We start from the raw sequence: 144,179 nt of genomic DNA, 5'->3' as shown, positions 1-144,179 counted from the left end.
CCAAACACGACAAGTTGTGTTTCTGCCAAACAGTTCAACTTTGGTTTCATCTGAAGATATGACATTCTCCCAATACTCTTCTGGATCATCTAAATGCTCTTTAGCAAACTTCAGTCGGCCCCGGACATGTACTGGCTGAAGCAGGGGGACACATCTGGGACTGCAGGATCTGAATCCCTGGTGACATAGCGTGTTCCTGATAGTACCCTTTGTTATGTTGGTCCCAGCTCTCTGCAGGTCACTCACTAGGTTCCCCTGTGTGGTTTTGGGATTTTTGTCCACCGTTCTTGTGATCATTTTGACCCCACAGTGTGAAATCTTGTGTGGAGCCCCAGATCGAGGGAGATTATCAGTGGTCTTGTATCTCTTCCATTTTCTAATTATTGCTCCCACAGTTTATTCCTTCACACCAAGCTGCTTGCCTATTGCAGATTCAGTCTTCCCAGTCTGGTGCAGGGCTACAATTTTGTTTCTGCTGTCCTTCAACAGCTCTTTGGTCTTCACCATAGTGGAGTTTGGAGTGTGACTGCTTGAGGTTGTGGAGAGGTGTCTTTTATACTGATAACAAGTTCAAATAGGTGCTATTACTACAGGTAATGAGTGGAGGACAGAGGAGCCTCTTGAAGAAGAAGTTACAGGTCTGTGAGACCCAAAAATCTTGCTTGTTTGTAGGTGACCAAATACTTATTTCCCACCATAATTTCAAATAAATTTGTGAAAAATCAGACAATGTGATTTTCTGGATGTGTTTTCTCATGTCTCTCATAGTTGAGGTCTACCTATGATGTCAATTATAGGCCTCTCTCATCTTTTTAAGTGGGAGAACTTGTACAGTTGGTATCTGACTAAATACTCCCCCCTCCCCCCGCACTGTATACCACCATCTCCTTTCACAAAGATGCTTTGCTTGATGCTTTTGCTGATGTTCTTCTAAACTGAGACTTGCTTTCTGGCCTTCAAGGCCAGCCTTGACTAACAACCCATCATATTCTATCATACCTCTAAGATGGAGCCCCCGGTGGCGCAGCAGATTAAACCCTTGTGCCAGCAGGATTGATGACTTGAAGGTTAGGTTGCTGACCTGAAGGTTGCCGGTTCGAATCCGGGGAGAGCATGCATGAGCTCCCTCTATCAGCTCCATGTGAGAACATGAAAAAAGCCTCCCACAAGGATGGTAAAAACATCAAAAAACATCCGGGCGTCCCCTAGGCAACGTCTTTGCAGACAGCCAATTCCCTCACACCAGAAGTGACTTGGAGTTTCTCAAGTCGCTCCCGACATGAAAAAAAAAAAGAAACCCTCTAAGATCACAGAAGTTGAATATTGGAATATTATTAAATTCTCTTCACCAGAGCTCCAGGATCCACTTGTAATCTGAGTTATTCTTGACACAAGATGCTATGCTATAAATGGCAAATATATGAAGAGTATCTTTCAATTTTCTTCTGGGTTGACTGGATGTTTGCTGCTTCCATAAAAGCTGAGATCTAACAGCACATTACAGAATAACTAATTCCCTTCATATCGTCAAAGTAGGAGCTTCAGGACCAATTCACACACAAGCACTGCATTTTTTGAATGATCTCATGATGAAATTTATCTACATGTTTTTGTGATTGGATCAAACAAAGTTTGATCAGTTTCTTTGCCAAACCAGGCACCACCACCTCCTGCTCCTGCTCCTCCTCCTCCTCCTCCTCCTCCTCCTCCTCCTCCTCCTCCTCCTCCTCCTCCCTGTGAGGACTCAAGGTGGCTAACACTCCACACTAGACAAGTTTAAAAGGTGCAATACAAAAGTTAAAAACAATTAAATAGTAACAGTGTGGTAAAAACAGAATTAAAATACAGAAAATAAACTAGTGTGGAGAGTTGAAGAACCAAACATGCTTTGGACATAAAAACCAATGTAATTTAAGTGATGGAGGTGGGCTTGGTTCTGAGAGGCTGTTTATGTTTCTCCCCTGCTTTTGACTCATTGCATTGCCTTGAGCAGATAGCTAGTTTGAGTGTTCAGTTTGTCACCTGTGAAATGGGAAGTGTGATGATTTGCCTTAAAGAGAAAAATTAGAACAAGTTAAAATGGTTATCTGCCCACTGCTATGAGTGGGTTGCAAAAAGTTCTGGTTGATTCGGTGCCATTTTTATGAATTAAAAATTGTGGCTTCAGGTAACAATGTGGACTGAGCTCTCTGGCAATTATGTGCCCTATTAGAAGTGTAATGGGGTTGAGATTGTACTACAGTAATCTCATATCTTTCCTGTTTTTTAAAATGTATGCGTAGATTCATCCGTAGTCAGCTGCAACACTTAAGAGTAGTAATATCTATGGTAAGATGGCCACTTTGCATGTTACAAAATAGTGAGTTATTTTCAGGAAATCACATCCTGCTCCATGTCATGATGGTTGTACAGTAGAGTCTTGCTTATCCAACCTTCGCTTATCCAATGTTCCAATGCAGTTTGCCTTTTTGTAGTCAATTTTTTGTAGTCAGTGTTATCAATACATTGCAATGTTTTTGGTGCTAAATTCATAAATACAGTAATTACTACATAACATTACCATGTATTGAACTGCTTTTCCTGTCGATTTGTTGTAAACCTGATGTTTTGGTGCTTAATTTGCAAAATCATAACTTAATTTGACATTTAATAGGCTTTTCCTTAATCTCTCCTTATTACCCAACATTTTCACTTATCCAATGTTCTGCCGGCCCGTTTATGTTGGATAAGTGAGACTCTACTGTATATGCTTTTTGTTTAAGCCTTGATTTTTTGTGCCCAAAAAGGCCTCCTTCTTTACCTCATCCATTCATTAAAACTCTCATCTTGGCCTGTTTACTGGTTCTACTTATCCTGAGAACCAGGAGCTCACCCTATTCAGATGTTCAGACAAGGCAAGGAGGAATAGGCTGATTCTATGCCCAGCAACTCTACTTCCGTGTTGTTCCTTACATTTTGGAGAGATGGTTCCTGAAGTGGGGATTCTTTTCTACTTATATGGGTTCTTGGTGTTTAAAAAACATGAATGCTCTCTGCTATAGCTGTGATCCCTGCAATTTGTGAAGGGTTGAACTAGTTTGTTTGCCCTTATAGTCTCCTCTCTTAAACTATTTAATGTGACGGGAATATCTAAGGATGAAGGGTGACAAACTGACAAAACTATTATTAAATCACAGTCTATTGTTAAAGGCTTTCGTAATTCCAGTACATAGATAAGAGTTTGTCCTTCTTATTTCATCCTGATATCATTGGTTTTCAACAACACAACAGGCATCTGAAGGTGGCCTGAATGTCAGGAGCTGGTATACAATTGAGTCACCTTTTTTCCTTTTCAGGATGACAACTGGGGTGAGACCACGACAGCCATCACAGGGACTTCAGAGCACAGTGTGTCCCAGGAGGACCTTGCCGGGCTCAGCAAAGACTTGGAGGACAGTGTTGGCTTGGACTACAAGCGTTACCTTGTCTTCACAGTGGCAGCCATCCTGGGCCTTCTGGTCTTCCTGACTCCCATTGCCTTTATTCTGCTCCCCCAGATCCTGTGGAGAAGTGAGTTGGAGCCATGTGGCACAGCTTGTGAAGGACTCTTCATCTCTGTTGCTTTCAAACTCCTGATACTCTTGATTGGCACCTGGGCTCTTTTCTTTCGCCAACCCAAAGCAGACCTCCCGAGAGTGTTTGTGTTCCGCATCCTCACTTTAGTCCTCATATTTCTGCTGATGTTTTCCTACTGGTTGTTTTATGGTGTTCGCATTTTGGAATCCAAGGACCTCAATTACCATGGAATTGTACAGTTTGCTGTGTCCCTGGTGGATGCTCTGCTTTTTGTCCACTATCTTGCCATCATAGTATTGGAACTGAGGCAGCTGCAGCCAATGTTCACGGTCAAGGTGCTTCGATCAACAGATGGAGAATCGCGCTATTATAGCTTGGGACACTTGAGGTAGGTCTGAGGTCTAACTTGTACAGGAATGTTTAGAAAGCAATTTCATCTTGATCTACTTCCTGTTCTTTTTAAAGGTTTTGTCTGAAAAGTATTTAAAGAATTAAAAAAAGAGAGGGGTGTGAAATTAAAAATCTAAAATATACATTTTAAAACAAAATCTTTGATATCACCAATGTCACATTAGTCAGTGGCTTTGCTGACTTTTGTCAGCTGATTACAGTTATGGAAAGGCAGTTTTAATTCCTAGTTTGAATCTTTAATCCACAAAAATAAGAATATTCATTGCAAAGTTGCTGTGTGGTCTATCAGAGATGGGCAATATATTTATTGTTTTTGTTTTTGTGATAGCTATATAACCTCAAGTCAACTCCACATTATGACAATGGTCTCTAAGGATTTTCTAGGCAAGATTTATTTAGAGGAGTTTTGCTATTGTGTTCCCTTCAGAGTATGACGTGTCCAGGGTTATCCAGAGGCTGAGCAGGTGACTTAGAGACTGGTACCACTGCACAGACTTCTATTTTGAATGGCACTGCCTTAAATATTACAGGTGTGCCACTTTGAAACCTTGAGTCAATGTAGTATAATGGTTTGAATGTTGGGTTATGACTCTGGAGACCAATATTCAAATCCTTGCTCAGTCATGAAAATGTATTGGGGGTGACTTTGGGCAAGTCACACTCCCAAATCTTGCAAACCTCCTTTGAAAAAACCTTGCAAAGAAAACCTTGTGATAGATGACAACTTCAAGACGGAGAAAACAACAACACTAAAGTATGTTTGAAGTGTCTTCATTTCTCATTCTGTCTGAAAAAAATTAACAAAAGACCTTTTTAAACTTTCTTTAGAAGGTGTTTTCATCTTGTATTGTCTCAAAAGCCAGAAAGCAATTTCAGCTGAAGCATCTCATCTTAACAAACGTGAAGGACCTGATCAATGCATTCGAAGTGGTCGGATCCTTAGCGGCAAGTGACCATGTGCTCCTCCACTTTGCCATACAAAGGAAGACTGAAACTAAGACAAGTCAAACATGCATTCTGGAATTTAGGAGAGCTGACTTCCGAAAAATGAAGGATATATTGAACGGCATTCCATGGATGCCAATACTGAAAGACAAGGAAGTTAAGGATGGATGGGAGTTTTTAAAAAGTGAAATACCCAAGGCACAAATGCAAACAGTGCCAACAAAGAACAAAAATAAGACAAATGCAAAGAAGCCAGAATGGATGTCCAAAGAACTTCTAACTGGGCTAAGACTCAAAAGAGACATGCACAAAAAGTGGAAGAGGGGAGAAATCACCAAAGAAGAATTCAAACAAATAGCCAACTCCTGTAGGGAAAAGGTTTGCAAGGCTGAAGCGCAAAACAAAGCTCAAGGTTGCCAGGGACATTGAAAACAATAAAAAGGCTTGTTGGCTTATGTTGGTAAAAAAGGAAGAACAAGGAGGCGATAGGGCCTCTGCAAGGAAAAGATGGGGTGATGGTGACAGGGGAAAAGGCAGAACTACTTAATGCCTTCTTTGCCTCAGTCTTCTCACAAAAAGAAAGCTGCCTTTAACCTCAGCAACATGGAATGGACAAAGGATTAGGGGGAATCCAACCCCAAATAGGGAAACAAGTCATCCAGGAACACCTGGCTGCTCTAAACAAATTCAAGTTCCCAGGGCCGGATCAACTACACCCAAGAGTATTGAAGGAACTAGTGGAAGTTATTTCAGAACCACTGGCAATCATCTTTGATAGTTCTTGGAGAACGGGAGAAGTCCCAGCAGATTGGAGGAGGGCAAATGTGGTCCTTATCTTCAAGAAGGGAAAAAAGGATGATCCTAACAATTACCGTCCAGTCAGCCTCACGTTGATACCAGGCATGATTCTGGAAAAGAGCGTTAAGGAAGTGGTCTGCAAACACTTAGAAAGGAATGCTGTCATCGCTAGTAGTCAACACGGATTTATCAAAAACAAATCATGCCAAACAAAACTGATCTCTTTTTCAATAGAGTTACAAGCTGAGTAGATGCAGAGAACGCTGTGGATGTAGCGTATCTGGATTTCAGCAAGGCTTTTGACAAGGTCCCCCACAACTTTCTGACAAACAAATTAGTCAAATGTGGGCTAGGCAAAACTACAGTTAGGTGGATCTGTAATTTGCTAAGCGAATGAACCCAAAGGGTGCTCACCAGTGCGTCTTCTCTTCTTCATCCTGGAAAGAAGTGACAAGTGGAGTGCTACAGGGTTTTGTCCTGGGCCCGGTTTTGTTCAACATCTTTATTAATCACTTAGATGAAGGGCTAGAAGGCATGATCATCAAGTTTGCAGACAACATCAAATTGGGAGGGATAACTAATACTGCAGAAGACAGGAACAGATTTCAAAACGATCTTAACAGATTAGAGAGATGGGCTGAAACTAACAAAATGAAGTTCAACAGGGACAAATGCAAGATACTCCACTTAGGCAGAAAAAATGAAATGCAAAGATACAGAACGGGGGATGCCTGGCTTGACAGCAGTAGATGTGAAAAGGATCTTGGAGTCCTCGTGGACAACAAGTTAAAGATGAGCCTACAATGTGATGCAGCGGCTGAAAAAGCCAATGGGATTTTGACCTGCATAAATAGGAGTATAGTGTCTAGATCCAGAGAAGTCATGCTAACCCTTTAGACCACACCTGGAATACTGTGTAGAACTCTGGGCACCGCCCAGATGTTGACAAGCTGGAGGGTGTCCAGAGGAAGGCAACTAAAATGATCAGTCTGGAGAACAAGCCCTATGAGGAACACAGTAGATGTGCATCTGTGCTGTAGAATTAATGCAGTTTGATATCACTTTAACTGTTGTGGCTTAATGCTATGGGTTCTTGGGATTTCTGGTTTAGTAAGGCACCAGCACTCTTTGGCATAGACCCTGTAAAACTACTTCCAGGATTTCATAGCATTGTGCTATGGCACTGCATTAATTCTACAGTGTAAATGCACCCCAAGGTGTAAATGACAATAAGTCAGGGGCATATGGAAGCAAATGTTCCAACTGGAAATATTGTTTATTTCATTACGTAGTTAATTAACTATGGTAATATCCTGCCTTTTTTCCAAAACAGGGTTTAAAACATCTTAAAATCCTTTAAAAACACACTACAACTGGAAATTATTAGCACCGATGTCAAAACACAATTTAATCAGAATTCTGTTTTAAAAACACAAGTTAAAACAAATTTTAAAAATATATTTAACACATAATAAAATAGAAACAGAATATTTCCTTCATTAAAAGCTTCATCTGATTCTACATAATGAAAACCAAATGCCTGCCTAAATAAAAAGGTCTTTGCCTGTGGCAGGAAGTGTGTGCCATGATTTGGAAGCAGCTGCTGAAAATGCAGAGGAGAAACCATTTTCGGTATGTGGGATAATACTGTAGTAAGGCACAGTATGAACCATACCACAACTTTCCATTGTAGAAGATGTTGACATTACATTTTTCAGCTGTGCAATAAAAATGTTAACAGAGTAGGCCAGGAATGCCCATGGTTTCCAGTAACGTAAGAGTTTGAATCCAAAAACATATTTGTCTCTACTTATCTGGAACGAGTAAACATGTGAGAAGACCATGCCATCTCCACCTTTCCTTTGTTGCCCTTTATAAGTGATGTATCTCAGGATTGAAACTGCTTTTCCAAGGAGTCTTCACTTCAGAACCTTGTTCTCTACACAGTAGAATAGCAAAGGACATAGCTAGTTTACCATACCACATTTACACATTTACACTCTATCTGGTTTATCAACACTTGGTGTTAATAATGCGTCTTTCTCTGCATATTTAGATTACGGTCTAAAATTCTGCAACCAAACTTGAGGAAGCTGTTCTTTAAATGTGAAAAGTATGCACAGTTAGACCCTTGCATTCACAGAGGGTTAGTGAAAGTGGGAAAAACACGAATTTTAAAATGCTGTTTTATTGAACTCATGAGAACACATCTCTAGGAATCTTTAGGTCCTCCAGTATGACTCTATCGTTAACTGCCGCTGAAAGTTAATCATTGGGTCATACTGGACAACCTAGAGATTCTTAGAGACACCATAGTCATCAAATCCGCAAATAATCAAATTTGAAACCATGAATGGACAACTATATTGAACTCATAAGTTCTCTTCTCACTGCCCTCCCTCACTTTACAGTAATACTAGTCTAAGTGCCTCAAGAAAATGATGGGTTAGGGAAACCCATAGTAATTATTGTTCTAAATATGGATGACACAATCTCAAGTGCCTGCTTCATCATGAAACATGGTACTTTCGTGTCTTATGACTTGCAAGATCTGGTACAGTTGTTGTTTCAAACAATGTAGTCTCAGTAATAGGTCTTCATTTTTACCGGTCAAGATTGGAAAATCCCATGGATTAATTCAGCTTTGCACTGTACCATGTTCTGAAGGCTTGGAGATACTAATACTGACCCTGGCCCAAGTTTGACAAATGGCAGTGGTGAGAGGCGTTGGGAGTTGCAATGCAGCAATATCCCCCACTCTTCGATCTCTGTCTCAATTAGATGTAGAATAGATAGAGATTGAGGAAGGGGAGCACTGGGAAAAACATATACAGTATAGTCTCACTTATCCAACACTTGCTTATCCAATGTTCTGGATTATCCAACGCATTTTTGTAGTCAATGTTTTCAATACATCATGATATTTTGGTGCTAAATTCGTAAATACAATAATGATTACATAGAATTACTGTATATTGAACTACTTTTTCTGTCAAATTTGTTGTATAACATGATGTTTTGGTGCTTAATTTGTAAAATCATAACCTAATTTGATGTTTAATAGGCTTTTCCTTAATCTCTCCTTATTATACAACGTATTCGCTTATCCAACGTTCTGCCGGCCCGTTTACATTGGATAAGCGAGACTACTGTATGTAGATGTATATGTGGATAAATAAGGTTTAAATAAATCGAAGAACCTAGCCCTGTGTTCAAGATGTTTGAAAGGGATTGTAGACAAATATGTAGAAGATAAATCTTTTAGTGGCTATTGTCCCTCATAGCTGAATGGACCCATAGTTATCAAAGGCAATGTAGCTCTGAAAATGGAGCATGTGTCAATATTATGACCTCATCTTACCTTCAGTTGTTTACATTTTGACCATATCTTTACGTTTTAGTTAAATATTGGCATGGGAGTCCTTGGGTCTATCCTCATAGCTGTAGATCTTGTTCTTTGATTGCTCTTTCCTCCATGTGGATCAAAAAGAGATGGATAGGAGCCTTGTGAGAGGCAAGCTGTTGTCTCATTTGTGGTATGGGCAACCCAAACATGGGAGGTGGGATTCTGGCACACCAGCTCTTTCTCTTCACATGCACACATGCATATATTATGCTTCCCCCTCCCCCTTTCTCCTCTACTTTCTTCTCTCCCATCTGCTAAAAGAGAGAGGATATTGCTAGGCAACAGGCTTGTGTTCTCTCACTGCTCCTGGGTGTAGTAGTACCAGCATAATGGCAGCTGCTAAAGAATTGGGATATAGAAATGGATAACTATGTGTATTACATGTTATTGTCGAAGGCTTTCATGGCCGGGATCACAGGGTTGTTGTATGTCTTTCGGACTGTGTGGCCATGTTCCAGAAGTATTCTCTCCTGGACACAGTATATTATTTGAGAACACAGAAATACTTGACCACTCCAACAACTATCATATCAGACTACACAGAGAAGCCACTGAAATCCACAAGCATGTGGACAACTTCAACAGAAAGGAGGAAACCACGAAAATGAACAAAATCTGGCTACCAGTATTAAAAAACTCAAAAATCAAAACGGTAGATGGGGAGCAACACTGAGGGCAGAGGAGCTCCAAGGACGGCTAATGACTTTTAACAAAGGATGAACCCCCTGGCAAGAGACAAACCTTTTCAGTGCTAATTAGGGTGATTAGCTGAAACATTAATGCTGGCTTCCAACTGACAAAGGACTCTTGTCACACCCTGGACTCTCCACAGATATATATATTTTCCTTCCTTGCCCAGTTTATCCATGCCTCACAGCCTCTGAGGATGCCTGCCATAGATGTGGGCAAAACGTCAGGAGAGAATACTTCTGGATCATGGCCACACAGCCTGAAAGACATACAACAACCCTATTACATGTTACTTTGCATGTTTTCTTTATAAATTGACTCTTTCCTTTCCTTTTTTTTGTTGTCAAAAAGGGTTCAGCCGCTCAACCTATTACAAATCCACCTAACAGTAGCATTGTCTAGCCCACATTTTACTAGTTTGTTTGCAAGATGGTCATGGGGGACTTTACCAGAGGCCTTACTGAAATCAAGATATGTGGCCAACGTGTTCGTGACTTACTCTGATGTTGACTTCTGGTTTGATATGGGGTGCTGATTTTAAGAACTGTCAATTAATAGTTGATTGTGTCAGTTTCGTTTGCTTCAGTTGTGCATACTGATAATGTGCTATGAGGCCACTTAAAAGATTAAAACCAGACCTTTGTATCCCTTTTTGGGAAAGAGGTTTCAAGAAGGTGGTAGCTTCCTAATTCCAGAATGAAGAAGTCCTGGATGATGAAGCTTTTCTATAGAATGTTTAAATGAGGAATATTTGTTAGGTTTGAAGCAAATGCCATTCTTTAGTCGCCAGATTAGATATCCATTGCCGCTGGACACTGATTGTTTCAATCAGCCCTGGAATTTGCAGACTGCAGTATTTTTCTAGATTACCTGTTTGAGATTGGGGTATAAAAGGCTGTGTTCCCAGTGGTTCTAGCAAGTAGGTCTGGGGCAATTTATCCCAGCACTCTGCAATATATGCTATCAAATTCTTCAGTAGTGTTCTCATGCTGTTTAACATACATATGAAAGATTGGAAGGGTTTTCTGGTCCTTCTCAAAATGCCTTATAGTGAGCCAGGCCACTGGTTTCTAATGGTGCTTCCCAAAGTGGGTGATATTGCCCTCCTGAAGACACTGTAATGATCTAGGGAGTGGCATTAGCCTTGCGTGCAATTGGAATAAAATAAGGGCTGAAAGAAACATAAGAAACAAGGGAAGATCATTTTGAAAATATTTTCATATAGGTTTTGTCTGTTGTATAACATATACTTAAAGTCATAGTGGTTACTTTATTTTCCAAAATGCACACAAAATGCAAATTATAACCTGTTAGTGATAAAGTCTGCCAACAGGTCTTAACAAGCAAGTGTTGCCAGGTGAGCATGTTGCTCGTTGTCAGGAAGTCCAGCATGCAATGGTAGTAATATGTGTGTGAAATTGCAATACGACACTATAAATATGGGTGACATGTATGAAATCTAATTTAGATTTCCTGCTTCTTGGCAGGGGGTTGGACTGGATGGCCCATGAGGTCTCTTCCAACTGTATTTTCCATGATTGTTTCTAAATTGTGTGATAAGCAGTTAACAATAGTGCAAGTGCAATAAAAATGTAAGTCATATTTGATACCTTATTTGCCAAGAATTATTATTTGCTAAAAATTGGCAAAGTGATACTAAAGGAGAATCAATATTTCATGCACTGGAAGAATTTTTAAAAACAAAAAAATCATATCAAAGCCCAATTTCTATCTGTTGTGTTTAAAAAAATGAAGAAAACTTTTAATGAAGTTGAGGTCATATTGAATGAGGAACTGAATGCACCTCTTAATTATGAGTTAGAAAAGAATGCTTTTCTCCCTGACTGTACAAAAATCTATAGTTTTCATAAAGAAAAGGTGTGATGGAGACTACCTTGTTGATGCATGGATATACAGCTATCCTGGCCCATACATTGACATATTACAGTCTTGATGTCAAAATCTTTTCAGAATAAATTACCTCTTGATGCCTGTTATTCACTCAGCTGGTGAAAGACACTAATATCTGGGCAAATAGCAACTTCATCATTTCTTCATACTTTTATTTATACCTGTCCTTCCCCCAAACTAGGATTCAGGTCAGTCACTTTGTGTCTCAGTCATAGAGAGAAAAGCAGGATAGAAATAAATATATTAATAAAAGCCTTAACAATAATAAAACTAAAATTAAAATGGATCCAGTATAGTTAAAAAAATTAAAATCATCATTAAACTATATTAAAACAAATTTTAAATTTTAATTAAAATTGATAAAAAGCAGTTGAAAACACTTCCGTAAACCAATATAACACCCTCTTAACAGTATTTTATTTAAAAACATTCAGTTCTGTAAAACATGTTGGAATGATTTCAGTTATCTCTCTACTCAGTGAATTACAGCTGTCAATGCTGGAAGAATACATTCAATGGATTAAAGGATTGCCATGGATGTAGCATATCTGGATTTCAGTAAGTCCTTTGACAAAGTCCCCCATGACCTTCTGACAAACAAATTAGTCAAATGTCCACTAGGCAAAACTACGATTAGGTGGATCTGTAATTGGTTAAACGAACGAACCCAACAGGTGCTTACCAATGCTTCCTCTTCATCCTGAAAAGAAGTGATGAGTGGAGTGCCGCGGGGGTCTTCTCCTGGGTCCAGTTCTGTTCAACATCTTTATTAATGACAGACCAGGTAATAGCTGGTAAACTGCCTGGGATTTCTGGGAGTTGTAGGCCAAAAACATCTGGGGACCCCAGGTTGAGAACCACAGACTTAGATGAAAGGTTAGAAGGCACAATCGTCAAGTTTTCAGATAGCACCAAATTAGGAGGGATGGCTAATGCTTCAGAAGACAGGAGCAGAATTCAAAATGATCTTAACAGATTAGAGATATGGGCCAAAATTAACAAAATGAAGTTCAACAGGGACAAATGCAAGATACTCCACTTAGGCAGAAAAAATGAAATGCAAAGATACAGATGGGGGACGCCTGGCTCAATAGCAGTACGGGGGGAAAAGATCTTGGAGTCCTCATGGACAACAAGATGAACATGAGCCAACAATGGGATGCACCAACTGAAAAAGCCAATGGGATTTTGGCCTGCATAAATAGGAGTATAGTGTCTAGATTTAGGGAAATTATGCTACCCCTCTATTCTGCCTTGGTCAGACCACACCTGGAATACTATATCCAGTTCTGGGCACCGCAATTTAAGGGAGATGTTGACAAGCTGGAATGTGTCCAGAGGAGGTCAACTGAAATGATCAGGGGTCTGGAGAACAAGCCCTATGAGGAGCGGTTTAAGGAGCTGGGCATGTTTAGCCTTCAGAAGAGAAGGCTGAGGAGAGACATGATGGCCATGTATAAATATGTCATAGGGAGGAGGGAGCAAGCTTTTTTTCTGATGCCCTGGAGACTAGGGCATGGAACAATGGCTTCAAACTTCAGGAAAGGAGATTCCACCTGAACGTTAGGAAGAACTTCCTTACTGTGAGAGGTGTTCAACAGTGGAACTCTCTCCCCCGGAGTGTAGTAGTGGCTTCTTATTTGGAGGGTTTTAAACAGAGGCTGGATAACCATCTGTCAGGGGTGCTTTGTATGTGATTTTCCTGCTTCTTGGCAGGGATTGGACTGGATGGCCCATAAGGTCTCTTCCAACTCTGATTCTATGATTTTATGAATTGACTGTTGCAATCTCTTAATAAAGCAAGAATGTTTGGAGAATAGAAGTCTCAGCAGATGAAGAGGGTAAATGTTGTCCCAGTATTCAAAAGGAAGAAAGATGGTAAATTAAGGGCTAGATAATACTGTTAGCTGCATTTTTATTGGTTGACCGACCAAACCCAGTTGATCCTCTTCATCTGGAAACTATAGTAAAGATAAAAAGTACAACACCCTGATTTGCAGAACCGTGTAAATCAGGGTGCTGAATTTTTTACTATTTTTTCTTTATTTTTTATCTTTATACTAGTTTTTCTATCTGTTACCTCTAGATAGAAAAACTAGTATAATGGTCAGAACATCTGCTTTGGTCAGACCTCATCTGGAATTCTGTGTCCAGTTCTGAGAACCATAATTCAAGAGAGATATTGACAAGCTGGAACATATCCAGAGAAGAGTGATCAAAATGAGTGATCAGATGTAAGACGCATCTGTTCCGGCAGGCTTTTGAGTTCTGTTATTGATGTTTTAAAAGGTGCTTTTAGGATGTTTTTAAGATGTTTTGTTAAAGATGTTTTTAAGATGTTTTTAAGATGTTTTTAAATTGTTATTTTAGCCGGTTCTTGTGAGCCGCCCCGAGCCCTAGGGGAGTGGCGGCATATAAGTTTGAAAAATAAATAAATAAATAAAAATGATCAAAGCCAAGCTCTATGAGGAGTGGCTTAGGGAGATAGATGAGTATGTTTAGCCTAGAGAGGGCTGAAAGGAAAAGGGATAGCCATATTTAAATATGTAAAAGGATGGCATATTGAAAATGGTGCAGACTTGGTTTCTGCTGCTCTAGAGAGTAGAACACAGAGCTACAGGAAAAGAGATTTCACCTAAGCATTGGGAACAAGCTCCTGATGAATAAAGCTTTTTGACAGTGGAATATGCTGCCTCGGAACATGGTGGAGTCTCCTTCTCCTAACTTCAAATTCTACTTTGGAGTCCTCCTTATAGTCAAGGTGCATGATTAGCAAGATGTTTTTCTCTCTCTCATACACTCCTACTCACTGTTCTGCAAAACGGCATCATTGGAGTCTAGGATGTGTTGAGTTGGATGGAACCCAAAAAGTGATAGCCTTTGGTCTGCATAAGATTAAAAGCTGTTCTTGGTAGAACAAGTTAAGTCTGTTCACATGTACGTTTGTTAACATGCTGCTAAAGCAGACAGTAACAAAAGTGGACTGCACATTCATCTGAGTGTTCAGTAGAATATTAGAGGATTTTATAATAGTATCATTAAGCAAGACTTGAAAAAACTATTTCAACTCCTCAAACAACAGAGTTATGTTAAAGATGAAAAGGTTCTTTGTAACATGGGCATTTATGATTTGCAGTCCAGGTTTAATCTTAGGAATGTGTGTTCAGTGTGCATTCAGTTTTTACATGTTTGCCAAGTAAACATGCTGCTTGACTTTCTGTCTCCTTGAATCCTGAGTAAAAGTTTTCCTTATTATGATGGAATCTATAGCCATCAATGTTTTGTGGAGAAATGTGGGTGGAGTTGTTCTGCTGCTTTCATGGCTTTCAATTTCTTTTTTAAAAATAGCTATAGTGATTTTGTTGGCCATCCACCATTTACAGGCTTCAGATCCAAATCAGAGATTTTATCTGAATTTTCTGTTACTGTCTACCTTAGTTAACCTTCCATGTTTGTCTTACCAATACTGACAGTTGGTGGTTTGGGAAGGCTGTTTGAAATAAAAACCTATTCATTGGTCGTCTTGCTGTCTTTGCAAAGCACATAGCAGAAAGGGTTTCAACACACTGTGGTTGCATGTTGGAACTTTCTCAGAGTTAGAAGTAGCTTTGCAACCAGTTTTCTGAACTTAAAGAATTAAGTCTGGGGTTAGTATCAAGATAAAATGGATAAAAAGGCTAAAACATGAAGAGGTGATTTTGAGCATGATGATATAGTCTGTGCTAATTCAGAGGAATACCTACAAGCCACTTAAACCATCTTTACAGAAGTATATGAGAAGCCGGGCCTCTTACTGAACATTGGGAAAACTAAAGCAGGCACCAAACAATCCCTCTGCAATGCCAGAAGTAAAGCTTAAAGGTGTAATGCTGGGAAATGTGACCATTTCTGCTACCTAGCGGTTACCTCTCCACAAAAATTGACGTTGACACTGAAATACAACACTGTCTGAGCTCTGCGACTGCAACATTTTTTTAATGAAGCAGAGAATGTTCATAGATCGGGACATTCGTAGAGATGCCAAGTGCATGTTTATAAAGCCAACTCTGTAGTATACCTGCAAAACATGGATCATCTGAAAACCTCACTCTTGACTTCTGGAAAGATTCCATCAGTGTTACCTCTGAAAAATCCTGCAAATATCTTGGAAAGACAAATGTTAGCGTTCTGGAAGAAGCAAAGACCACCAGCACTGAAGCAATGATTCTCTGCCATCAACTTTGCTGGACTGGTCATGTTGTCTGAATGTCCGATCAGTGTCTCCCAAAGCAGTTACTTCATTCTCAACTCAAGAATGGAAAATGGAATGTCAGTAGACAGCAAAAGAGATTTAAAGATAGGCTTAAAGCCAACCTAAACAAAATGTGGAATAAACACAGAGAATTGGGAAGCCCTGGCACTTAAGCGTTTTAACTGGAGGTCAGTTGTTACCAATAGTTCTATGGGTTTTGAAGAGGCACGAATAGAAGACAAAAGGGAGAAACTTGCCAAGAGGAAGGAACGCAAAGCCAACTCTTGTTGGGACCACCTTCCATCTGAAAATCTACGTCCGCATTGTGAAACACCATGCGGATCCAGGACTCTACAGTCACTTATGGATCCACCTCCAAAAGTCGACACTTAGAAGACAATCATACCAAGTGATCGCTTATATTAGCATAGTATATAACAGAGCATAAGTGTTTTTCTAGGTGGTTACATTCTTCTTTAGAACCCCTCATGATAAGTAAATTAGAAAGCTTATTCTTGATTTATAAGTAATGTAGCTCCATGACCACTGCAGTAGATAATCTGGAGCAATTTGTTCTTACCTTTTAAAAGGCCAATAGTACTCTTGAATCCTGAAACAATTCTTTGAATGCTTGTGAGCTACTTCTCCATCCTGATTTGTCAGGGGCAAGTGATTTGGCAAATTTGGCTCCATCTGCGATAGCCTTCGATTTATTTATTTAAGGTATTTTATACCATCTTTTGGAAACCAAGCAAGCAAGCGGCCTGCATCAAACACTTCACTCCCCACTTACTTCCCTCCTATGCATCTGCAATGAACTAATCGTTGTTGTTCCTTTCCAGAGGTATGTTTTGTCAAAATACTTCGCTTTCGATATTCTCTATGTTTCTGTAGCCTGGCATGATTCTCTGTAAATGTCCTCGATCTTTTTAATATTCTGATGTCTTGGATTTCTTCTTTACATTTGTTGGGAGGTTGAGGGTGACTGGAATTGGTCCTAGAAACAGACTTGCAAGAATGTTCAACTTCTATGTTAATGTTTAGGCAAGATGCGGGAAAGGAGTTAAAGGCAGTTTAAAGAGGTGGGTAGTTTGTGTGCACGGATCTCTTTGCTGCTCCAGGTGCCTAATACCATTTTGGGATGACACAGGAGCACACGCTGCTGCAGCTGCCACCTGAATTGCCACATCATGCTCTGACTTGATTTTTGTGCTGATTTCACCACCCAGGCAGCAGGGGTTTATTATCTGCTCAAGGTGAATGTATGTTGCTGCACATCATTTTCCGCACTGCACTATTCTTGACTAGGTGTCAAGGTATTTTGAAGTGAAATTGAGGCCTCCTTTCAAAACAACAAAGCCTCAGCTCTAGTGTTTTATCCTTTTGTGTGGTATTGCGTCGTATTTGGCTTGATTGTTGTGAATGACCAGCTGATGAGTGACTAGACATTCTGCCAGAAATTGACCATAGAATTGTGCTAGAGACTTAGGGAAAACACATTGTGTAGTTCTTCTAGAACAATTCTATAGTATGCATCAGACAAAAGCCCAAGACATCCTTATTTTAGGTAAGGATAATAGGCTTTCGGATTATGCAAAAATCATATTATATAAAGGTTCCTAGGACAGATCCTTCACATCATACATGGACCTGTTGTATTAGATATAATGCCGCTGCATTTGTCTCTGAGAGATCCTCCATCAGTATCACTTCCGCCCTCATTTCTGCTGCTGCACAGGAACTGTTTGGTCCATTTAGTCTGACTCCTCAACAACAGCCTGTCTTACATGGGAAACCCCATCAGCAGCACTGTTGCCATCAGTGTAGCCTCTTCTATCGCAGGAGCACAGAGTCCTTCCATCACATAAAAATAGAGAAGGTAAATGAGTAGAGCAGAGCTTTCCAAACTGCATGTCACAACACATTAGTATATTAGTGTATTAGCTGTAGTGTGTAGATGTGTTGCATACATGTTAGGAGAAACTCTGAATCTATGTGAAAAAAGTAATAAATTATATATTTTAAATATATGAAAAGTTTTTGCGAGATATGTGTTCCCATACATTTTGCTATTACAATTTCTGTATGTGGTTTGCTACAAAGACTGAATTAGTGTTGCGAAGTGATGCATGTCACCAACAGGAAAGATTTGGAAAGTTCTGGAGTAGAGAATTTGAGAAGGTATTATAGAGCTGAACAAGGAGGAGAGCTAGATTTAAATGCCAATTTTGCTGAATTGAAAAATAATATAAAAACAACCCATAGGAGTTGTGTATCATGGATCTATCATGAAATGAAACCTACATCTTTGAATATTTGTTAAGATTACACTAAATAATAATGAGAATCTTCCTTATTAGTGGTTTAGCTGATTTAGAGCATTAACACTGATCTCTTCAGTGAAATGATTGAAATCTAACAACTCGGGGAAGCATGTACCTGTATTTTATAGATAAGTGATTAGAGCAGACGTCCTTTGATTTTACTGAAACATATTACTCAGATTCTAACATTCTACAGTCCTAAACTAACCTTAACAGAATAATAGGAAAGGACCTACACTTCATCAGATCCTCCTCCTCTTCTTACTTTTTGGGTCCAGCAATATATTTTTGCTTGACCCTTATCAACATGACTTAGTACAGGGGTCCCCAAACTTTTAAAGCCGAGGGCCGGTCCACAATCCTTCAGACTGTTGAGGGGCCGGATTATCATTTGAAAAAAAAAATACAAACAAATTCCGATGCACACTGCACATGTCTTATTTGTAGTGCAAAAACAACAACAACAACAAGAAGAAGAACAATGAAAGAATAATACAATATTTAAAAATAAAAACAATTTTAACCAACATACATTTATCAGGATTTCAATGGGAAGTGTGGTCCTGCTTCTGGCCAATGAGATAGTCAAGTTAATTAGGGTTGTTGTTGTTGTTATTGTTGTGTGCCTTCAAGTCATTTCAGACTTTGGGTGAGCCTAAGTCTAAAATTTATTTATTATTTATTATTTACTGCATTTATTTACTACATTTATATCACACCCTTCTCACCCCAAAGGGGACTCAGAGTGGCTTACAAATTATATGTACATACAATATATTATATTATTAGCACAGCACAATATTAGCATTATATATTACTATATTGAACTATACCACTGTACTGTAATATTATTAGTAATATTATATGTAATATAGAATATATAATTAATATTATTATATGGTATTATTATTAGTGTTATATTGTATTACATTATAATATTATTATCAATATTATATCTATATAGAATATATTATATTATAAAACTGAGGGCGGGGGCCAGGTAAATGACCTCGGAGGGCCGCATCCGGCCCCCGGGCCTTAGTTTGGGGACCCCTGACTTAGTACTTCCCCTCACAACTCATGGCTCTTTTACTGCCTGACTTCTTGCCTGGCCTTTTTTTTTTACAATCACTGAATCCTATTTTCTTCCCATTTCACTCATTAATGAAACATTTTTGGGTTTCCCCCCCTCTCCTACTAACATGATTTCTGTTGTTCATATGCACCCTTAAAGAAACAGCAGTCCTGTGTGGAAAGAAAAGTGTGTGTGTGAGCATACTCTTGGTCTTGGGATGAGGTAGCTCCCATGACTTCATGGTTCATAATGTGGAACCAGCACAGCTGAGTTATCAAGGGTGATACTTTCAATTGATGTGGGCAGGCACATTTAGTAATGCTGCCCTGGGGGTCTCTTTTGAGCATGTGCTCATTTTCCAAATTGTTGTGACCTTTCTGGTTTTCTTGTAGGTGCCATGTAATCCATGTAATTAAGGCTTGCTCCACTCTGCCTGATGATTTCAGTTGTTTTTTTGTTCTTTTTAAGAGGCTAAGGAAACTGCAGAAGTCTGTGACTGAAAACACTCCCTGTTTGTTTAAAATTTCAAATAGCTGGGAGGCAGCCTCCCCTGACCCAAAAAGAAGGTTGGTGATAAATGCCAGGATAGGGAAGGGCTAGCTGATGCCCCCTGCACTAAACTTCACACAGGACAAATACCAGCTCTGAATAGGGCATAACTTGGATTTCGGTTGCAGGAAGAGCGTTACTGGAGAAAGAATGAAAAACATTGACTTCGTGCAGCAGCCACACCCCACAGTCCACACAGGGAGGGTGGATTTCAAGCATAAAAATAACTCAGCATTTTCTACTTGTAAGACATTGCATGTAAGGTAACTGATTTGGGAATGGCTGGAGTATCTTTCGAAAAGAAATATTCAGATGCATATCTTTGCTCAAATCCATCAGTGTCCAACTGTGCTGGAATTCCAGTAGAAATAGTTTTATAAATGTTTGATGGAGCAAGACTAAATCTTTCACTAAACATGTTTGTCAGCGAGAAATTTCAGGGCTTCACACAGATTCAAAAATACAGCAGTAAAGCAAAACACCACGCTTATCCAGTTAAAACCCCCTTTACACTGCAAGTAAAGCTGCTCTAGGCCTGCCTGGATAAAAGGGTTTGTGCTGGCCAATACCAATGCAAAAATCAACAGGAAGGAACATGCTCATCCTTGTTCTATAGCCTATTGTGGGGTGGCGATTCCTGATGTCTGTGGTTTATTTTTATTTATTTTAAAAATTTAAAGCAGTCAAATGGCCACAACTACTTTCATATGAGGAGCTGCTAAGAGAGAGAGAGAGAGAGAGGTACACATACATGCACATGCACATGCAATGGTGACACCATTGGGACGAAGAAATGTTCTTAGGAAATAAGGATGACTAGCATAGCAAACAGCGCTTTGATGTGAATTGCTCTCAGCCACTTGAGGAGTTGGGGGAAATACAAAGAATGGTAGATCCAATGCGGTTCCATGTTCAGTAACACTTCTTGGGTGTTACAGTGATTCAGCTGGGAAAGGGTTAGACGTGACCATACTTTATACATTCAGGTTAAGTATCCTTTCTCCAAAATGCTTGCGACCAGAAGTGTTTTTCACTTTGCATTATTTTGGTTTTTGCAATATTTGAACTGAATTATACGTTATTAAATACTTTGAAGATGGGACCCAAGTCTGAACATGAAATTCATTGAGGTTTTATACATACTTTATACACATAACCTGAGGGTTATTTTATACACTGTTTTATACAATTTTGATATTTTTGTGCATGATTCAAAGTCTATGTACAACGAGCCCTTTGTTTCTCCTTTCCCCCCATCCCCAATGTGTTTTGTTTTGTCAAAATTAATAAAAACTATTTAAAAAAAAAAGAAAAAGAAAGCAAAAATGGAACTAGCTCCAGCATCCATGTAGACAATTTCACAGTTTGGAGTATTTTGGATTTTGGAATTCCAGATAAGGGAATGCTTATTTATTTTTTATTTCATGTCAAAAGCATTGCATAATAAATAAGTTTAAAAGTGATAAAATAAAGGAAATCACAAGCAACTAAATGGTTTTAGACCAAAAGTGGGCAACAGCGACCGCATTGTCCGTGGCTTTGAACAATTCCTCCTCTGTGCATGAGGCAGGGCATTGTGGGCAAGCAGACATATGCAGAGTTGTTTGTTCTGCTCCACAGTCACACAAGGTGGAGGATTCCTCCAGGTAGTTCCACCTCACCAAGTTGTCTTTTGATCTGCCCACTCCGCTTCTGAGTCTGTTCAGGGACTTCCAAGTTGCCCATTCTTGGTTTGCCCCTGGAGGAAGACCCTCATGGGGGGGGGGGCATCCAGCTGGGATTTCCTGCTTTAGCTGCCCAGAGGGACACTCTTGCTGTTGCTGGAGGAACATCAAGAGGAGTGGTGGTTCTCATGAAGCCCTTCCTTGATTTGAGTCTGGTGGGAGGAGGCTGATAGTCATGCAGTGGGTGGCTTTCACAATGTTCGACCTTATTTCTCTCACAGTTAGCAGCAACTTCCCGTCAGGAGGGGCAATGCCAGCTAACTTGTAGAGTTTATCAACAGGTGTAGGTTTAAGGCATCCTGTGATTATTCTGCATGTTTCGTTCAGTGCTATGTCCACCTGCTTCGCATGGGCAGACTTGTGCTAGACAGGACAGGCATACTCAACAGTTGAGTAAGACAAGGTCAGGGCTGATGTTCTTATTACTTGTGGGTCTGCACCCCATGCACTACCAGTAAGTTTCCTCAGGATGTTGTTGTGTGCAGCTACTTTGTGCTTGGTATTCATGCAGTGTTTCCTATATGTTAGTGTTCGATCTAAGGTGACACCAAGGTATTTAGGATGGGAACAGTGTTCGAGCTCTTGGCCTTCCCAAGTAACTTTCAGTTTCCTGTTGGCTTCATGGTTACATAGGTGGAAAGCACACAGAGTGCTTGGCAGAGTTAGGCTTCAGGTGGTTCTCTTTGTAGTAGCTGGAGAGATCTTTCAAGGCATTAGTGAGTTGACTTTCAGCTGTTTCAAAATCTTTCACTTTTGTTGTTCGGCCCAGGTCATCAGCATATATATAAAGCTCTTTGTGAGTGGTGGTTGTGGCTGATCCTTCGAGAACATGTTAAATAAGGTCAGTGCAAGAACACTGCCTTGGGGCAAACCATTCTTTTGCCTCCTCCATCTACTTTTTCCGGTCCTGAAACTCCACATAGAAGCTGCGGTTTTCCAAGAGGGTCTAGACAGTTTTTGTAAAATCAAAGTCCCAGGTGATATCGTAGACTTCATGCAGCATTTTTCTATGTTGCACCGTGTCATAGGCTGCCATAAAGTCGACATGCTCAGTCAGATGGAGAATTTGACCTGTATAGTTTTTCCCTGGTCTGAAACCTGCTTGTTGTGTAATAAGCTTAGGTTCGATGACAGGTCATAATCGATTTAATAGCATCCTCTCATAGACTTTATATAGATGACATAAGAGGGAGATTGAGTAGTTCCTGGCATTGGAGGCATCTTTACCAGGTTTTAAAATGGCAATGATCTTAATTTTCCTCCATACTCTGGGAATGTTTGTGTGCCAAGCATTGATTGTAGAATTTCAAAAGCCAGTTTTCAGCTTTGGGGCCCAAGTGTTTAATTTGCTCCATCATTAAGTCATCTAGGCCAGGTGCTTTACCAGTCTTACATCGCTTGATGGCTTCTCTGAGTTCTTTCAGGTTTAGAGGAGAAGACAACTGGTGGGTTTCAAGTTATGGCACCCTGTTGATTTTCATCTTTATTCTGCTGCAGTTGGTTTTTCCATTCTGAATTAGCTGGTGAGCTATCTGGTCTGGTGTCACATTTGCATGTCCATGGTTGACCAGAGGGTCACTATCCAGGCGTCTCAGCAATTGCCAGGCTTTGCGGCTACTCTTGGACATATCAAGGTTCTCAAGCAGCTCTATCCAGTGGCTTTTCTTAGCATTAGCTAAGGCTGTAGATAGATTTTGGCCTGCTGCTATAGTCTCATCGCTGTATGGATTCTCTTGAAATAGTCTGAGATATTCTTGTAGTTGATTTAGTGATTCTTTGTTTGGGCCTGGTAGGTAGCTTGTGTGACAGCCTCTAGGGATTGAGAGCCTTGAGGATCTTTTCACAGCTTCTACAAACATGTCATAATTTTCTATAGAAGGTTCTATATCAAAAATAACAGCTTCCAAGGTCTCTGTAAATGACCTCACAGACAATATGGTAGTGCCATTTTTGTACGATTTGGTGTAGCAATCTCTGCAACTTCCCCCACAGAAGTGAACAACATTGAAATCTTATCTGTGGAACTTGATAGTTGCATTGTATCATCACTCTATAAACCACCTGGGGCTGATTTCTATTTTACGCCCCCAAACAATTGCCACAATCATAAAGCCCATTTTGTTGTGGGAGATTTCAATAGCCATAGCTGTGTCTGGGGCTATGACGAAGATGATAGAAATAGCGAAGCAGTTTTAACGTGGGCCGACAATAGTAGAATGAGCCTCCTCCATGACAGTAAATTACCACCATCTTTCAATAGCGGCTGGTGGAAGCGTGGTTATAACCCTGATCTGATTTTTGTAAATGAAAAAATAATCCATCAATGCATTAAAAGGGTATTAAACTCAATACCCAATACTCAACACAGACCAATATGCTGCGTAGCATATGCAGCTGTAAGACCAAAAAGTGTCCCATTCTGCAGAAGATATAACTTCAATAAAGGGAATGCTCAACCTGTACTATGGAAGAAGCAGGAAACTAACTAGGGCAGAGAGTGAACCAACAGGGTTGGAAGGATCAGGGGTCCTTTCACACTGCACCGTACTATGATTCCACTTCAGCTGCCATGACAACATCCTATGGATTTTTGTGGTTGGCAGTACAGGGTGGACATTGGAAGCTTCACAGGGAGCTCTTCCTCTTGTGCCTTTGATGGGAGCACAAGCCCCAGGATCCTATAGGGTGTAGCCATGGCAGCTGGATAGGGGGATCATAGCACTATGATGGTCTAGGGCATCATCAAACTTTTCAAATGGGGGAGGCAAGTTCACAGTCCCTCAGACTGTTGGGACTATAGTTTGACAAAAAAGATGAACAAATTTCAATGCACACTGCACATATCTGTAATGCAAAAAGCATGAAACAATGAAACAATGATATATATCTGTGTCTATCTATATCTATATTATCTATACACATGGATGTTTTTCACTTTTATTATGTGTATAGATACCTTCTATACACATAATAAAAGTGAAAATGTGTATGTGCGTATGTGTCGAAGGTGTCCAAAGACAGCCTCCCGCCTCCACAAAGAGCTATAGTTCCCACTGCACAGGAGACACCATTGGCCCTCCCTCCACTGATATGCAGGTTATAGTGAGTGCCATGAATATGTAGCCCAAACCCTGCCACAAAAACCATTCTGGCCCTCACCCAAGTGAAGGCTTTCAGGCGGGAACAATTTCATCCTAGATGTCCAGTTTTTCCTCCAAAATGGACATCCCAGGGTTCCTTAATTTGCATGACCCTACCCACTGCCTCTTACCTTAACCCTCTTCTACCCTTTCCTATGGCAAACAGTTAACAGATGAATTGATCAGCAACTGAACAAGAGGTTTGGGGAAAATTCACCATGATTTACAAAAGTTGTACTTGACCTACATCCAGAGAGCACTGTTAACCCAACCAATGATGGATCTGGACTAAATTTCCCACGGGTGATGGGACTTGCAGTATCCCCCACCCACAGTCGACTGGGACCTAACTTTGCACAGAGAAGCCCCATAACCAACTGAACATACTACAAGGGTTAGTGGGAATGGGCCTTGATTTTTGGAGTTATCTGCATCCAGAAAGTACTGAACCCAGCTGACATCAGATCTGGGCCAAACTTGGCACACAGATCCAACATGGCCAACTATGCATACAGGCCTGGTTTGGGGTGATTGACCTCAGATCTGGGACCCTTATCCAGAGAGCCCTGAATCCAGCCGATAATTGATTTGGACTAAATTTGGCACTCAGACCCAACATGGCCAACTGTGTATACGGGCAGGGTTTGGGGGTGATTGCCCTGGGAATCTGGATTTGAACTATGGGTTCAAATGAGTGGGACTTTTTATAATCTGAGATTTAGGACAGGGCTTCTTAAAAATTCCATTCGCCATCCCTTTCCATCTGAGATGTTTTTACATGATCCCAGATACATACAGGTAAAAGGTAAAGGTTTTTTCCTGATGTTAATTCCAGTCGTGATTGACTCTGGGGGTTGATGCTCATATCCATTTCTAAGCCGAAGAGCCGGCGTTGTCCGTAGACACCTCCAAGGTCATGTGGCCGGCATGACTACATGGAGCGCCATTACCTTCCCGCCGGAACGGTACCTATTGATCTACTCACATTGGCATGTTTTCGAACTGCTAGGTTAGCAGAAGCTGGAGCTAACAGCGGGCACTTACTCCACTCCCGGGATTTGAACCTGCGACCTTTTGGTCTGCAAGTTCAGCAGCTCAGTGCTTTAACACACTTTGCCACCAGGGCTCCCAGATACATACAACAGATATAAAAATAAAACATTTACTGTTAGTAAACATCATTTGCAAGGCTTGCTAAACAGGTTGATTTTATTTTTGGGGCAGTACAGCCGAAGCATTTTTGGCAGAGTCCACTGTAAACACTGTATGTTGTTGCTTATAGGTTCATGTACATAACTAGGAAGCATTCAGAAGCTTCTATTGTCAAATTTTTCATGACCCAAACTTTGACCTGAGGGAACCCCATCTAGGATTGGGACCCATGGTTTAGAATACATCTTTGTGTTGTGTTCAGGTTCTTAGGAATATTATCTTTCTTTTAACATTGCAAGTTTGCCTTCCTGTGAAATGTCTATGCATGTGTGTGTGTGAGAGAGAGACTGAGACCAATTATGCTTGCCACAGCAAATACTTTGTGAGGACTCAAAGCATTTTTTTCAAAACTTGTCAAAAGTTTCAAAATTTGTCCACAGCCCAGTGGGCGTCTTTGCAGCCAGACATGTTTACCAGAGTACAGTGGACCCATGGAAACTGTTGTCAGCACCTGTGTGGAGATGTCTCCTTTGAATGCACCTTAAGAATCTGTTTCTTCCGATTTCTCTTTTCCAGCATCCAGCGGGCTGCTTTAGTTATCCTGGAAAATTACTACAGAGACTTTGCAGTCTATAATCCAATGTTGTTAACGGCTTCTAAAGCACGGGCAGCAAAGCACATGGCAGGCCTGAAGGTCTACAGTGTTGATGGTAGGTCCAAAGAGGAGAAGCTGGTGGGAATGTTTGGGAACTGATATCTTCCTTTCTCTTCCTTGGCCTTTGGTTGCAGGGAAAAGCCAAACTTTCCATTCTCGGAGGACTCTTCCAGAGAGGCACCTGGAGCCAGCATTTTACACAGGCTGAGGCATTAATTGTAACTGGTAGATGCACAGCATAAAACACCTTCTGTGATGTGTTGGGCTTAGCAGTTTCTGTAGCACTATGTTACTGGCAGGTTTGGAGTTTCTGAGGGCATGTCCCAAGACACATGTGTATATTTGAGCCTCTAAAAACCTCTCTTTCTTTCTCGCTGTCTTGACTCCATAACAAGTAAACTACATCTACTAAATTTTTCAGGCACTTGCAATATTTTCCCTGCAAAAGATAGAAGAAACTGTTGGATAGAAGAAATGAGTGGGCTTAATAAATAACAAAAGACCCTCCTCATAAGTGGATAGCAGAGCAATGCATCAGCAGCAGGCCCAGTAGCCCAAAGTGATGAAAAGGAACAAAAACACATAGACCAATGTTGTATCTTCCAAAGGAGGCTTACCTTACACTGACTGAAGAGTTCCCTCACTGAGGCAAAAACTACCACCAACAGGCTTCGGCCTACTCACTCTCCTCAGAGTGATGCTATCTTTGGTCCACTAACTCTAATAGGCTTTGGGCTACACGTTTGTAATAAAAAAATACCCACTTAATATTTAATATTTCTGACACCCTTCTATTTTTGACTACAAAAATCTCAAATTTAAATCATACATACATATATACATAAACACAATCCACTGTTAGCTTCACAGGATTTTACAATTTAGTCGTTCTTTTAATTGTTACCTATGGAACCATAAATCTTTTTGGTGGTACACCTTTATTAGCCCTTTCTGATCTTCTAGGGATTTCAGTTATTTCCCTTCCATCAACTCTTCATCTTCATTTATTTTATTAGTTACATTCTCTGTTTCTACACTAGGACTACTTAGTACATGGAATTTCTAGTTTCTTTTCTTTTGCGAGTTCTATTTCTGTTTCTGTATCAATTTCTTCATTTCTAGATTTTTTTTTCTTTTAGTTTCCCTTTGCAGAGGCCCAATACTTACAAATGATAGAAATACTTCTTTGTTTTGATGTATATTTTTCCAATTCTGATTACCATCAAACTCTATTGATAATAATTCTGCCTTGTCCTAACCAAAAACAATACCTTTTTTCCTTTTTACTATACCCAATGAAACGAAGTCTTCTCCGTGTTTGCTCACCAGGAATTAATATATTGGCATAACTTCCAAAAACTTAAGATTAGGTTTCTTGCCAAACATTTTATAAAATGGAGTTTCATTTACACTGGGGGTTAATAACATGTTTTGCAGTTTCTACTGCCTCTCCCCATAAACTAAATGGTGATTTAGAGTTTTCCAGCGTACAGCCTCCCATTCCTTGTAACACTCATATTCTTCTTTCTGCTATTCCATTTTTTTCAGGGCTGTATGGATTAGTTTTCTGGTGCCAAATTCCTTTTTATTTCAACCACTTTTGTAATTTATAGCACGTAACCTCTCCATCTCTCTCTAGCTCAACAAGCAAAACATTTTATTACATTAAACATCCTTGTGTAATCCTGGCTACTCACAGCTTCACTAGTTTTTCTTGTGGTAGCTACTTGAAGGTCTTTGCAGGATAACTCAAAGTTTAGCCTATTTTCCTGCTCCAAAAGCCTTGAAGACACATAGTCAAGGGTTAAATCCTTATCATCCATATTTTGCATAGCATAACAAAAATTGTCCCAATCTTTGGGTAATGAAGAAATCAAAATATAAGCTTTGTTTTCTTCAGTATAACACATGCCCCTTTCTTCCAAGTCAATGAACAGGTGCAGGTGGTTTCTCCTGCAGGTGGTTTGTAATACTTTCCCCCTTCTGAAGTTTTAAATTGTATAACTTCCCTGTCAGCAAAATTTTCATGCCTACTGACTGGCTGACATAAACTTCCTTTAGGTTTTGCCAAAACTCAGCAGCTGTTTGGACATTTCTCACATATGGCAGTTGACTATCCTCTAATGCCAATATAATAGAAGCCTTTGCACACTGATCTGCCTTCAATTTGTCATCATCATCTTCTTTATCTGGGGGATTTTCCACAACTTTCCACAAATTGTCTCTTAACAGGAAATTTTAAATAACCACAGTCCATTTGCTTGAAATGCCATTGCCATGTTTCTTCAGCCTCAATTTGATCTCTACTGGCCTGTACTGGGCTAGACTGGGTTAGACTGGTCTATACTGGGGCCGTACTGGGCCCATAACCTTTGTTGGATGAGTGGGCTAAATAAGCAAAGGCCCTCCTCATAAATGGATAGCAGAGCAACGCATTAGCAGTGGCGTGATCCAACCCCAGTAGGCCAAAGTGATGAAAAAAATAAAACACACAGATCAATGTTATGTCTTCCAAAGAAGGCTTTTCTTTGTATGAAAATAATATAGCTGTACTATTTACAATAACAAGGTTTGTATAACACAAATAAATACATAGTAGCTTTAACACGCAGCAGCCTTCACACAGGAGCTTTAGAACACAAGGCTTCTCTCAAACAGGTTTACCTCAAACTGATGTTCACCTTACACTGACTGAGGAGTTCCCTCACTGAGGCAAAAAAACTACCACCAACACACTTCAACCTACGCACTTTCCCAGAGCATCGCCAGCTTTGGTCCACTAACTCTTAACAGGTTTCGGCCTACACTTTTGTAATCAAAATACCCAGTTAATATTTAATATTTCTGACAGAAACCAGACTTGTAATGTTTAAGACTATCCATAGTCGCTACAGGGTGGGTCATGTTTGGGGCTTCATCCACACTAGAGAAGGGGAAGTTGCCTGTCAGAGACCTGTATACCGAATCTCTGTAAACACAGCCATTCATTGTCTCATAGTCTAAGTCATATACAGCAATCAGTCCAACTAGGGCAAAGCATACAAATAATCCAGAGTTCTTTCCAAGGGTCAAAGCCAAGCAATCTCACCAACTCAAACCATCTTTATTATTTATTTGCTCCATTTGTCCCCCGTCTTCTCAACCCCAAAGGGGACTCAGAGCAGCTTACAAACCAAGGCAAAATTCAATGCCTCATCATACAATAATAAATAAACATATCAATTATTAAATCATGACTCAGCATTTTATTTGGTTTTTATCTGTTTAATTGATTGATACATGTTTTAATTGCTCATATTTTAGATTGTTGATTTTGTTGAGATGTTTGTAAGCTGCTTTGAATCCCCTTTGGGGTGGAGAAAGACGGGATAGAAACGAAGTAAATAAATAAATTTGTAGTCCAAAACATTGTCCAGTCGTCAAGGTCCAATCAAAGAGTTCACCAACAGGGATTCAGGCTATAGCAGTTTAACAACATTACTCCCAGCAAACTACTAGGTCCAGTCTCCAGCTATTTATGCCACTTTCACAAGTGCTCTCACCTATTGGCCCATCTCTGAGCCAACCAATTAAATCTTCTCAGTTGTATGGCATCACTTCTTAATTGAGTTCTAGCTAGAATGCTTAACTCTTGGTCTGCTTCCTGAAGCTATGAATCCTGCCCTAACTCTGTATGCCTACTTCCCTGAGGCTCCTGATCCTGCTCTACAGGGGTAGATTTCTCAGTGTCAGGCCGCTGCTCTCTGCTTATCCCTGGCTCAGATACTGGGAAAAGAAACCCTTCATCTTAATCTTCACCACAAACCCTGTCAGTAGCTCTGACATTCACACGTGTTGCAAGAATGGGTGCGAGGGAGAAAGCTGAAAGGACACAATGCACACACAAGGCCTTCTGAAATGTTCCTGTTGCAGTGCTACATTGCTTGGATTCATCCGATCACTTCATACTTAGGGATAAGGTGGGACAGTATTATATAGAGAAGTGCATGGGTGCTCTCTTCCACTCTACTTGTCCCAACCCTGATATTCCCAATAAAGAATACTATAAGTCATTAATATAACTACATTATTATTTTCCTGCATATATTCTGGATTTTTTTTTTTGCCTTATTCAGACTTCAAAAGGAAACATGGCAGTCCATAAAGATTTGCCCTAGAAAGGGCGAAAAAGTCTGCATTTTTACAGGGGTATTTCAGAATCTGAGCTTGCTTCGTATTCTATCTCTCTGAAGGTCTACCGTTCCCTGAAGCATTTTCTGCTGCCTCCCCTCACAATATCTGTCTTTTCTTGAGTAGTAGCAATAGGAACAGCAGAAACAGACAAACGGGACAAGGGGAAGCCATGCCTCATTCTCTTTCTTTACTTTGATGTACTGAGGTGGGCCACGGGAGATGGAGTTCTCCAAGGCATGAATATTTGGCAGAGCTGTTCCTTCTTTAATCATCTTCCTCTTTCACTTTCCTGTTTTTCCTTCTTTCATTTTCTCACTTTAACCATACACTTAATTTGAAGACTTGCATACTTAGCCTGACTTTTGGTTCTTTCTGGTGCTACTTTTGCTTTGTGGTAGAAGTTAGAGCTTCCCATAAGAATGGAGACATTCACAATTTTCTCACAGCTGGGTTAGAGCAGCATCATGTACCTTGCTTCCCTCTTCCTCAAAGAAAACAAAGCAGCAAAGAGGAGAGTGATGTTTGACATTCAGAATGATCTTTAAAATGCCTAAATACTACTTCCAAACCATGGTATTTGTTATTCTAGTGTATGTCAGCTTTTGCATTCCATATTTTTGCCATTGTTCAAGTATTTTGGTTTGCCTTTTTCTTCATTATTTCAGAAATTTCCTAAGTATGGCAAACATATTACCGTACTTTATCCTTTGAATATTTTCTGTTTTCTCAAGTCTGTCAGGGACTAAGCAACCTAGGTCTTCTATTAAAGGGAGCCTGATCCTTCCTGCCAACTTTCTCCCTCTCTACAGGAGGAAGATATAAAACTCATCCCTTCCAATAGGAAGTTGACATGTTCATCTCCTCTTCCCACTGCCTCACAAAATTACATGTTTGCCACTCACATATCTACCTCATTAACTTAAAGTGGGATGTGCTGAAAAAACTGAACCTGTTTTTCTCTTCTTTGTGCTCAGTCACTTGTGTCATCTTTTTCTATTGATTTTGGTGGTCATCTGGGTTGAAGAAAAAGGGAGTTTGGGCAGTGAACTACAGGGAAGCTGGACAATTAAGGTAGATCTGGATTCCTCCAATGGGAGTATTGTGAGGAAATACCATAATTCAGTAATAGGTTGCATACTTTGTATGCAGAGGATTCTGACTCTCGTCTGTAATATTTCCATTAAACATGGAACAATGTCACTTGGGAGGCTGAAATAGTTCTCAGAAAGCCATTCACATTTATTGGAATATGCAGTGCACTGCAGTTGGACTGGGAGTCTGGGTCAGAGTAAGGCAGTGCTATATTATTATTATTATTATTATTATTATTATTATTATTATTATTATTATTATTACAGCATGTTTATATTCCGCCCTTCTCACCCTAAAGGGGACTCAGGGCGGATCACATTACACATATAGGCAAACATTCAATGCCTTTTAACATAGAACAAAGACAAACAAACATAGGCTCCGAGCGGGGCTCGAACTCATGACCTCCTGGTCAGAGTGATTCATTGCAGTTAATTGCACTGGCTTGCTCTCCCGCCTGCGCCACAGCCCGGGCCTATATGTTCTGTTTTTCTGGTCGGGGCCATCTTCCTTTGTCCAAAAATGTTCTTGTTCTGGTTTTGGTGCGTCATTTTATCATGTCTAGCAGTGCTTTGGTTTTTGTCCATTGTCTTGTGTCATTTGATGTTCTTATTTTCTGTCTTTGTTTTTGTTTCCTTTGAATCTCCTCCCAATCTTCCTCCCTGATTCTCCTGTCTCCTTTCATGCTCGTTCTTTCTTGTTGCTGAATTGTGTTCCAGCTGCCCTTGTAGCCAAACTGAAAATGTATTTAGCAGATGGTAAGTAGCACCTTGGTGTGTATGTGTGACCCCTGTCCGCGTGTTGCTCAATGTTGTTTTGTGTACTAATTTATATTTCTGTCAAATTTACTGTTCTTACTCCCTTTTGTTGTTGTTCTTTGTTGTGTGGGGCATACATCTAGACTGCATTTAAACTTTCTGTCCACTGAGAATTTCTTCCACTGGGTGTCAGAAAAAAATATACTCAAACCTTTGTTCTGAGCCCCAGAAATAATTGTGCCAAGAAGGGGCTTTAGTGTCTTTGAGAATTATGGGACATATGCTTTAGGGCATCATGACTTATCTGTACTAACGGATTCTTCTTTTTAGACTCACATTTCCTAACTGCCTCTGTTTCTTTCTGTCTCTCCTTGAAGGACCAGGTACCAATGCTGCTGGGCAGTCCAGAGCCATGATTGCTGCTGCAGCTCACTGCAGGGATTCCAGTCACAATGAACTCTATTATGAAGAAGCAGACTATGAGCGAAGGGTCAGAAAACGCCGGGCAAGGTAAAAACTCTTTATAGGTCAACCACTGGAAGCTGTTCCTCTTTGAACTGAAATGTGAACACTCTCCCTGACTCCCATGTAGTCTCACAAACAGCTCTTGTACAACCGCACCCCAGTAGATGCATGGCGCGCCTTTCAGTGGGAAAGAGTAAAATGAGAAAGACCTGTGAAAATATGAAAAAATATGACAAAAAACTGCTATGGATGTAAAGAAGTAGCTGAGACTAGAGGGGAATTGATGACTTTGCTGTATAAGAGCTTAACGGGTTCTTATATGTGGCAAATGAAAACACTCACCTGAATTCTCATAGTCTTGGGTGAAAAGGGGAAAGCAGATTCAAACTCCAGCCATATCCCAGTTGCCTATAATGGGAGCACACAAGGAATTGATGAAAGGCAAAAATGGAGCTAGGGGATGCATTTGGATTAGGTTGGGCATGGCCAAAAACCAATTTCATATCATCTTGATGTTGCCTGCTGACATCCCATCCTGTTACATCGCTTTTTCTTTAGACAGTCATAGATTCCTTCTGCCCAGAAATGTGCTCAGCTTCTGAGTTATAAGGTTTTACTGATTCCAAATAAAAAAGAGAGCCTGTATTTAGGGAATAAACAACACTTGGTGATGTGTCTAGGTGGAGCAGTTTTGAGCAGCTGCCAAATAATGGGAAATTTAAGACTGAATGGAAGAGAATTCTGTCATTGACCGCAGCTTCCTATTCTCTGTGATCCTTTTGTATGATCATGTTATCAAGCTAGCAGAAGTGTTACTTCTGGCTTTAATCCTTTGAAAGCTATTAATTTATTTACTTTTTTACTTCCTTTATGTTTCTCCCACTTTTCTCCCAATATAGGGATTCAAAGCCGCTAAAAACAGATATGACGCAATATACTTAGGACAGAGCAAATACATTAAAATATGACTATAAAAATACAAAAAAATAAATCCAGTGTGTCATGGATCAGAAAATACCCAACATCTGTCAGGGATGCTTTGATTCTGTGTTCCTGTGTGTCAGGGGGTTGGGCTGGATGGTCTTCTCCAGCTATGATTCTATGAAAAATATTAAAATCCTTTTAAATTTAGTAATGCAATTCGTTTTGTTCAGTTTATATCCCACCCTCCAAGATACTTTAAATATAAGATAAAATCCAGAAATATCACTGGAGCATAAAAAAACTCCAAACAGATTAGTTATAATTCAGTTTTAGATGCATTCTCACCGACAATCTGAATCTTGGGTTCCTTTTTAGCCCCCAGAAATGTTGTCTGCTGAAGACAGTGCCTTCATAGTCAAAAGGATTTGGGGCAGGATCTTTTTGACATGAAACTATTACAAGGTGCAGACAATGGGTTTGTGCAACTGAAGAAAAATGCTTCCATGTTTATGGTAACATATAATTTGGTCCTTAGTGATGTGAAATTAGATGACATGGAGATATACAATCAGATATCCCTGTTGGATCAGGGTGGCAGCAGTTCTGATGGCCTAACATTTTATAATTTGGAGCAGTTCAATCAGCAAATGGCACAAGAGATTCATGCTTTCTGCTTCTGTACCAATCCAGTTTCTTTATGCTACAACTGGTTTTACAATCTATCTATCTATCTATGTAAAAGGGTAATGAAATTTCAGCCTAGGACAAAACAACAAAACTACACATCCCAGAAACACTAAACTTGGCAGCAAAACCCCTCATCCATGCCTTTACGTTCATACAACAAAAAGAAAAGAAAAATAAAGTCCTAATTAGAGGGAGAGGAATAATTGTTTTTATCCAATTGCTGCCAGGCTAAGCTCCGCCCACTTGGTCTCCTAGCAACCCACTCAGCCCAGGGGACAAGCAGAGTGAGGCCTCACTTAGGCTTCTTCCACACTGCCTATAAAATACAAATTATCTGAATTTAACTGGATTATATGGCAGTGTAGACTCAAGGCCCTTCCACACAGCTATATTACCCATTTATAATGGACTTAATGTCAGGGGAAAACCTTTACCCTTTACCTTAACTACCACCAATTCCTCAATACTTTATTTCCCATACCACCAGACTTCGGCACAGCAACGCATGGCCGGGCACAGCTAGTCTATCTATATAAAAGGGTAATGAAATTTCGGCCTAGGACAAAACAACAAAACTACACATCCCAGAAACACTAAACTTGGCAGCACAACCCCTCATCCATGCCTCTACGTTCATACAACAAAAAGAAAAGAAAAATAAAGTCCTAATTAGAGGGAGATGAATAATTGTTTTTATCCAATTGCTGCCAGTTAGAAGGCTAAGCTCCACCCACTTGGTCTCCTAGCAACCCACTCAGCCCAGGGGATAGGCAGATTCAAAATACAGATTTGAACTGGATTATATGGCAGTGTAGACTCAAGGCCCTTTCACACAGCTATATAGCCCATTTATAATCTTATATTATCTGCTTTGAACTGGATTATCTTGACCCCACACTGCCATATAATCCACTTCAGTGTGTATTTATCCACCTGTGTAGAAGGGGCCTCATATAATCCAGTTCTAAACAGATAATATAAGATTATAAATATACAGTACAGTCTCACTTATCCAACATAAACAGGCCAGCAGAATGTTGGATAAGTGAATATGTTGGATAATAAGAAGGGATTCAGGAAAAGCCGATTAAACATCAAATTAGGTAATCATTATACAAATTAAGCACCAAAACATGTTATACAACAAATTTGACAGAAAAAGTAGTTCCATGCGCAGTAATGCTATGTAGTAATTACTGTATTTACAAATTTACCATTAAAATATCACAATGAATTTAAAACACTGACTACAAAAACATTGACTACTAAAAGGCAGACTGCGTTGGATAATCCAGAACATTGGATAAGCGAATGTTGGATAAGTGAGATTCTACTGTAATATGTGTAATGAAGTATGAGTTTTGTATTCATGTTTGTTGTGTTTAACTATGTGCTTGTGGTTTGGTTAGGTAGGTATGAGACGGCGGCAGCCATTTAGTGGCTCTCCTCTGAGGCAGTTGCCATGGAAATGTGGGCGGAGCCATCTGCTGAGGGGAGGAGAAGTGAAGGGTTTTTTTAAAAAGTGAGCCTCAGTCTGTGCTTTGATGAGGCACAGGGAAGATTGATTCCAGGTTGATGGGATCAAGGAGACTCAATTGTTCATTTTGAGACAGTTTTAAATAAGTTTGGTGACTTATTTAATGTAGTCTGTGTCCTGGAAAGGCACAGAGAATCTGTGATAGTATATCACGGGGGTGACTGTGGTTTGAAGTCACTGGATAATCCAAGTTTCAGACTTTGGGAACCAATCCCAGCTGGACTCACAGAGACCCAATGAAGTAATAGTTTAAAAGGAGCAGAGGAAGAAGTTTTAACTACTTTAAGTAAAAGAAGTGATACTTTAGAGAGTTTGATACATCTCATTCTAGTATTGTAACTGTTAATAAGAATACCTCTAATTGAAACATCTTTTGTAACCACCAAGCTTGTGCCTGAATAAACTTGCTATTGTTCTTTCAACATCAAAGCCTCTGTCATCTATAGACTCCGTCAGCACAATTGCGCTACCATTTTAAAACTGAATAAAGTAAAAGGCCTCCTCTGAGCTATTGGGTGGTTGAGCACTTTTATAATCTAAAGGTGTCTCTCCACACAGTGGTGGCTGCATTACCATTAATCGGTGGCAGTTATCTTTCATTATTTGGAACATCTAGTCATTATTAGACCTTTTACAATATGAAATAATTACTGTGGTAGAATAATACAGAACAATATAATCTCTAAAACCAGGACAGTAAATAAAGAGCAACACTCTGAAAGCAGGGAAATTGGGGATTCCACAATGAAACAATCAGGGCCACTTAACACCTCCCAAGAAAGGACTCTTCCAGAAAGGAAGCTGAGAAGGGAGTGAAGCAGTGTGTATTACCAAAGTCATTATTATTACTATCATTATCATTATTGTTGTTGTTGTTGTTGTGTTGCTGTGAACCGTGAACATGAATACAGTCTGGCTCCAAGTATTCAAAAACACTAAAATCAGAATATATAAAAATTACTGTGGTATAATAAAACAGAACAATACAATCTCTAAAATCAGAACACTAAATAAAGAACAACACTCCGAAAACAGGGGAATTCCACACAGGAAACAATCAGGGCCAGCTAACACCTCCCAACAAAGTATTCCCATCACCAAAGTCTGGCAAATCCTCTGTTTTCTGAGGGCCACAGAGAGTAGAAGCACATAAAATATCGCAAAGAACACCACTCTGAAAACAAGGGAATTCCAGACAGGAAACAATCAGGGCTAGCTAACACTTCCCAACAAAAAATTCACTCAGGGTGGAAACAGCCAGGCTTTAAAGCTGCAAGGCCATTACATGCTAATCATTTTGCCTAATTGCAGCATTCATACTTGCCTCCAACAGACAAAAAAAATCTATCAGAATATTCACAAGCTTTAGGAAATAATATCCCCTGATGATGCAGTGTGTTAAAGCGCTGAACTTCTGGACCGAAAGGTCGCAGGTTTGAATTGGGGGAGGGGAGAGAGCCCCCACTGTTAGCCCCAGCTTCTGCCAACCCTAAAGTTCAAAAACATGCAAATGAGAGTAGATGAATAGATATTGCTCCGGCGGGAAGGTAACGGCGCTCCATGCAGTCATACCACATGACCTTGAAGGAGTCTACGGACAACGCCAGCTCTTCAGCTTAGAAATGGAGATAACCACCAACCACCAGAGTCAGACACGACTGGATCTAATGTCAGGGGAAAACCTTTACCCTTTACCTTAACTACCACCAATTCCTCAATACTTTATTTCCCATACCACCATACTTCGCCACAGCAACGCGTGGCCCGGCACAGCTAGTATATATTTAAAAATGTAATGTGTGTTTTTCCCATGGAGTAAACAACAAAACCACTGAACCAAGTAACACCAAATTTGGCCACCAAAAACATAGTCATCCAATCTATGTCTTTCAATTAAAAAAACCCTAAAAAAATAAAGTCCAAATTACAGAGGATGAGGAAGAACCATTCTCCCCGTGGATACCAGTCAGAAGGGTAGGCCCCGCCTCCTTTAAGCCCCGCTCAATTCGTGTCCTAGCAGCCCCCTCAGCCACAATGGCGCCTGGATCACAGGCAGAGTTCACTTAGGCCTCTTCCACACTGCCTATAAAATACAGATTATCTGATTTTAACTGGATTATATGGCAGTGTAGACTCAAAGCCCTTCCACACAACTATATAACCCAGAATGCCAAGGCAGATAATCCACAGTATCTGCTTTGAACTGGATTATCTTGAGTCCACACCGCCATATAATCCAGTTCAGTGTGGATTTTATACAGTTGTGTAGAAGGGGCGTAATATAATCCAGTTCAAAGCAAATAACACAAGATTATAAATATAATATATAATAATTACTGTGGTATAATAAAACAGAACAACATAATTTCTAAAATCGGGACAGTAAATATAGAACACCATTCTGAAAACAGGAATTCCAGACAGGAAACAATCAGGGCCAGCTAACACCTCCCAACAAAGGATTTCCTCAGGGAGGAAGCTAAGGAGGGAGAGAAGTAGTGTGTATTATCAAAGTCATTATTACTATTATTATTACTGTGTTGCTGTGAACCATGAAAATGAACATAATCTGGCTCCAAGTATTAAAAATCTCTAAAATCAAAACAGCAAATAAAGAACAACACTCTGAAAACGGGTATTCCAGACAGGAACCAATCAGGGACAGCTAACACCTTCCAACAAAAGATTCCTCCAGGGAGAAAGCAGCCAGGCTTTGAAACTGAAAGACCATTACATGCTAATCATTCTAGCTAATTGCAGCATTCATACTTGCCTCCAACACACACAAAAAGGAACAACCAGAAATATTGCATATTCACAAGCTTTAGGAAATAACATACACTAACTACTGCCAATTCCTCAATACTTTATTTCCCATGCCACCATACTTTGCCACAGCAACATGTGGCCGGGCACAGCAAGTTATTTTTAAACATGGAAGATTCATCCCTGTGTTTCTAACTGGAATTCCGAGTCAAAGTATATATAAAGTATTTCTTAACCAAATAACACCTGTGTATATTAGCTACTTGCAAAAAAGAGAGAGGGAGAGAGAGAGAGAGAGAGAGAGAAGGCACACAGGCTCAGCAGCCATCTTCTTTTTATCTTTTCCTCACTTTGTTTGCTGCACCTTCTACAGTTGCTTGCAGTCTTTTTCTTCCATTCACTAGGAGGTATCTTTCAGAGGTTGTTTGCTTAACTCCTGGTGAGTGGATTTAGGGAGTTGAATCAACCCACTTGAGAAAACCTGCTTGGAGTGTAAGGGAAGGAGGTCCAATCTAACTATGATTCTCCCCATTAGAGGAGACCACCAATTTTACTATGGCAAATTATTGTAGTTAACTTCTGCCTGAGCATGCATGTGGAGTTCTCCATTCAGGACTATAATACAAATTAAAATACATGTATAATACAGTAAAATTGTGTTATATTAAGCTAAGTATGGATTTTTTGTCTTTATTTGCTTTTAATTACTGTATTTCAATATCAATATCAAGTCAATGCTGAGTTTGAGATATGGTATAGTATGAGGTATATTATTAGTCAGACCTATATTTAATAGTCTCAAGCAACCTGAAACTACATTTATCCAGCACCTACCATGGATGTGGTCACAATGGCAAAATGTATTAGTAAGGAATAACATACAAGCTAGGAAAGGCTACATCAGTTTGCTTTTTACCCACCCACCCCCCCTTTCTTTTCATCTTCCTCTGCTGAGCTAATTGAGTGCAAATTATTTTTGTACTTTGAACTCAATTTGTATCAGCTGAAGTAGGCAGAGGGCTAAGGGAAAAAGTAGGAATAGAAAATGGAATATTTTAAACACATCTGGAAAAGTGGGATGACACAGGATAAATCAGAACTGTCTGCTAAATTGGAACGTTGGTAGGTATGTTAATGTCCACTGGGCCCCATCAGTAATGCCCCATTGAGCACAAAAAATGTTGGGGAACATGCACTGAAAGTGCTACAAGTTTTTATTGCTAGGCTAGTTACTATCTCTCTGAAACAGCTTCTGGTTTGTAGATACAATAGTGCCCTGCCTTGCAAGCAGGGCCATAGCCAGAAAAATGGGGGGGGGGGGGGGTTGAAACCTTTTAAAAGCTAATCATGAAGAATAGTTCCATAACACAAAATAATTTAAATAGTATGGTTCATTCTATATTTTATATAGACTTAATTAAATCAATTTTCTATTTAAGTTAGAAAGTTTTCCAGTCTTAAAATAACTGAAAATGACTGTTAATTGGTAATTTATAGTCACAAAAGAATACCACATTGTCTGTTGGAAACTGTGTCGATACAGTTTGACAGAAATCAAGCTCCATTGATAAACTTCAGTGGACACTCAAGAGTGCAAGTCCAGTCAGTCTTTCTTGCTGCATTGTGCTTCTTATGTATATTTTCAAACGTTTAAGAGTTGAAAACAACACATACACACACACTTTAAATTGGAATATCTAAAAATCAAGATCAATGACCCATACATATTATCAAATTTTAGAAACTACATAAAATACCTTTAATTAGGTACCTAATTATTCAAAAGTTACTTGATAGTTTAGGAGAAATTAAAGTATAAACTTTTAAAGCAAGCACAAATAATCATAGTTGTTATATACCTGGAAATATCATAAAGTGTATTTAAACTTAAGTTTTTCTTACGGATTTTTTTGGGATTACAATCCCTCAAATGGATGAGGCTTGGGATAAGACAAAAGCACAGCTCTAAAAGACACTGCCAGAATAGTCACTATAATGAATATAAGTAATATAATGAAGATTTATATTTAATCTGAGTGTATGTATCTTACTCTATGCTGAGAGAGTGTGACTGTGCGTTTCTGGGGGTTAGACTATGAGCCTGAACAAGTAGGACCTGCCAAGTCCTCTCAAATACTGTAGAAAATGTGGCAGCCTGAGGTGAAAATATTAACTATGAATATATAAATATGACACCCTATCTATATATATAAAAGAGTGATGGCATCAGGGCAGCGGACAAAACAACAAAACTACAGACCCCCCAACCTCGAAATTTGACAACACAACCCATCATTCATGGCTCTAGGTGGATACAACAAAAAGAAAAGAAAAATAAAGTCCTAATTACAAGGAGAGGAATAATAGTTTTTATCCAATTGCTGCCAGTTTGAAGGCTAAGCTCCGCCCACTTGGTCTCCTAGCAACCTACTCAGCCCAGGGGATAGGCACAGTTAGGCCTCACTTAGGCCTCTTCCACAGATTATCAGATTTTAACTGGATTATATGACAGTGTAGACTCAAGGCCCTTCCACACAGCTATATAACCCATTTAGAATCTTATATTATCTGCTTTGAACTGGATTATCTTGACTCCACACTGCCATATAATCCACTTCAGTGTGCATACTAAACATAAAGACAACCATACAACAGACATTCAATACCACCACTACCTCAACAATTTCTCACCAACACCACCAGACAATGCCACAGCAACGCGTGGCCGGGCACAGCTAGTATAAATATATATTTATAACTGAATATATAAATATGAAACATAGTATGAGGTGAAAATCTCACCCCAAAACCAGGCAGTTGGCCACATAATGAAGATTTATACTTCTAGTAGTGTATCCATACCTTGATTTGAGGTCATGAGAGTATGACTGCACACAGGGGCGGCTGAAACCGATACACGAAATAAGCAAGTGCTGGTGGTGCCAAAACACTAGGGGCACTGTTGAGGCACCTGGAAGGGAAGGGGGAGGAGCTGTCTGAATGACTGGCAGCCCCTGGAATCCTATGGGAATTGAAGTTTCACAAGGGCGCTGGCCTTCTCCCTGCAACAGTATTGGTGCCCTGCCAAACCCCAGCTCCCAGGATCCCGTAACATGGAGCCAGGGCGCAGAAGGGAAACTTACCTGCCGCCGCTCCCGTCCCTCTCTTTCCTCTGTCCTGGGCCCACCGCCGGCCCTTTCCCCTTGCCTTCTGCCCCAAGGGAGGAGGCGGGCTCAAGGGAGGAGGCCCCTGGGCTCAATGGCTGCCGGGGAGGTTAAGCAGTAACCAAGAGCCTCCGGGAAAACTAAAAGCATCAGGCAACAGCAACGCCTCAGGCTCCCACGCTGCTTCTGCCTCACCCAGCCATCCAGCCCCCCTCCCACTGCCTGGTGCTCCTCAGGTGCATCTACATGCAGAATCTGAGGTGGTTTGGCACCATTTTTCCCTGCCGGGAATCCTGCTCCGCCCACTTCCCTACCCTGCTGAGCCTTCTGCAAGGCTATTCAATGCTAATCAAGATGGCCAGTTGCAACATTCACACTTGCCTCAAGCGGAAAAGAGTTATTTCTCCCACCCTGGACTTTTCACAGATATATAAACCGCACTTGCCTAGTTTCCAACAGACGTCAAATTACATTGGGCCAAGTTGACGGTGGGGCCTCCTTTTCTGGAGGCTTTAAAGCAGGCATGGGAAAACTTCGGCCCTCCAGGTTTTTTGAATAATAGAACGATAGAGTTGGAAGAGACCTCATGGGCCATCCAGTCCACCGCCCTGCCAAGAAGCAGGAAATCACATTCAAAGCACCCCCGACAGATGTCTATCCAGCCTCTCCTTAAAAGCCTCCAAAGAAGGAGCCTCCACCACAGTCTGGGGGGAGAGAATTCCACTGCTGAACAGCTCTCACAGTAAGGAAGTTCTTTCTAATGTTCAGGTGGAATCTCCTTTCCTGAAGTTTGAAGTCATTGTTCCATGCCCTAGTCTCCAGGGCATCAGAAAACAAGCTTGCTCCCTCCTCCCTATGACATATTTATACATGGCCATCATGTCACTCCTCAGCCTTCTCTTCTGAAGGCTAAACATGCCCAGCTCCTTAAAGTGTTTCTTGTAGGGCCTGTTTTCCAGAACCCTGATCATTTCAAGTCGCCCTCCTCTGGACACATTCCAACTTGTCAACATCTCCCTTAAACTGTGGTGCCCAGATTTGGACACAGTGTTCCAGGTGTGGTCTGGCCAAGGCAGAATAGAGGGGTACCATGATTTCCCTGGATCTAGACACTAGACTCCTATTGATGCAGGCCAAAATCCCATTGGCTTTTTTAGCTGCTGCATCACATTGTTGGCTCATGTTTAACTTGTTGTCCATGAGGACTCCAAGGTCTTTTTCACATGTACTGCTGTTGAGCCAGGCATCCCCCATTCTGTATCTTTGCTTTCCATTTTTTCTGCCGAAGTGAAGTATCTTGCATTTGTCCCTGTTGAACTTCATTTTGTTAGTTTTGGCCCATCTCTCTAGTTGTTAAGATTGTTTTGAATTCTGCTCCTGTCTTCTGGAGTGTTAGCTATCCCTCCCAGTTTGGTGTCGTCTACAAACTTGACGATTGTGCCTTCTAACCCTTCGTCTAAGTCATTAATAAAGATGTTAAACAGAACTGGGCCCAGGTTGGAACCCTGCGGCACTCCACTTGTTACTCCGATGAAGAAGACACATTGGTGAACACCCTTTGGGTTCGTTCGCTTAGCCAATTACAGATCCACCTAACTGTAGTTTTGTCTGGCCCACATTTTACTAGTTTGTTTGCCAGAAGGTCATGGGGGACTTTGTCAAAGACCTTACTGAAATCCAGGTATGCTACATCCACGGCATTCCATGTATTGACCCAGCTTGTAACTATCAAAAAAAGAGATCAGATTAGTCTGGCATAACTTGTTTTTGGTAAATCCATTTTTACTATTAGTGATGACCGCATTTGTTTCTAAATGTTCGCAGACCAATTCCTTAATGATCTTTTCCAGAATCTTGCCTGGTATCGACTTGACGCTGACTGGATGGTAATTATTTGGGTCATCCTTTTTCCCCTTCTTGAAGATAGGGACCACATTCACCCTCCTCCAATCTGCTGGGACTTCTCCCGTTCTCCAAGGACTCTCAAAGATGATTGCCAGTGGTTCTGAAATAACTTCTGCTAGTTCCTTCAATACTCTTGGATGTAGTTGATCTGGCCCTGGGGACTTAGTTTAGAGCAGCCAGGTGTTCCTGGACAACTTGTTTCCCTATTTGGGGTTGCATTCCCCCTAATCCTTGGTCCATTCCATGTTGCTGAGGTTGAAGGCGGCTTTCTTTTTGTGAGAAGACTGAGGCAAAGAAGGCATTAAGTGGTTCTGCCTTTTCCCTGTCCCCTGTCACCATCACCTCATCTTCTCCTTGCAGAGGCCCTATCGCCTCCTTGTTCTTCCTTTTCCTACCGACGTAGTTGTTTTTAATGTCTCTGGCAAGCCTGAACTCATTTTGCGTTTTAGCCTTGCGAACCTTTTCCCTACAGGAGTTGGCTATTCGTTTGAATTCTTCTTTGGTGATTTCTCCCCTTTTCCACTTCTTGTGCATGTCTCTTTTGAGTCTTAGCCCAGTCAGAAGTTCTTTGGACATCCATTCTGGCTTCTTTGCACTTGTCTTATTTTTTTTCTTTGTTGGCACTATTTGCATTTGTGCCTTGGGTATTTCACTTTTAAAAGTCCATGGAATACCACTCAGTATTTCCTTCATTTTTGGTATTCAGCTCTCTTAAAGCCCAGAATGTGTGTTTGACTTGTCGTAGTTTCAGCTTTCCTTTGTATGGCGAACTACAGGAGCACATGGCCACTTGCCCCTAAGGATCCGACCACTTCGACTGCATTGTTCAGGTCTTCCACATTTGTTAAGATGAGATCAAGAGTAGCTGATCCCCTTCTTATCTCTTCTACCTTCTGGACCATAAAATTGTCTGCAAGGCAAGCGAGGAATTTGTTGGACTTTGTACTCTTGGCCGAGTTTGTTTTCCATCAGATATCAGGATAATTGAAATCGCCCATGACTACTATATCTCTTCTTTGTGCCTGTTTGGTCAACTGTTGACAGAAGGCTTCATCAAGTCCTTCATCCTGGCTCGGAGGTCTGTAGTAGACACCCACAACAAGATCTTTTTGAGTCCCAGTTCACCTTGATTCTTATTCAGATGCTTTCAAGCTGGTTTCCCGGATTTCAGTCATGCATTTCTTCTGCAACGTAGCTGTTTTTGACATATAAAGCTACTCCCCCTCCTCTGCCCTTTGTTCTATTTCTGTAAAAGAGGTTATAGCCCTTAATGGCTACATTCCAATGATGGGAATCATCTCACCAGGTTTCAGTGATGCCTATGACATCATAAGTGTGGTGTTGTGCTAAAAGTTGGAGTTTGTTTTGCTTATTTCCCATGCTCTACATTAGTATAAAGACATGTAAGCCCCTGTGACCTTCCCCCAAGCTGTTTATTTGGGATTATTGTGCTCTTGGTACTTGCTGTGTTTGTGCAGTCCTCCATTTAGCCTTTTGGCGGTTCCCCGTGGTCATGGGTAAAATGCTGTTCGCAAGGCTGTTTTTCCCCTCCCCCAGTGGATCTAGTTTAAAGTGTGCCTGATGAGGTTGTGAGTCTGTGTGCAAAAAGATGTTTTCCTACTTGTGTGAGATGCACCCCATCATTTGCCAGTAGGCTGTTAGGAATTGTGGGAGTTGAAGTCCAAAACACCTGAAGGGCTGAAGTTTACCCATGCCTGCTTTAAAGCAAAAGCCGGATAGCCACCTGTTGACTGTGTGGATCCTAGAGTGGGGCTTTCTCCCATTCTAGGATTATATGACTCCTTAGGAAACCTCTCAGGTTTCCTGGCAGTTCAAATACATGCAAATTTGAGTAGATCAATAGGTACCACACCAGCAGGAAGGTAACAGTGATCCAGGCAGTCATGCCGGCCACATGACCTTGGAAGTATCTATAGACAATGCTGGCTCTTCAGCTTAGAAATGGAGATGAGCACCAACTCCCAGAGTTAGACACAACTAGACTTAATATCAAGGGAAAACCTTACCTTTTACTTATATTTATTTATATTGTATATCCCCTTTTCCCCTCTAAAAAATGTTCCAAAGCAGACCATAAGCATTAAAATAGCAACAATTTAGAAAATGCTGTTAAACACTAGAAGTTGTGCTATATTGATTATCATTATTGTTAGGATACTATATTTTATTTTTGATATTACTATTAATTTATACTGTATACCACTTTTTCCATCTTAAAATATTCCAAAGCAGACTATAAGCATTAAAATAGAATTAAACCTACAAAGGAATAATTTAAACAAATTGAAAAGACATGAAACATTAGGCAACACAGATCAACAGTACAAGACACAAATGCAAACAAGAAATTTATTTTTGTTTCATTAATACACATATCTTTATCTTCCAACTCTATTATTCTCTTCTGGAGAATAATATTCTCCAGAATAATATTCTCTATTATTCTCCTCAGTATGTGATGATACAGTTAATGAGTGGCATTGCCTGTGCCTTCCTAGGGCTGAGAAGAAGTGGGGAGGACAAACTTCCTCTGCTATAGAATGTGCCTTCCTTCTGGTGGGGAACTCTGTTTAATACAGCCACCCTTATGGTCTGCTGGGAAATCCTTGCCAATAAATGCCAATGGCAGAAAATAGGCTGAGTTGAATTGCTACTACCACCTAGAAGAGATTCATTGAATCAATTGCCGAATAATGTCAACACTTACGTAAATCCTATTGACTGAGCAAATCTACTCTAGTTGAAATTGATTAATGGATTTAGGCCACAAAGTACTACAACAGTGGTTACGAATGTTTCATAAAATATGTGTGACTTTAGCCCTGAATGTAATGCCCCTTCTTGTTCCTTGATGGTGTAGGCTTGTGGTAGCAGTTGAAGAAGCATTCACCCACATTAAGCACATGAAGACAGAGGAGCAGCAGAAAGCCCCTGGAGAAGTAATGGATGCCCGAGAGGCAGCCCAGGCCATCTTCCCTTCCATGGCAAGAGTGCTGCAGAAGTATTTACGGACTACCCGGCAACAACCCTACCACACCATGGAGAGCATTTTGCAACATTTGGCTTTCTGTATCACCCACAATATGACACCAAAGGTATGGAAAGAGAAGGAGGGCCTGATTCACTCTCATGCCACTACAGTCATGGACAAGGGGGGAGTAGCTTGTTCTCATGGATCTTGCCCTTTCTCTGATGCATCCAAGACCAATATGTGATCACTCACTCAAGGGACAAGCATCTCCAGTGTGTAGTGGAGATGGAGCTTGCTCTGCTCCTCATTTTATTTATTTATTTGTTAGTGACATTTATATCCCGCCCTTCTCACCCCGAAGGGGACTCAGGGTGACTTACAAGTCATATGTACATACAACAACAACAACAATTTATTGATTAGCCATTTGGCCTTATCAAGAACAGACAGTACAAACGCAACATACAACATACATCTAGTATACTTAAAATAAAATACAGGTGCATACAATATATTATATTATTTGTATAGTACAATATAAGCATTATATATTACTACATTGTACTATAACACTATATTGTAATATTATTGGTATATTATCATTAAGACAAGTATTTAAAAATACTGCCCAGTTTTCCTGTCATCTAGCTCTAGCTTTGTGGAAGTTAACTGCCCATGTAGTATTTATGTATGCCATTGCCAAGACTGGGTTGAAAATTCTGTGCCCTGAAAATTTTCACTTTTTTGAAAAGAAGAAGAGGAAGAAAAGAAAATCCTCTCGCTAATCTTATCTTGCAACCATGTTATCCAGTCTGTGGAACCTGCCTACTGATCATCTCAGAAGCCAGAAGAGAGGGGCTAAACAAGTGTCCTAAAGGTTCTGTGACTCTTAAAGCTGTTGGTCCCTCAAACAAAACCAGAATAAATTAGAACTTTCTATCAGGATTAGCTCTCCCACAAGTAGATGGCACATGTGTCAAACTCAAGGCCTGTGGGCCAAAATACGTCCTGCTGTTTCATTTTATGTGGTCCATCAGATGCTGGACTCCAATTCCTTTATTTCTCATCGTTAAACATCATGGCTAGAGTGGATGGGAGTTGTAATACAATAACATCCAAAAGGCTGCAGTTTGTTCTGTTTTGTTAGGATAGTGGGATTTGGATTTAGATCCAAGGTTTGTGGATAAGATTCCTGACTTTATAATGTCTTTTCATCTTTTCCCCTACCTCAGAGTCACAAGTGCTGTTGTGTCGCAATTCCCATTATCCCCAGTCCACACAGTGGATAATTAAAAATGGATGGGAGTTGTTGTTTGATATCATCTGGGGACCCAAATAGGGTAAAAACTAAAGATCACTATGTAAAAGAAATTATAGTTGGACTTCTGTATTCACATATTCTCTGTCCATTGATTTAGTGGTCCTTTGAAAGCACCCATTAAGAAATGAGTGTGACACCCCATTCTAGAGGGCAGATGCTGCAGTGGAGAAATAGCCAGCGAGTTTATCCAGAATGGAAGAGAAGATAGGCATGCACTCAAGAGGAGTCACTGGTCTTCTGGTGCATAAACAGGATTCTCTCAGAGAGAGGGAGAAGTTCTAAAGAACTTAGGTAGCTGGTAAAGGCAGTCCAGCATAACTCTTCAGAGAACTAAATAGCCCCAAGTGCTTGTATCCCACAGGAATTGTGGGAGAGATCCTAGCCCTGTTTCTCAACAGACATGGCTTCTGGTAGCCATGAGCTCCATCTTTCAACATTACATGGCACAGGCAAACATAGCCCGACTTCCAAAGGTTTCTAGAAAGCTCTACTCCCAATATAGAAGTTGAAGTTAGATATATTCTCATGTATGTGCCTGTACATTCATATTTTGTTTGTTTGTTTGTCTTTCTTTTCACACTGGAAAGACATGCTTTACTTACATTTCACTTGCCTGCCATTTCCTGGTGGTTTGATTGTACATGTGAACATTTCATTACCTCTACCTCTTCATAACTGTGTGAGACTGCTAAACAATTTTGGCATCAAGCATTCTGACAGAGTTTCCCTGCCCCACCCTAGAGTTTGCATTGAATAAAATATAAGTAGTATCGAGAAAGCACCCAGGAGCAAAACTTGTTCTGCCAGGTGTGTGAGCTGACAGGCTTCGCTTCCCGTTTATTATTTTGGCAGCTTTTCTTTGCTTCCACTTAATATGATTCTACCATTTAAAGCTGAGGTTCTTTGGCAGAGAACATGCTGGAGTTGAGGGATTGTGGGGTGAGGGCATAGGTAAGATGTTCTACTGACTGTGTGGACCTATTGTGGAGGAAATTGCTTCAATTCTGCATTGTTGCGGTTCAATTCACTTGGCCTGATAAATGTTTTTAGAGTTCTGTAAGTGTTTCTTCCTTGCATGTGTATGATAACTAATCATGGAGGCTGGGAAGGGAACTGGCTCAAACTGCTAAATACCCAACTAAAATAAACTACTCTTGAACTTCTGAAACATTTCCAGTCTGATCCGAGATCTCATTAGTTCTTTCTGTTCTTTTCTAGGCTTTCCTGGAACGGTATCTTACTCCAGGCCCAACTCTGCAGTATGACAAGGATCGTTGGTTCTCCAAACACTGGACACTTATAAGTGAAGAAGCTGTTACAAGGGGACTAAGGGATGGTGTTGTATTTGTCCTCAAGTGCTTGGACTTCAGCCTTGTCATTAATGTGAAAAAGATCCCTTTCATCAAACTCTCAGAAGAGTTTTTAGACCCCAAATTTCACAAGTTTGCCTTTCGCTTACAGTCGGAAACATCAGTTTAGAGTGGCATGTGTCTGTGGCTGAGAAGAGGGTAGTCTCTGACTTTATGCATTCAGGTGTCTGGATTACAGTATATGTTTGGTTTCCCCTTTCCCTGTTGTTAAGTTCAAAAAGCACAGGTGGTGGACCACAAAGATTTCTACCATCTGCACTTTATCAGGAAAGAGGAGATAGGAGATTCTCTAGAAAGATCCAAAGAGTGCAATGGGTCGGATGGAGCACATTTACCTGGTCAGAATGACTAACCTTAGTTCATGCACTCTGCAGAGAACCATTCACTACTGTGGTGCCCTGTTTTGTCCTGCCTTCCTACTTTAGAGCAGCTGATGTGTATCTTTTGCTCATGCTTCACCCTACCTTTTATCTGTATTCACAATGTATACTGTTCTATAGATCAGCATCACTTTGCTCAGCTTTTGTCAGTTGCCTATGTAGATCATGTTCACAGATGATTCTGTCAGCCCTCGTTTTGTACTATCCATAATTTAGAACCCAGATCATAACTTGAGATTCCAAAGAGGCACCAGGCAATGCATTGCATTGTCTACATGTCTGCTTTCCTTTTATATTCTCTGTGGCCTGCATGACCAAAATAAAAGAAATACCTGTTTTCAGGAGACAGCAGCTTCTGGAGATGGAGCAATGCGTATAAATTTAATTTGTCAATTCACCTAATGTCAGACTGAAATTTTTAAAACTTCCTTATTGTGGCTTGTTCAAATGACATAACTGAACAAATGATCAAGAGGACTTTGAGTTAATCTGTCAAGTGGTGTCTGCTGGAGAAAATGGAGGTGTCATTCTTCTTCTTAAAGAGCATCCTTTTTTGTATCTAGAGGGGGAAATTGTAATTAGAAGAAAAAATAAGGCTCGGTCTTTCAGTAATCTTTCTATACTAGGTGTTTTGCACACTGACCAGTGGTCCTTTTGGCAGTGTGTACCCACACATGTGCCCAAACAAATCAAGTACCTTCTTCCCTCCTCGTTCTATGTGGCAGACAATTTTTCTCATCCTGTACAGTCTGTCTGTTTCTTACCTTTACCCCAAATATATTTATGTAGTTGCAAAAAGACTTGAATGCTGAGCATTCACTTGTGAAAAGGGAACTCTGATTTTTTTTACTATAAAGAAGAAAACATAAGTAGAATCTACTGTCAGAGATGTTTAGCCTTAGTGCCTCTCGCCATGGCACAAGTTTATAAGAACCTGGTTTTAGGGCAGTGTTTGAATACCATCTGAGAGCAACAGATCCAAATAGTCAGCCATTATTTGTGCTTTTCACAGAAACTCTGTTCTCTTCAATAAGCTATCATACGTAGATCAGTCTCTCACCACATTCCGCCATCTATTAAACTAATAATCTTATTGAAAAATATATAATTCTTTGGCAGGATTTGTTCTTGACAAACGAATGCTGGCTCCTGCTGATTGTGTCATTGTCATCGAGATATTTGCAGACAGACTCCTAATATTTTTCTTGGTATTGAGATTGCACCACTGATCTGTAGTTTTCTGGATCTTCTCAAAAATTTAGGAAAAAAAATTAAAAGTTTAGAGGGCACACAGCAGGTTTCTTCAGAACTTTGAGATGAAGTTGGTCTGGCTCCTCATATTTGAAGTCATTTAGCTTAGCTAGCAGATTCCTTGCAAATTCTCTATAAATCTTGGCTTGCAGTCCAGATCCCTTGGCAAAATCTCTGCTGTTGAATGGAAACACATAGTTCTCCTCGGTGGGAAAATAGAGAATAGTTCTGCCTTTCCACTGTGATCTGTTAGCATTTTACCATCCCCCTCCTTGATCATTTTTCTCTCTCAAATGTATCAAAAGAACATTTTTGTTGATTGCCTAGCCAATCTCAGTTCATCTTGAGATTTAACTTATGCTGTTCTTACAAACTTAGGCTAGAGATCTGTCCTCTTCCTTATTGATCCTTCCTTCTATATCCTTTTTTTCACTTCCTCCTTGAGTTTGCTGTGCGGCCACCTTGGCTTTTTCCAAAGTTTCTCCATCTTCTCCCTTATTTCTTTGCTGGTTTCAAGTGCTGTTGTTATGCATTCTTTTGATCAAGCTTATTGATTTTTTAAAACTCATGCAAAGGTGAAAAATGTATAAAGTTAATCAGATAGTAGTTAATACAAATATGAATAACAAGAGATGTCTAGTTCACAATTTTTCCAATACAAATTTTCCAATATAGCCATTATAACATTCAGTTGTGACATTAAGCCATAAATATTTTGCGTTGAACTGTGTTTCAGTAATTAACAAAAAGAGGCCTTATTTCTTCACACACAACAAATGAACGTATTTCCCTATTCAAATGATTAAAACAAGCAAACTGGCTATCTGCTATATTTCTTTCAACTTTTCATTCACACTAGAAAGGAAGCTGTGTTTTTTCACTATATTTTCTTTAAACCCATAGTTTATAATATAAAATTTCCAACTAAGACATTATTTCCCCCTTTCATTTCCTAATGGATAATGACTCGTTAGCTTAACAAGAGTTTGATACAAAATTTTCTCAGTTCTTAAAACATGTGTCTTCTCCCTTCTAAAGTTTTCCCATGTATTTAAGAATTGGGCATATGTAGATTTTTTTTGGGTCTTATATCATGATCTGTACAATATGCACATTTCAAAAGGAGGGCAGATTTTTATTTTGTAGAAAAGGTCTCTCTGACACAATCTTTCATTAGTACTCCATTTACGTACCAGCATCTTGAACCCTGAGGGTTTGTTAAGACTTGTCAGGTTTGGACAAGCTGAGGGGAAAGCTTTCTACTGTGAATGCTCACCATTGTGAAAGAGCTTACGTAGAGTTCTACTGCATTCAAACTGTAATTTTGGATTGAAATCTGAACAATGCAGATGAAGCATTAAGGGGAGTAGAACCCAAATTCTCACCTAGAGCCATTAGGTCTTGCTTCACATAAAATTATATATATCCTGATTGAAAAATCACTCAAATGTAGACATGGTGATGAAATGATAAGATAAAGGATCTATTCATTCTCCAAGTCAACAAAGCTCTTGCTTGAACGTTTAAGCAAGTGGCTTGATTCAGCTCAAATTTGAAGCATGTGTTTAACATTAGCATGGCTTGGATTCAGGTTATGTTATGAATGCCACTACATTCTTGCTTTTCAAGGCTGACAAACTTTTTGTTTCTTAATAGTCTCTTCTATTTCTGTATTATATGAAAAAGCCAAGTTATTGAAAGGACAGTACCGTTTGGGGAATGATGTTCCAACAAAAGACTGATTTTTCTTTTCTACCCACTCATTCTTCTCTGAAGTGTTCTGGTAGCTGGTTTAATTTGGATTTTTATATAACAAGCCACAGTGGTCTCCCCTTCCCTTTCTCAGTTGAGACTTTTTGGAAAGAAAGAAAGGACAGCCCTTCCTGGTGCCATCATTATGTCATATCAGTTTTGACAGCACAGCTGCAGTCTCTCTGCTCTTTAACGTCTAACCCTTTGGCCCCCAAATCAGTTAAACTGGGTGAGCCAACTTTGACTTGTGTTGTCGAAGGCTTTCATGGCCTGGATCACATGGCCACACAGCCCGAAAGACATACAACAACCCAACTTTGACTTGTTAACCATATAATTCAGAACCAAAGACCTACCTAGCTTGCTAACTGCATTGTATTATTTCTATCCCTTGAGAACTCTGAAGATTATTTATTAAGGAAATGTTGACTTTCTTCACCTCCTTACTTATTCTTATGTGTTAAATGCCTGTGAAAATATCAAAAATTTATAAAATTCCCAAACAGCAGGAACATCTGCTGCAGAAATATAGAAATTGTTAGCTGCTGCCTGCATCCTCCAATTCAAAAAGCCCCAATTGACATTGTTGTGTAATGAATTTCACCAGTATATTTAATTGAAAGGTTCTTTCCTGTTTCAACACCTTACTGGATTTAAACCTGAATGCGAGGGTAAACCTCTCCCTCTTTGGGATGTTTACTTTTGCATTCCCTTGAGATTGGAAAGAAGGCAAAGATTGGAAGAATGTGGTTGGGCGGTGTGCTCATATTGTCTTGCTCCATCTGGCCTAGTTTTCTTTGCTTCATTCTTTTCTTGGTGCCTCTCCTTTTTGTTTGAGGTATGAAAATAGTACATTAATTTTTATTACTTTGCTGGGACATTGTGACGTTATTGATCCTCATGGAAGTTTTTTTCAGGACATCCACATACTCAATAATACGGAAGCAGTAAAACAGCAGTTATTTTAGTTAGGAGGAACATACTATGTTACTGGTTGTTGTGTCCCATTTTTGTCAATGCTATTCTCATGAACCCGAGTTCCAGAGAACCAGCATGTGTGTGCCTGATTTCCTCTGTGCTAATTTAATATATGAGCTATTTAATATATGAGCTATGAGCTGCAACTATGAGCTATTTGGTAAATGCTATGGGAAATATAAACTTTGGTACACAGAGACCAGGGGGACTGCTGGGTGCCTGTGTCCTTTCTCTTGCTCATACTTGAAGCAACACAGGAAATGACTTTGCCACCCACTTTCTGGCCTGGTCTCTGGATACTGTCACTAGAAAGGCAATGCAGAAACTGGTATAGGAAGGCAGCCCACAATTGGCAATAGCCAGTAAAGGCAGTCCTCAAGGTACAACAAAAAATAGCTTCTGTAGGTTTGTACTAAAGTTGAATGTGTATATACGTCAGAACAGGTGCATTTTTAAAATGCAGATTATGTGTGTGTGTGTGTGTGTGTGTGTGTGTGTCGCTTTGGGTAGCGTAGAGAAGGGTTAACACTCCTGTATTGTTTGTTTTGCTGTCTGTGCCCCTGTTTCACCTCACTTTCTGTCCCTGTGAGAATTGGATTTTGAAAAATTTGGCTTATTATGGAAACCAGGATTGGTGAGAAAGCTTTTGTGGAGACACCTTTTTCCCGATGATAAATCCTCCAGGAGTGAATTTTCCTTCCTGAGGATAGATTTCTGTCACTTCCTGTTGTCTCACCCCTGTTCTTCACTATGGGTTGTTTATATGTCGGATGTTTGTAACTCAGGGACTGCCTGTACAGTTATTTTTTACTTGCACTGTATTGCTTTGGGTTCCTCGTGATCACCTTGTCAGTGTAAAGCCTGTCCCTTATTGCTGCCATGGAAGTTGTCAAATTGATTTGCATTTTCATTTATCAAAACCCAACATAAACTTGCAAAGGTGGGGAAACACTGAAACTGGCAGATTTATGTTTGTTCAAAGGGACATTGAAAGAATTCAGCAGCTTAAAATGTTTAAAATGCCTGGCTGTAATGTTTTGTTTTGGAGTCTCCATACCTTCTTTGGTGATGTGACCATATAGCTTCCTTGCATTGAGGGATGAGGGAGTGGAGCATAGGGAGTACATGTGGTGGTGGTTACATGCACCAGTGTGGCAGAGTGCACATTCATGCCCACAGAGGGTTGTGTTGACAATGTAGCTAAGTCAGTGACTGTTACAACAAATGCTCTATTTTTAATTCTCTGTACGAACATAGTAATGTAACCACCCTTGTCTCATCACAAATGGACAGGCAAACTAATGTGACCCCAATTTTCAGGCAAAATTGAGAATTTTGGCATAGAAAATATTAGCTCAGTTAGAAAAAATGTACTGACTGGAGGAAGAGGAAACTGGAAAGGGTTTTATATGATAACTTTATTTTTGTACCCCGCCTCCATCTTCCTGAAGGGACTCAGGGTGGCTTACATATGGCACAAGGTGCCTAAAACAACATATAAAATAAACACACAAGTGCAATACAAAATAAAACCACTAGTATATAAAACAACAGTTTGAATTCAGAACAGCACCAATAACCTATAGTGCCATCTATCATAAAAACATGGCCAACTGTAAATAACAAAAAAAGGAAAGGCATAGTGCAAGTTGTGGCAAAGGAACAAGGGAGTGGGATAAAAGTGCTGTGCTGTATCATGATTGCAGACCATTGAGCTAGACAGTCTCAAAGGCTTGTCTAAACATTCATCTTCAATTCCCTCTGGGCCTGAGAAGGGCATTCAAAAGCCCAGGGGACCACCACTGAGAAGGCCCGCTCCCTTGTCCCCACCAACCGTGCTTGTGATGGTGGTGGGACTGCGAGAAAGACCTCCCTGGCAGATCTTAACACTCATGCAGATGCATGGGGGTCATGAAGATAGGCAGGGCCCGGTTTAAGCCAAGGTCTGCTTCACTTTCATCATGCTTTTCTATATGACTTTTTTCAAACAAATGGTACATTCATGTTTGTCCTAGAAGAAAAAGAGAGAGTAGTAGGAAATCACCCTGTGTAGTAATACTCAGAATTCGGTCCAGGGACATGCACGGCTCATTTTAGGACACAGCCCAGTAATAACTACTGTATTTTCATGTTCATCCATCCAGGATTTCATATATGCAGTGATTTCTGTGACAATGATGGCATGTCTTGGGAGCCCTACTATCATGAAAATGTGTTTTAAAGAATTATGCCAAACAGATTTCAGACAGTATCACAGTGCAAGCATAGCCTACTTATTACTGCTCTGCCATCCATTATCTATGCCTCTGGCATTGTGTTTTAATGAATTGTATGAGCAATGGTAGCTACACATGCTATTGTCCATTTTGTATCAAGTTTGAATTCATGTTCCATTCCCAATCTTTTTTAAATCCATAGTTTGCAACAATACTGTGGAAAATATATTGTATTGCAACAAAACTTATTGAATCACCACTGGTAGCAGTTAAATGTAGTAGGCAGCACTAGAAATTTTTACACATTACACATCAGAAAAAAACAGTGGAGGTGTTTAAATAATGCCCTGCTCTGTGCTTGCTGATATCAAACATAGTCATCCAAACAGTCAAGGGCTTTACAATATACCCAAACACATAACATAACTACAGCGGGACCATGACCTCTCATGGTGGTGGCGAGGTGACTTCATTTTCTCTGATGCTAATCTTTCCCCAGAAGAACATTATTGGAAAAACATAATTGCCTCCTCTACTTTGTCACTTACACAGACCTAACTGTGAAATATTGTAATTCTCAGTGCCTGTTTTTAATCCGCCATTGTTGAGTGTTGAGGATAGGTATTTCCTGCTGAACGCCCCTCTCTTTTGATCACTGTACACTGTTCAGCACGACTGCCTTTCTGCACAAATTGTATTCAGTATCTTAACATCTCTTTCTGTCTTTCTATTTTAAAAGACAGTGTCTCTGCACACTTACCTAACTTTAATGTCAGTGATGTAACTTTGGATACACTGTATATCAACCGTAATTGTTTGGGCTCTCAACTTTGATATCTGTTTTTTGAACTGAAACATTGACACCATTTTACACTTTGCATATTTGTACAGTTAACTTGAAATAAAGTGAAATTGTACATTCTTACACTTGTGGTGTTAGCACTACCTTTAATTTAGCAAATAGCACCTTTGTTGAATTTCCTTGTGGAAATAGTTATGTTGAATCCAACAAAAGGAAAATAATTGCTCGTGTTGTCCCACAAATATTTGTACAAGAACTGGCAGTGGCAGTCGCTCTGTGACGTTGCAGTTCTCATGGGTACTAAAATGCTTCACAGAGAACTTGATGGGGGAGCGTGTCCTTGTTTGTTCTCTTGGACATCTCAGCGGCCTTTGATACCATCTATCATGGTATCCTTCTGGGGCAGCTTTCCGGAATGGACCTTGGGGGCACTACTCTGCTGTGGCTCCACTCCTTCCTGGGGGGTTGCACCCAGTCAGTGAATCTGAGGGATTTCTGTTCGAACCCCTGGCCTTTGACCTGGGGGTCCCACAAGGTTCTATTCTATCCCCAATACTTTTTAACATCTACATGAAACTGCTGGGCGAGGTATCCAGAGTTTTGGAGTTCGGTGCCATCTCTACGCAGATGACACTCAACTCTACTACTCTTTTCCACCAAATTCCAAGGAAGCCCCTCGGGTCCTGGACCAGTGCCTGGCGGCTGTGATGGGTTGGATGAGCACTAACAAGCTGAAGCTTAATCCTGACAAAACAGAGGTCCTCCATGTCAGTCGCTCGGCGGATCGGGTTATAGGGTGGCAACTTGTGCTCGATGGGGTTACACTCGCCCTGAGGACACAGGTCTGCAGTCTGGGAGTCCTTCTGGACTCAGAGCTGACTATTGATGCTCAGGTGTTGGCGGTGGCTGGGAGGGCCTTTGCACAATTAAAGCTTGTGCGCCAGCTGCAACCATACCTTCAGAAGTCTGACTTGACTATGGTGGTCCATGCCTTAACTACCTCCAAGTTGAACTACTGTAATGCACTCTACGTGGGGCTGCCTTTGAAGATGGCCCTTAAACTGCAGTTAGTGCAAAGGTCAGTGGCCAGGTTGTTAACTGGAGCAAATTACAGGGAGCGGTCAACTCTCCTGTTTAAACAGTTCCACTGGCTGCTGATTCAAGGTGCAGGTTATCACCTATAAAGCCCTAAATGGTTCTGGACCTGCCTATCTTCTCAACCACATCTTCCCCTACAAACCTGCACAATCTCTAAGGTCATCTGAGGAGGCTCTCCTCTCGCTCCCACCCCTGTCACAAGTGCGGTTGGTGGGGACAAGAGAGAGGGCCTTCTCAATGATGGCCCCCCAACTCTGGAACTCTCTCTCCCAGGTAGATTAGACTGGCACCCACCCTGTCCACTTTCTGTAAAGATCTAAAACATGGATGTTCCACTGTGCTTTTGATTAAGCAGTTCCCGAAATAATTTTGGCCCCAGCTATGGCCCAAAGTCTAGTCCTTGTACTTTACAACTGCTCCCTACCCAGAGATATGGTGCTCTATCTTATATTGCCCTCCATTCCTAAATTCGTCATCTGGCTTCTGCACTTTATCCATCAGCCCTGTCCTTGCAACTGATTTGCACTAGCCCTGCCCGCTCCTCAGAAACTGTTTACTACTCAGGCCATTGGTGGTTTGTTTGATGGTGTTTTATACTGTGTTGTGTTGTGTTTTTGTTTTATTTTGTCCTAATATAATGTTGTTTTATCAATTTTATTATTCTATATTTTAACTTTGTTGATCAGGCTTGTCCCCATGTGAGATGCCCCGAGTCCCTTCAGGGAAATGGAGGAAGGATACAAAAATAAAGTTGTTGTTGTTGTTGTTGTTGTTGTTGTTGTTCAATTAGTTTTGGAGAAATAGTGGATGTTTTCGTCCAGCAAAGGATTACTATTGGATCCAGCCTAATGGAACAAGCTTAGATCTACCTAGCAGTGGTATTCTGAGTAACTGTCTGTATCCTAATTGCATAACTAACTTTGCCACTAACACAGTTATCAAAGAAATATGTACTGTGCTTCAGAGAAACATTCTGTAAAAGGCTGCATCTGCTTTCACCATTTGTCTTCTGACAAAAAGATCTTGTCACAAACATGCATCAAACAGTTTTGATATCCCCTCAAACCAGAGACAAAAGTTTCAGGATACTTTATGAAAAAAGTACAATAAAATGTAAAAGCATTCCTATGAATAGCCACTTCAGAAAAAATAATCTATCTGTTGTCTAATATTAAAAGGAAAATTGGCTAAAACTTAATGAAGACCAATTTCCTTGTGCTGCCATCAGAAACTTATGTATGTCTACAGCACCCGATCATTGAATGGCTATTCTCTGCTACTAGAAAACCTTTGAATTGATTGGATGGGATAAAACGGAGCTTGGAATATTAGTTTTGAAAATCAAAGTTTTTTATATTGACTATCAGAAATTAGGAGATTAATTTACTTATATTGTCACAGTTATTTTGTTGGTTTATATCTTAAAATAGTAATTTTCAGAGTATATTTTAGAATTTACAGGGGGATAGCATGGAAGTTATCGTCACTAAGCCATGGGAACACATTCTGTTATTGGCTGCATGTGCTGTTTTCTTGTCATTTTAAAGTTGCCTTCCCCCAACCTGGATTTTCCCCCCCAGATGGATTACAAAAGCAATAGTATCATTGGTGCCTGGGCAATGGGAGTACAATATGTGTGATTGGGAAAAGCTATCCTCAAGTATGGGATTGCATTATGCAAACTCTTGCATAAATATTGTTCCTAATCTGCAGTTCTCTTTTCTTCTTTTCATCCCCTCTAGCAATCTTTGATTGGTTAGGATCACAAGGAGAAAGATTGGTTAGTTCGGAATGATCTATAGAAAGTTCAAAAAAAAAAAAAAGAAAATAGCTGAAGAGCAATCATCAAATAACAAATGGTGAATTTTGAGTATTTCTGAGCATATGCAGAATCGTTGCAGTTCAAACCTCCCCAGTTTGAACCAAGAGGTACAGCTTGCAAAAATCTACAGCATCTATTTTACTGTAAAGCTCAGGAAGTAATATTTATCCTCATTTATCTCTGTTTCACCCTGAGCAGGAAGACGTTTGCCTTCTGGCATTTCAGTGTGACATTCTAGTTGGAACCACTTTGATTTGTTTTTGATAACACAGTTGTTAATCCAACGAAAAATAACACTATGTAATAGGCATGTGCGATCCAGGAAAAAAAATGGTTCAATACTCACTTCGAAAGTAGGGGGCGATGGCGCTTCGTTTCTAAAGCCATTTCCAAATTATGAAGCAAAAAATTCTAAACTTTATGAAAATTCAGAATATTCGTATGTACCTCGTTAATGGCGGACGCGCATGCGCATGAAGGAAAACATTGTCAATAGGGAAGTTTGAGGGGCTTCTCTCTCCCTCATTTTTTGAGCTATCGTAATGAAATTTGCTACAGTGAAAGAACACATTTACTGTTAGCTCACCAAATCTAAGAACACGACTTATCCTCAGATTTTTGGCAAATTTTCAAGGCTTTTTTTAATTAAAAAAATTTTTTTTAATAACAAAAATCTGTTCCTGGTTTGGAAGTGTTATTTCCTGTTTCATTGGGTTGCCTTTACTTTGAAAGTCATTGTTCTACTTCAGAAACTTTGTTTTTGTAGCTGAAACTTTGTAAAATTCTTGGACAGAGACTCAACAAACCATAATGTGCTATTTTTATAGGACAATGTCCCTTGCACAAAGACAAAGTTTTGGCAGTGTAATAAAGTTTTGCCATGTTCTTATGATAGAACCAATTAGGAAATGACATTTATCAACAAGGAACAGAAATCATAGCACACCATCAAATCACTCCTGACAGATGGCCATCAGCCTCTGAATAAGGAAACCTGTTCCTGGTTTGAAAGTGTTATTTCCTATTTCATTGGGTTTTCAGGGGCTGAGAGTGTGTGACTTGCCCAGGATCACCCAGTGGTTTCCATGACTGAGTGGGGAATCAAGCTACACTCGTAGTCCAACTCTCAAATCACTACAATACACCATGCTTAAGATCCCCATAGAAACCAACCAGGAAGGGAAGGGGAATTTCTCTCCTGGATAGCAGTGGGCTTAAGAGCTCCATAGAAACCAACCAGGAAGGGAAGGGGGTTTTCTCTCCTGGATAGCCAGGAGAGAAAATGCTCCAGGCTTGGTTTCTATGGGGCTCTTAAACCCCAATGCTATCCAGGAGATTGGTCGAATTAAAGCACTTTCTCATACAGTATTCCCTCACTACTTCGCGGTTCACTTTTCACGGATTCGCTGTTTCGTGGTTTTCAATAAACTCAAAAAGACGATTATAAATCATAAAAAAATTACGGTTTACAGCCTAAGGAAGGGAGGAAGGAGAAGCCGAAGGGAGAGAAAAGGAGCCCAAGCAGCAACAGGAGAAGGAGGCAATTTGTCAACACACAATTGGTTGATAAAGACTTAAAATAGTGTGTAACTACTAAAATAATGTATAAATATTAAAATAAATATAGTGTCCCTATTTTGTGGATTTTCACTTATTGCGGGTGGTCCTGGAACCTAACCCCAGCGATAAGTGAGGAAACACTGTATATCCAAAGGTTATCCGAAGGTATTCCGAGGCATGGGCGCCAACACTTCGAATTGGAAGGTTAAATTCAAAGTGCCAACCCACCTCGGAACCCCGTTCAGAACCCAAAATAGATACGATTATATTATGATTAACAACAATTCTGATAAATTCGCCCATGCCTACTATGTAACACAATTTTTGTTCCTTGGTTATAAATTTTATTTTCTAATTGGTTCCATCATAAAAACATGGAAGAAGTTTATTAAACTTTAAAACTTTGTTTTTGTGGGACATTAGCACATTTTGCTACAATTTTTAATGAATATATCAGAGTCTCAACCAATTCAACAGTGTGTGGCAGCCACAAAAATGAAGTTTCTGGTGTATAACAACTACTTTCAAAGTAAGTACCACACAATTTAAACAGGAAATAACACTTTCAAACCAGGAACAGATTTTTTTTCTTTTTTTTTTTACATAGTGTAATTTTATTGCCAGTTCTTCAGCTGGCTTAAATATATGAAGGAACAACTTCCAAAGCAGCAGTCAGAAAAGATGTATGGATAACTTATGCTTCATACCTTTCTTTACATGGAATCTACACATTCCACCTAGAGCAAGAGAGGAAGGAATCTGAAAATTGCTGGCTATCCCTGTAGTGGGAAGCTTTGTCCATCTCCAAAGCAGTAAAGTACTCTCTTGACATCTATATTTGTATTGAACACTTAATGGCAAGTGCTTGCTTTGGAAAATAATGTGTGCAGATCAGTAGAAATTGATGCATTGTGCTTTTCTCTTATCCAATACCACTGTAGTCTGCATAGTTTCATTGTAGGCACTGTCTTTCGGTCCATAGCAGAGGTGGGCGGAGAATGTGGCCAGAGTCAGCAATGGGCACAGATGCTTATTCACACACACATGCTTTGTACATGCATTCATGTGAAATGAATGAAATGCTGTGTAACAAAATCTTTTTAAAAAATACTTTTTCTTAGACTTTTTAAATATGTTAATTGTTTTAATGTATTAAAAACTGTTAATTAAATGTACTTGTCCCATAGTGCTCAATACAACAAACAGGATAACTGATGGTCATCTACCTCAATTACATATTATCAAGAGAATTATGAGTATCTTTAATAAATATCCTGCAAAGTTATTCTTCACCTGAAAAAACTACTGTAAAAAAAACAAGCACAGAAAATACAAATGTCTCTTTGTGATAAGCTAGGGTACATTCAACTCCTCCTAAGTGCCGCATAACTCTTACTTGATTTTATGATAATTCTGCATTTCCCTCCTTTCAATCTTATCAATAAACAGAACTAAAGCAAGACATTTGCAAAGAGCTGAGATGCTAAGCCTTCATCACATTTATTGATTTTTGTATGCCTTATATTTGATTAACAGCTTTATGAAGCCAAATAGGAAATATTCTGGGAGAGGATACACAGGACAGGAAGCAAAGGCCACAGATCTTCAATAACCCTTAGAAACATCTTTTTGAAATTATATGGAAACTGCAATGCTCAACATCATCAGGCATAAAGATTTAAATGTCCAGATTTCAGAGAGCTGGAACTTAGTCATCATCATCGTCATCATCATCATCGTCGTCGTCGTCGTCGTCATCGTCATCATCGTCAACATCATCATCTTCAGTGTTTATTTTCCCAGAAAGTACATCTTCTATCCAGTCCTCCAATTCCTCAGCTGTAGGAAGGTCATCATCATCCTTGATGTCCATCCAGACACTGTCAGCCTAAAAAAAAAGCAATACAGAAAAGAACTGAACAACAAAAGAAAAACTACTTGAAATTGAAAAAGTAAAGCAAATTGAACTAAAATTACATAACTACAGCTGCCTTATCCATTAGGCACAGTAGGCATAGTGTCTAGGGCCTACGAAAATGTTAGGGCCTACGAAAACAAGATTAACAAAAAAAAATTGTAGGAATTATGAAGAACATTAAAAAAATCAAAAGATTTTTGGCTTCATAGATATGCACGTTTTGCGGTTCATAGAGGTTGATTTTTGGAATGATATCTTTCTGTCCCTAGTAGTACATCAGGGCAAGATGGGAAGTCCAATACAAGAGCGCCTAGGGACTATGAAAATCTTAACATACTTAGCACCCTGCTTACATACTTTACATACTTAATACATCTAATGAACCCTGCTCAATTATAGCAATGACCCATGAAATCCTCCTTGAAGCCCATCATTCTGTTATTGTAGAATACAACCAGGTGCTTATGGGAAGCCCACAAGAAGGACAATATTAGCAGAGGGCCAGAAGATGGATGCCAGGAGTTGAAGGACACCCCACGAGAGGAAGGGGGGGGGGGAGAAATCAGAATAAAAAGTCAAAAATTCTGGGAAGAAAGATAATCAACAACGCATGCTAACTAGAAGCACAGACAAACAGCCATAATGAACCTTTAAGTCTAAGGGGGCAATAATTGTTGTTTAATGTCAAGAATGTGAACAATCATAAGTAATAGTCCACAAGTGTGCGGGTGGCTGGGTCTTTGTATACTTTATAAGTGTCTAAGGGGAGGTGACTGCCCCTGAAACAAGAGGAGTTAAAAGATAGGACACGGTCCTTGAGCCTGGGTCAAAAGATCAGCAGCATTGTATTAAAATAATGAAGGTGGGAGGGTAGGGAAGACACCGGCCCTGAGCACTCTGTCTGAAAAATGGCAGGAAGAGAGGAATTGAAATCCAGATGGGAAGGGAAGGGACAGGAGGGAACAGTTACTCAGAATTGAAATTGAAAGCATGAGGAGTTTCAAAGTTAATCTGTTAAAGGTTGGTGAGTGATTTAAAGCTTATGTCAGTGAATATTAACGGTCTGAAGTCAGTAGTTAAAAACATAGACTAAGCAAACTCTAAGTGTGGCTTTCTTGCAAGAGACCCACCAAAAAAGGGAAATCAAAACTGCTAAACTTTACTAATTGGGATGCTCAATATGAATCTAGGGGCACAAGCAAATCTAAGGAAGTAGCCATTATCATAAAAAAGATCTAGATTTGAAACAGGGAAAATAATTACTGATGGGGAGGAGAGGTTTATAATGATATGTAGGAAAATAAATAATTGCAAAGTTTCATCTATTAGTGTTTATGGTCCCAACCATAGGCAAAAAAGATTCATTAATAAAATCTTTAAAAAATAGAACAGGAGGCAGAGAGGATATAATCATTGGAGGGGACCTAAATTTAGAACTATATGAGAAAGCAAAAATAAGGGGGCTTGTAATAATGGGGGGGGGGGGGAAGTAAAATTAATTTTAAGAAATTGAATGTTTGGGAAGTTAATGAAGAATTGGAAAAAGAGTTGACACTCCTGTTAGGGTATAATGAAGCTGTGTGTGTGTTAAAGAAAAACTACACTGCTGATCATAACATGCAGGAGCTAACTAGGTCAGCAGTTAAGCAATTAAGTTTGGACCACACCCGGTGGGGTGTGGCTGTGTGTGTATTAGCTTCTGCTCCTGTTTTTGGTTTCACTTTCACTTTTGGATCTCTCTCTTTTAGAAGAAGAGACTGAAGAAACCATGCTCTTTGTATGTTCTTTCCTAAAACTGGGATTCAGAAGTAGGAGAATGGAATACAAGTGCAGATTTAATCCACTGGTTACATTTAAGGAAGAAGGCAAACAAGAGTTAAAAATGAAATAAAGCAATATTTTAGAATTAATAGATCGCCAGACCTAAAGGAGAACACAAATTTAAAGCTATGATCAGAGGAAGATGTATTACAATGGAAAAGGGTATTTAAAAGATTATAAGAGAGAAGGAAAGGGCTCAAACAGGAAGGAAACAAATTAGTTCTCAAAGAAATTTGAGAACTTATCAGAGTTGGCCATTAACATTCAAAAATCAGAAATTCTACATGAAACTCTGACTTTGAAAGAATTAAAAGAAATATAGGCCATCTCGGGGATAAAATTGGGTAAGAAGAAGTTAAAATATTTAGGGGTTGATAGTCCACAAAACGTAAACAATATAATTCAATCAAATTATAACCATTTATGGAAAAAAAAAAGTAAACAAATTTGCAATTGGAATAACCAGAATTGGAATATGTCAAGCAAAATTAAGATAGTCAAAATGATGACTCTCCCCAAATTTTTATTCCTGTTCCAAGTCCTTCCATATACCGTGGTATCCCCAGCAAAATAATCAAGAAATGGGACAACTCAATAAAAACTTGGATAGCAGGAGCAAATAAAAAATAGAATTGCCAATTCAATATTTTACTCCCCAAAAGAAAAAGGAGGAAGGAGGCACCCAATCTACAAGTTTATTTTGAGGCCTGCCAATTAACAAGATCGTTAGAATTAGACTTCAGTAATTCAAGAAGATGTCCCAGAATGGAAAAAAACAATAAACAGATGGGATCATTATCTGTGATTAAAAGGATAGGTGGATAACAAAACTCTAAAAGATATTAAAGGTGGCCCAATGATCTCAACCATGGAGTACTGGAAAAATGGTAAGGTAAATTACCAATAAATAAAGTAGATGTACTACCAATAGGGTTTTTTTAGACAATAAATAATATTTGACAATTGATAACAAATTTAAAACAAAATGAATGCCAATGATAAGAGACCTCCTAAATCAAGGCACTCCAAGTGGCCAGCTACTGGTCAAAGGACATTTAATATTTATTTATTTATTTATTTATTTATTTATTTATTTACAGCATTTATATTCCGCCCTTCTCACCCCGAAGGGGACTCAGGGCGGATCACATTACACATATTAGGCAAACATTCAATGCCTTTTAACATAGGACAAAGACAAACAACAACATAGCTCCGAGCGGGCCTCGAACTTATGACCTCCTGGTCAGTGATCCATTGCAGTTAATTGCACTGGCTTGCTCTCCTGTCTGCGCCACAGCCCCGGGCTGTGCCAAGTTTTTAAAAACTTTGTTTGGGTTTACAAATACATTACAACTTGTACCCTTGGTTCGCTTCTGACATGATAAAATAAAAACACTTCAGTCAACAGTTGGATTTGGCCACCTCTTAATAGTTCTTGAGAAATATCTTACAGTCCTAGTAGCTGATGGCTTCTATATAAGTAGGGAAGGTGAATCTGCAATGCATTTAAGTTTGAATTGTAATAAATAACCTATTTAAGGTGCTGGATCTCTTCTCCAAAATAGGTGAATTGCCCCTTCAAGACTCAAAGTACAAACAGCAGATTCACTGTTCCACTGATCTGGAAGCTATCACTGTTCTAAAGGAAACAGGCCAGAAGGAAGATTTAACTCTGGAAGCAAAACAGTAATGAAAATCTGTTGTCGAAGGCTTTCATGGCCGGGATCACAGGGTTGTTGTATGTTTTCCGGGCTGTATGGCCATGTATTCTCTCCTGACGTTTCACCCACATCTATAGCAGGCATCCTCAAAGGTTGTGAGGTATACCTCACAACCTCTGAGGATGCCTGCCATAGATGTGGGCGAAACGTCAGGAGAGAATACATGGCCATACAGCCTGGAAAATATACAACAACCCAGTAACGAAAATCTGTTACTACTGTATATTTTTAAGGACAGGGCACCTTTGGTATGAGAGGGATGCTCAAAAAGACTTAATTAAAAAATAGCACAAGAAACAAAACTTCATTCAATCATGTTCATCCCACTATGGCAAAGCCCCTGGTGACGCAATGGGTTAAACCCTTGTACTGGCAAGACTGCTGACAGAAAGGTTGGCAATTTGAATCTGGGTAGCGGGGTGAGCTCCCGTCTGTCAGCTCTAGCTCCCCATGCGGGGACATGAGAGAAGTTTCTCTCAGGATGGTAAAACATTAGAACATCTGGGCATCCCCTGGGCAACGCCCTTGCAGACAAGCAATTATCTCACACCAGGAGCAACTTGCAGTTTCTCGAGTCACTTCAGACAAGAAAAAAAATCCCACTATGGCAAACACAAAGGCATTCGTGATAGAAATCTGAAACAATTGAGGGAAATCACCAGTGGACTGGCTTTGGAGAGCTGTGAAACCTAGCACTGTTTTCTTTGTCATGAGGCTTCACACTCGGCAACATTTGATAGTTCTAAATTGTTTAACATTTTTAATGTAGTCTCCCCTTTTGACTAGAGTACTTTGATGTGTGAAGTGTAAAGAAATCTTTTTGTGCGAGGATGTTATTTTGTGAGGAACTTAAATTTTACTCTGGCCATATTTATTTGTGGAGGAGACAAAACATAACCTAATTTAATCCTACAGGCTCAGACAACTACCTTGAGCAATCCACCATATGCTACATAAAACATATATATCAGAGCGCTTTGCACCTTTTCTTAAAGAACTAGGGAAAGGGTTATGTGTGCTTTCTTATGTAAACTTTGAATGTGCTGACACTACAATTCAGCTACAGAAAACACTGGTGACACCTGCTGAACAAGTATAGCAAAGTTCAGTGTGTTTCTTGCTCCAGGAAGCCAAGTATTTATCACATCCATCCTCTTGGAGAAACCAACTCTTTAAGAGAAATTTGCATTCAATAGTAAACAAAATGCGAATGTTGGGGAAAGGCTTGTGAATATCACTTAACACAGTATTGGCCAGGTCATTTGAACCTCCAGAACAACATTTGAGCTTTTGGACCGAATGAACCATTTAAATTCACAGCAGAATAGACATGCAAATAATGTTCAAATTCACTGATATTGAGCTGACATCATGCAATTGAGTTGAATTTTATATTGTTAATTTAATTGAGGTTTTGTTTCAATTGTTCCCCTTTTTCCATCACTGTATTTAAATTGCTTAGTCCTTAAAGTTGCTGATACTTGCATCAGTGACGTTGACTATTCCAATCTGTGGCTTGAATAGGTCAATTTTGAAAGTCTTCTCCCAGTATGAGATGAGCTGTGGGAGCAAAAGAGCATTGAATCAACTTTATACAAATATTTCAGGTTAATTCCATGAACAGTGAGGTATTACATATCATAAATTAAACAAACAAATGGATCTGATGAACCTGGGGAAGATAAGAGGAAAAAGGCTTGCTTCTATTCTTCCATGTGAGAGGTGGGTAATGTTAAGCCCAGAACTTACTATGGAGCATAACATGCTTTAAAATTTCCATCTCACTCTCTCAGTCTTTCTCTCTCCAGCACACGCATGCGCATGTGCGCGCGCACACACACACACACACACATATATATATATGAGATTTTTATGCCACATTTTTCCAGGCAAACGCAAAGCAGCTCACAACATTTAAAAATATACATAATAGAATAAGACCATTAGCTAAAGCAAATTATAAAAGAGCCATGCAGAATCCATAGTATTATAAACAATAAAAAGTTAAAAACAGAATTAAAATATATACTCCCCTCATAGATGGCTGTAGCTACACTGTAATTGCAATGCAATTTAGCTGCTGTTGCTCAATGCTATAGAGACATGGGAGATGTAGATTTACACTGTCTTTTATGAATCTGCCAAAGAGCACTGGTGCCTTAGCAAACTACAAATCCTGGATTCCACAGCATGGAGCCATGGCCGTTAAAGTGGTGTCAAACTGCATTCTACAGTGTAGAGTCAGCCATAGTTTAAAATCCACATTCATTTTCTTTCCTTGTTACATTTTCATTTTTAGGCAAGGGTCCAAACCACAAATGTACTGCAACTGGATTTCTCCAGGGACAGAATTACTTGTTGTGGATAGTGTCCCTCATTGTAAGATGGGAACTGTTCCTTACCTTTCCTCATTTTCTGCTCATAAACCTTCTCTGAAACTAATATGGAATTTCAGTCGAGCTCTGTTCCAGAACTTCTGTTAACATTCAAGTCCAAGTTCTAGTCAAGTACTCAGCTCTGAAAAATATGCAGCTATAGTGGCAAGCAGAAGAAAAAACTGCCAAATGCCCACTTTTTTCTTTTTCTTGCTCACAGTCCTTCAGAGCCTGATACCCCTTCTACGCTGCCATATAAAATCCAGATTATCCCTCTGAACTGGATTATATGTCAGTGTAGACTCATAATCCAGTTCAAAGCAGATAATGCAGATTATTTGCTTTGATAATCTGAATTATATGGCAGTATAGAAGGGGCCTGGGTGTCTTAAAAAACAAAGCCACAACCCCAAAGATTCCTCCTGCCGGCTATTATTTGACAGCATTTCTGTTGGCACTAGATATTCACCATGTTCCCACTTGCTATCTCCTCTAAGATTTCTTTACTTACAAACTAAACATGAATTTTGATCTCTTCTTGGATTCCCCACCCATACAACCTTGAAGGAAGAATGATCATATAATTATTTTTTTCCAACTCAAAACTATTTTTTCACCTGGAGTCCAAATCGCATGGAACCTCCATAGATATCACAAGCTCTCCAAGTCAAAACCCCCCACACAAGAAAATGATAGAAACAATTATGGGAATTGGGCTACTTAATTCACATTCCATCACCTTGTGTATTTATCTAACACATGAAGTGAGAGAGTTAAATAAAAAGTAAATACATACAATTGGTGCCACAGATTTTAACATTAATATAGCATTTGGACCACTTCTCAAAACTTCATCAAACTCAAAATGTATCACTTTCCCCAAAATGCAGAATAAGGATGTTTTTGTTTTGTTTTTGTATGTGTGTGTGTGTGTGTGTGTGTGTGTGTGTGTGTGTGTATATATATATATATATATATATATATATATATATATATATATATGTATATATTCTCCAATATCTTATGGCAACTTACCAGAGGAAAGTCATCTGGGTCGATCCAGACAATGCTCAAATCAGGATTATCAGTGTTGTCTTTGGCAACCTGCTTAACAACCTCCAGAAATTCAAAGCCATCTGAAAAGATAAATACTAGTCTCAGTTCCTCTTGCAAGTATACACCAGAAGGATGCCCAAAATTTTCAAATTGGGATGAGAAAATGGTTGATTCCAAAGAGCAATGTCAGCAGTTGAAAAGGATTAACAGTATACAAAATATATACTTTTAAAAGCTGATAAGACAAAGAATTATTGCCATTGAAAGAGCTATGCCATTCTCTGCCGTTTGATTTTGACCTAGTGGACCACCAGATGAAGACTTTTCAGAAGAAACCCAATGAACCATATTCATCTATCTTGTCTTCAGGAATGCCCAGTAGCTTCCATGTTAGTATAATGGTGAATTTGCTATGGGTTTTTGTAACAGAGGTATCTAAGATGTTAAATTAATTTAGCATTTTAAAGGTCAGACTAAAACCCAGAACAAATTCACAAACCCACTGACATGGATGCTACCAGCCATCATTAGTTGGTGACCTCAGTCTGAAGCTGGACAAGAGGTTTAAGGGTGGTAATCCTTCTCTGAGGTCTATGTGACCAGTACAGAATGTTTTTGGGACTTCTTGATGATGTAGGAGTTCCTCGTGTTTGGCACCCTATGTAGCCATAACATGTGCTTGTTGGCCCAGGGCACATAATAAGGCAGTTAAATAATTTCTAACATTGGACAAATGACAGCACTCAGCAAAACAATACAGGCCATGGATGAGATGCCAATTGTTGTCAAAATGACATTGATCAGGCTTACTACATCAGATCAGCAGAAACACGTTTAGCAATCAATTACTGCATGTTTTAAAATAAATTACTTGATGTTGTACTGTATTATTCATATGTACCTGGAACAATGAGAAGTACCTTATACCTTATATTGCTGCCTCTTTGTCCTCAGAGTGAAAAGAAAAATAGCCCAGGCCAAGTGTAAACTGCACCACAGTAGAAGTACATCCAGCACCATGTTCCACTGTGAATGCCTTTGAAATCTTATTTTCAAGGAAGTAAGACTGCTAACACTAATGCGAGCCCCCGTATTTCAACTTGTTCTAGGTATGTACTTGTGTACAGGAAATAATAAATTGCTATTCCTGGTTAGTTAAGAGGCCCAAAGAAGGCCAGTGCATTGCCTACCAGGATCATCTTCTTCAGCAAATGTCACAATATGAATCCCATCCATGTCATCTTCCTGTGGGCAAGAAAAGAAAATGTCACTGATGTGACCAACAATATAAAAGAGAGAAGCATAAGAAGGTGGGCTATTTGTAGGGTAAACCAGATCACATGAGGTGATATCTATAATGTAGATGTTTTGTTTATCATCTCTTGACCCAGCAGGAGCCAAAGAAGAGGAACCTCTAAAGCCAGAATGGGAAAACACGAGGAGAATAAACCTGTAAAGATTAGGAAAAGGTCAGTGGGGATGTGAGATGGAAGAACTCAAAGTCAAGGTGGATTGTGGTCAGGTGTGACAGACTGGCCTCCATGTCCATTTTTATAATCCCATTTTGCCTTCACAGGGCCCACAAACAGAATATTGTCAAAGCCTAGTAATATATATCAAGATATTTGATATTTGAGGTTCATGGGCTGATTCATATTTGAGAATGAAGACATTTCCAGGCTTCTTCTCTTTCACATAGTCTACAACGATGCTTTCCTCCCAAACGTGGATCCTTTGCAGAGAACAAAGTATTCCAAAAATTCATCCAGTCACTGAGCCACTAGGTGGCTGAGTAAATGTTGCAAAAGAAAGCTTCCCTCAAAATAGTGAGTGGTTTTTATTTCAACTGTGGAAGGGACAGAAAACAAGCTACAAACTCTCCTTTTCCCCTGTGGAGGACTCAAGGCAGCTTACAAAATCATTAGAGTTATGTTGAAAAACCACACCCCATATAAAAGTTAAAAATATAATAAACTAACAGTAGAATTAGAAGAAGAGTTAGACAGTTCAACAAAGCAGCACGCTGACAAACTGAAAAACTGCAGTCATTTGCCCAACGATTTCTCTACTACCTTGTTTCCCCCCAAATAAGACATCCGCTGAAAATAAGACCTAGTAGAAGTTTTGGTGAATTGTCAAATACAGTAGAGTCCCACTTATCCAACGTTCTGGATTATCCAACGCATTTTTGTAGTCAATGTTTTCAATACATCATGATATTTTGGTGCTAAATTCGTAAATACAGTAATTACTACATAGCATTACTACATATTGAACTACTTTTTCTGTCAAATTTGTTGTATAACATGATGTTTTGGTGCTTAATTTGTAAAATCATAACCTAATTTGATGTTTAATAGGTTTTTCCTTAATGCCTCCTTATTATCTAACATATTTGCTTATCCAACATTCTGCTGGCCCGGTTATGTTGGATAAGTGAGACTCTACTGTATAAGACATCCTCTGAAAGTAAGACCAAGGAGGAGGGAGTTGTCATCACCGAGGAAGGCGCTTGCGGCGTGAAGAAGAAGTAGGGGTGCACCTTTCCCTTCTTCTCCTTTGCGCCACATGCACCTTCCTCGACGGAGGAGGAGGGAGAAAAATAAGTCATCCTCTGGAAATAAAACCTAGCGTGTCTTTGGTAGCAAAAATTAATATATGAAACTGTCTGATTTTTGGGGAAACATGGTAGCGTAATGCCCCAACAGGAGTGCAGCCATAGAATCATAGAACTGGAAGAGACCTCATGGGCCATCCAGTCCAACCCCCACTAAGCCAAAACATTTCCAAAACATTAGGCACAAAGCCCAAACATTTCTTGATCCAACAAACTTTAATAATTTTACCAAGCAAGTGTTAGGAATGTTAAAGTACGGCTATAAGCACTCTGCACTTTCCTGACTGATAAATAATTCAAAGGCAGTATAGAGTGTCCTGGTGACAGAGTACCAGAGACTGCCTGGGTCTTTGAGTGTTTACTTAGAAACAGGCAAACAGAACACCTTGGGGCCACACCGACCAAAATCAAAAGCAGTTGGCAACTCTGATTCAGTGGACCAATTAATCTACTCTGGGTTTTGATGTAAACCTGAATGTTTGCCATGGCATTAACTTTAACTCTCTTAACTGAAACTGATTCTGGCATTCGAGGTTCATGATTTTAGGTAGATATAATTTAACTGATTATGTAATTTTAGTTTTATATATTACAATTCACTGTTAGATGTTGGTTTACTTTGGAATTTGGGTGGGTTGTTATTGTATTTGTATGATGGTTATTTTCAAGGCATTGAATGTTTGTCTTTGTGTTTGTTGGAGTCCCCTTGGGGAGATAGGGCGGAATACAAATAAAGAATTATTATTATTATTTACCATGTTTGGAGGGCAAATGCTATTTATGGTCACAGACACTAATGCACAGCTCTGAGTGGGCACAGAGAGAATCAACAGGTTACCTCTTGGCTATTGAAAAGGAGGCATATAGTTCCTTTATAGCATAATCCCTTTTGTAGACATTCCTAGCAGTAGCATAACTGAATCACAATCCTTAGCCTTGGAAGACTTACTATTTAGCTAGAAGACATGTCTCACCTACTCTCTTCCACTTGCTGTACCTTTTAATACATGAAACTACCTTCTGTAAGATTGGGACATCTACACCTGAATAGAAGCAGACTTTTGGAACTGTCCTCCATCCCATGCTATGGGAGGTGTGTACACACAATTGGAAGAGGGACATGATGGCATCTCGGCATTTCTGCTTGTAGTTTGTGAAATCTGGCTAAGATGGCATGAAGAGATGAGCTATGAATCTCATGTTTTGCACCCTTTGTATTTTCTCCACATGAATAACCTCAAACTCTTTTTTTTTTTGCTATGGTGCTTTAATCAGGCCCCAATATATGACAGATCTACCAAAAGTAGAAATTTCTTTTGAAAGGTAAGAGTTCTTTACCTTGGAAAGTTCCTTTAAAGTCTGGCCCAAAATATGTAAGCATACTATCTATACCACTGATATAGAAGCTACCAATAGTTTTGAATTCTACGCATTCTGTATTCCCAAATAGTGCAACTGCACCTTGAAGATTTTTCATTTTTAGTCAGGTTAGCGCTCCTCTCATCCTGTATCTCTGTTTCAGTCCAAATTCAGATTTTCCAAAGCCCCAGCTTTGTTTTGGCAAAGTTTTGATTGTTAATCAGGTCTACTATGGCAATAGGCCCGTTCAAGATAATCAAGGGGACTGAAGTCATCCCAGGAGATTTTCTGTTATGTGACAGATGGTTGGAAGACCTCAACTGAAGGTTTCCAAAGCCCAGCCACAGAAGCAGCCAGCTAGCTGCAAAGTAGAATGGCCATAAAAACTAACAACAGGAAAGGAGACTTCAGAAAGGATGGTGTTAAAAAATGGTTGGATTTTCTTCCTAAAAGTCACAGAAGTGGCAGTTAGGCCTTGGGAAGCTGGGCTGAGCAAAAATTGTATTGGCAAAGGCCATCTTATTTGGCAGTCAGGCTGTTTATTGTGCACCTGCTATGAATGTCATCTTGGAATTATACCATGGAAAAACCCTCATGTTCCTTGTCTTCCACCAATCCAAGCTTTCAGTTTCAATTGGTATTAATGCAAGAGGAAAAAAATCCATCTAAATGCTAATTTCTTTCCCCTCTGAGTCCACAAGTGACAGAACCCCTATAAAATGAAGAGCTAAAAGGAATAAGTGGAAAACATCAGCTGTGGTGGGGGTGGGGAGGAATTGTCAGAACAAAGCTTTCTCTGGCTTCTGAAGGGGCATCAGATTTTGAAAGGGGGGCAGCATTTGCAGCAGATATACAACTTAAATAAGAGAAAACTTAGTTCTTGAAGGCCCTTGGTGTGTTCCCTTACCCTTGAAAGTTGCCCAACTCAGCCTTATATGAAGTCATCCTTTGGATTCATCTATTTTGATTCCCAGAAGTACTCTAATGTGTGAAACAGAGGTTTTTTATTTCTATTATCAGAATTTATTTCACCAGAGATGCTGAAGACCAAAGTCTACTGTAGTTCCTCACCTGCCGATAAAGCACCACTTCTCACCCCTATCATCAGTGAAGTATCTGTCAAAAGAATAGAGCTCACCTTCCTTCCTTCTGAAAAGCCTTAGCTTTGCCAAGCCATAGATGAGCAAATTAGAGTTTGATATTTCCAGAGCATACCCCCAAGGGTTTGAAGAAAAACCAAGCATTGTGTTGGGTCAGTGATCAGCCACAAGGGTTGGAAATGGTGCAATTGTAGATCCCAGCATTCTTTCTTGTACACTATAATGGCTTGGTTTCTTGAGAATCCTGTAGGTCAGGGTCTCTTCAAGCATTTTAAGCAGAGGGCTGGTTCACAGTCCCCCCAAACTGTTTGTGGGGTGGGGGGAGGACTAAAGTTTTAAACATGAACAAATGCTTATGCACATTGCACATGTCTTATCTGTAGTACAGAAAAACAGGAAAGAATAATACAATATTTAAAATGAAGAATTATTTTCCCCAACATAAGCTTACCAGTATTTCAATGGGAAGTATGGGTCTGCTTTTTCTCTGATGAGATAGCCAAGTTAATTAGAATGGTTGTTGAGTGCCTTCAAGTCGTTTCAGACTTAGAGAGACCCTAAGTCTAATGTTGTTCTAAAGGTTTGGGTAAATGACATTAGAGGGATGCTTATGGCCCATTGGCTTTAATTGGGGACCCAACAATAGTGAGAAGGCTGCATGATTCCATCTCTGACCATGATGCTTTTTTATAAAGCTATTATCTTTCCAACTCTATTGTACACCTGTGAAACACAGACCATCCACAAACATCCCTCTCGACTTCTGGAAAGATTCCATCAGTGTTGCCTTTTTAAAAATCCTGCCAATTTCTTGGAAAGACAGGCAAATAACCTCGCCATTGTAGAAAAAGCAAAGACCACTAGTACTGAAGCGATGATCTTCCACCATCAACTTCGCTGGACTGGCCACGTTGTCCAAATGTCCCATCACCAAAACATTTACAGCTCAGGAACAGAACACAGAATGTTGATGGACAGCAAAAAAGATTTAAAGACGGCCCATCTTTAACCTAAACAAAATGTGGAATAAACACAGAGAACTGGGAAGCCCTGGCACTTGAGCATTTTAACTGGAGGTCAGCTGTTACCAATAGTGCTATGGGTTTTGAAGAGGTGCAAATAGAGGGCAAAAGGGAGAAACCTAAGGAGAGGATGGAGCACCAAGCAAAATCAAACTCTTGTTGGGTTGCCTTCCATCTGGAAGAAGAAGAAGAAGAAGAAGAAGAAGAAGAAGAAGAAGAAGAAGAAGAAGAAGAAGAAGAACAACAACAACAACAACAACAACAACAAGAAGAATTTATATGTATTCCGCTCTATCTCCCCGAGGGGACTCAGGGCGGATTCCAGCATACACAAACACAAAGGCAGACATTCAATGCCTAGAAACAATGAAACACAGAAAAAGATAAAGGCTTCTCCTTTTGGCTCTGAGGGATGGTGCTCATCTCCATTTCTAAGCCGAAGAGCCTGCGTTGTCCATAGACACATCCTAGGTCATGTGTCTTCATGGAATGCCATTTACCTTCCTGCCGAGGCAGTATCTATTGATCTACTCACATTTACATGTTTTGAATTGCTAGGTTGGCAGAAGCTGGGAATAACAGCGGGAGCTCACCCTGTCCCATGGATTTTAACTGCCAACCTTCTGGTCAGCAAGTTCAGCAATCCACCACGTCCCCTATGGAAATCTATGTCCTCATTGTGAAATACTATGTGGATCCAGAATCCGTCACAGACACACTACCAAGACCCTACCTTTGAAAAAAAACAAAAACGACACTGCATGAAACTAAGCACGAAGTAGCTGCATGCAACAACATCCTGGGGAAACTTACTGGCAGCGCATGGCGTGCAGACCCACAAGTAATAAGAACATCAGCCCTGACCTTGTCTTTCTCAACTGCTGAGTATGCCTGTCCTGTCTGGCACAAGTCTGCCCATGCAAAGCAGGTGGACATAGCACTGAACGAAACATGCAGAATAATCACAGGATGCCTTAAACCTACACCTGTTGATAAACTCTACAAGTTAGCTGGCATTGCCCCTCCTGACGTGCGACGGGAAGTTGCTGCTAACGGTGAGAGAAATAAAGTCGAACATTGTGAAAGCCACCCACTGCATGACTATCAGCCTCCTCCCACCAGACTCAAATCAAGGAAGGTGTTCCGTCCCCCAGGACGATGGTTTGCCTTACCTATTGGTCGTTTGTTTGTTTTCCCTCCTTTGCATTTTGTTTCAGCCTCTGGCTGCAAAAGCCTAGGAAAAGTGGCTTGGAGTCTGCAAGAGCTGGCTGCAGTTTTCTTTGCAATGATTGGTCAAAGAGTACAACATCTTAGGACCGCCCTTTTTACCAGGGTCTAGTCTCCATTTTAGAGTTTCATTCTGGCTATAGTCTTCCAACGTGCTGGAGCTGTGCAAGGCTAACTGGGACAAATCATCCTCAAAACCAGGCCAATCTAAGCCTATCCAAATTAGATAAGTATTGAATTATATTGATCTGGAATAGGAAATCTAGTTAGAGGAGCAGGGTTATTCTGTCGCTTCTAGAACTAATCTTTGCTGTAAAGATAGGGAAGGAAAGAGTTTCTCCTTCTAATATAGGCAGCGTGATTAGGGTATAGTGGTTTTATAATCACCTTTGCTTTCTGGAACCAGGGATAATTCTGTACCTAAAACCTATAGAAATTTGTTTCATTTTCTGCAACTTTAAGATCTGTGCCAGGTTTACAACCTTGTATGAATAAACATCCTTTTTTGAAGTTATCCAGACTCAGTCGTTCAATATCTATAGGACAGCTTATAGGGATTTGCAGTTCGCCCGGATAAAGGACAGCACGTTTCAGTTTTATAGTTTTTTATTGTCCGGCGGACGGCACAGTTTTGAGGACGATCAGCGGTTTTCCGCTTGAGCTAGCCTGCACGGCCATAGAGTCTTTGATTTTGTTGGTCTGTTGCAGTGAAGCTTGCTGCCATTCCTTCAGCCTCTGCAGTATCCTGCTCTTCAGCTGCGGCTGTTTCTGCAATTGCACGGCTGTGCAAAACCCAGCAATCTACCCCGAGCTCCTTCGGTGGCAGGTATCGAGCCGCGGAGCTCCAGCAGCAGTCTTTGGGCTCACACAGAGGTGGTGAGTCCAGAAGCACCAGGCCGGGACCCAGATAAGCCTGGCAACTCCAAAAGAAAGTTCTGGCTGAGTCTTCACAGTGGCTAGGATCTCGGCCGGGACAGTCGCCCGGCGGTGGTGACCTGCCTCATGGTCCGGCGGTGGTGACCTGCCTCATCATCCTGCGGTGGTGACCTGCCTCATTGATCTGCGGCGGTGACCTGTCTCATCGTCCTGCGGTGGTGACCTCCCTTCACAGCGGGGAGGAGGCGTCTCTTCTCTCCTCCTTTCCAAAGCCAGCCTCGGTGCTCCTTCGGCGGCAGGCCTCGAGCCGCGGAGCACAAGGTGCTTGAAAATTTGGCGAAGTCGCCATTTTGGCAGTTTACGTCACTCGGGCGAGGGAGGTATCAAGTGGCAAGTTGCTGTCAGTTGGCATTTTGCAGCTTGCCTACCAAAGTTTGGCGCCAAAGGTCACAATCTTTGTAAAGTATAGTTACTTAGTGATATATATTGCTATGGTTAAGTGCTGTGAATTGTATTATATATTGAATTTGCTTTTATTGTAAATTTACTTGCAGGTATATTGCATTTGCCTTTGTTGTAAATTTACTTGCTATTAAGAATACATAATGTCTATGCAATTTCAAGATGATGCAGATGGTATACCTCCTTCTGAGGCTGAAAGTAGGAATGAAAGGCCCCAAAGGATAAAGCACCCTTCAGCCAAGATGCTAGCCCATCTAATAGATGAAAAGGAGCTCCTCCATGTGAGGTTAGGTTCGGCATGGAAGCGAATTGTAACATTAATGGACAGAATTGAGAGCTTGGGTATTACAAGGGTGCCATCCATATTACAGACAGACCTTGAAGAGACCTTCGGTCTTTGGAGGGGTTTGGTGTCTAAGATAGTCCAGGTCCTCGAGCGCATTAACGCCAAGGATTCAGAGTTAGAAATAGTGAGTGTTTTAGCTGACACTAATGAGAAAGAAAATAGGGTGAGGGCAATCCTAGCTTCCTTATGCAGCCATGAGACCAATCTTTTAAAATCACCTGCTGTGGCACTTAGTCTTAAGTCCAACCGCTCTAGCCAGGTATCTAAGCTAAGGGAGTGTGCATCATCTAAACATAGCCACTCTAGCAAGTCTTCTGCTGCTGGGAGTGCCATCTCTTCCCTAGCTGCCTTGCACATTAAGGAGGCTGCACGTCTAGAGCTAAAGAGCAAGGTAGCGGGGGCGGAGGCTGATGCTAAGGCAGCTGATCTCACCCTTCCCTTTAAAGAAGAAGAGCAACGACTGCAAATAGAACAGGCCCGTAGACAAAGCGAAATGCAAATAGAACAGGCCCGTAGACAAAGCGAAATGCAAATAGAACAGGCCCGTAGACAAAGCGAAATGCAAATGGAACAGGCCCAAAGGCAAGGTGAAATAGAAATGCTTAGAATAAGGATGGATGCTACTGCCAAAAAGGTAAGGGCTGAGACTTTGGCCAAGGCCCTAATTGAGCCACTCACAGAAGAAAATGTAAGTCAGTTGCCGAAGCAGGACCCTTCTTCCAAGGTGCTTGTGCATCTTAATAGCTTAAACAGCCAGTTTTCGGATGAGGAACAGGAAGACTTCTCTCCTTACCCAGAGCAGGGCCCCAAAGTCACTTTTGAGTTTCCTGCAGAGCAGAGCGTCATAGCGGGGAGCTCACCCTTGCCCGAGCTACCTGTGCCTCCTGCTAAATCCCTAGGTCAGTCAATCAGGGCCTCAAGGCCAAGTGCTAGTTGGCCCTTACAGACAGCTGCACAGGGAGCCACCGATTCGTCAGTGGTCGATGTCATCCCTCCAAGAGGCCAAAGGTTGACGCAAGGAGCACGGTGGGAGTCCACTCCACAACAGCAAACTCCTCAATTGTTCCCTTCGACGCCAGAGTCCCAGCTTGTCTCCATCATCAGAAGCCCCAGAAGAGATCTTAAGGACAAGGGTGTCGAAAAGTTTTCGGACAAGCCTGAGGAATTTCTTCTCTGGAAGGCCACCTTCCAGAGAGCAATCAGAGACTTAAAGTTATTGCCTGAGGAAGAACTGACTCTTCTGGCTGCATGGTTGGGCCCAGCCTCATCCTCACAAGTTAAGAAGATCTACGCAGCCCACGTAGCCGATCCCGACAAAGCCCTGGAAAAGGCCTGGGCCAGGTTGCAGCAGAGGTATGGGGCCAGCACAGAGATTGAAGCATCTCTTATGGACAAGCTCCAAAGGTTCCCAGCTTTGAAACTCAAAGACTTCAAACTCTTGTGGGACCTCAGCGATCTCCTTACGGAATTAGAGTCGGCCAAGGAGAATCCAGAACTGCCCGGTTTGAAGTGCCTCGATCAGCACCTGTCCCAGAGGCAGATCTTGACCAAGCTGCCCTTCACTTTGCAAGAACGCTGGGGACAGGAGGTCTTCAACTACAAGGAGGCCCATTCCCAGGCATACCCTCCATTTTCTCATTTGGTCCAGTTCATCACCAGGGCGGCCAGAGAAAGGAATGATCCGCAGACGGGCCTCCCCACCTTATACCAAGGGACCCAGCCAGAGAAGGCACCTAAAGTGGAGAAAAAACCATCCAGAGAGGCCAAAAGACCGGTTAGTGTTAAGGCTGTTGAAACTCAGCACAGGGCCAACGAATCCAAGTCAGAGGTGAAGGAGGTGCTCTGCCCCATTCACCAAAAGCCTCACAGTTTGGCCAACTGCCGGGAATTTGGCAAGAAGCCTTATAAAGAAAGACAACAGATTGTACAGAAGCTGGGCATATGTTTTAGGTGCTGTGGAGCAACTCCTCACTTTGCATCCAACTGCAAAGAGGACGTCAAATGCGCAAGGTGTAACAGCCTTAAGCATTGCACCGCGATGCACAACTCTGACGCTGTCTCCCGCGCCAAAGGGGACACGTCTTCCAAAGAAGGGTCATCTACTGAAGCCACCAACATGCAGACCGCGTCACGGATGCAGGAGGATGCTCCATCGGTCGCCTGTACTGAACTATGCTCTGACGTGCACCAGTTCAGAGTCTGCCATCCCATCTGCCTAGCAGATGTATATCTAGCCAGAAGACCTTGGCTTAAAAAGAGACTTTACGTGGCTTTGGATTCACAAAGCGACGCCTCCCTGGCGACTCCAGAGTTTTTCCAACTGTTTGACATAAAAACCCAGACGGTCGACTACACCATGTCCACCTGTGTAGGGAAGAAGAAGTTGCAGGGTCGCATAGCATCCGGCTTTGTTGTCTCCTCTTGTGACCAGAAGAGACTGTTCGAGTTACCAGACCTCATTGAGTGTTCCTCTATTCCCCGGAACAAAAGGCAGATTGTCACCAGAGAAGTCGTGGAAGCCCATCCTCACTTGCGAAAGCTGAAGAACGCCTTACCTGCTTTCCGTCCAGATGTGGACATTGCCCTTCTGCTTGGTGCGGACTGTCCGAACTTGTTCTATGTGAACGACCAAGTTAAGGGACCTCCAGGGGCGCCCATTGCTCAGCTGCTACCACTAGGCTGGACAGTTACAGGCCCAGTGTGCATAAACAAGATGCACCCACCATCGTCGTTGGACTCCAATCAAGCACAGGTGCTTAAAGGTGGACGTCCTACACTTGTGCGCAGTTGCCTAAGTCACATCTCAGTCTACTGCCAAGCAATAACTCCAGAGTATTCCTCCATTTTCAAAGTCTCTGAGAGAGACGAAGCCACAGCGCTCTCGAAAGATGAGCAAAGGTTTTCGGACATTATGAATGCTCAAGTCTCACGAAGTGCAGAGGTGAAAGCCTGCAAATCAACCACAGAAATCAAGATGGGCCAAAGATCTTGCCTGGAACCACACCGTTTTGAACGTTTTTCGGAGTGGCACAGTCTTCTTAGAGCAGTAGCTAGGCTTATACATCGTTTAGCTTGCAAAGATAGTGAGCCTTTACAGGTCCAGGATATGATAAAGGCTAAGAGCGTCATATTCAAGTCAGTGCAGAGATCTGCTTTCAAGCAGGAAATAGCTAGGCTAGAGCAAGGGCTCAACATCCCTAATCAAAGTCTTCTAAATGAGTTAAACCCATTTCTAGACAAGGAGGGTATTTTGAGAGTTGGAGGAAGGTTAGCCAAAGCTAAACTCAAGGCGTGCATAAAAAACCCCATCATCATACCCCCTAATAGTCACACTGCATTGCTGCTCGTTCGGCATCACCATGAAAGGATCCATCATCAGGGTAGAACTCTAACTGAGGCAGCCCTTAGAAATGAAGGTCTGTGGGTAGTTAATGCCAAAAGGTTGGTCAACAGTTGTATTTTCAAATGTGTTAAATGCAGGCGCCTTAGGCGAAACTGTCAAAGTCAGTTGATGGCAGAACTACCTCAGGATAGGACTTTGACAGACCCACCCTTTTCCCATGTGGGAATCGATGTGTTTGGTCCTTGGGAGGTTGTCACTAGGAAAACCAGGGGTGGTGTTGTAAATAACAAGAGGTGGGCAGTTTTGTTTACTTGTTTAGTAATACGAGCTGTCCATATAGAAGTCATAGAAGGGATGGACACTTCATCATTTTTAAACGCATTAAAAAGGTTCATAGCCCTCAGAGGGCCAATTAAGTCAATTCGGTCGGACTGTGGCACCAATTTTGTAGGTGCGACCAAAGAACTCAATTGTGTGTCTAGGTTTGGGAGAGACCCAAAGGTTCAGAACTTTACGAATACTAAACAAATTATGTGGACTTTCAATGTTCCTCACGCCTCCCATATGGGTGGTGTTTGGGAGAGGATGATTGGTATTAGTCGCAAAATCCTTAATGCCATGTTTTTGAGTCATAGGTCATTGACGCATGATGTTTTGGTGACACTTATGGCGGAAGTTACCGCAATTATCAACAACCGGCCGCTGGTTCCCCTTACCAGTGACCCTGAGAACTTACAACCACTGACTCCTGCACTTATTTTGACACAAAAGGTGCCAGGATGGAAGGACATCATGTTGCCAGTTCCGGACGGAACTCACCGTGCCCTGTGGAAACAGGTGCAGTCCTTGGCCAACCACTTTTGGAAAAGGTGGAAAGCTGAGTACTTAAGCCAGCTTCAAGCTAGAAGAATCTGGCAAAGCCCACAGGACAACATTGAGGTTAACAACGTTGTGTTGTTAAAGGACAAAGACTTGCCCCGCCATGCATGGCCCATGGGCATTGTATTAAAGACCTTTCCTTGCCCGGATGGTAAGGTCAGGAAAGTTCAATTAAAGACTTGCAACAGAGACAAAGTGTCCATTTTGGACAGACCAATTAGTGACCTCGTGTTGCTTATTGGAGATGTTTAAAGTTCTAGTGTTTGTATTGTCATATGTGCAAAGGTGTTTGTATGTTTTTGAGTGGTAAATTCCCACATCCTGGGAATTTAAGCGGGGAGTGTTCCGTCCCCCAGGACGATGGTTTGCCTTACCTATTGGTCGTTTGTTTGTTTTCCCTCCTTTGCATTTTGTTTCAGCCTCTGGCTGCAAAAGCCTAGGAAAAGTGGCTTGGAGTCTGCAAGAGCTGGCTGCAGTTTTCTTTGCAATGATTGGTCAAAGAGTACAACATCTTAGGACCGCCCTTTTTACCAGGGTCTAGTCTCCATTTTAGAGTTTCATTCTGGCTATAGTCTTCCAACGTGCTGGAGCTGTGCAAGGCTAACTGGGACAAATCATCCTCAAAACCAGGCCAATCTAAGCCTATCCAAATTAGATAAGTATTGAATTATATTGATCTGGAATAGGAAATCTAGTTAGAGGAGCAGGGTTATTCTGTCGCTTCTAGAACTAATCTTTGCTGTAAAGATAGGGAAGGAAAGAGTTTCTCCTTCTAATATAGGCAGCGTGATTAGGGTATAGTGGTTTTATAATCACCTTTGCTTTCTGGAACCAGGGATAATTCTGTACCTAAAACCTATAGAAATTTGTTTCATTTTCTGCAACTTTAAGATCTGTGCCAGGTTTACAACCTTGAAGTTGTAAACCTGGCACAACCTGTCCTTTTTTGAAGTTATCCAGACTCAGTCGTTCAATATCTATAGGACAGCTTATAGGGATTTGCAGTTCGCCCGGATAAAGGACAGCACGTTTCAGTTTTATAGTTTTTTATTGTCCGGCGGACGGCACAGAAGGGCTTCATGAGAACCACCACTCCTTTTGATGTTCCTCCATCAACAGCAAGAGTATCCCTCTGGGCAGCTAAACCAGGCTATCCCAACTGGATGGCCCCCCATGAGGGTCTTCCTCCAGGGACAAACCAAGAATGGGCAACTTGGAAGTCCCTGAACAGACTCAGAAGTGGAGTGGGCAGATCAAAAGACAACCTGGTGAGGTGGCACTACCTGGAGGAATCCTCCACCTTGTGTGACTGTGGAGCTGAACAAACAACTCCGCATATGTATGCTTGCCCACAATGCCCTACGGAGGAGGAGTTGTTTAAAGCTACGGACAATGCGGTCGCTGTTGCCCGCTTTTGGTCTAAAACTATTTAACTGTTTGTGATTCCTTTATTTTATAACTTTTGGACTTGTTTGATGTGCAATGCTTTTGACACGAAATAAAATAAAAAAACCTTTGAAAAACAATCATACTTGACCACAAATGAGCACCTATGTTGATTATGGCCATCATAGAACTCTGTAGGCTTCTTAAACTTACCCAGGTTTCAAACATGTCTTCTGGGCGTAACTTGCGGAGTGTGGCTCTGGAAAAAAATAACAACAAAAACAATAGTATCAAAACAATTTTTATTTCATAGGATTAGGATTGTAAATATGTGTTCAGCAAAAAGAAACACAGATGACATTACATTGGTAGATCAGAAATAAATTCCATGTAACAACAACCCATTTCATGCAGCCTTAGGGCCAATCTTCAACTAACATGATATTTTTAGTTCCAGATTCAGAAGATCATCACCCATTTACAGGAACAGCACAATGGGAGGGGAGGGAACACGAACCTTTTAAGATCAAACTTAATGAGGCTTATAAAACTGGTGCCTACAAATCACAAGCCACTGATAGGCTAACCTAGATGGAATTAATATTTTACCATTTTCAGAGCAGGATAAATAGAAAGATATACCAGGGACCTGGACTACAAGGAGTATTTCTGAAATATAGGATACATATTCCCAAATGCTTTTCTCTGTACCTTCTATGCCCAGTCACAAATTCAACCAGTTCTTCCTCTGTGTATGGCTTGTCAGGGATATGGACTGGGTCATCCATAAATGGCTCGTAGAAATCCACCTCATTTTGCTTCAGGCCTAATTTCTTTGCCACCTACAAGCAATCAAAGCATTTGACATTACTTCTGCTTAAAAATACAGCTCACCCTGAACCACTGCAACCATTGAAAGAAACATTCACAAGTTGATCAGCCCTTGTCCAGAATTCTGAAACACTCTAAATTCCAAAACTGTCCACACTGGTGGCTAAGGACTTCTAATCTTTCCTTTCTGATAATTCAATGTACCCAAATCATGTTTCATGCAGAAAATTACCTTCTAGATATGTGTATAAGGTCTATAAGAGAAATAAAAGAATTCCATATTTAGATTTGGGGCCTATTTCCAAAATATTTCATTATGTGTAAGCAAGTATTTCACGATCTGGAAAAAAAATCCAAACTATGGAATGCTTCTTGTTATGATTGAGCCTCATGGCTCTGCTTCTGGCAGACGTGGACGTAAGACTCCTCGAGAGTCAGATACTCTCGAGGAGCGAGAAAGAAAGAGGCTGCGAGATATCTTTGCAGAACCGTCTGACGAAGAGTCTTTTAAGGGGTTCACGGAGAGAATGGAGGAAGAGCTGGTTAGCTCGGAAGAGGATGAGATGGATTGGACTCGGGTAAGGGAGGAGTTGGGTGCCACTGGCAATAATGGGATGGAAGATGAATGGGGACCTTCAGGATTAGACCCATGGACAAGCTGGAGGGATGGGACGGGATCCACAGCTGGGGATGCTGTGGGGCGTAGTCAGAGGTGTTCCAGCTCTGATGAGGAAAGTGATGAGGAAACGCCCGGGTTAAGGAGGGCAGCTGATAGTGATGAGGATTTGTAACTGGCATAAAATGAGGCTTGGGAGCAATTGCAAATTGCGTTGGGCAAGGTAATCTGGACGAACGCTTGGGATCTGTGCGGGACGCTTTCCTGAAGACTGGTGTGTTTTCGTGTGCTGATACGTAAGTTGTTTTGGAATTTGGGTTCAGACGGCGGGAGGAATTGTGTGGGCTTTTGTTTGTGCAAAACCTCTGCTTAATCTCAATAGCTTTGACCTTCCGTCGTCTTCTTGACGGACGCCATCTGCTACTCTGGATTTACGGACTGAAAACTGACTACGGGCTCGCTTTCTCCTATTGGACTTGGAAAACTGCAAACGTCTGATTCTGCCTCTCGACCTTCGGAACGAATTGGGACTACGCTACTGCTTCAATCCTTGGCTGTTGAGTTTGTATTGGAAATTTGCCTTGCTGTGTGAAGGAGTGACTCCTAGTTACTCAAAACATAGTGCTGGCAGCAGAGAATTATCTGCTGCCAATTAGTTGCATTCTTTTGAACTCTTTGTTTCCCAGCTTCTGTTTGTTTTTCCCCAGGCTGAAGCAAGCTGTTTTGATTTTACCCGGATTAAACTCCGGTTTAATCCGGTTTATCTTTTGAACGTTTTTTCTTGCCCCTTTTTGTTTTTAAAGGCTAAGTTGCCTTGCCCTTGTCTTTTACGGGCATTTTGAGTTCTGTAAATCCAATAAACTCTGTTATCTTTGATCTTGTGGCGTTCTGTCCTTGACACTTCTGGTCCCAGCATTTCAGATAAGAGATGCACAATAGGTATATCTGATAGAGTATATCTGATATACCTCTATCAGGGGATTTGGTTAACCAGTTTAAATTCATGAGTAAACCAGTTTTTTTAAAACCTGAAAAATTTCAGGGGGGGGGGGTTGAACCCATAACACCCCTCCCCCCCCCCCCCCCCCCCGGCTACAGCCCTGGATAGAGCCATACTGTACTGAATAGGTACAGTATTTAGAACAGCCAAAAGCTTATTTTCACCTGATGTCTGTGCATGAACAACAGATTATAATGTGAGCAGAGCTGCTTTGAAATGAACTGCAGGAAAATTGAAACTGGCAGGGCTGATTACATTTTAAGCCTCAAATGTTTATTTCTTTTCACTAAGCAGTTTGATTTATTGATTAATTTTGAATATTTATGCAATTTTAAAATCTTCAAATAGGTGACAGTTAAAAATACAAGTAAACAATAACATGAATATGATTTGTTTTTTGTTTTTGTTTTTTTCATGTCAGGAGCAACCGGAGTGAGCATGTCAGGAGCAACCGGTTGCTTTTAGAGTGAGAATTGGCCGTCTGCAAGGACGTTGCCCAGGGGACGCCCAGATGTTTTTTGATGGTTTTTTTTTTTTACCATCCTTGTGGGAGGCTTCTCTCATGTCCCCGCATGGAACTGGAGCTGATAGAGGGAGCTCATCCGTGCTCTCCCCGGGTGGGATTCGAACCTGGCAGCCTTCAGGTCAGCAACCCAACCTTCAAGTCACAAGGCTTTTATCCCCTAGGCCACTAGAGGCCTAGGAGATAAAACAGTGGGAGTGAACCAAACCAAAACATAAAAACAATTTGCACTCAAAGAGACAGACAAATTAAAAGGTGCCAAAAGGATATCACATTTGCACCAGGTAAAACTTGGATCGCATGACATAAAATGCCATTTCCGCAGTTACCACACCTCATTGCAGAAGGTATGAGAACACAAAGAAGGCTCTCCAAGCATGCAATTAAATCTTGGGCAGGTTTATATGGAAAAAAACAGTATTTCACATGAATGAAGAATTACAGAGCAACTCAAATCAATTATTGTGAAATGTGAATTATAATCAATTAGCAGTTACTTTTATGTAATTTTTAATAAAGTAAAAGATTTAGAAGTCTACATAAAAGAATTTATCTAAGAATAATTTCAGATAAAAATGAATAAAACTTCCACTCCCCCCTTTTTGAATTTTTACTCCAGTTTAAAAGCCGGGGAACTTCACTGAAAGGAACATTCTGATCTCTTTTTGCTATGTAAATGGTACATAAATTTGCCACTTCCATGCTACATATCTCTATCTTATGGTAAGCAAATATCATGTTTAAACAAGAGAAATGTGTGGTACACATTCATCCACCTATCTAAGTTATCCACTATGTCCAATAGACTAACTTAAGTATTGGTACGAATTGCTTGGAACACTGTTGTGATCTCCTTGCTGTTCTTTTTACTTACCCCTTTATCAAAGGTAGCAAAGAATTTGACATATGGCTGGAAATGTTCAGCTGCCTCTTCAAATGCTTTATAATCTGAGGAAGAGAAAGGAAAGGAAAGGAAAAAAAGATTATTTAGCAGTTTTCCTGTTGACTATGACTCTGGAAATTAGAGTTTAACCCCTGCTCAGCCTTAGAAACATACTGGGGTAAGCCACACACTCTCAGTCCTAGAAAGCTTCAAGCTCGAATCACTACAGGTCAAAAATGACTTGAAAGTCCTCAACTCACACTGTTTTATCTAAGATCAATGCAAAAACTTCCCTTGCCTGATCCTCTGTAACTAATAGTCAAAACGAATGGAGATTTTAAAAAACAGCAACAAAAACAATGCTAACTTCCCATTATGGCACTACTTTTCCATGGTGATGGGTTTGCATTCTCTGTGAATCAAGAGGCTATTCTGCTAGTAGCAGTGACGGCAGTATGGTTTTGCATGTTAGACAAACTTTTCTTGAGGAGCCAAAGTAAATGGGCTAAAGAGATACTGGAAAGCAGCAGTCTTCTTCTTCAATCACTCAGTCATTTCCAAATCTTTGTGACCTCATGGACCAGTCCACACCAGAGTTCCCTGTCTGCCGTCACTGCCCCCAGTTCCTTCAAGGTCAAGCCAGTCACTTTAAGGATACTGTCCATCCATCTTGCCCTTGGTCGGCCTCTCTTCCTTTTTCCTTCCATTTTCCCCAGCATCATGATCTTTTTCAAGCTTTCCTGTCTTCCAAGCAGTACTGCATGTGATATAGGCTAAAGATATCTTAGGCTAGATCTACACTGCCATATAATCCAGATGATCAAAGCAAATAAACCAGATTATCTGCTTTGAACTGGATTACTTGAGTCTACACTGCCATATAATCCAGTTCAAAGCAGATCAGCTGGATTTTATATGTAGAAGGGGCTTTAGAGACAACAGGAGTAACACCATAGCTAGTGTGTTAGTACTGCAAAGAAGGCGGCACATTAAACCTCCTTCTTAATGTACCGTATTTTACCATGAAAACCCTATTATGAGACAATCCACAATGAGATAAGAAGATGTTACTTCCAAGTCCCATGGCACTACTGAAGCAGAGTAGAGGACAACTACAAGTAGTGATGTGGCTTGTAACACAACTGGGCTAAGTCCAAAAGGATGTTCAATTCTTGATATGCTCAAAGGGGAAAAGAAAGCCCAAAACTACACAACATCTATTAAAGAAACATGGAATGTAAGACGCATCAATCAGGAGAAGCTAGAAAAGAAATGGAACATATAAACATTACAATATTTGAGAAATGGGGACATTTTGAATCAAACAATTACACAGATTTTATTCAAGCAGTGAAAAGCTAACAAGAAATGGGATGTGAATAAGAGCAAGAAGAGGAGTAGCAAAAGCAGTCAAAGGATACAGTCCAAAATCTGGCAAAATAATATCTACCAGTTTAAGGGAAACTCAGACTGCCCTGATGTATTTTTCACAAGAACCATGACAGGTGCTGATGATTTCTGGACAGACCACTGATTAATTTGATCCATGCTGGCCATGAAGATCACTCCCACATGTAGCTCCAAAGAAGAGAGATAAGGTGTAAAATGAACACCCGAGCCCTTCAAGAGCCCTCTAAATGAGTCCTTCTCCAAACAACACTTAAGGATAATCTACTCATGGAGCATAAGCATGTTGAGGAACACTGGAATAAACTAAAGGCCTCTACCATTATAGCCTGTGAACAAACCATTGGATGAAAACTTAGAAACACCAAGATCGATTTCATAGAATCATAGAATCATAGAGTTGGAAGAAACCTTGTGGGCCATGCAGTCCAACCCCCTGCCAAGAAGCAGGAAAATCGCATTCAAAGCATCCCCAACAGATGGCCACCCAGCCTCTTCTTAAGAGCCTCTAAAGAAGGAGCCTCCACCACACTCAGAGAGTTCCACTGCTGAACAGCTCTCACAGTTAGGAAGTTCTTCCTAATCTTTAGGTAGAATCTCATTTCCTGCAGTTTGAAGCCATTGTTCCATGTCCTAGTTGCACTTTGGCCCAGCTCACCCTCGTTTAAATTGTGTACTGTTTTTATATTCTGTTTTATTATGCTACTATCATTATGTTTTGTTTAACTATGTTATTGTATAAGCATCTTTATTGGATGTTGTGTGTCTTGTATGTATTTTATTTTGTTTTATTGTAATTGTTTGGGCTTGGCACCATGTTAGCCGCCCCAAGTCCCTTCGGGGAGATGGAGGCAGGATATAAAAATAAAGTTATTATTATTATTATTAGTCTCCAGGGCAGCAGAAAACAAGCTTGCTCCCTCCTCCCTATGATTTCCCCTCAGATACTTACACATGGCAATCATGTCTCCTTTCACCCTTCTCTTCTGCAGGCTAAACATGCCCAGCTCTTTAAGCCACTCCTCATAGGGCTTGTTCTCCAGATCCTGGATAATTTTAGTTGCCCTCCTCTGAACACCCTCCAGCTTGTCAACATCTCCCTATCTTGCATTTGTCCTTGTTGAACTTCATTTTGTTAGTTCTCTAATCTGTTCAGATAAGTTTTGAATTCTGCTCTTGTCTTCTGGAGTATTAGCTATCCCTCTCAATTTGGTGTTGTCTGCAAACTTGATAATTGTGCCTTCTAAACTTGATAATTGTGCCTTTCCCACACATTTCTTGCTTACATTTACAGTATATGCAGAACAAAATGACATTTTATATATTTTGTATGGATTGCAATGTTAAAAGAACACTGAGAGGAATGGGGTGTTTGGAATGAAAGTGGCCTCCCTTTTCTGTGCTCCTGAACTCTCTAGTTCACTCTGTGCTCTCACCACACCTCTCCATTGTCACCAGCTCCATTGTGTACATTCTGATTTTAATTTTTAAAATGTGTATGTCACAATATATATTTATATTATGTATATGAGGCCCCTAGAAATGCAAAACAAATCACTGTTAACAATTCCTTCTTGAATTGCCCCCTTTAAAAGTCAGAATGCCCCCCTTGGGGGGGGGGGGCAAAAACAGTATGGGAACTAGGACTTTAGATCTTTCTAGAAAGATCTAAAATATTTTTAGAAATCAATTTAGGCAGCGTCTTTTTTGATATTAAACAGTAGAATATTTTGCCCATTAAGAGAAAATTGTACCTCCAGTATGACTGTTTTTGTAAAGTCCTTTTGAAGTACTGAGTTCTTATTTTTAGTCTCTAACAGTTCTGCAAAACAAAGATTTGACATGAGGACAACTGAATGTACTACCTTTCACATACATGTTGCTTCAAGTCAGCCTTGTAAATTTTGTATGCCCCTTTGGAGATGGTAATAGAAACATCAATTTGTGCATTGCAATGCTATTTTTATTTTATAGAGGTTTGCAGAATGAGTTAGTTACTATAATTGATTATGACAACTATTATCTTTTCCTAGATATTTATTTAATCACTATGTATCTTTTTCTCCTAGCAGATTAAGACAATATGGTGACACCAAAATCCATACAATTTTTTTGCAATGGATGTTAAGAGAAAAGGGTTTACGCTGGCACTTTGATTCTTAATTTGATGTAAGATTCAGTTTGGTAATTTTGTCTCTCAGATTCTTTGTTGCATTCTTTCTAGCCTTGTGGCTGATACATTTAGATTTACAGCTCCCTTTCAGCACCCCTATAAACAACTGTAGCAGCTGCTACCTCTGCTGTTCAATACTTAATTTGGCATCCAGCACCATAACATTTCCCTTAAACAGTATCTGCTGTGCCATGTAGCCTTGCTCAGGTGTAAGTTTACATTGGGCCTCTTTTCTATCCACAAATCAAGTGAAACGAGACTGCTGAGACCTTAGGAGGTAGCAACTGACTGTCAGAAGACAATATTACAAACGGCAATGAAACTAAACAAAATAAAAGGCCACGCTCTTCTCAGAACACGAAACTGGATTTAAGTGTCATAAGTTCTCATTTTTAAAGGAAAATTACTTTAATTTTGTTTAATTTTGAGAAACTACAAGTTGCTTCTGGTGTGAGAGAATTGGCCATCTGCAGGGATGTTGCCCAGGTGGCGCCCAGATGTTTTGATGTTTTTACCATCCTTGTGGGAGGCTTCTCTCATGTCCCTGCATGGACCTGGAGCTGATAGAGGGAGCTCATCTGCGCTCTCCCTGGGTTGGATTCAAACCGGCAACCTTCAGGTCAGCAGCCTAACCTTCAAGTCATCAGTCCTGCCGGCACAAGGGTTTAACCCACTGTGCTACCAGGGGCTCCATTTTAAATGTGATTTTACATGAATATTAAAACCAACTTACTTACTTAGGCGTTCCCTCATAACCTGAGGATGATGGCCCTCCAAGTGTAGTGTCTTGGTGGTGGATGCGTATGTGGCTGTGGAGACCTATTCTTGACTCGCATGTTGTTCTGCAGTGAGCACATTAGTTTCCAGACGAAAGGCGGTCCCGGTAGGGTTGGCTTCACGCACCTTCTTCTTGACATGTTTTCCCTTTAAGCCCTCCATTTGTACCTCTTCAAATTCTGCAGCACTGCTGGTCACAGCAGACCTACAGCTAGAGCGCTCAAGGGCCAGGGCTTCCCAGTTCTCGGTTTGTATGCCACAGTTTTTAAGGTTGGTTTTAAGCCTATCTTTAAATCTCTTTTCCTGTCCACATTACATTCCCTGTTGTTGAGTTGGGAGTATAGCAACTGCTTTGGAAGACGGTGATCGGGCATTCGGACAACGTGGCTAGTCCAGCGCAGTTTTATTTATTTTGTGTCAAAAGCATTGCATAATAAATAAGTTTAAAAGTGATAAAATAAAGGAATCACAAACAGCTAAATAGTTTTGGACCAAAAGCGGACAACAGCAATCGCATTGTCCGTAGCTTTAAACAACTCCTCCTCTGTGCATGAGGCAGGGCATTGTGGGCAAGCATACATATGCGGAGTTGATGGCGTAGGAGCATTTCTTCAATGCTGGTGGTCTTTGCTTCTTCCAGCATGCTGCCATTTGTCCGCCTGTCTTCCCAAGAGATTTGCAGGACTTTTCGGAGGCAACACCTATGGAATATTTCCAGGAGTTGAGTGTGACGTCTGTAGACAGTCCATGTTTCACAGGCATATAGCAGGGTTGGGAGGACAATAGCTTTATAAACAAGCACCTTGGTATCCCTATGGATGTCTTGATCCTCAAACACTCTCTGCTTCATTCGGAGAAATGCTGCATCCACAGAGCTCAGGTAATGTTGTATTTCAGCATCAGTGTTGACTTTTGTGAAGAGGTGGCTGCCAAGGTAGTGGAAATCGTCAATGTTTTCTAATGTTGACCATTAAGCTGTATTCTTGTCATTGCAGAGGGATTGGCTGATGATGTTCTCAATGTTCAGTGAGAGGCCAAGCTTCTCGTATGTTTCTGCAAAGGTGTTTAGAGTGGCTTGTGGGTCTTCTTCTAAATATGCACAGATTGCGTTATCATCAGCATATTGGAGTTCTATAACAGATATTGGTGTAAAACCAACTCCAGATTTAAGGAATATATTGTATGAATATGCAGGATTGAAATATTGTGATTTTTTTCAGCAAATCGGACAATGATTATAAGTTAATGGAGATGCCACCTAACTATTGCCTAAAGGGAAATCTTATATGTTTCAGGAGCACATGAATCCAAACTCTCAGAAAGACAGGTCCATATAAAGCAACTAATACTTGGAAAGCTCGGATAGGGGTGGAGAAGTTCATATCTACTTGTAAAAAATGCCAGATGGAAATAAAAAGTAAAGGTAAAGGTTTTCCCCTGACATTAAGTCTAGTCGCGTCCGATTCTGGGGGTTGCTGCTCAGCTCCATTGCTAAGCCGAAGAGCCGGCATATTCCGTAGACACTTCCAAGTTCATGTGACCAGCATGACTGCATGGAGCGCTGTTACATTCCTGCTGGAGCGGTACCTATTGATCTACTCACATTTGCATGTTTTGGAACTGCTAGGTTGGCAGAAGCTGGGGCTAACAGCAGGAGCTCATCACACTCCCTGGATTTGAACCACTGACCTTTCGGTCAGCAAGTTCAGCAGCACAGCAGTTTAACCCACTTTGCCACTGGGGGCTGTCAGAAGGAAATAGGTGTACTTTATTTGTACTGAAAAATGTACAGATGGAAATAGGTGTACATTTTTCAGTTCATATGGGCTTTCATAATTTTGGACAAGCATACTATTTAAGTCCAGAAAAGATAAGTACCCCATTCTTAGGTCTACTGAAGTTCAGTTCCAAAGGTAGCATCTACAGTGCAGAACTAATGTTGTTGGACACCACTTTAATTGCCATGGCTCCGGAGAGCCATGGAATCCTGAGAACGGAAGTTTTATGAGACCTTTAGCCTTCTCTGCCAAAGTGTGTCTCACTGAAATACAAATACCAGTATTCCATAGCATTGAACCATGGGAGTTAAAGTTCTGTTAAGCTGCATTAATTCTGCAGTGTAGATGCATCTAACGGCAATTGAAAGAGCAAGCAGCACTTGCTCAAAAAGCTCAAAAGCCCCCTTTTTAGATAATTGATCAACAAGAGAAAATTCGTTGTGGACCCCACCGGAGGGAAGAGTGCAGGTCTAAATTGGTCTATTTAACATCAAGTGTCAGTGAGTTGTATATTTAATAAACACATAAATTAAACCCTAGTCCATATTTTCAAACTAGAGATGAGGTTGGAGAGATACATTAATACCTTCAAAGTGAAATGAGACTTTGGCACCATGCCTGACACAGTGAATTAAAAAGGTGCTCTTGCCCAGCCCCCTTCAGGTTACGTTGAGACTCAGGAATCAAGTGTCAAAACCCACGTTCTGAGTCTTCTCCTTTGAAGTAGCCAATAAGTCTCATCTCCTCTTCCATGTGGTCAAAGGCCTGCAACTCCAGCTTGCTGTTGATGATCTCCACTGGGTCTTCCATCAACTGTCATGAAGTTCAATCAAGAATAAGGTATTAACAACATGGATGGAGGAGTTTGCTTGCTTGTTTTGCTTGCTATGATATGAAACTAACCATCTGATTGAGTGGACTGTACTTTTCTATCTGTTCCCAACCCATTTACATATCAAAAACCTACCTCCTATGTTTTTGCACAAGAAGCAGCCCACCTCTTTTCCTCTGCTCTCTATTCCCTTTGCTGCAGTTGTAATGATGCAGTCACTGCCAAGTGTTCCTATCCTAACAGTGTCCTTGTAAAAAGAGTTAAAGAGGGTAGAATTGCCATGGATTGGCTCTTTTCACCGTTTGGTGTTTAGCCATGTTAGTATAGTAAATTTATGAAATTCACTGCCACAAAATATACAGGTGGTCAGTGAGGCCCATCTTGGGCACCTTCTACACTGCCATATAATCCAATTATCAAATCAGATAATCCACATGATCTGCTTTGAACTGGATAATATGAGTCCACACTGCCCTATAATCCAGTTCAAAGCAGATAATCTGGATTAAATGGCAGTGTAGAAAGCGCCTGACTCTACTGTCTTTTAGATGTGGCTTGGGAAAACATGTGGGATTTAGGCTTATCAATACAATGACAGCCCACTCCAAACCCCCATATTCACAAATTATGTGCCCATGGAGCCAACCATCCAAGGCTTAAAAATGTTCACCTAAAACAAACAAACAAACAAACAAAAAAGCAAACTCTGATTTTATCTTTTCTAAATCAAGGACACTGATTTACTATGCCATTGTATGTAATGGATAATGGATATTGGTGTGTTCTGTGGTTTTAGGACACCCATGGATATTTTGGTATCCACGGGTGTCCTAAAACCACAGAACACACCAAGTGCCCATTGTTATCATGGTTGGAAGATGGAACCTCTTTGTTAAGAGGTAGTTAGCACAGGAGATTGGATAGTAGGGACAGATAATACTGAGAGGATGGTGCCTTCACATTCTGTATACAGTCCTCTTGGAACATAACACTACTGCAATGATGTATTATGCTATGAAACTTGCCCAGAGGGAGGTTTCTTTTTCTTAATGTCAGTAAAAGATCATTGAATAAGTAACACTGACTAACTCAAGTTGATTTTAAGCTTAATTACTTAGTTTAACCATGGGAATTAGTTCTCTTAGGACTCTTCTACACAGTCATATAACCCGAATTATCCAGGCAAAAAGTCCTACAATATCTGCTTTGAACTGGGTTATCTGAGTCCACAGTGCCATATATTCCAGTTCAAAGCAGAAAATGTGGGATTTTATTCAGCTGTGTAGAAGGGCTTTAGAGGTAAGTGATAATCTTTTGATCTATGAATAGTCATTATTTTCTGAAGAATGTCTTAAATAGGTGTCTTTCCATTTACAATATATGGTCCAGATGATATGATGCATGTTATTATATCATATTCTGTCTGAGTGTGGAGCAGCTATGCCATGTGGTTAAAGATACAAAGATTACTACTGAATGCATTGTTTCTCCTCGAAAACTAAATGTAATATTTATTCGGACTTTGAGTACACTTACATCTAAGAGAAATTCTACCAAGACATCTGCTGTCATTTGTCCGTCAAACTCAATAATGTGGTCCTCCTTAAAGACATAGAGGCTTCCTTCTTCATCCAACCCTGAAAGTGCAAAAAGATATGTGAGTGGCCTGTATTACGACATTGCTATCCAGGTGCTATATCTTAGGGCGCATCCACACAGGGTGGAAAATGCGTGCTGTTCCACGTTTTTATCTGGGGCATCCAAACGACTGCTCAGGTAAAAATGAATTCCTTCGGCACAAAGCAGGAAAACTTTGTGCCGAAGTAATTTGACTGCTGGAAAGACCCGGGTCACTTTGTGCGACTTCCGGTCCCAATCCACACAGCTATTTCGAGATCTTTGGGCTCCTGGAATCCGAAAAAAGACAGTTCCTTGCCCCTTCCAAAACCCCTTAAAAGCCTTAAAAAGAAAAAAAATAACTTACTTGGCTGCTGGTCCTCTCCTGGCACATAGAAATGATGTGCCAGGAGAAGGGGGGGTTGCTCTTGCCCCCACTTCTGGTGCATCATTTCTACATGCAGGGGGGAGGGCTGGCAGCAGGGAAATGCCAGCCGGGTCAGTTATTTTTTCTTTTAATTGCTTTTGGGGGGGGGGTCTTTTTTGTCTGGGACCCCCCCCCCTCTCCCGCCCAGAAAAGCAGAAGCTTTCTGGGGCATATGTGGACTGTAATGCAGGCCCAATCGGGTTTTTTAAACCCTGTCTGGAATCACCCTTAGTTATGTCACAAAGGATTCAAGGAGGATATACCATTTTTTTTCCAAACCAGTTTCACATCCTGCCTTCCTGTGAGAGATATGCACAGAACTTTCACTAGAAAATAAAATTGCTACCATTGTTAGAGAAGCTGAATTTATAATATGTTAAGATGTAGTATTGCAATCTATCTTCACACATAGAATGATAAAGTTGCCATTTTTATTACTCACTGCTGCCAAGGTGTTTCCAGAAAAATATACCTATTACCTACATGGATCAGCTTTATGGAAGACTAGCCTAGGTACCCAGCGATGCTCGGATTAAGTATTTTGAAATGCTATTTATTAGAAATAATCATTGTTTGTTTTTTGATTGGATTGTATGAATGATCCCATTAGAAAATGCTTAAGGATCTGAGTAAACTAAAACTTCCCTTGCCATTAAACTGCACAAGAAGTTAACGTTCATCATGATGAGTCTGTGTGCTAGGTTTGGTCCAGATTCATCAGTGGTGGGGCTCACAGTGTTCTCTGGATGTGGATGGACTGTAATTCGCATCATCCAGGGTCAACTCCCTCCCAAACACCTCCAGTATTTTCTGTTGGCCATGTTGAGTATGTGTTTGGTCTAGATCCATCATTGGTTCACAGTGCTCGCTGGAAATTCTCCCTGGATGTGGGGTGAACCACAATTCCAATCACCCAAGGTCAATTTGCCTCCAGACCCCTCCAGTATTTTCTGTTGGTCATGATGTGTGTGCGAAGTTTGGTCCAGATCTATTTTTTTTTTAATTGAGATTTTAAAGTTTTACAGTGAAAACGAGAAATAAGGGGGGGGGGGGTAAACTAAAGGATAAATAACGTGGGGAACTGACACTAAGTTGTTTCGGAAACAAAAAGCGAAGAGGGGGAAAAAAAAGAAGATAGTTGAGGGGTCGACAGTTCGGAAAGGAACCCTAATGGGGGGGGGGGGGGAGGGGGGGAGTTGACTTCCAATCTGCTAACTTCTATCTTCATTACATTTGATTTCTTCATTTCGACATGTCTTGAATGTATTCTTCAAGGAGCGACCAATTTGTCTCTTTCATTGGTCTTCCGGTTGATTTTTTCATCAAAAAGGTCAGTCTATCCATGTTTTTAATGTCCATTAATTTCTCCAGCCATAGTTCTTTTGAGAGATTTTTCTTTTCCTTCCAGTTTCTTGCTAGCACAAGTCTGGCCGCAGTTACAGCATAGATAAATATTCTCTCCTTATTACCTTTTTCTTTCTCTGGCATTATCTTTCTCTCTTCTTTGAAATTATATAGACCTAATAAATAATATTCTGGTTTACATTCAAATTCTAATTTTAAGATCTTTTTACATTCTATATGGATTGTTCTCCAGTACTTTTTGATTTCTTTACAATTCCACCACATGTGGAAATATGACCCCACTTGTTCTCTACAGTGCCAGCATCTATTGTCCTTATCTTTGTACATAAATCCTAATTTTTTGGGTGTTAAGTACCATCTATGTATTGTTTTTAGCCAATTTTCCTTTAAATCTGTTGAGTAACACAATTTTGTCTTTTTGTTCCATATGTCATTCCATTCATCTATAGTTATCGGCCTTCCTATAATTCTAGACCATTTTATCATTGAATCTTTAACAATTTCCGTTTCTGTGTTCCACTCTAATAGTTTGTTGTATATTAGTGTTATAATTTTTTCCCCTTTTAAGTAAATTATCCCAGAAGTTATTAATAGTATTAAAACCTATTATTTTGTCTTTTTTAGAATGTTCTTTTAATTGGTAATATTGTAGCCATGTAATATTCTCATAGTCTCTTTTAATTTCCTCCCATCCTTTCATAGGAGGTGCAGACGTTCCTGCCTCTGTTTTTTTTAATAATTTCAGAATACGTTGGCCACTTTTGCCATCCAAGTAGTCTACGTTGCGTTGCTTCTAAAGGGGACAACCAAAGTGGAGTTTTCTCATAGAGGAATCTTTTATATTTTAGCCAAATTGCAATTAGAGCTGATCTAATGAAATGGTTTCCGAATTGTTTATCTATTTTAATTTTGTCCTGCCATAAATAACCATGCCACCCCCACTGCAAATCATGTCCTTATAATGTTAATGTTTTTATCTTCTTCAATCTTACCCAGTCGATTACCCAGTCTAAGGCGCATGCCTCGTGGTATAACTGTAAATTAGGGAGGTCAAAACCTCCTCTTTCTCTTGGGGTAGTCATCGTTACATATTTAATTCTTGGTTTTTTATTATTCCGTATAAATTTATTTATTACCCGGTTCCAATCATTGAATAATTTTTTGCCTCTGACAATGGGGATATTACGAAATAAATATAATAATTTGGGCAGGACATTCATTTTAATCACAGCTATCCTCCCCAATAGTGAAATATTTAAATTCTTCCAATTCTCTAAGTCTTTTTTTATGTCCTTCCATTTTGCTCCATAGTTAAGCTCTAATATTTGATTATTCCTATTTCCAATCCAAATTCCTAAGTATTTAAATTTCCCAACAATTTTTAATCCTGAGATATCTTTCAATACCCCCTGGCTTTTATCTGACATATTCTTTGTTAATATTGTTGCTTTTTCCTTATTAATTTTGAAACCCGCCACGGTCTCATACTTCTCTATTATCTCTAACCAATCTTTTATGCTATCTTTTGGATTCTCTATTATGCAAATCACATCATCGGCAAATGCTCGTACCTTTATCTCTTGTTTTTCTATTTTAATACCCTTTAATTTATCCTCTTTTCTTATTGATCTCAAAAGAATTTCCAAAATAAATATAAAAATTAGGGGAGACATTGGGCAGCCCTGTCTTGTTCCCTTTAATTTCAAATTATTCTGTAAATAAGCCGTTTATTTTAATTTTTGCATATTGTTTTTTGTAAATTGCATTTATTCCATTTTGAAATTGATTTCCCATATCCAATTCATTAAATAAAATTTTTTAAAAAACCCAATTTACCTTGTCAAACGCTTTCTCAGCATCTAGTGCTAAGAAACCCACTTCTTTTTGATGGTTTTGTTCTAAGTATTCAATGGCATCAATTATTATCCGAATATTATCTTTTGTACTTTGATTGGGGAGAAAACCGGTTTGGTCCTCTCCTATCCAAACATTTAAAAATTTTGTAAATCTTTCTGCCAATACTTTAGTATAAATTTTATAATCGCTATTTAATAATGAAATAGGTCGATAGTTTTTTACATTGCTTGGGTCAATACCTTCCTTATGCAATAGAATAGAAGTCTGGTCCAGATCTATCGTTGGTGAGGTTCACAATGCTCTATGGAAGTGGGAGGCATCTTGGAAAATACATGCATACATACATTTTTACTATTATATGAGGGTTGAATGAAAAGTAATGCCTCCACCTTCGTTACTTGGGTTATGGTGGGAATATTTTAATAAATCAAATGCAGAAATAATCATTAGAATGTGCTCTTTAACTACCACTATTCACTTTTCCACAAATCAGCAGACAATTGGAGAAATTTCTATCAACAATGAACAAGTTTTCTGAAGCCGTCATGGAAGAAGTCGACACTCTGTTTCTGCAATCAGCGTCTTACAGTACCCATCGTGCACAAATCCGATAGCCAAGCAAAGCAATAATGTGACCCGCACCTTCTTGTGAAATGCCGATTATGCCTGAAATTTCTCTCTGAGTGATGGCAACAATCATCCTGAATCAATCTGTCAATCTTTTTCTTGTGAAACTCCGTGGTTGCCGTCACAGGGCATCCAACTCTTTGTTTGTCATGCAAGTCAGATGTTCCCACCTCAACATCTTTAAACTTATTTGCCCAACGATGTACAGTACTCACATCAACACAATCACATAAACAACTTGCATTCTCTGATGAGTGTCCTTTGTGGTGACACCTTCTGATGTCAAGAATTCAATGACTGCACGTTGCTTCAGTCGCATTGACTGACTGTCTGCGCTGGGTTCCATACTTCGCACTTTAACAACACAACCGTTCAATGCTAAGGCTTCCCACCAATTGGAACTGTAGAGGAAAGTCTACTGAACAAGCCAATACTTGCCGCAAACCAGTACTGCCATCTGTTGAGGAGTTACGAAGGTGGAGGCATTACTTTTTTTCAACCATAGTATAAGTGCACAAGATAATGCACAAGTGATGCCCAACTTCCTAGCTCTTCTAAATCTCTACATTTTCCACCTCAGCTGTGAATCTTGAACATGACTTAGGACTCAAACTGACATGGCTGCCAAAATATAAAAATTAAATGCCGTGACAGAGAAAGCATTACTATCTCTTTTTCTTTTTTGCTTTCAGTTCCCTTGCCAACAAAGCAAGGAAGCCTGGTGGTTCCCTTTAAGCTTTTTTGCTTGGCACACCTGCTGTAGACTGCTTTTGCATTGGATTTGCTCCTCACAATTGCCTTGCTCCTGTTCCTAACCAAAGCAAATGTGCTCTGGCTTCATAATCGAGATCTGATCTCCACAGCTGTGACTTTACAAAGTGCCAGAACTTTTTGTTTAAAAATTTGGCACACTGCAAACTAATACCTCAAATAAATACTACCACTTGAAATTCATGAAAAATATCTTTTGAGCTCAAAACAAATGGAATGACCCTCCATACATGTGGGTTTTAACTTTTGCAGATTTGATTAACATTTTACCTCCAGGAATCTTCAGGTCCTCCAGTTGACTCTCTAAAGTCACATAAAGTCATGCTTGGGATCCTAGTGCAGTGGTTCTCAACCTTCCTAATGCTGTGACCCCTTAATACAGTTCCTCATGTTGTGGTGACCCCCAACCATAAAATTATTTTCATTGCTATTTCATAATTGTAATTTTGTTACTGTTATGAGTCTTAATGTAAATATTTGATATCCAGGATGTATTTTCTTTCATTCACTAGACCAAATTTGGCACAAATACCCAATATGCCCAAATATGGATACTGGTAGGGTTGGGGAGATTTATTTTGTCATTTGGGAGTTGTAGTTGCTGGGATTTATAGTTAACCTACAATCAAGGAGCATTCTGAACTCCACCAATGATGGTATTGAACCAAACTTGGCACACAAAAAACTCCCATGACCAAAAGAAAATACTGGAAGGGTTTGGTGAGCATTCATCTTGAGTTTTGGAGTTATAATTCACCTACATCCAGAGAGCAATGTGGACTCAAACAATAATGGATCTGGACCAAACTAAGACCATCAGAAATATGTGTTTTCTGATGGTCTTTGGCAACCCCTCTGACACTCCACTCACAACCCCCAGGTTGAGAAACACTGTCCAAGTGATTCCCAAAGTGATCACCTCTATAGAAATAGTTGGATCATCCAGTGCAATCCTATGGTCACCTTCAAGAAGAAGTTGAGTCATGTTGGAGGTTCTCTCAGGATAAAAATGGCTTTTTAAAAACTTTGTGGTTTTTCATGTGCACAAAGGATCTGTGCCACTAACTCTTGCCAATTTGGAGGGCTGTCTGTAGTACATTTCTGTTTCACCATTAAGAGGACCAACTCATTTAAATACAATATTTAATATGACTCAATATTATGTCCAAAGTCTCCAAAATTCACTGCAAGCTCAGGCAAAATGCTATCTTTGAACCATTTAATTAAATGACTGCATTTCCCAAATTGCCAAATCCTTTGTGTAGGCGTCGAACAATCAACTATGGCTGAGTCTACATGGGCATGAAAATTCAGATCCTTGGCTATCTTCACAATCTTCCTGTGAACCTCCAGTGAGTATTGCGAGTTATACTGGGTTAAACCAGCTTTGACTGGCTTCAGGAAAAGACAAGGATGCTCCAGTTTGCTTGAAACTCCAGAGTATTCTGCAGTTTTGGGCAATGTGGACAGTCCAATATGAACCAGTCCAGTGTCCTCATGGGACACCATTGCCACCCCCTTTTCTCTGCAATCATCAGTGCATGAAGGAGCCCTTGGTGGCACAGTGGGTTAAACCCTTGTGCTGGCAGGACTGATGACTTGAAGGTTGGGTTGCTGACCTGAAGGTTGCCAGTTTGAGTCCAACCCAGGGAGAGCACGGATGAGCTCCTTCTATCAACTCCAGCTCCATGTGGGGACATGAGAGAAGTCTCCCACAAGGATGGTAAAAACATCAAAAAATCCGGGCGTCCCCTGGGCAACGTCCTTGCAGACGGCCAATTCTCTCACACCAGAAGTGATTTGCAGTTTCTCAAGTTGCTCCTGACATGAAAAAGAAATCAGTGCATGATTTTGTCACTGTGTCATGCCTGTGTCACTGCCATTGCTGCTCCTTCATAACTGAATGGTGCACATCTTATAAAAATGTGCTACGGTTGGTTATCCTGTATGTTGATATTGAGATATTGTTTAAATCAGTAAATTCTACAACTCCCCAAAGATTAGTGGGTGCAATAATAATAATAATAATAATAATAATAATAATAATATTTTTCACCCGCCTCTCCTCGAGGCTCAAGGTAGGACACAACAATTAAAAACTCATAATTATAAAACATTATGTAAAATACATGTATTAGAACATATTTCTACACAGGACAAAGACTAAAATAGTCTGGTTGCCATGTTTTAAACTATAGCAGCTGCTGTAATATATCCTGTTTGAACAGGACACTCAGTAGTGAAACACAGGTACTGACACTAATGTAAAAAAGACTCAACTCAACGTAAGTTGATCTATTAATAATTTTTGGTTCAATTGCCAATATTTTTTTTCGTGTCAGGAGCAACTTGAGTCGCTTCTGGAGTGAGAGAATTAGCTGTCTGCAAGGACGTTGCCCAGGGGACGCCCAGATGTTTTGATGTTTTTTACCATCCTTGTGGGAGGCTTCTCTCATGTCCCCACATGGAGTTGGAGCTGATAGAGGGAGCTCATCTGCACTCTCCCCGGGTGGGATTCGAACCTGGCAGCTTTCAGGTCAGCAACCCAACCTTCAAGTCAAGAGGCTTTAGTCCACAACGCCATCGGGGGCTCCATCACCAAAAATGTAATACTGGAATTTCTTCCTGGAATACACTCAATATTTTAGGGACTGTAAAGTGGTTATACATACCTAGCTTTTTGGCAAGTTTTGCATCCTTCTTGGAATCCACTAATCCAAAACCAATGCCTTTATCTTCTAGTACTTGTGCAGCAAGCTGAAGGAAAATTAAGATACAATTGTAAGTTCACTAACTCTTATTACAGGTTGAACATTCCTATCTGACATGTTTAGGACAAGAAGTATTCTGTATTTTATTTTATTTTTTTCAGATTTTGGAGTCTAAAAGATACTCAACTTTTTAATTTTATTATATTTATATGATTTACTATATTTTTGTAATTGTTTATTTTATTTATTTTATACTATTATGATTCACTGTTGGATCTTGTTATTACTGTAAACTTACATTGAAGGTCAATGATACACAAAATGGTTTGAAACCACTTTTAACACCATAGCTTCTTCCCACAAAGCCAGGGATTTGTAGTTTTACAAGGAGCTTAGAATTCTCTGCTAGAGAGCCCTGGTTCTGCTTTCCTCTGAACTGGAGCGAGAGTCTTAGCTCTGAATAATGTTGCATGTGCTGAAATTCTCTCTTCTGGCTACTGAGGCATAAGAGAACTGATGTCACTTGGGCAGTTAAGAGTGTTCATATGGGACCTATTGATGTTGAATGTGGGACCCCCCCCCCCCCCGAGTCTAAATATTAATTTGATAACATTTGGTATAGCAGCAGAGCATCCTGCAGGTTAACACGGCTTTTATTTTTTTAAAAATAAAATGAATTATCCGAATCTCAGAAGATCTGAAAATATCCGGCAGCAGCTATCAGCCTCCAGGAAACTCTTCACACCTCCTTTTGATTAATATATCATTTCTAACCCTCAAATAAAAAGGTTATCCTTAGCTTTTGCCTCTCCATCTCTTCCTTTCGCTCTCCTGTACATGCTTCTCCTTACTTCCGCATTCCTCAGCTGATCGGCGGCAGCCCGGGCAACATGGCCCTTCATGGCCGTCCATTTTACCCCGCCCTTCTCACCCGGAGGGGCTCTGGGCGGCTTACAACAGTCAGCAAATTACATTGCCCAAAATACATTCAATAAAACAATGACATATTCATAAACAATAAAAGAGTACCACATCAATTAAAACTCTAATTAGACTCTATTAAACCATGAATTATAAAATTTAAAATGCATGTATAGTTAAATTCGTCCACTAACACCTTCGTGTGCACCTTGATTCATGTCATATCGACCTCAGATGTTACTCCTCGAACACTTGAGTACATAGCCATGGCCTACTGTGGCCCTGGGAAGGGGCTCATTCATTGCCGTTTCCCCCCAGAAGCCTCTTAGTAGTCCCCTACAGACTCACTGGCCACCTTCCAGTCACCTTGGAAAACTACAAGTCCCAGAAACACCTTCCTTCCCTTATTTTCCTGTCACCGTTCATTCACTCTATTGCTTTCACCTCAATTGACCTAACCTTTCATCCACAAACCCAGAAACTGTGTTTGCCGTAACTACGGATACAGAGATCCCAAACATGTCTAATGGCCCCTTCTCCCTTCTCTTTCCCCAGGGGAAAGTCTGGTAGGATTTCATGCCTCAAGGAAAGGGCCCTCTCCCGCCAGGCTCCCAGGGCAAATGGAAGAGGAAGAGGAAAGAAGAAAAGGAGGAGGAGAAGAGAAGGAGGAGGAAAAGGAGGTGGAACAAGATCAGAGAAAGAGGAAGGAGTAGAGGGCGAAGAAAAGGAGAGGAGGAAGAAAAAGAAGAGGGAGGGATGAGGCAGAGGAGAAAGAAGAGAAAGAGGAGAAGGAAAATTCACCTTAGAATCATAGAATCATCATAAACTTTTCCCCATAATCTTATCATTCCTAACTAACAATGTGCTTAAGTGAAATGGAACAATAGAGTCAGGTAAGCCAGTTCCTCCCACTTTGTTTTATTGATGATGATGCTGCTGCGACCTGACACTAAATATCTGTGATTCTCCAGCCCAGTTTCACAATCCTCTGCCTATCTATTTCATTAATGAGGACTCTTGGGCAGGATGTGGTTGAACTACAACAGGAAATGAAAAACGTGTACTGAAGATTCAAGAATGCCTCTGAAAGAGCTGTAGTAATAGGGTTAGATAGTCTGACCGATTCAAAGTATCCTCCCTCCTTGGTTACCTTTCCTGACCTCTCTGTAATATAAACTGAGATTCTTAAGGATGTTTTATCCACTTATTTTTCCTCCAGTACTCTCAGTATTCCTATCTTAGAATTGAACTCCTATAATAAAGAGTCAGTTTGTTTTTCCAAATCGTTGGTGTCACCGGTGCATCCATGCTTGGTCAATAATAACATTTTGTATTTAAATAGTGACTGTGCTCTGGGATTATGTCTGAACAAGGAATTGCAAAGTGGGTACAGCACAGGATACCACACCAACTGGTTTTGTCCGGAATAACTCCCATCCCTCACCAATGTGGATTGAGTGCCAAAATCTAAATAATTTCACCACTCTTGTTAGTTTGAAAGTAAGTTGAGGCCTCCACTTAATTTTAAAATGTGGGTTTTTTTTTTACTCAGGGGAAGAACTAACATGAAATGCAAGTATAATACCATTTCTCTGTCCTCATTAATATAGATAGGCAGCCCAAGGCAGAAAAAATAGATCGATGGCCTCTGTAATTATTTTAAACCAAATATTCCCAAGAGTAATGCTACAGTGATGCTGTTGTAGTTGTTGCTGTGTGGTTTCAAGACATTTCTGACATATGATGACCCTAGTTTTCTTGTCAAGATTTCTTCAGAGGGGCATCCCTCTGAGGCTGAGAAAGTGTGACTTGGCCAAGGTCACTGATGACTTTGTTACACGAGGCTGCAAGCATTGTGGGATGCTTGCAGCACAGCTGATCAACAGAGCCCCACACCGTCCATCACATGACGCATGCTCACTTCTGGCAGAGCTCCATTGACCACCTGTGGTGCAAGTGTCCTATGACACTTTGCCCAGAACACAGGAGGCTTCCCATGTTCTGTTGGGAGCAATGGGGCCAGTACGGTGGGAAGCTGTGTTGCAACGCTTCCCCACAGGAAGCCCATGCATTGATCACGGAGGCTGGCAAATCATCCCGCTAGTGCTTATTAATGTGATGAGTTCCTTAGTGGGTTTTCATGAATAAGCAGAGAATTAAACCATGACCGTCAAAGTTGTAATCCAATGCTCAAACCACTATGCTACACTGGCTCTTCTGAAGCAGCTCTGATCCAGAGGAAAGATTTTGGAAGGAGGTATAGTGTTCCCTCACTACTTCACGGTTCACTTTTCGCGGATTCGCTGTTTCGTGGTTTTTTAATAAACTCTAAAAGACTATTATAAATCATAAAAAATTACAATGTACAGCCTAAGGAAGGGAGGAAGGAGAAGTCGAAGGGAGAGAAAAGGAGCCCAAGCGGCAACGGGAGGAGAAGGAGGTGGTTTATCAACACAATATTGGTTGATAAAGATTTAAAATAGTGTATAACTACTAAAATAATGTATAAATATTAAAATAAATATAGTGTCCCTACTTTTCATTTTCACTTATTGCGGGCGGAGCCCCCAGATGGCGTAGTGGACTAAGTGACTTGAAGGTTGGGTTGCTGACCTGAAAGCTGCCAGGTTCGAATCCCACCTGGGGAGAGTGCGGATGAGCTCCCTCTATCAGCTCCAGCTCCATGTGGGGACATGAGAGAAGCCTCCCACAAGGATGGTAAAAACATCAAAACATCCGGGTGTCCCCTGGGCAACGTCCTTGCAGACGGCCAATTCTCTCACTCCAGAAGCGACTCAAGTTGCTCCTGACATGAAAAAAAAACAAAACAAAGAACTTATTGCGGGTGGTCCTGGAACCTAACACCCACTATAAGTGAGGGAACACTGTACTTTTTTTTTTTTGCAGGAGAGGCCTATATAAGCAGAATTCTCCCATCTATGTTCCTGCTAAAATTAGAGGGTGTTCTCAGGACCGACCTGTGATGGCTGTGCAGAAGCCAAATGTGCTTTCACCAAATATGAAGCAAATCTCTGTAAAATAATCACAGTTTCACCTACATGGCCCAAGAAGAAGCACAACATCTACAAAGTGTGAGCATTTTTTTTTCTTTCCTGGTGTGCTACTGTCTCAGCACAGGTCAGAACACATTTCCGGAGTGACAACTTCCAGCTTGCCAGATAGCTTTCACTTGCACCTATCCCCAGAATGGAAGGATTCAGATTTGGGTCAACTGGAGGGGAAATAAAAAGGCAAGACACAAGATGCCTTTCTTCTGGCCATGGTTTTTCTGCTATCCATCTGCTTCATTGTTCATCAGGAGCCCATAATTTCCAAAACAGACATGCTGCTTACATTTGACAAATATGGTATTTTTTTAATATTAGGATGGTTGATAGCAATACAGGGACCTCTTATACTACTTGATTGTTGTAGCTTTTCATTTGCCACCTGTTTTTTTTCCTAATGGAAAAAAGGCCAAAATCCAAGGAACATCACTATATAGAATGAACTTCTTTTTTGTTGTTGTGCAATAAAAATATGTAATATTGCAGCATTGAGAAATAATGAAAAATAACAAATCTAGTGAAATACTAATTACAGTGTTGCAACTTTTGCCTGTTTTGTTGGATTTTTCCTCCTTGTCCCCAAGGGTTCTGTTGCTTTCTGTGCTGTCTTTGCAAGGAGCTCGTGCAGATTTCAGCTACATTTTTCTCTACCGTAAGACTTTCCTGCAAAGTTGCAGCACTGACACAAAGAAATGGAAATCAGAATTGAGCCTGGGGTGGATCATATATGTGAAGTGAATAATAAAATATAAGATTGTACGTATCGGCTAAGCACACTCTAAGACAGAGCCACACTTGTTTTTTGCAAAGTTCTTTTTAAAAAATGAAGGTTTAGAATCTGCACTCAAGAACAAAAGAAAACATTACAACATAAATCGATATTTGAAGATTGACAAGGATTAGTGGTCCCTCCCAATTCTGTGATTGTATGATTCTAAGTAGAAGTGTAATTGTAGAAATCAGCTGGAAGGACAAGTTAGTGAATTTAACAGGTATCGCTCCAATCATGAGAAATCAATGTTTTATGAAATATTGTTAAGAAAGACATCTGAACTAGACCTACAAAACCTGATTTGCATGGTTGATTAGAATGGGATTGTCGCTCCTAATAAAGTTAAATGCTTCAGAGACAGGATTAAGGAAGATCAAAGGAGACTACCAAGAACCTTCTTTAAATATATAAAATAGTTTGAATTAATAGATAATAGAGATGTGCGCGGAAATTCTTCCTTCGTTTCCTTCATGCTATTGTTTTGTGTCGGCCATTCATTTACACGAAATGATAGAGGACATTTTCATATGAAAAATAGGTTTCCGCAAACACTGCATGGGACTCATTTCCAGAAACACTTTCTGCTGGAGTGGATTCCCTAAGTCTGAGGACCCCAGCCACGTTACACATAGATGAATCCTTCTTTGGGTTCAAGCCCTCGGGGTTCAAATCACAAACTCTCGACCCCAAAAAGCCCTGTGAAATGGGAAATAACACTTTCAAGCCAGGAACAGATTTCCTTATTCTGAGGCCGATGGATATGTCGGGAGTGGTTTGATGGTATGCTATGATTTCTGTTCCTGGTTGATAACTGTCACTTCTATTAGTTCTGTCACAAAAAGATGGCAAAACTTTATTAGTTACACTGCCAGAACTTTGTCTTTGCGGAAGGGACATGGTGCTATGATAGCACATTATGGTTTGCTGGGACACTGTCTACCAATTTCATAGAGTTTCAGCCACAAAAACAATGCTTATGAAGTATAACAAGGACTTTCAAAGTCAAGACAACCCAATGAAACAGGAAATAAGACTTTCAAACCAGGAACAGATTTCTGCAATTATTAAAAAATGTTTTTTAATAAAGGCTATGAAAATTCGCCAAAAATCAGAGGATAAGGGAAATGTTCTGAAATTTGGTGAGCTAGCAGTGGTAAATATGTTGTGCTACTGTAGCAAGTTTGATCAGGATAGCTCAAAAATGGGGGTGGGAGAGCTCTCTAAAGTGCCGTTTTTTTGCAATTGCACATTTTTTTTGCAATTGCCAACATTAACGAATTAATTACGAATATTCTGAATTTTCTGAAAGTTTCAAAATTTTTGGTTCAAAATTCGGAAATGACTTTAGAAATGAAGCGCCAGTGCTCCCTACTTTAGAAGTGAGTATTGAACCATTTTTTTCATGGATCGCACATGCCTATTATTTACATTTAAGTCCAATGCAAATACACCTAAACCTTTTGTGACCACCTTTCTAAGTCGTATTATTGCTGTTATCTCTATGGTATATGCATTTCTTTTGTTTATACCTTGATCTTTTGTACATCCTTTTCTTATTAACATTTGACTCTTATTCATAATAAAAAGCCACCCATGTTGCCCACTCATCAAAGGTTACATAAATCTGCAGCTGTAATCCACCAAAAGTAAGCCTTGCAGATGCTGATTTGTTACACTATGTAACACGAGTTTTGTTCCTGGGTTATAAATGTCATTTCCCAATTAATTAACACACCTTGGAAATGGGACCCAGGTCTAAACACTTAAAAGTCTGTAGGTAATTTTAGACAAAATTTTTAGTAATTTTATCCATGAAACAAATTTTGTGAACACTAAACCAGCAAAAGGCTATGGTGTCCTTATCACCCATCTGGACTATTTTGGAGTCTTTCAGAAATTCAGGGAAGTAATGTTCAGTCTGTACCTTACTACGCGGGGGGGGGGGGGGGGACACAGATCTGGAGTGGTTGCAGCACTTTTGTGGAGTTTTCGCCCGCATCTATGGCAGGCATCCTCAGAGGTTGGAAACTAGTCAAGTGGGGTTTATATTACTGCAGAAGGTCCAGGATGGGAGAAAGAAAGAACTCTTGTTTTTTGGAGGCAGGTGTGAATGTTTCAATTGCCCACCTTGATTAGCATTGAATAGCCTTTCAGCTTCAAAGCTTGGCTGCTTTCTGCCTAGGGGAATCCTTTGTTGGGATGATTTATTATTATTATTATTATTATTATTATTATTATTATTATTATTATTATTTTATTATGACACAGCAAACAAGATAGATATGCTGGATTTCGTATCACAAAATCACAAGTCAAACACTTCCCAAGTGTCTAGGATCGTGGCAGATCGTGATTTTGTCAATGTCTATTGTTTCCAAATGCTAGCTGAGATCTTTTGGAACGGCACCCAATGTGCCGATCACTACCGGGACAACCTGTACTGGTTTCTGCCAGAGTCTTTGAAGTTCAATCTTGAGGTCCTGATAGTGGCTGAGTTTTTCCTGTTGTTTTTTCATCAATGCGGCTGTCACCTGGGATGGCAAGATCAATGATCCAAACATTTTTCTTTTCCACAACTGTGATGTCTGGTGTGTTGTGTTCCAGAACTTTGTCAGTCTGGATTTGGAAGTCCCACAGTATCTTTCAGTGCTCATTCTCCAATACTTTTGCAGGTTTGTGATCCCACCAGTTCTTTACTGCTGGCAGGTGGTACTTGAGACATAAGTTCCAATGAATCATTTGGGCCACATAGTTGTGCCTCTGTAGTCTGTCTGTGCAATTTTCTTACAGCAGCTGAAGATATGATCAATGGTTTCGTCAGCTTCCTTGCACAGTCTGTATTTTGGGTCATCAGCTGATTTTTCGACCTTGGCCTTAATTGCATTTGTCCTGATGGCTTGCTCCTGGGCTGCAAGGATCAGGCCTTCTGTCTCCTTCAGGATCCCATTTGTGAGCCATAGCCAGGTCTTCTCCTTATCAGCTTTTCCTTCAATTTTGTCAAACAACTTCCAATGCAATGTTTTGTTGTACCAGCTGTCAGCTCTAGTTTGTAGTACGGTTTTCTTGTACTGATTCTTTGTCTGCTGTGTTTTGAGGAGTTTCTGATTTTTTACTTCAATCAAAGCAGGTTCTTCACTTTGCTTTACATATCCTGCCAGGGCATGTTCTTCTTCTTTGACCACTTGTTTTACTTGTAAGAGTCCTCTGCCCCCTGATATTCTAGGCAGATATAGCCGGTCAACATCACTGCGGGGGTGCAGTGAATGATGAATGGTTTTCTTGTTATTCTGTCCAAATTGTCCAGTTCCATCTGTGTCCAGTTTATGATGTCAGCAGTATATCTTATGACAGGTATGGTCCAGGTGTTTATGGCCTTGATGGTGTTCCTTTTGAGATTTTTTCTGACCCTTTGTGTGTATTCTTTGTTGATCATAGTTTTCACATGTTCATGTTTGATGTTGTCCAGGTGTAATATGCCCAGATATTTATAGGCCTCTGGCTGGTGACACTTTATTGTTTGGCCATTAGGCATATTTATGCCCTCACTTTCAGTGATTTTTCCCTTCTTCAATGCCACTGTCGAACATTTGTCCAAACCAAACTCCATGCTGATATCAGTGCTAAAAATTTGGACAGTGTTAGTCAGAGACTGGATTTCAGTTTCTTTTTTTCCCATACAGCTTCAGGTCATCCATGTACATCAGATGCGAAATTTTGTGAGATTTCTTAGATGTTTGATAGCCGATATTTGTTTTTTTTGTAAGATTGTTGACAGAGGGATCATGGCAATAATGAAAAGCAGAGGGGACAATGGGTCTCCTGGAAAATTCCTCTTCTGATGTTGACAAGTCCATAGCTTTCATTTCCAACAAACAGTTCTGTTTTCCAGTGCTCCATCATGTTTTCAATAAAGGTGCCAACGTTTTTACTAATCCCGATGGCGTCCAGGCACTTGATGATCCAGCTGTGTGGGAGTGAGTCAAAGGCCTTTTTGTAGTCAATCCACGTAATGGGAAGATTAGCTTTTCGGCTTTTACAGTTCTCCAGAATAATTTTGTCAATTAATAACTGGTCTTTTGTGCCCCTGCTTCTTCGTTTATTGCCTTTCTGTTCATTGTTATTATTATTATTATTATTATTATTATTATTATTATTATTATTATTATTACTATTATCATTAGGCCTTGCTCCTGGGAAGGTTTCTCTGCCATAGCTCCCTACCTATCTATCTACTTTGCCACATATCCTCCACATTGTGTGTATGTCTATGTCTATGTGCTATATATATATATATATATATATATATATATATATATATATATATAAACACATATATATTCTATTCACCTCTACCTTTTACCTTTTATTTTTCAGTGATTGGTTTGGGGGGCGCTAAAATACTGTTTGCTTACACTTGAAAATACCTAGGGCCGGCCCTGTCTCCACACATAACATGGGGCCTGCCAATTGGAGTGGGGGTGTGGGGAGAGGATGAATTGCCCATTTTTCTCTCCTGTCCCTTCCTCTAATTCCAGCCAATGGCAGGACCCATGTTACCTCAGAGACTTCTGTGATATAGAGAAGGGGAAAGGGCAATAATTGCCATCCTGTGGCCATAAAAGTAAAGATGGGATGGCAATGTAAACAATTACAGCCAGTTGCATTTTGGAAGCAGTTTACATGGGCCCAAAGGCACAGGTTGTTCTGAATTCTGACCCAGAGTATCCTTTTGTTAACATGGGTCAACAATGGATTAAAGTGGCTTTGCCCTGCATTACCCTGGATCAATTCGGTGCAGTGCTTGGCTGCCACAGAATTGATCTGGGATAACTCAGGGGAAGAGTCTTGCCCTTCCCAGTGGGCTCAAGCAAAAACAAAGAGCTGCTGCTTGTTTGTTGTTTCTCATTAATAAATTTTGCTATCTTGGCTACTTGGCCACAAGGGAACCAGTTTTCATTTGTGAAACCTTGAAGGGTGTGGAAAAGCAGTGACACGTAAACAGTGCCTGCCTGTCCTTTTCCTTTAACTGCTCACAAAAGCAAAAGTATTTACTAGTGATACAAGGAAGACCTCAGCCCATGTTTCCACTAACAGGAATGTAGAAGGAACAAAGACCCACTGGAAAATGCAAAAATCTGAAGGTTCAAATGACCTTTTCCCATTGTCTCTTGTGCTTCAGAGGCCTGCTTCTATGATAATAAGGACTGCAACTAAAGGATGAGGTTCTCTCTCCTCCCTCCACTGGGTCCCTCTCTTCAGGATTACTGAAATGTCATTCCGTGGAATAGCTCCTGTAACTGTGCAGTACATTCTCGGCCTTGGCTATAAATAGCCCAGACCCAAGTGTGCTGAAAAAGCACAGGAAGTTAAAAGAGATAACACATGCCAGCTACAACCCACACTTCTCTCCTGGGGATTTGCCATGCAATCTTTCATGTGTAGCTCACTCTGGCAGGAGTCAAGGCAATATTAAAAGCAGGTACAGAATATTTAGGTTTGGTCAGAAAGTGTTTGCAAAGGAGAGTCGTAAAGGCACAGGTTTCTAGGTGATAACTGAACAGCGTAGGAAATTGGGCAGCCTGGAACATTGCACATTAAATAGATTTGTCCGAAAGAATGAAAGGATCTAAGTCAAGCCCTTGGCTCAAGTAGCTCCATGCTGTCAGTTCACCCTGGGAGCAAGAGATCTCCAGATTTCTGGATGAGTCTTTCATAGCCATGCCTGGAGGTCCCTGGGAATGGTTGGACATTTCTCATCCAAATATTAGCCAGGCAACATCAGATAAAAGCAGGTATACTCGGTATAATATGATGGATATAAAGATTCATAGTTGTATTTGATTCATAGTTTAAATTTAGGAAAGGTTTAAAAGTATGAACGGTTGTGCAACTGTCCAATGGCAATTATGCTGTCGTGATCCTTAGTTTAAAAATGGGAGCAACTCTGCATCACAAATATTAAAGGGACAAGAGATGCCCTTTTATATGAAATGAACCACACACAGAAGGTACCACTATTCTAAACCTCAGCCATCAAAACGACACCTTTGAAACTTGACATCTATGATCAACATAATAAAATCCTGAAATCAATTTTGCTACAAGTATCACAAGTTTAATAATAATAATAATAATAATAATAATAAGAAGAAGAAGAAGAAGAAGAAGAAGAAGAAGTTTATTTGTATCCCGCCACCATCTCTCCTGGAGGGGACTCGGGACAACTCACAGAAATATCAAATACAAAACAATAACAATATACAATACATCAATAAACAATAACATACACCAATTGTAATATTTGCACATAACCAAAAAGAATAAAAACACACTTATTAAAAACATAGAATTTAAAAACAGTGAGGTTGTAATTGTAGATTAGCAAAGTGCACATCATAGGTTGTAGACTCAAAACAGATAAAGATTCGTTGAGGTCAATTTGGGATGAGAGGAGCCCTGAGGTAATGTCAAGTAACCAGGAGAAGTATGACCAATGCAGGAAAGGTCGAGGAATATAGTTATGATTGTGATGGGGATGGACAATCATAACCAAAGGCCTGGGTGAAAAGCCAGGTTTTCAGGCTCTTCCGAAACGCCATCAGGGTTGGGGCTTGCCTGATCTCCCTGGGGAGTGAGTTCCAGAGCTGGGGGGCCACTACAGAGAAGGCCCTCTCTCTCCCCGCCAACCGCGTTTGTGATGGCGACGGAAGCAAGAGGAGGGCCTCCCCCAACGAACGAAGAGATCATGCAGGTTCATAGGGGGAGAGATGATCACAAAGGTAGGTGGGTCCCAAACCGTTCAGCGCTTTGTAGGTAATCACCTGCACTTTGAATTGGGTCCGGAAAATGAACGGCAGCCAGTGGAGCTCCTTAAACAAGGTTGCCGAATGTTAGACTAATTGAAGTTTCCGGGCCGTCTTCAAAGGCATGTAGAGCGCATTGCAATAATCCAATCCTGAGGTAACTAAGGCGTGGACCACTGTGGCCAAGTCAGACTTCACGAGGTATGGTTGCAGCTGGCGCACAAGTTTTAATTGTGTAAAGGCCCTCCCGGCCACCACCGACACCTGATCATCAAGTGTCAGTGATGAATCCAGGAGGACCCCCAAGATGCGGACCTGCGCCTTCAGGGGGAGTGCAACCCCGTCAAGCACAGGTTGCCACCCTATACCCCGATCTGAGAATTGACTGACCTGGAGGACCTCTGTCTTGTCAGGATTAAGTTTCAGCTTATTCACCCTCATCCAGCCCATCACAGCCGCCAAGCACTGGTCCAGTATCCGAGGGGTTTCCTTGGAGTTTGGTGGAAAAGAGTAGTAGAGTTGGGTGTCATCTGCGTAGAGATGGCACCTCACTCCAAAACTCCGGATGACCTCTCCCAGCAGTTTCATGTAGATGTTAAAAAGCATGGGGGACAGAATGGAACCTTGCGGAACCCCACAGGTCAATGGCCAGGGGTCTGAGCAGGTGTCCCCCAGCTTCACCAACTGGGAATTGCCCACCAGGAAGGACTGAAGCCACTGCAGAGCAGTACCCCCAAGGCCCATCCCGGAAAGCCAACCCAGAAGGATACCATGGTCAATGGTATTAAAAGCCGCTGAGATGTCCAAGAGAACCAGCAGGGTCACAATCTCCCTGTCCAGTTCCCTGTGGAGGTCATCCACCAAGGCGACCAAAGCCGTCTCAGTACTATGACCAGGTCTAAAGCCGGACTGAGATGGGTCCAGAAAATCGGTGTCATCCAGGAAACCCTGGAGCTGCGAAGCAACCACCCGCTCCAGGAGCTTGCCCAAAAAAGGTAGGTTCGAGATTGGTCTATAATTGCTCAACATGGTCGAATCAGGGGAGGCCTTCTTCAGAATGGGCCTCACTACGGCCTGTTTAAGGGCAGATGGAAATTTACCTTGAGCCAATGAGGAGTTAATTATCTTCACAAATCAACCTCCCAACCCTCCTCTGACCGATTTAATTAGCCAAGAGGGGCAAGGATCCGTGGCACAAGTGGTCGCTCTCACCGCACCAAGGATCCCGTCCACGTCATCCAGGTGAACAAGCTGAAACGAATCCCACAAAATAGGACAGACAGGTGCCTCGGTTACCTCACTTGGAATTGCATCTAAGCTAGCATCCAAGTCATGACGAATCTGAGCGACTTTATCTGCAAAATGGTGCACGAACTCGCTGCACCGAGTTGCCGAGTCTTCGGGTGCCTTCCCACCCTCAGGAGGGTGGAGGAGCTCCCTGACGACACGGAACAACTCCGATGGTCTATTAGTTGCAGATGCTATGCGGGCAGTCGTGAAGGTCTTCCTGGCTGCCTGCAAAGCCACGGAGTACGCCTTAATAGCGGCACTAGACTGTGCTTGGTCAGAGACATCCTGAGTTTTCTGCCAGCAGCACTCTAGTCTCCTTCTCAAGCGTTTCATCACTGCCAAATCCTCTGAGAACCAGGGAGCCGAAGTGAGTCTTCGCAACGAGAGGGGACGTTCGGGGACGATCGTGTCAATTGCCCTGGACATCTCGCTGTTATAGCAGTCCACCAAGGCATCAACAGGATTGTCAGCCCCCATGACAGCAGAAACCCCAAGAGATTTATATCTGAATTACTTCTGAAAACTTCCAGGAGAGTCAATTAATATACTGAAGGAATATTCTTGAGGAAGACTTTTTGATTTGAGCTTCATTTAATATATTCATAATCAAATGTAAGAATTTGTACATAAGAAGAGCTTCCAGTTCAGCATGATGTCTCTCTAAGTTTAAAGAACTGGAAACAACCTCTGGCTGAAAGTCTTCACAGAAAATGAATGTATTGTTGCAGCATAATTGAGTATAAACTGATATTAATATGCAACAAATTAGACTAGATTTCTAGGGTGACCTTATGTCTGTTTACTCAAAAACAAGCTGTAGGAATGAACCCATAAGAATCTTTGAGTTCAATATAGTCTCTCTCTCTTTATATAAGTTCACAGAACTGGAAAATGCCTCCCGGCTTAAGGTCACTAAAATTAGGAGTGGCCAGTCCAGATAAAAATATGATACAGTCAGATTATTATTATGCCTCTTGTGAGGCATCCGAAGAGCCAATTAGGTGGCAGATCTTTCAGCATTGTGTTCCCTCAGTGCCCAGGAGCCAAATTCTTAGAGTATGAGGCCTCTTTAGTTAGAGAGGTAACCAAAGAAGAGAGGGGCTCTTCCAGGGACAGCTGGCTGCCATGCCTGAGTGATAGACAAAAGATAGGGAAAAAAGGACATGATAATTTGTGTGATTGGGTTTGTCTTGCCACCCATTCAGGGCCAGCCCTAGGTATTTTTCAAGTGTAGGCAAACAGAATCCCCCCCAGACCAATCACTGAAAAATAAAAGCGTTGGATAAGTGAAAATGTTGGATAATAAGGAGGGATTAAGGAAAAACATCAAATTACATTATGATTTTACAAATTAAGCACCAAAACATCATGTTTTATAACAAATCAACAGAAAAAGCAGTTCAATACATGGTAAAGTTATGTAGGAATTACTATATTTGCGAATTTAGCACCAAACATTGAACTGGGATATAGAGCAGTGTGAACTCAGATAACCCAGTTCAAAGCAGATATTGTGGATTATTCTGCCCTGAGGGTCCTCCTACACAGCCATATAACCCAGAATATCAAGGCAGATAATTAAAAGGCCACCGTAAGGCCCCCGGTATTTAAAAAACTCTAAAATCAGGAAAGTAAATAAAGAACAACACTCTGAAAACGGGAAATTCAGACAGGAAACAATCAGGGCCGGCTAACACCTCCCAACCAAGGATGCCCCCAGGGAGGAAGCAGCCAGGCTTTGAATCTGCAAGGCCCTTAAATGCTAATCAAGCTGGCCAATTGCAACATTCATACTAGCCTCAAACAGACAAGAGCTCTTTCTCCCACCCTGGACTTTCCACAGATATATAAACCCCACTTGCCTAGCTTCCAACAGACCTCACAACCTCTGAGGATGCCTGCCATCGGTGTGGGTTAAGGCGGGCCTGGCCTCAGAGGCGGGCCTGGCCCCGCGCCAGGCCCCGAAGGCAGCCACAGGCCCTGAAGGTGGGTCCAAGGCCAAAGGCAGACCCACGGCCGAAGGCCCAAAGGCGGGTCCATGGCTGAAGGCGGGCCCAGGGCCAAAGGCTGACACAGGCCGGAATGAGTCTGGGAGGAGCAGGTAGGGGTGCGCCCCCTAGAGGAGGGCGCCACAGGCAAGTGCCTAAATTGCCTTGCGGTTGAACTGTCCCTGCACCCATTAGTCACCTTGCAAAATGTATTTTGCCTTTCCGCATATGATATCACAGAAAAGGGGACTCACCACTTCTAGCAAAACTTTGAGACTTTCATATCCCTAGTTCTCCTTTCTGACAAAGTCAGTTCCCATCTTTTAATCCCAGTCCTTGTTAATCCCCTCATGTTCCCTGATAGAGAACTGTCAAGCAAAATATATGGTGCAGTGATCATGTCTGATTTTCTGTGGTAGTGCAAAGTTGGAACAAGCAGTGCCAAAAAATAATGTGAATTGGAAGTCGTTCCCCCCCTTTAATTTTGTGAACCATTACAGTAATATGATTACTGAACCATAACAGCCTCCCCTGGCCTTATGTTGCCTATAGCTTTTTTAAAAATGTGTTCATATGAGTTGTTGCTACAGTTGTTCTTTTTCAAGTATTCCTCGCCTTCATCAGTTTCCATCAACTGGAGGAGATACTCATTCTCTTTAATATACATGCAGGTGTAGGTAGGCACCATGCCGCTTTCTGAACTGCATCTGCCAAGATATATTTGGAACAGTTATTAATGTGCTGTGGGGCAACTACATTTTCCTGTTATATATTTAGCCAAAGAGCAATCACTTCTGGTGTTTTAAATCAGAGAAAAGGCTGGAGAAAAATGAGAGTATTACGCAGGTGAGGGAAGAAATATTAATGGTGACCTTTTTGTTATGAGTTATGCTCAATAAATTTGACTTATAAGCAAACTCTTGCCAGAGAAAGACAAGCGACAGGGTAGAGAATTATGTTGTGGATATCGTTCATTTTGAAGAAGTCAAGATTCTTTTAAAAGTACAAAATTTCCTTCAACATCCCCTTCTTTCTGCTGATAAGGAATTGGTCTCATTGTGGCATTCAGGAGAGCAGTCACAGCTTAATTATCTTGTTTATTCCTAATTAATGAAGATCAAGTACAAAAAGCTTTGTCATGGAACTAAGATTATGTTTTGCCCGACCCAGACATGTGTCCTTCACTCCAGGTGATAGCCTCCAAATCAGGAATAGGAATCTAGACAAAGGTGCAGACTTTCCAGCACTTCAGGGCACTTTCCGACAGCAATTGATTGAAGGCAAGAACAAGTTAAAGTAACTGCTTTTTGCTTGTGTTGCTGTCCGCATGGGTGCCCAAAAGAAGCAGGCTTTCCTGTTGCTTGTCCCCATTGCAGCGCAGTAACTGCTGCACTGGAATGGAAATGACCCAAATTCCCCCTAAAACCTTTAAAATAAAATTAAAATTTACTGGGTAATTCCCCCACCTGCCTCCTAGTGCAACATTGGTATACGCCAGGAAGTTTCCAGAGAGACATAATGGTGGCCCAATAAGTTTTTATTTTATTTTAAAGGTTTTGGGGGGGATTTGGGAAGGAGATGGATTCCTTCTTCTCTGGGCCCATGGAGCCCAAAGTAGCAAATTGGGCTGTGTGGACTGATCCCTTGGTAGTCCCAGGACTACCTGAGTGCCAGTCCCCACAGGGCCATACTCCATTAGACTCGGATCTTTCAGGAAAACCTGGGTCTAATAGAGGATCAAAATAAAGAAATTGTTCCTCTTTTACCAGAGTCGTCGTTTAGATGCCTCCAGTAAAAGCGCAAGAGCGTGCACATTTTGGGCCCTGTCTGGATGGGCCCTCAGAAGCAAAGACAGATCTCCGTAAAAGCAAAAAGCCCCAGAAAAGCAGAGCAGATTATCCCACAGTCGTCTCCAAAAGTTTCCCCAGCATGTTAAAAAACGGTCTTCAGAGAAATAGATCTTTTCTCCTTTACACCTTTTTAGAACTTTCCTTCATAAGAGGATGAGAAAATCACTGTTTGTCTTAGTTGGAAGCATCTTTAAGTTTAGCTGCACCATCCACATCCTTCATAGATTGGCCTTTTCCCTTTGAAAAACAGCTTATATGGAACACAGACTATTGTGTTTAGTTTCTATGGCTATTGTTTTGTGTATTAAAGAGATAATTATTTTTGATGCATTACTCTAACAATTTTCTCTTCAACTGTAAAACGCTGGAAGATCCAAGCATGCCATTGCAGCAGCAACTGTTGCAGTGTGAACTGTGATGTCAACATGGCACAACTGTGGAGATTGTTCTTAAAAATTACCAAATCAATCTGAACAAATTACAGGAAATGAAGAAAATATGCTCTTGTGTACCAAAGTAATTTGATATAATTTGGTAGTTTTGATCATGATGCTGATGGTTAAGCTCATAGACTTGATACCTCACTAATACTCTTTCTAGAATCTTAAGGTTTGTTGACTTTTTATACAGTGCGCTCCACTTAAAGGCTATGTATGACAAGGAGAGGCAGCTTTCCTTGTCTTACAATTTACTTGTTTTTCTGATATCAGCACAAAGCTCTGATCCTGTCTCCAACAAGACTTGTGAGGTTGAGTTGTGAATTTCTCAGATGCAATCTGAGTTGGGAGCAAAGCAGAATTTCTCAAGTAGGGCTCCTTGGAATTTTCATGAGAAGTTGCTTGGGATTCTGTGAGATATAATGATTGAAAAAATGCATTTTTAATTTTTAAAAAAACTGTAAACATAATATTTTAATATGAGGTTCCCTGAAGGGTTGAAAGGCTGCAATATGGAATGGCTGAGACACCTGCTGCTCACTGTCAGGCATGCCTCTCCCACTGTACGGCTGTTATGAAAGAAGCAGTTGCTTCCCCTTCTCCGAGATGATATTCTTAGACTCTATTGTTGTTTTCTTCCTTCCTTAGATGTAAAATCTTCCTGCCCCATCCACTTAAGCTGATTCTTTGCAAGTTAGGATTTCTCTAGCAATTACACTATTTCATTTTGTTAGTGATGAGCCCATTGGTATTGTAGCCTCTGTACTGCTGGAATATTAAGCACTTTCTTGGCTCAGAGGGAGATGTTTACAATAAGGAATGTGAATGGCAAAATATCCCCAATTCCCCACCCCCAGTAGAGTTTTCAACTAAATAAAGGAATATTTCCTTTTTGGATATTCTTCTCTTCTTGTTTTCAGATTGGCTGAAAGAGGTATTATTTTGCCCCATCATTATTTTGCCCCCTGCTTCTTGCAGGGGGTTGGACTGTATGGCCCATGAGGTCTCTTCCAACTCTACGATTCTATGATCATGTCAACAGAAGAAAAAGTTGTTCATGCTTAGAAAACCTGGGTCCTGTTAACTTTTTCTGTGTCTCTCACTTTGATATTAAATTATGCAGGAAATACAATTCAAAGGCAGATGTCTTGTTAATAAAAGCATGCATAAAATTTAAGAAGTTGATTGCAAATGTTCAGCTTTAGAAAGCAGTTGTGGGCAGGAAACCTGCGCTGTACTTACCTCCAGGACCATCTCAGTCATCTGAAAACGTCTATGGGATGTTTTATCAGAAGTCACAGGTTCATGGAGAAGCACGCCAAGCATGTCATACTTCTTCAAGGCCTGCTTGTAATTCTTCTCACTCAGGTCAATCACACGATCCTTCCCGTCATAGGTAGGGAAGTCTAGTCCTTCTTCTGCCCTGCAGCAGGTGATGAGGAGCACATACATGCCTGCCAGTGTCACCCAACAAATTGCCTTCATATTGGATCTTTGCTCCTTTTTCTGGGAATGAAGTAATTCCAAGAGAAGAGATTATGGAGATACCAGCTCTCTGGGTGCTGATTTGACCCTTCTAGCTCCCCTATGAATCCATGTAGAGAGGCTGAGGCAGCAGCTACAGCCAACTAACAACTTGTTTAAAGACAAAGGGGAAAAGACAGACAGAAGAAGCTGCGAAACCAAATCCTGGATACCTTACATAGCTCAGCCAGGCTTCTGTGTCACAGAGAACTCCATTTTTAGGAAGCAGTTGTTTCTAGCTATTAATAGACCCTGCAATGAATAAAAAGGACAGATATGACATGATTGAGGGACTTTGCTGGTCCTCTCTTTCATTGGAGAGAGGGAGAGAATGAGAGAGGGAGAGAGAGAGAATGAGCAGGAGGGGTGGGTAGAAAAAAAGTACATATAGAGATAGAAGATATATATATAGAAAACTAACAGACATCTCTAAGGGCGTCAGAAGGTTACAGATGTAAGCTTTGGGGATACATTTCCTTAAAATACCTGACTTCATTATTGATTGTACTGCAATTAGGGATTTGCCAAAATAGATGTATGGTTTTAATAGACTTTTTTTTTCCATTGCTTTCATTTTTATTCACCTCCATGAAGGAGAATGAAATTCTTACAGTAGAAGCAGTCAAGTGGCCAAGAGTATTCCTATTCTATATAGCAGGTATTTATTTACTTTAATTCACCATATTGCCAGATATATTTTACATTTTTAAAAAATCTCATTAAGCGATATATATTTAAATCAACACACAGTCTTTATAGAACCCACTGGAGTAAAATAATAACAATAATATACTTTATTTACACTATATTCTGCTCTATCTCCCTGAGGGGACTCTGAGCGGATTACAGAATACATATATGGCAAACATTCAATGCCATTATACAGTTAACAACAAAGACAGACAACATAGACTGAGGCAAGACATCCCTTTTTTTCATTTCCGGTATCTGGAGGTTGTGCTTGACTCAGCCATGGGAGGTGCTGTTATTCCATTTTCCATCTCAAGGAGCCTGTTGTCCTTGGATGCCTTCCTGATGGAATTTTCTGGTATATTTTTCAGGGGCGCCTTTTACCTCCCCGTCGAAGCAGTACCTATTTTATCTACTCACATTGCTGTTTTTGAACTGCTAGGTAAACATAAGCTAGGACTGACGGCAGGAGCTCACCCCAACCCATGGGTTTAAATGCTGACCTTCTGGTCGACAAGATGTTCTATAGCTGGTTTAACCCTCTGTTCTAGCCAAATCAAAACAATCTCTGTTGTCTTGATCTAGCTAAAGGGCTACTGCAACAAAAGCATGGGAGGATCCGTCCTATGCCAAATGGCTAAAGGTGTGGTGTAAAATGGACAAAAAGGAGTGGGGCCCCAAAACTGAACCTGACCCATTCTTTAAAAAATAAAAATAAACAAACAAATAAATATTTTTTTTGCTATTTTATTTCTTAGATGGAGGGATCCCACCTCTTCTCATCTACCCATACTATGTGTTGTATTTTTGTTACCCTTAGGCTGTGGCTGACACATCTAGTTTCAATTGGAAGAGTATTGCAAGTGTGCTAGAAATATGGAAAGAAACTAGGCTTGAGCGATCCATGAAAAAATTGATTCTAAACTCGTTTCAAAAGTAGGGGGCGCCAGCGTTTCGTTTCTGATGTCATTTCCGAATTTTGCCCCCCCAAAAATTCGAAATTAACGAAAATTCGTTATTTTCTAAATTAATTCGTTAATGGCGGACGCGCATGCGCAGTGGCCAAAAAAAAACAGCACGAGGGGAGATTTTACAGGACTCTCCCGCCCTCATTTTTTGAGTGATCTTCTTCAAACTTGGTACAGTGGTAGAACACATTTAACACTGATAGCTCACCAAAATTTGGAACGTTTCCCTTATCCTCTGATTTTTGGCGACTTTTCATAGCTTTTATAATAAACCATTTTTTAATAATTGCAGAAATCTGTTCCTGGTTTGAAAGTCTTATTTCCTGTTTCATTGGGTTGTCTTTACTGTGAAAGTCATTGTTCTACTTCAGAAACTGTGTTTTTGTGGCTGAAACTTTGTTAAATTGGTGGACCAAACCATAATATGTTCCATCCATGTCGCTTGCACAAAGTTCAGGCAGTGTCATAGATTTTGCCATGTTTCTATGACAGAACCAATTAGGAAATGACATTTATCACCCAGGAACAGAAATCATAGTACACCATCAAATCCTTCCTGACAGATGGCCATCAGCCTCTGAATAAGGAAATTAGTTCCTGGTTTGAAAGTGCTATTTCCTGTTCCATTGGCTTTTCTGGGCTGAGAGTGTGTGACTTGCCCAAGTGGGTGGCAGAGTGGGGAATCATGCCACAATTGGAGTCCAAAATTCAAACCTCTTCCTCCCTCCTTCTCTCTAAACTTCTCATACCTTCCAAGAATTCACATACTGTATGAAAGTTTGGTCAAGATGGTCAGCGGAGGGCAACTAAAATGATCTAGGGTCTGGAGAACAAGCCCTATGAGGAGTGGCTTGAAGAACTGGGCATGTTTAGCCTGCAGAAAAGAAGGCTGAGAGGAGACATGATGTATAATATGTGAGGGGAAGTCATAGAGAGGAGGGAGCAAGCTTGTTTTCTGCTGCCCTGCAGACTAGGACACTGAACAATGGCTTTAAACTACAGGAAAGGAGATTTCACCTGAACATTAGGAAGAACTTCCTCACTGTGAGCTGTTCAGCTGTGGAACTCTCTCTCCTATTCTATAATCGGATCTTATAATTGGGAAGGATTGGAATAGGAATAATAATTTTTATTATGGCAATACGTCCCATTAGAGAAATGTTTTAAAATTTCCATCTTTCTAGGTCTGTCTGAATTTTTGTCCATGTTGTTTTGTATTTATTTTTAAAATAATTTTGAATTATTTGCTGTAAGTTGAATTTCTAGGTACTTAATATTTTTCACCACTGTTAGACCCATTTTCCTTTGTAATATCTCAATTTTCTTTTTGTCCAAATTTTTAGTCATTATTTTGGTTTTTCCTCCGTTCAGTTTAAAGCTGGCAAGGTTTCCAAATTTTTGTACCCATAAATTTAGTTTTTCCAATGGGTTTTCTATTATGCAGACCACATCATCTGCGTATGCCCTAATTTTGTAGCAATGGTTTCTTATTTTTAATCTCTCTAGATTTTTGTCATCTTTTATCTCTTTCATTAACATTTCCATGATCATTATAAATAGTAAAGGTGAGATCGGACAGCCTTGTCTTGTACCTCTCTTTATACTAATTGTTTGTTTACTTTCTTTCCCATTTATAATGATCGCCGCTTCAGGGCCAATTCTTTTTCATTGTGTACTTCATATTATTCAATTGTGTTAATTATTATCCTAATAGTGTCTCTAATTTGTCTTTTTGTTAGGAAACCAACCTGATCTTCTGATACCCAATCTTTTAGAAATATTTTTAACCTATTAGCCATTATTAAAGTAAATATTTTGTAGTCATTATTTAGCAGGGAGATTGGTCTATAGTTATTTGTTTCTGTAGGGTCAGTGTTTTCCTTATGTATAAGGATAAACTGCTCCTGCAGTTTGCGATACAAAGAAGGGCTGAAACTAAGACCAGTCAAACACGCATTCTGGACTTTAAGAGAGCTGACTTCCAAAAAATGAAGGAAATACTGAGCGGCATTCCATGGACGCCAATATTAAAAGACAAGGGAGTTAAGGATGGATGGGAGTTTTTTAAAAGTGAAATACTCAAGGCGCAAATGCAAACAGTGCCAACAAAGAAAAAAAAATAAGACAAGTGCGAAAAAGCCAGAATGGATGTCCAAAGAACTTCTAACCAGGCTAAGACTCAAAACAGACATGCACAAGAAGTGGAAAAGGGGAGAAATCACCAAAGAAGAATTCAAATGTATAGCCAACTCCTGTAGGGAAAATGTTCGCAAGGCTAAAGTGCAAAATGAGCTCAGGCTTGCCAGGGACATTAAAAACAACAAAAAAGGCTTTTTTGCCTACGTTGGTAGAAAAAGGAAGAACAAGGAGGCAATAGGGCCTCTGCGAGGAGAAGTTGGGGTGATGGTGACAGGGGACAGGAAAAAGGCAGAACTACTTAATGCCTTCTTTGCCTCAGTCTTCTCACAAAAATAAAGCCATCTTCAACCTGAGCAACATGGAATGGACAAAGGATTAGGGGAAATCCAACCCCAAATAGGGAAACAAGTTGTCCAGGAACATCTGGCCTCTCTAAACGAATTCAAGTCCCCAGGGCCAGATCAGCTACATCCAAGAGTATTGAAGGAATTAGCTGAGGTTATTTCAGAACCACTGGCAATTATCTTCGAGAGTTCTTGGAGAACAGGAGAAATCCCAGCAGATTGGAGGAGGGCGAATGTGGTCCCTATCTTCAAGAAGGAAAAAAAGAATGACCCAAACAATTACCGTCCAGGCAGCCTCACGTCGATACCAGGCAAGATCCTGGAAAAGATCATTAAGGAAGTGGTCTGCGAACATCTAGAAACAAATGCAGTCATTCCTAATAGCCAACACGGATTTACCAAAAACAAGTCATGCCAGACTAATCTGATCTCTTTTTTTGATAGAGTTATGAGTCGGGTTGATACAGGGAACGCTGTGGTTGTAGCCTACCTGGATTTCAGTAAGGCCTTCGACAAAGTCTCCCATGACCTTCTGACAAACAAACTAGTAAAATGTGGGCTAGATAAAATTACAGTAAGGTGAATCTGTAATTGGCTAAGCGAACGAACCCAAAGGGTGCTCACCTTCTTCATCTTGGAAAGAAGTCACGAGTGGAGTGCCGCAGGGTTCCGTCCTGGGCCCAGTTCTGTTCTCTTTGGAGGCTTTTAAGCAGAGGCTGGATGGCCATCTGTCAGGGGTGCTTTAAATGCGATTTCCTGCTTCTTAGCAGGGGGTTGGACTTGATGGCCCATGAGGTCTCTTCCACCTCTACTATTCTATGATTCTATGATTCTATGATAAGTATTATGTTCGCCTTTTCCCATGATTTGGGTATTTGTTTATTTTCTAGTATACCGTTTAGAATATCTTTTAGGAGTGGGGTTAATTCTTCTTTGAATGTTTTATAGAATAGTGCCGAGAATCCGTCTGGACCAGGGGCCTTGTTGTTTTTAAGCCCTTTTATTCTATTTCTCTCGTTGTTATGGGGTCATTTAGTAGTTTTCTTTGATCTTCTGTTATTTTTGGTATACTTAATTGGCAAAGGTATTTCATTATCTCTTCTTTGGAGGTGTTTTTTTTGTATAAATATTTGTAGTAGTCAATAAATTGTTTGAAGATTTGATTTTCTTTGCAATATATATTTCCATCTTTTTTCTTTTTGTTATGTAACTTTTTTGCTTTTTTCCCTTTATTTTATTCACTAGCCATTTCCCTATCTTATTAGCGTTTTGGAAATTGTGTTATTTAATATATTTTAACCTTTTTGCAATTTGTTAAGTTTGTAATAAATGTAATTGTTTTCTTAATATTCCTAGATCTCTGGCTATTGTTTTATTAGAAGGGTTTCTTTTTAATTGTTCTTCTTTGTGGGTCAGTTTCTCCATTATTTCCTTTGTTTCCTTTTTTTGTATTTTATTGCTGCCTGTTGAATTAGATGTCCCTTCATAATGGCCTTACAGGCCTCCCATTGTATAATTTTAGAAGTATCTCCTCCTTTATTTAATTCTAGATATTCTTTTAATAATTTTTATTTAATTCTATATCTTTCTCATGTTTTAATAAATGTACATTTAATCTCCATCTGTATTGTAGTATTGTAGTTCTTATTAATATTTCTAAGGCACAGTGGTCTGAAAATAATCGTGTATTATTTGTATTGTTTTTATTTTGGGCATAAGGGAGTTTGTTGCCCAAGCCATATCTATTTGGGACCATGTCCTGTGTCTATGAGAATAGAAGGTAAAATCTTTTTGCTCTTCATATTGTGCCCTCCATATGTCTTGAATTTTTAAATTTTCCATTAATATTTTAAATTGTTTGGGAAGTTGGCTGGTTTTTGATATTATTTTAGTTCCTTCTCTATTTGTTTTGTCTTTTGCCAGATCTAATACCCCGTTAAAGTCACCTAGAATAATTAAGTCCTCATAGTCACATTTTTCAATTTGTTTTTTTAATTCTTTTATAAATTTCATTTTTGAGCCATTGGGGCTATATATGTTACAAATTATGATTGATCGTTTTTTTATTGTTATGGTCACTCCCAGAATCCTTCCTTGGGTGTCTTTAAAAGATAATTCCGATGGTATTCCTTCTTTCACATAAGTCACAAAACTCCACACTTTTTCACATTACTTGAGGCGTAGTATTCTTTTCCGAATTACTTTTGCATTAAGTATTTTGTATGTTTGTTAACAATGTGAGATTCTTGTAGGGCGATTAGGTCATATTTCTTTTGGTTTAGGTAGTTAAATATTCTGTTTCGTTTGCTTGGAAAATTTAGCCCGTTGACATTGTTAGAGTAGATTTTTAAATCCATAATAATTCCGTATTTTCAGACATTTCCCACTGAATTACCTCTTGTGGGTTTAGCAATTGGTAATTTTCGGGTGAAAATAGTCTAAGCCTTTTTTGTTCTCTTTTTTCTTGTTCTCTTTCATCCATCATATTCTCTATGTTTGTTTCTTCTTGATCTGTATCATTGTTTTCTTCTTTTCTACCTTTTCTTTGTGTATTTTCTTTTGTAGATGTTTTGGGTTTCCCTTGATGTGTTCTATATAAAAGGTTTTGGCCTTTTCCTCTGAATTTAGCCAAAATCTCATATCATTCCATGCAAACATGATTCCTTCTGTTTTGTCCCACCTAAAGTGGATTTTTTCTTTGTCAATTTTTCTGTTAAGAAGTAATATTTTCTTCTTTTGTCAAGACTTTTTTGTGATATTTCCTTCATTATAATGATTCTTTTATCTCTGTATGTGAAATTCCATGCCAGAGTCTCAGCTGAAAATGAAACTGAACTTTTCGGCCTCAACAAAGGATCCCTCATGGTGTTCTCTCTTCTATCAGCCACAACACCCTTACATGCCAATAGGTCCTTTGTTGCTATTTTCTTCATTCTTTGGAGGGGGGGGGGGCAGCATGCAACAGAGTGTGTGATGACCACACACAGGTATTTTGGCCTACAACTCCCAGAAATCCCAGCCAGTTTACCAGCTGTTAGGATTTCTGGGAGTTGAAGGCCAAAACATTTGGGGACCCACAGATTGAGAACCACTGGTATATGGGGACAAAAAACAAAAAGAATGCACTGTGAAAAAAGATGCAATTCTTCTGTCTGTCACTAGATAGAGATGTTGCATAAGACATTAGAGTCAAGCTAAGAAGACAATGCTTTTAAAAGGATAAGTTTCTTCAAATAATGAGGGATTTCGCATCACCAAAAAACATCTAGCACCTGAAAATTTATTGCACATTTTATCTGCCCACATGGTGAAATGCTTCTTTTAATTGTAGCATTGAGCTATTGCAATAATTCATTTGAATACAAACTCATTGGAAACTAGGAATGTGCAAGATTTCCTTTTGTTTCCTTTTGTAATTATGTTCCCCATTTTGTTACAAAGAACTAAGAAATCAGTTAATGTGTGTGTGTGTCAACGACAAAATAAGATGTATAGAGCCAATTGGTTGAGCCATGTCTGGAGAGCTGTTCAGCCTGGGAGCTTTTGATACTGTTGCAATTTTGTTCAGGTTTGAGCTAAGCCGGTGTAGAGCCAGTTTGAGGAGAGAAGCATTAAAGTGACATAGATTTTGAAATGTGCTCTTGCTTCATAAGCTGCTGGAAGGAATTTATCCACATGGACAAAGGAAAGATTATTTTAAATCTCATAAAAGGACGTTATGTGAGTTGGTGCAACTGAGTACATTGTACATATGTTGTTCTGGGTTTAAGAAGAATAAACCACTTATTCTTTATTGTTCACCTGCATTGCACATATCTTCTTTCTCTGGCAAGGCAGTTTGTGGACTACACATTTTGATTTTTCATTCCATCACACATTTCAGACACTGAAGGACCCATTTGTTTCATATTTCTTTTCATTATTTCTCCTTCTCCTCCTCCTTCTCCTCCTCCTCCTCCTTCTGCTCTTCTTCTTCTTCTTCTTCTTCTTCTTCTTCTTCTTCTTCTTCTTCTTCTTCTTCCTCTTCAGTTTTCCAGACATACAGACCATATATCAAATTTATTTTACGAATACAAATACCACAGTACATATTACAAAACAAAAATTACAAAATTACAAAACAAAAATTACACCATGATTCATTATTGCTGATATAATACTAAACTACATAACTAAATTATTCTCCTAGTACACTTACTCCTCCCTCTCTGGTCCCATCTACACTGCCATATAATGCAGTTTGAAACTCTTGGCTGAAGATAGTTATGCCACACAAAGCACTCCTCCTATGTCCAGTTTTTTTATTTATCCTTCTTGTTAAAAGTTATTTTAAAAAAATAAAGACGAACTTAAATTTCAAAGCCACAATTGTTTCCCCCCCCCCCATCTTTTTAAAGTTCAATGACAGTTTCTTTTATAAACAGTTTCTGTTCTGAAATTATCTATATATTTTAAATCCTATTTGCTCTTTATGTTTTTTGTAGTAACTAAGATTATTTTTTAAAGGGAGATACTTTTCTTTTTGTGGTTTTCTTTAGATACTGGCAAGTGGCCTGAAGAGTGAACGATGGCAATTTACAAACTTCAGCATAGTGTTAATTTCTTCAGTTACAGACAACTGTATGGACTAGGTATTATCTGGTTCAGATCACCAATGCCACAAACACAATATGTAGATTTATGGAAGTCTCTACTCTCCCTTCTCCCATCTCATATCTGAAGCATGAGGAAGAGGAAATACAGTTGGCTTTCCACAACTCACATACCCACATACATACCCACATACAAACAATTACTTTTATTATATAGATATCAATATAGACCTACTCTATATAGGGGGCAAACAATCTCTCTAGGAACCCCTAGGTCCTACAGTGTAACTGTAGTGCCTTCTGGTGGAAAGTAACAAAGGAGTTCATGATTCTGAGAAGGCGCATATTAATATATCTGCAAAACATTAAACTTGCCAACTGTAATTTAATCTGTGCTAAAAGAGTAGTTGTAGAGATTAATGTGATACCATATGCAAAGTGCCTTGAATGTGTGGAAGTACTATATATTTATTACTGATTTAGCAAATAAATCAGAGGTAATTCAGAATCAGTTTGCAAGAAATCTCTGACTGTCCCATTTCTGTTCTTATAGAGGTAGTCATCTGCACTCCTTTATATAAGTCTACCCTCTCTACCTAAAGGGCTGTCAGGGGTCTGTTACTAAATTCAAGGTGTCTTCTATTTGAAAAGCCATCTGGTCAAAGTCTGGTTTAAATGGCAAGAAAAGAGATCAGGGCCCTGAAGTTGCCCAGCAACAGTGAGCCTCTGGAGAACAGAGGGAGCAGGCATAAAGCTCACTTGGACACAGTTTTCCTAGCAATATTGCATTTAAATTATGGTAAGTGTGTCTGAAGTTGCATCAATATAGAATATTCACACGTGGCAATTATATACATGGCTGTGCATTCTCTTCTTATCTCTTTTGGAGAATTGTTAGAAAATGCCTGAGGGCCTAGACAAGTAGTGGCAATCATGCAGACGTCCATATACCACAACTCCCAAAAGTCCAATGCATCATAGTCCATTATGACAGATGCTGGAACTTGCAGTTCAACAATGGCTGGAGACTTGTATGAGTTCCATGTACATCCTAAACAAGCTCATTAGTCTAAAAGAGTTTGGTACAACACAACAATCAGGTTGACTGCCAAAGCTGTCCCGGGCTAACAGACTCAACGCAATTAAAAGCTTGGTATGATGAACCCAATTTATTCTCCTTCATCGACCATCTATAATTTTGAATTTTGCATTTCATTAGGAACAAAACTGCTCAGATAGATCTGAATTACATTCTTCTTGTGAATGATATGATTTTTGAAAGGAAATCTGATCTATTGACCTGACCATTCTTATTTTCCCCAATTTTTTAAGGCAAGATGGACATTGTCAAATTAGAACATGTCTAGAGAAGAGCAACTAAAATGAATGTCAAGCCCTATGAGGAACGATTTAGGGAGCTGCGTGTGTTTAGCTTAAAGGGGAACTGATAATGTTGTCGAGTGCAAACCCACCCCCAGGTCAAAATATTAATTTAATAAAGTTGGTATCGCAGAGGAGAGTTCCACAGATACCAGGATCTCTTTTTTGCTTTAAAATTCACTTTTGCTGATGTTCAGTGGTCTGGAGGAGCCAGCAGCAGCCACCAGCTCCCAGAAGACTTTTGATACCTTTTGGCTACAATCATCCCCATTTTTATTAATTACTAGCTTGGGGACCTGGTGGTGCCCGGGTCATTTTAGAAAGGTATTGTTTGTCTGTGTTCCAAGTTTAGTCTAGATCCAATGTCAGCTGGGTTCAGTGGGTGCGAGTGAACTACAACTCCCATATGCAAGTGCCATCATTCACGGTCCATCCCCTTTCCAAACAGTGCCAGGATGTAGAGTAGGTCTATATTGATATCTATATAATAAAAGTAATTGTTTGTATGTGGGTATGTATGTGGGTATGTGAGTGTGTGTGTGTGGCAGCATTCTGATTGGCTTCCACTTTCACAGGGCACTGTGACCGCCAGGAATGACGGACATGTCTGTTTTGCAATGTATAGAATCTCAGCTTACTTTGGCAGATAACCATGAGCTGCCATCACTTTCAGCTGATTGAATGAAACACCTAGGTGGCTTCTTTTTCAACTTGGTGAGCTTTATTTGAGAATATTGGGCTTCTTCGCTCACCAGGTGCTATCCACAGCTTGGATCTCACTATCCATGGCCATTTTAAATTGCTCTATTTCAATAGTCGTGTTTAAATATTTGAAGGGAAGTCACATGGAAGATGGGACAAGCTCGTTTTCTGTTGTTCCACAAACTACACTGTACAATTAATGTGGTTTGACACAAGTTTAATTGCTAAGGCTCAGTGTTATTGAATTTGTAGTTTTACATGGTCTTTAGCCTTCTCTGCCAAAGAGTGCTGATGTATCAACAAATTACAACTCCTGTGATTTGATCATGTCTTCCTGCATGGAAGATGTGGGTTGGATGAGATGAAACTGGTGATTGCTTCCAACACTATGATTCTAAGACATTTCTGTGTTGGCTTATGATGTTTGAAACTCTCGCAATTATTTTTTGCTGAAAATGTGGCACCAGGTGGCAATTGGTCACATGAATATCCAACAGAAAATCTGTTGCAAATCTTCATTTATGGTTTGTATGCGTATCTAATACTAATTTTTATTATGAAGAAATTTTGCAACTTATTAAATAGTGCCAATAACCTGATCATAACAGTGAGCTACAAACAGGAGGTTTGGTCTTCCATTAACAGTCAATGTAAACTCTGTACATTTTGAAGGTGGCAGGGTTTATCTGTTAGCATTCTCTCCAGAATGCTTAGGCTTTCTTTAAAATAATTTAACTTGCATAATGTGTTAGAATAGCCTATTTGGATCAAAGGGAAAGATAGATCCTTGATATTGTGAGCATTGGGGCTCTGGAACTTAAATTTCCAATATTTTGCCTTAAATATTACATCTGCACTATACTATCTTTCTAAGAAAACCTTGGTACATAATTCTATAGTGTTGAAGTGAACAAAAATCTTCACTCACCACTATTTTGAGCAAACAAAATGTATTAGATTTTGTTGTACTAACTGCTGCCAAGCAGATCTATCACCAGGCCATTAACACATGATAATATTGGCCCATCTATACGAACCATTTTCAAACCGATATTGAAGAAAGTGGTTTTTCTGTGAAAATGATTAGATAGGAAATCCTGGAATCAGTTTAGGCCCAGATGGTGATTACACAAACCACAGAATGCTTGTGCGTATGAAGGGCTTTCTTTCCAATTCTTTTGTGGGCATTCATTGTCTAGTTGCCACAGTTTGAAACTAGCTTCAAATTGCGAGTGTAGATGGCCTTAAAGAGGATTTAATTTCTACATTCGGTTTCATGTGGGTTGGGTGAGCAGAGAATTAGCTAGAGAAGACAATGTACCCTTTCCCACCGAAAATAAGACCTAGTAGAAGTTTTGTTGAATTGCTAAATATAAGGCCTCCCCCAAAAGTAAGACCTAGCAAAGTTTTTGTTTGGAAGCATGCCCGCCAAACAGAACACCAGAGCATGCAGGATTGGTAATATACGTACCATAGATTGTTGTACATGGAAATAATGGTAGTAACAAGAAATTCTTGATAGGATTCACAGTTTGTCTGGTTATGCTGGTTTGTGATGACAACTACTGTACAGTATATAATAGATGTTCTTTTTTTTGTTCAACAATAAATGTGAATTCTTCTTCATGGAAAAATAAGACACCCCTGAAAATAAGACCTAGCACATCTTTGGGAGCAAAAATTAATATAAGACACTGTCTTATTTTCGGGGAAACAGGGTATGAAGAGCCATTTTGCACCATGAGACTGTGTGTGATCCAGTGTTTTCAACAATGGTCAACCAGCTATTTCAAAAGCAAAGGGTGAAATAGTTAATCATTTTAACTATTTCTGTTATTCTAGTTACTTGGAAATTTAACTGGTTTATTATTTAATGATAATTTTGTCCATTAGGACGGTGGGGGATTTATTTGATGGATTTTTATTTGATGGTTATTTTTATATTTGTGTGTAATTTCTGCTGTAAACTGCCTTGGGTCTTCGGAGAAAGGTGGTATAGTAATGTCCCGAAAAAAAGAAAGAAAGAAAGAAAGAAAGAAAGAAAGAAAGAAAGAAAGAAAAGTAGCCTTGATGTGATTGATATTCTGGGGCATCCTGTTTACAAACAAGAACATCCAATTTCTTTGAACCATCCACAAATTCCTTCACTTATCCAATGTCCTTTAAAATCGTAAGCTAGCAGTGAATTCTCCATGTGGCAGTGAATTCTTTAAATTTTTTTTTTCTCGTGTCAGGAGCAACCGGAGTTGCTTCTGGAGTGAGAGAATTGGCCGTCTGCAAGGACGTTGCCCAGGGGATGCCCGGATGTTTTGATGTTTTTTACCATCCTTGTGGGAGGCTTCTCTCATGTCCCCGCATGGAGCTGGAGCTGATAGAGGGAGCTCATCCACATTCTCCCCAGGTGGGATTCGAACCTGGCAGCTTTCAGGTCAGCAACCCAACCTTCAAGTCACTTAGTCCACAACGCCATCTGGGGGCTCCAATTCTTTAAATTAACTATGCACAATGAGCCACTTTTGTCAAGAATCTATTCAAATTAAATTGGATGGTTTCATGAACGGCAGAAAGAGTGTCTGTGTTTACTTTTCTGATGCCTCACATAGGTTATGTTGTTTCTTTTGCCCATCTTTTTTTCTTTAACATTGGTATGGCTGTAAAAAGTGTCAGTAGATACCTCAAACCGCAATTGAAAATTCACACTGTCACAGAGCGCTAACTTCTATGTAATCCAGGTGAGATGTAACTGGGTCAGCCAATACCATTCCAATATATTAACAGCAGTTGCTGCGGGCAGGAGAAGTCAGGTAGGGAGATTGGAATTGGTGCCTAGCAAGACAGCAAAGGGTATTCACCATTTTAAACTGTTTCCAACATTTCAGACATCCTCCCCTGCTGCTGGCACAGAACAAAAAAAGGATGAGTGAACCCCTGCAGATGGGTTTGAAGTCCTTGTAAGCATTATGGCCAAACATTGACAGCTGACCATTAATATCAGTGATTTGTTTGAAACTTTTTGCTTTAGTTTGGCAGAATGTGGGTGGGGAAAGCTATGATGATTGTAAACCTACTGGGGGAGGAAATGTTAATGCTGTTTGTAAGCTGTGCTATTTTAATATCGGATGGGGTATCATCATCATCTTCAGTTGCTAACCTGACTATTCAGTTCTCAAAGTTATGAAGGAAGTGGTGGGTCACTTTGATTATTTTAAAAAGAATCTATCTTGAGAGACTATTAGCTCTCTATATTGCCAGTGATGGTGAATTTCATTGTTAGGTAGGGAGAATCTGCATAGAATTACTTTAGACTTTCATTTCTCTCATTGGCTGGACCTCATGAACAAAAGGGCTGGACTGTGTTGAGGCCTGTGAAGCCTCAGAGGATGTGGATGGGGGTTTTCTGTTTGAGCCTGGTGTTTCTGTGGGGGCAGTGAATCTCATGAGAATCGGCTAGGGATTGACTCTGAAAAGAATGTAAAGGAGACAGCAGGAGAGTTACAGATAATCCAGCGTTTACAGCTTAGAAGGGATAGTGTGAAACAGAGACAAATTCAGTGTTCCCAGAGACTGAAAGATAAACAAAGGGAAGCCACTGTGAAAAAGAGTGATGCCATGGGGAAGAGGGAGTATTCTTAAGGAAATGGAGTCAATGTTCAGTGAGAAGATCAACGTTGGATTTTCATGTGTCAAATTGCCTGTCTTGGGAGCTTCACGTTAGGAGTTCTGCTCTTGGAACTGTATCTTGTTTTCCTGTTTAAGTTCCATGCCTCCTGTTTGGATTACAAATCTTGTTTCAAGTTTCAAGCCTTTGGGATTATAGCCAAGTTCAAGTATCAAGCCTTTGGATTATGGTCATGTTCATGTTTTCAAGCTTTTGGATATAATTCTAGTTTAAGTGCAACAACCCTTGGTTTACAGTTTCTTGCTTTTGCCTTCAGTGATTTTTGGAATTCATATTCAGAGTTGGTCATTGCTTTTTGTTAAGCTCCTGGAAATTTAGCTCATGGATGTAACTTTGAAACTGCTTTTACATAGTGGTTTTTGATGAGTTTTAGTGAATATTTAGGCTGCTTATTTTGAACACAATTTTGAAACTGTCTTTTTTATAGTAGACACTCTTTTCTTAATACACTTATTATTATTGTTGATCTGTGTGGTGTTTGGATGAAAAGGGGATCAAGCAGGCGGCTGGGCTGCAACATGCTGCAGGGTTTCCCACCAATAAAGCTTACTTTGTAGAGGTATCTTATGTCTATGCCTGGCACCAAAAGAACTTTTGGAGAAGCCTGGAACTTTGTCCATTCCTAGCATAAAAGAAAAATTTGACTTTATGGCATTTTTCTTCCTTTCACTGCCACTCCATTTGTGAGTTGGAGACAGGAAGTGATATAATAGAAAATACAGTAGAGCAGGGGTCCCCAAACTAAGGCCCGGGGGCCGGATGCGGCCCTCCAAGGTCCTTTACCTGGCCCCACCTTCAGTTTTATAATATAATACTTTTATATCAGTTTTAATAATATAATATATAGTATATACATATAATATTGATAAAATATTATAATGTCATACAATATAATACTAATAATAATACCATATAATAATATTAATTATATGTTATATCTATATATATATAAGAGTGATGGAATCCCGGCAACCAACAAAACAACAAAACTAAACACCCCACAACCTCGAAAATTGACAGCACAACCCCTCATCCACGCCTCTAGGTTGATACAACAAAAAGAAAAGAAAAATAAAGTCCTAATTAGAGATAGAGGAATAATTGTTTTCTAAGGGCCACAGACAGTAGAAGCACAGAAAATATCGCAAAGAACACCACTCTAAAAACAAGGGTATTCCAGACAGGAAACCATCAGGGCCAGCTAACACCTTCCAACAAAAAATTCACTCAGGGAGGAAGCAGCCAGGCTTTAAAGCTGGAAGACCATTACATGCTAATAATTTTGCCTAATTGCAGCATTCATACTTGCCTCCAACAGGCAAAAAAATTAAATAAATCAGAAATATTGTATATTCACAACCTTTACGAAATAATATCCCCTGATGGCGCAGCGTGTTAAAGCGCTGAACTTCTGGACCGAAAGGCCGCAGGTTTGAATTAGGGGAGCGGAGAGAGCCCCTACTATTAGCCCCAGCTTATACCAACCCTAAAGTTCAAAAACATGCAAATGAGAGTAGATGTATAGCTACTGCTCCGGCGGGAAGGTAACGGCGCTCCATAAAGTCATGCCACATGACCTTAGAGGAGTCTATGGACAACGCCGGCTCTTCGGATTAAAAATGGAGATGAGCACCAACCCCCAGAGTCAGACATGACTGGAATTAATGTCAGGGGAAAACCTTTACCCTTTACCTTAACTACCACCAATTCCTCAATACTTTATTTCCTATACCACCATACTTTGCCACAGCAACACGTGGCCGGGCACAGCTAGTATTACATATAATATCACAGTATAGTGGTATAGTTCAATATAGTAATATATAATACTAATATTGTGCTATGGTAATAATATAATATATTGTATGTACATACAGCTGCTCTGAGTCCCCTTCGGGGTGAGAAGCGTGGGATATAAATGTAGTAAATAAATGTAGTAAATAAATAAATAAATAATTTTAGACTCAAGCTTGCCCAAAGTCTGAAATGACTTGAAGGCACACAACAACTACAATCCTAATTAACTAGACTATCTCATTGGCCAGTAGCAGGCCCACACATTCCATTGAAATCCTGATAGGTTTATGTTGGTTAAAATTGTTTTCATTTTTAAATATTGTATTGTTCTTTCATTGCTGTTGTTGTTTTGCACTACAAATAAGACATATGCAGTGTGCATAGGAATTTGTTCGTATTTTTTTCAAATGATAATTCGGCCCCTCAACGGTCTAACGGATTGTGGACTGGCCCTCTGCTTTAAAAGTTTGAGGACGCCTGCAGTAGAGTCTCGGTTAACCGACCTCAGCTCATCCGACATTCCGTATTATCCGATGCCTGCCCAGATCCACAGCTGTTTCTCGCACAGCCGGCCTCTCTGCTTACCAGGCGCTCGCCAGAAGGGGTGAGACATAGCTGGTGCAAGTTGGACCTTATGTCGGATAGGAAAAGTCTGCGCCAGCTGTGTCTCTTCCCTACTGGCAAGCACCCGGTGCACAGAGAGGCCCGCTGCGCATTGCTAGGTAGCAACGCACATTGGGCTTCTCTGCACACTGGGCATTCACCAGGAAGGGCGAGACATGGCTGGTGCAGGCCTGATGCTGCACAGGAAAGGTCTCTGCTGGCCACGTCTCACCCATCCCGGTCAGTGCTCAGTGTGCAGAGAGGCCGACTGCATGTTGCTAGGTAGCAATGCGCAGTGGGCCTATCCATGCTCCGGGCGCTCGCCAGGAGGGGCAGGACACAGTCCGGATGCTGTGCCCGACAAAAGGGCTGCGCTGCTGCGTCCTGCCCTTCTCGGCGAACGCCTGGTGTGCGGACAGGCCTTCTGCCTGTTCCTAGGCAGCAACACGAAGTGGGCCTCTCCATGTGCTCACTGGGAGGGGTGAAACACAGCTGGCACAGACTTTTCCCATGGGGCACAGCTTTTGGCCTGCACCAGCCATGTCTCTCCCCCCCCCCCCCCTTCAGCAGTGTACATTGCAATGTAAATTAGTGGAAAGTTGGTAACCACCATGCCTAACAGCCTCAGGATCTTTCCTTTTCTCCCTCAGCCGCTTAAGTGGAAAAGGATAGGGAAAGGAAGGTTGTCAGGAATTGTGTAAGTTGAAGTCCAAAATACCTGAAGGGAGGCCCCAAGCTGGCCCTACCTGATCTACCCAGTGACTCTATCCTGACACTTAACTCTTTATAATTCCAATTCAGGAAGCAGCTAGGCTTTGAAGCTGCAAGGCCATTCAATGCTAATCTAGGTGGCCAATTGCAGGTGTTGTTCTACGCATGGTGTATTCATATCCTAATGACTCAAATACCTCAAGGCAGTGGGAAAGCAGATGGGATTAAAACTATGCTCACAAAATGGAACTGAACCTCAAAAAAAACTGAGTTAATGCTGCTTTATTATACTCAATCTCTCAATATCTGACTCCTTATAGTTCCAGAGGCCCCAGAGGGGAATAGGGAAATGCCACCCTCCAGGAGAGTAATGTGAACATGACACTTTTATTTATATAATGACATGATTTTTGGTGCTTCATTTGTAAAATCATAATGTAATTTGACGTTTAATCAGCTTTTCCTTAATCCCTCCTTATTATCCAACATATTTGCTTATCCAACGTTCTGCCAGTGCGTTTATGTTGGATAAGTGAGACTCTAGTGTAGATTTTTTTAAAATAGCCCTAATGTAAATCAGAGAGGGATCCAACTCTTTCTCAAGAAAAGAAAATCGGGTTGGGCAATCTTTTCACAGATCTCTGTCTCCTGTGTAGTGTGGCCTTGACACACAGCTAACAGAATGCCAGCAACAGAATCTCCTTGCCCCCCCCCCCTCCACACACACACACACACACTTCTCACAGGAGTGTTTATCTTTGCCCAGGCACCATTTCATCTTGATGTTTTCCCCGGATTTCCAGCTGAGCTCAATTCATAGCTCACTGGTCCTTCAGGGACACTGAACTTTAATGGTATCCTGCTGCTGCTGCCGTTGATGATGATTGAAACCACTTGGCTAATAAGGAAGCCTCTGTGCACTGTCTTTCTTGGCTGCTTAGAGGTCTTGGTTAGCAAGGAGCATCTTAATGCCTCATCATGTATGACATACTCCTGTGGACACAACCACAACCAGGCAGAAGGAGGTACTCATTGAGAAATGAGAAAAGCATGACCGTCTATGATCGAATAAGAATATAAAATCTGAACTTAGATTTCAAAAACTTTAAAAAAAGCAGTGATTTATTCCACAACCTTTACTACATTTTATGAAGCTTCCAGAGGACTGTGCACTTTCTGGAAAGCTAATTTCAGAGCACGCTCCACTCCACAATAGGGGTTATGACTACATTTCAAAACTCTTTTGCTTTGTGTGTTTTACTGTATGTCTGTCTCTGGGTGCACATGGTGAGTGAGTAGTGCGGTGAAAGCATGCACGGGAAGACATTTTTGGTGTGAAAGATGGGGCCTAAGTGAACATGCTGAATTCCCAGATCTCAGAGCATAATTGGTCTCCCACACGCGTTTGGGTCAAAGAAAAAAAGCAGGAAAACCCGCCTTATAAAGATAAGCCTTCTTTCCTTGTGTGCTGCTGTTTCTGCTGCTGTGGGCTGCTCCAGAATGACTGTGGAAAAGTCTTCTGGAGGCCCACCTGCTCATCCCTTTCTTCTCATCCCAGGGGTTCTAAGACAGTGGCCAGCACCAGGGTCCAGAGGTAAGGAGTGGTCCATATTGGGAAATACTAAAATACATTAGGAATCACTATCTGAGGAGTTTGTGGCTGAGTAGGATTATCATTTATGGCTGAATATGATTATCTTCCAAGTGTAGTATCTTGGTGGTGGATCCACAAATGACTGTAGAGACCTATTTTGGATCCATATGGTCTTTTGCAGTGAGGACATATCTTTCGAGATGGAAGGCAGTACAGCAAAGATTTGCTTGATTTCTTGGCATGTTTCGCCTTTCCGCCCTCTATTTGTGTCTCTTCAAAACCCACAGCACTGTTGATAATAGCTGACCTTCAGTTAAAACACTTGAGGGCCAGGACTTTCCAGTTCTCTGTGTTTATTTCACATTTCTTAAGATTATTTTTAAGCCCACCTTTAAATCTCTTTTGTTGTCCACCAATGCTCTTTTTTCCGTTCTTGAGCTGAAAGTAAAGTAACTGTTTTGGCGATTGGGCAACATGGCCAGTCCAGCAAAGTTGATGGCAGAGAATTCATCCCTTCAATACTGGAGGTCTTCCAGAATGCTGATATCTTTCCGGCTGTCTTTCCAAGAGATTTGCAGGATTTTTTGGAGGCAATGATGATGAAATCTTTACAGAATTCAAGAGTGATGTTTGTAGATGATCCATGTTTCACAGGTGTACAATAGAGTTGGAAGGACAATCTATATATATAAAAAGGTAATGTGCATCTTCCCCATGGAGTAATCAACAAAACCACTGAACCAAATCATTCCAAATTTGGCCACAAAAGACATAGTAATCCAATCTATGTTTTTCAATAAATAACTTAGAAATTTAAAGTCCAAAATGAAGAGGACAAGGAAGAGCCGTTTTCCCACTGGCTGCCAGTCAGAAGGGTAGGTCCCACCACCTTTAGACCTCGTTCATTCTGTGTCCTCGCAACCCCCTCAGCCACAGTGGCTGAGGGTTCACTTAGGCCTCTTCCACACTGCCTATAAAATATGGATTATCTGATTTGAACTGAATTATATGGAGTGTAGACTCAAGGCCCTTCCACACAACT

At 40.4% G+C, this 144,179-nt stretch overlaps 2 protein-coding genes and 1 long non-coding RNA gene across 3 annotated transcripts in view; 1 reads left to right on the top strand and 2 right to left on the bottom strand.

Moving 5' to 3' along the window:
• Positions 1-57,222, top strand: part of vangl1 (VANGL planar cell polarity protein 1) — a 68,051-nt gene extending 10,829 nt beyond the window's left edge. Inside the window, exons 4-8 of the mRNA XM_008103850.3 lie at positions 3,336-3,943; positions 26,488-26,621; positions 32,967-33,099; positions 46,919-47,153; positions 49,569-57,222. Of these exons, the coding sequence (XP_008102057.1) occupies positions 3,336-3,943; positions 26,488-26,621; positions 32,967-33,099; positions 46,919-47,153; positions 49,569-49,829 (1,371 nt within the window). The 3' untranslated portion in view covers positions 49,830-57,222. The remainder of the gene's footprint in view (positions 1-3,335; positions 3,944-26,487; positions 26,622-32,966; positions 33,100-46,918; positions 47,154-49,568) is intronic.
• LOC103277750 (uncharacterized) lies at positions 25,951-39,533 on the bottom strand. The gene is made up of 3 exons (XR_010003156.1): positions 39,319-39,533; positions 33,397-33,462; positions 25,951-27,005 (listed from the first exon to the last, which is right to left on the bottom strand). It is a non-coding gene; the product is annotated as an uncharacterized LOC103277750 (long non-coding RNA).
• Positions 57,223-63,055: 5,833 nt separating the features above from the next.
• Positions 63,056-124,201, bottom strand: LOC100566014 (calsequestrin-2). The gene is made up of 11 exons (XM_003216804.4): positions 123,657-124,201; positions 105,247-105,331; positions 97,447-97,547; positions 95,780-95,891; positions 88,935-89,008; positions 85,802-85,932; positions 85,304-85,349; positions 71,664-71,718; positions 70,453-70,553; positions 68,528-68,602; positions 63,056-63,467 (listed from the first exon to the last, which is right to left on the bottom strand). The coding sequence occupies exons 1-11, from the start codon at positions 123,897-123,899 to the stop codon at positions 63,288-63,290; spliced, it is 1,203 nt and encodes a 400-aa protein (XP_003216852.1). The 5' UTR covers positions 123,900-124,201; the 3' UTR covers positions 63,056-63,287.
• Between the last annotated feature and the right edge of the window lie 19,978 nt (positions 124,202-144,179).

The sequence above is a fragment of the Anolis carolinensis genome, chromosome 2 (genome assembly GCF_035594765.1).
Source record: "Anolis carolinensis isolate JA03-04 chromosome 2, rAnoCar3.1.pri, whole genome shotgun sequence".
NCBI lineage: Eukaryota > Metazoa > Chordata > Lepidosauria > Squamata > Dactyloidae > Anolis > Anolis carolinensis.
Note: the sequence above shows the minus strand (reverse complement) of the source record. Positions and strands in the feature narration are given on the sequence as shown.

Coding starts and splice junctions, on each gene's coding strand:
- LOC100566014 (XM_003216804.4), bottom strand. CDS start 123,899: ATGAAGGCAATTTGTTGGGTGACACTGGCAGGCATGTATGTGCTCCTC. Junction 89,009..95,779: donor CAAAGGAGAAGACTCAGAAC/GTGGGTTTTGAC, acceptor TCTCTTCCTCAG/ATTATAAAGCATTTGAAGAG. Junction 85,350..85,801: donor TTTGTGACTGGGCATAGAAG/GTACAGAGAAAA, acceptor ATTTTTTTCCAG/AGCCACACTCCGCAAGTTAC.